The sequence below is a fragment of the Natator depressus genome, chromosome 9 (genome assembly GCF_965152275.1).
Source record: "Natator depressus isolate rNatDep1 chromosome 9, rNatDep2.hap1, whole genome shotgun sequence".
NCBI classification, from domain to species: Eukaryota; Metazoa; Chordata; order Testudines; family Cheloniidae; genus Natator; species Natator depressus.
In genome coordinates this window covers 16768515-16912119 of record NC_134242.1, presented here as the reverse complement: position 1 = coordinate 16912119, position 143605 = coordinate 16768515, and the positions used below count along the sequence as shown (strand labels likewise).

Genomic DNA, 143605 nt, shown 5'->3' with positions numbered 1-143605 from the left:
TGTTCGGTGCACGGGGCTGAGTTCTGTGAAGTGTCACTCTTCAGGAGTGATTTTCAGACGGGGATACAGTCGGACAAAAAAAAACCGCCACAGTGTGACACCACTTATAGCACAAATGCTGGTCGCTGTAAATTACTGTCGCCATGCAGGTGCAATCCTGGAACTCTAAAAAGGTGCAGCGGTGTAGACACTGTCTTTGCTCGGGAGCTTTGCAATTTGCACCCTTCTTTTTCCCATATTATATTCAGACTTCATTTCGAATATGTCTTCAAAAAGAAAAAAAATGTCTTGCCTCTTTTCCTTTCCTTTATTTTTACAGCTGGAGGTTTAAAATATTCACTAACTATTCATAACGTGGCTTCTTTTGTTTCGTCTGAGATTTTTCAGGTTAGCAAAAGTCCCTAACTGCTATTTCAATATATAGAGGGAAAATATAAGCATCCAATTTCCCTTGGTTAATTATGGGCAGAACTTTCCCGACTACTGGTGTTAGTCACAATTTAGGGGGTGTTGTCTCTAGTTTATTTCACACACACACAGGCAAAAATGGAATAATAAGAGAATTCCAATTGTATCCCGAGTGGGGTGTTTTTCCAAGTAAGTTACAGCCACAAAACGTTTCTTTTTTTTCTTCTTCTTCACAGCTCCGCAATTAAATCGTGAAGAGAAGAGGTCACAGGATGAAACCAAAAGCTGAAAACTTTTCCTGTTGAATGATTGAATTACAGGGGTCATCACTAATTTTCCCCCCACCAGCACAGGCGCGCATACACCACGCCATGAAACTCACACGGTATTCGAAGGAGAAATTAAAGGGGTCTCAAAATACAAAAATCTCAACTTTTTAATACGATTTCCTTTATGAGCGTATTGTAACCGAATGATTATATAATGGAACGCATCTGTCTAGGGAAAGCTGCTGCCGCTGCTGTGACTGCCAATGAATGCAACCCAAAGAAGAAAGTTTGAAAGTGATCAAATCTAAGCATTGCAAAGCAGCAGCAGCCCAGAAACGTTAGGGGAAATTTATGATACATATGTGCTAGTGAATGTAACACACAATTTTCACAATTAGCCTAAAAGCAGGGATGGTGACCTGGAAGCTTATTTGTTTTCAAATTGTGCTGATGGATCTACTTTAAAATCAGCTAATCAAATATAGGTTGTTGTTAAGTTTCACAGAAAAGTAGATGAAGATCCAAAGATCTTTTGCTTTCCCTTTTCTCTAGTCACATATTTTTTCACTAGTAGACAAAAACCGATTGTTAGTCATTTATGATGTTATGCAGCGTTTCATCTACCATTTTCCGGCATACTTTCAGATGGAAATTAAAGTTGCAATTGAGATACATATCAAATGAAACTTGCATATAGTATATCCCTACTCACACACACAAATAAAAGACATCAGTTGTATTTAAAATAAGACACGAAGGCAGGCTACTTTCCTTTTTTTTTTTTTTTTTTTTTTTTGCAACTGTTGCAATTAAAAGATCATTATCGCTGTCAAAAAGGAGAAGATGGAGTGCCTGTAAAAATAAATAGAGCAGTATTTATGCCGATTGCTGAGACCCAAGCTAACACAATATAGACCTAGTGCAGCCGAACTGAATAAACTGCGAGAAAACGCCTGAAATTACAATATTTAAATCAACTTCATCGTGTGGCTCCAGTGGGCAGAGTGCTGATCTAGCGTTTAAACTGGGCTGATGGCCCAATCACTTCTGCCCTCTCCCCAGCTCCTCACATATACTCCATTTACGAGGAGTCACGGCAAAACGCTGCCACTCTGGGCTAGTGCTGAGACGGAATGTATTATTCGTCTGAAGCAGGCTCCGGGATTTTGTTGTTTGTTTGTTTTTTAAACCGACCAGAGCACTCGATCCCAAGGAGACATAGTGGAAAGTTGCAGGAAGCCACTGAAGAACGAAACCGTTTGGCCTCGTTTTGCAGCCAAAGCCCTGCTACCTTGCACCTTCAGACTGCACTGGCAGGAGATTGTTTGAGCCTTTGCCCCACGCAGGACGAATTTAACTTACACTAAAATCAAATGCATCAAAATCAGGTCAACAAGCCTTGTCCACTGTCACTCGGGACGCGCTGAGTTTGACAGCGTCTGCAATGTTGCACACAGGAAATAAACTGGAACATTTCCTCCACAACTATTTCTTTCTGTTTCCTGAGTGCATAGGAATGGGGCGGGAGGGGTCCCCATTAACGCAGCGTTTCCAGCGGCTGTGTGTGTGTGTCCCCATTAATGCAGAGTTCCCAGCCGATCCATTAAGCTAAGATTTTACTTTCTGCGCCTTCTCATTACCACCAATGCAAGAGGGGAGGGAGCCCTGGAGCTGCCTCCCTGGGCGCAGAGATTGCAGCCTCACACCCCAGTGTCGAGAAAACAGAGAGTCAGAGCCCCAGGCTAAAGGTCCCTGACCGGCCCCCCTTCGGAGAGCTCTGCTAGCTACCTGTGCAAAGCACTAGCTGGGATGCCCTCCTGGGAGAGCTAGAGGGAGGGGGGAGCTCTCGCTTCCCCTTGTCCCCCCCACCTGCCTGGACTCTCCTGCTTTGCCCGCTGGAAGCTCAGAGCGAGACCTGCCGCCTGACTCCCTCCCCCTCCCCTGACCCACACACCCCTCCCCTCCGCTCCCGAGCTTGCCGAGAGCCGACAGCGCCCACTATGGTCTCAGCTGCTCTTCGCAGCCCCGGCGGCGGCAGCCACCGCTCAACTTCCAGCGCTCGCCACTGAACTTTTCCTCAACTCCTTCTCCGCCTCCCAGCGCCCCCGCAGCCAGCCCGAGCGGCCGGGCAGCGCCTCCTCAGCGACCCCGCAGCCTCCCCCTCCTCCGAGATGAGCACACCCCCCTCCCACCGCAACCCAGCGATCTGCCTGCTGGAGGGACTGCCTGAAATCCTCCCCCCACCCCCGCCTCTGATGCCCCCCCCGCCCCCCAGCCAGCACCCCCAGCCTGAGCCTGCGTCCGCTCTCCCAGCCGCTGCGCTGCGCTCGGGGATGAGCTCCCCGGCTGGGCTCCGGCGCAGGGGTGCTGGGATGCTGCAGGTTGCGCTGCGCCCCAGACCCCGGCGCATCCGACATTCCACGCAACATGGCAGAGAGCGGGTGAAAAGCCAATGGAAAGGGATATTGCACCTACTTGTGGCCAGTTTTCTTGCCCTGCCTTTGGATCTCATGCTGCCAGTCCCGCGCCGCTGCTGTGGTGGGTGGGTGGGTGGGGGGGGGGTTCCCTCTCGGATCTTTTGCTCCTTTTTCTCCCCCCTCTCTCTCTCTCTCTCACTCTCTCTCACACTCTCTCTTTCTCTCAATCCAGGCTCGCTATCTCTCCAGCATTGTCAGTTTGGACACCTTCGCACATGCGCACGGGCGGCTTCCCCCCCCCCCCCCACTCTTCCACATCTCAGCGCCGCCAAAAAAAGTTTGGAGCGATCTATCACTTCGATTTCAGGATCTTGTCAGCTGGCAATCGGTGGAGGGGAGGAGGCCGCCCAGGGAAGGGAGCGAGGACACCTCTTCCTCTCCAATAAAAACAACCTGGACAGAGCCAACCAGTCGCAAACAGCCAGATGCTCGAATTCTTCTTCTTCTTTATTCCGCCATCAACCCCCAACAATTATTATTATTCATTAATAAACCAGCATCGGGGTAACACACTCTAGAGCTTTTCCTGTCCCAATCTGCTGGAGAAGGAATGGATTCTGAGCCACTTTTCATTGACTCGAGGGGCGGCAGTGAGGCAGATTATTTATAACAGAAAAAAATCTCCCTGCTCTTGATGTCCCAGAGTTTTAGAGTAAAATAAATGACACTTTCTTTCTAGCTGTTTATGTAAGATTAATGATACTCTGTCATCTTTGCAACATGTTAATAGTTTATTCCGACCCACTCGTAATTATCATAGATCTGTGGATTTAAACAGACGCACAGATATAATTAAATTATACATTTTATGTATGCATATAATTAAATTATATACTCTTCCAAACACACACACTCCCTTTCCCACCTTCAGCTTGAGTTCAGTTCCCCCCAGCTGGATAAAAGAAAAAAGCACTTTAGAAATGATAATCCGTATTGTTTGAATCTGTTTTAATTACAGGGTTTGCCAATCAACAAGGGGACCCGCTGAAACTGGAAATTCCTTCGGGGATGGCTCTGTTCAAGGTATGAATCAGTCCAAACTACATATAGATTTTCCTTTGGTACAACCTCCTTGCACTAAACAGTTTTGTTCAATACCTTCTATGCGCTATTTATGTTCCCATTAATATCTGTTGCAAATCCTGCCAGACACCATAAAAGAAAATTACAATCTTTCAGACTCGGTGCTGCGCCAGTACATACATGCTGCTCAAGTTTTGGTTTTAATAAAATCTTAAGCATCACTCGCTCTTTTTAAACAAAAATCCTGCTGGTGTTCACGGTCAGAATCATGGCCATTCTAAGGCGAAACAGCAGAAAAGAGCCACCCCTGCCATAAGGTTACAATGGCCAGCAGAACATAAACATTGCAGAGCACAGTAAACCTAATGAAGACGTGTTTGTTTTAGAAGCAACCGCTGAACTTAGTTTAGATTGTGACAGCACATTTGCGAACGCTACGAGCCTTTGTCCACCCCACAGAAACGTGTTCCGCAAACACCTAGATGATACATGCACACACACGAAACAAATTGAAAAGACTGAATAGCAAAGGGAATTTCTCATGTTTCCCTCCCGCCTCTCCAAATGAGGCACAAGTATTTGAAAACCCACCGGAGAGCGAACTTCTTGAACCTCGCCATTATTTTTAATATGTGAATAATAATAATAAAAAACCCACCATGCAGCTGTTTTTTGTAGGGGGGAAATTCAGCAATCTAGCGGGAGTACTAATAAAGCCCGACCCCTTTGCATTACAGAGCCCAGCGTGGGGTGGAGGAGAGAGGGACTCCTTCTTGAAAGGTTTCAGAGTGGCAGCCGTGTTAGTCTGTATTCGCAAAAAGAAAAGGAGTCCTTGTGGCACCTTAGAGACTAACAAATAGTCTCTAAGGTGCCACAAGGACTCCTTTTCTTCTTGGAAGGGTTAGGTTAACACACCAAGCTGCGCCAACGCAGAACTTCAGCAAAAGTAGCTGGAAAGTGACCCGACTTCTCTTCTTCTTTCCTCCTCCCTCTGCAGTCACCTGTTTCTTTCCATGCCCCCCCTCCCCCGATTCTGTGTGTAACCGAGACAAACTCAAAAGCAACATCACACTGACATCCAAAGACTCCCGCTTCAGTGCGCACCCTAGCTTGGGTCTGTGCCCCGCAGCCTGGCCCTTCCATGACGCGCTGCGAACTGGGAAGCTGGGCTTTTAGGACACTTCTTATCAGCTGGCCAGCAGAGACAGCCACGCACCCACCTACCCGCAGTGTCCGGGGGGTGCTACAATTATTTCCCTCGTCTGCCCTCCTTTTAGAAATGATTAGAAGCATTTTGGTTTCCTGGTGAAAGGCTATGAAGTGATATGCGGTGAACTAACTGACCCGCTCGACTAAATGGTGCCCGTGGAAAGCATTAGGCTGGGAGCACAGCACAACTGGAGGGGAGGGGGGAGAAAGAAGAAATTAATTCTGGGAAAGAAGAAAACTTGAGGAGTGGGACTCTACACCTTTCCGGCACTGAACCCCCTTCCTTCTCTATCAGCCATTGTTTTCTGTCGGCTTCTTCAAAAGAGTTTCTTAAATGATAAAGATGAATGAACTAACCCAGGTGATGCCAGCTTTCTAACCCTAATCGAAAATGTCTGAGAACTTTTACAAACTTTTTTTTAGCAACAGCCTCAAAGTAATTGTCCAATGGGAAGTATATTTCATTAGCCTTTCTCTGAGATCCAGAACACCACCAAGACAACAAAAACACAAGACTTTCGATTGCTTTGCAGACCTACTGAGGTTATTTAAACAACCCCTTGGCCCCTTGTAGCACATCTGCACCAGAAAAGCAAGCGTCTGTATTTGTATGCCTTTCTGCGACAGAAGGGGAAAGCGACAATCTAATATAGTTAAACAGAGGGATCTGTGCAGATATAGATTCCTCTAAGCAGCCCACTTGGGTCTCTTGACCTTGGAAGACACCAGCTTTCTCCTCCAGCTTGACAGTTTCACCTGTTTAAAGTCCCAAGCGATCACAAGACCCCGAACAGGTGTCTCTCTGTTTTCCCGAACACCCAGCAAACATCTCGATTTTCATTTCGGTTGCATCAAACAGATTTTTCTGATGTCTGATCTATCAGTCGCGGACAGAACCTTCATAAAGTTTGCCACCCTCCCAAAGAGTTCCCTGCTAGACCCACGAGAAATCCGTTTAATTTCGGTTGGTCACGTTTTTAAGCGTTTCTAGCCCTTCAAGTTGGGGAAATCGCTGACTAGTGAACACTGGAATTGTTGGGGGGGGGGGTGTTTGTAGTAGAATCAGAGCCACGAAAAAAATATTTTAAAAGAGGGGGGGATGAAATCTATTTTAATACATGCTGGGGATGTGGGGGAAAGCAACCCTCAGGTTTCAATGCATTCTATAGAACAGGAAATTTTCTCTTCCTCACATTATAAATGAATAAGCCCCGCAGTGTATTCGGAGGCAAGTTGGAATTCTTCATCGAGCTATTTGCTGTGCTATTGTCTTTGTGCAGTGAACTTTACATCGTGTTATTCAGTCTCAACCTATATTCTCCTAGCTACCCGTAAGATTAATTTAATCATTGTAATGCAATTATTAATACTGTTTACCCAACGCTTGATTTCGGCTTTGCTGTTAAGAAATCAAACCTCTTGCTGGGTGACCAAAAAGCTATGCAGGGGCTTCCAGTGCTTGGTGAAATGAAACAGTCCTCTTTATTTAGTCTCAGAACTCAGCTTTCAGCCATGGGCTCAATTAGGCAAAATGGAAACAATTTTCATTCATTGCAATAACTCACTGTTCTGCAGATCACTTTCAAAATATACACTTTATTATTATATGCTGGCCTCAATGCCGTGAAGTGGCAAGGCTAGAAAGAGGCAGAGGGATCTCTCTAGCCCCCTTGGGCTGTAATTATTAGAAATTAATTGGGTTCAGGACCCTGGGAAGCATGGGTAAATTAATAGCTTGTCTGGTTGTTTAAATCCGAATTCTCAGTCCACAGGAGAAAAGGGGAGGGAGACTCTCAAACGTGAAATTCAGACCCAAGAGACATTGAGTTTACTCGCAAGTTCAGTATCTATTAAACACTAGTGCACAGCATACATTGGGGGGGGGGGGGAGCTGAGTGCGCAATGGAGACTGCGAGAGAGTTTATTTTCCTAAGATTTTCTCCAATGCATTGTTTTCGGGGGGCTATTTAGGGGTTAAAATAAAAAATAAAGATCCTGTATACTTGGAGCTGTCGTGCTGGAGTAAAAGTGAAAAGGGAGCCTTAGGCAAAAGGAAATTACTGCAAGCCCGCGTGACCTTTCAGAGAGGTAATCAATCAAGTGATCAACAGGGATATTTATCATTGCTAGATGGGGCTACTTTACAAATGCACAGAAAAGGGGGGGGGGGGTATGAAAGAGAGACACACACGAAAGTTTGGATCAACCCGATGTGCCTAAAGACAAATATGTAGACTTTAATCAATGGGAAGATTGCACTTTTTCCCCCTTGTCTGGCATTCTCGAAAGGAAGGGGAAACACTAGGAAGTTTCCCAGTAGAAAATGCCTCCTCCGTTAGGTGTTCGCTTTAAGCTGTCTACTTAAAACTGTGGGAAATGCTGGCAATGATAGATGCGATTTAAAAAAAAATACATCTAAACACGAGAGAAAAATAATACAAATGGACTGAGGCTTTTCTACCTGGGCACTGTGTTAAGAAAGGTATCTTGATTTGTTTACTTATTAATGTGGGATTGAAGAATTTGCATCGGAGAACGCGATCCTTTCTGCTTTTAGTCCCAGACCTTCAATGGTTAATTTAAAACACACACACACACACTCTCTCACACATACACACACAAACCATGCCCCATGTTAAATGAAATCGTCGATCTTGTTCAATTAAACTTGCTCTCCATGGCATAAAGCATCCACCACAACACAGGCAATGAAAAGCAACAATAAAAGCAAATGCATTTTCTGCACAGTTTCCTTCACCCTTGTAAAACATGCCGTCTTGTAAAGCACCGGACATTTAATTTTGCTTCCTATAACTCACCGGATTCCTTAGCAAACCTTTCATTGTTTATTTAGTTGTTTGTTTGTTTGTTTAACATTGTGTTCGTCCCCCCCTGCTCTGTGCTACCCCGGAAGGGGATTACTATTATTATTATTTTACTTGATGTTGATTGCTCGCCTCTCTCTTTAAATGACTTTAAATCAGAGTCACAAAATGTGGGAGGCCTTCACGCAACTGAATTACTATTAGTCTGCTAGTCTTCGGAGAGAAGTTAGAGGCTCACGATTGCTGAGCGCAATCACGGAGCATGTAAACGGCTGGCTTGTGCGGGAGAAGCAGCACTGCTAGATGGACACATAAATATAGAGGTCGTTTTAAGACGCCTCCCAGGTAGTCCAACGATCCTCTTGGGGTGTGGGAATGTGGTGCGTTGCCAGCGCTGCTCAGGTTCACACCAGATGCTGCTCTGCTACCACCGCCCCTTTCTCCCCAGCCTCCCACAAACAGGCGAGTCTCAGCTTCACAAGCTACCGGAGGGCAAAGACAGATCGGTCTGCGCTGCCCCCGTCCGGTGTCAAGGGGGAACTGCAGCGAGCCAGCACTATTGGCCGCACGAGCACTGGGGAGTGATTACCTTCTCGGCCCTCCGCCCGTGCCCCCTACTCCTAGCTAAGGCCATTAAACGCATAGCGCGAGAGAGGAAGGAAAGCGGTGGAATGCGCCCCACGCCTGCACTATGCGAGAAGGGAGCGAGCCACGCTGGCAGCTCAAACATTAGCACAGGCACCTTCAGCTGCGCCTGCAGTGCAATGCAAACAGCCCAACCTGCGGCTCAGCAGCATGATCCTGCTCATTTCCCCTCCGCTCCTGCTGCTACCTTTCCGGAGGAGCCCCCTTTCTCTCTTTCTGGGATCCCCGCAGAAAGCTGGAGGAAAGCAGCAGGAGCAGGGCTGAGGATGTAGCTTAACAAACCACGTGCGTAGGTCTACTTGCGTGAAGGTAAAGTGTATGCAGCTATCTACCCAGTGGAGGTTCCAGGCACTGCCTGCTCTTTACACGGCTAGATGCAGTATGATTCCTAACAGCTTCTGTAAATAGTCTTTGAATGTACCTTCCCATTTTCAGACATCACTAGCCTCCATCGTATCCCTCTAGATATGTTCTTTGTTCTCCCTAGGTATGCCTCAGCTAGGCATGTGTGTCTCTATTAAGACTAGATCAGCCAGTTCAGAGTAAAATAAGTACTTCCAACACACCTCCGCCCAAACTGTTGCCCCAAATACTAATCCATTTCTAAAACCTACCTCCAACTTCACCTTTCTGTTAAGATTCAGAAAGATCTTCATGTTTGTAATTTTTGCAGTCCTTCTCTCTTGCCCTTCTGGGTCCCAGTGGGAGTGAAGCACCAGGAGAGTTGCCCATGCTGCAGGTGGGATCAAACGTAGAAATCTGAAAAATTATAATATATGGTTCACAGAAGATTTCCACCCTGATCTCATAGATCTGTAGAGTGCAGATAAGCATCCAAGCTCTGAACCTTTTGAAGTTCATCCATTATGACTATCAGGCATTACACAATAGGTCTGATCCAATGCTGATTGAGGTCAAAGGAAAGACCTCCCCACGCTGACTTCAATGATCATTGAATCAGGTCCAGTATAAGCATAGTGATTATTATTTTTATAGTCACAAGTTTCCGAACACTTTAAAGATAAGAGCTAACTAGGGGTAAAGTCTGAACTTTCTGCTATCCACATTAGTATTGTTGGAGTTGGGTATTACCGATCAGTACTGAGGTAAACCATCAAGGTAATGGGGAAAAGATTGTTTGTTTTCTTCCTCCAAGAAAAAGCCTTACCTGGCAGCATTGGGCTTGGCTTGGGAAGATGGTATTCCATACGAATTTAATATCTGACACCTCTTGCGATCAATGAAGACAATTAACTGAAAATAGATGTTAAACTGATTTAATTGATGTATATAATGTTAGATTGAGATATTTGAGGAAAAGCAAAACCTGCATGATGTCTCAAAGAAGCCTGGGATCTAACCCATACTTGGCATAACCTTTGCTGAAATCTGTGAAATTAACCCGGGATGTAGTTGGTCCCTACTGAGGAACAAAATACAAGATGCCAGTAGGCTATACAAAATATTGCACTGGGGGAATAAAATATGGAACAAAACGATATGGAGAATGTATGCCTACTACATACAGCTACAAGCAGGACTGTGAATTTCACAGTACACACAGGGGAGAGAAAAAACAGGCAGCGGAGAAAATTACCAGGCTTCTATCTGGAAGAGACAAGAAAAAAGGACTGGAGGTTGAAGAAAGGATCAGAGGGTGGTTAGGACACTCCCTGGGATCCAAGAGATCTGGTTTCAATTCCCTGCTCTATAACTCTGGACAAGTCATTTAATCTCTCACCTCTATTCCCCATACGTAAAATGGGGATAATAGTACTTCCCTACCTCAGAGGGGCATTGTCAGGATAAATACAGTAAAGGCTTGATGTTAGGGTGCTGGGAGGTGGACAGTACATAAAATAAAGATGACACAGAAGTCTACCCCCAACCTCCATTCTGTAGCTTATTTCCTGGCAAACCTTTGACCAAAGCTGGGACCAGACACTGTTGGGTTCACAGTAATCTGAAGGATTCAGATAGACCTTGGATTCACTTTGAGTTGTTATCCCATAGGAATTAACATTCTAGTTCATCTAGTAGGGTTTTTTGTCTTTTACTGACCAGTACCAGGTGTTTCAATGAAAGGATTCCCCTAAGGCACAATTATGGATAACCTGCTCATTACTATTTATTCATGGAGTTCCTATAAGTCAGAATTTAGATATACACTATGAACGTAGTCTTTCCCCGCCAGAATTTACAGCATAAGAATAGATCTGACAAGATAAAGGATGGTCAAACAGAGGGACAGGTGGGGCAAATGAGGATTAAAGTTACAAATGCAAGGTCATAGCCCAGAGGCATTATAGATCTTGTTACATTTTCAAAGTGAATTAATTATATAGTCAGACTATGCTGAGGAGTTTTTGTGGGGAGACAAGCTGATAGGAAACTGCTGTGCATGAACTGGGGGTGGGGGAAAGGAGAGACAAGGAAGAGACAGGTGAAGAGTGACAGTTATAAGGCAGCAGGTAGCAGTGAGCATTAGGATAATGATGGTCATGTACATGGTCAGATGACCATAAAAATAGGCTGAATGTTGAGAGATGCTTCCTAACTTCCATCACTTAACACTTGATTTATATATTTTATATTACAATGCAGCATTTATTGAGGGTGGAGCTCGAGGGAAACCTTGGAAAGTGGACTTTGCAACACTTATTACGACAGTATTTGCACTCCTGTTAGCTGACCTGTGTAGGTTGGAGTGGTATCTCTTTCAGTGCATGCGGCAATGTGAGCTGAGTCTACAGATGTATGGTCTAGCAAAAGGAGTGTGACATATTAGAGAGGCCCTAGCCCTACATCCTAAATATTAAAGACAAAATCCTAGATTCATTCAAGTCAGTGAGATGGTTTGCCATTGACTACATTGGTGCTAGACCTTCACTCTCAGAAAGTGGCATATGTCCTCTTCAGGGTTAGCAGGAAATCCCAGTGCTCCTGGCTCCTCCACCAAACATATATTACACTCATCTGCATCCCAGAGCCTAAACAGCAGTAGAACTCAAGACCAAGCCCCTTTTATTAGAAACAAATGCCACTAAAAGATACCAATACTTTCAAGGTCTGCAACTCTTTCCTTTACCAAAGACTAGACTGATTTCCTACTGCTGACCTTTGTTTTATATCATGGAGAGAATTCCCAGCCTGCCCTGCTCTTAAAGGGACAGCATAGTGCAGACACAATATTTTGAAAAATTGAAAAGAAGGGGTGGGGGAAATACAGCAAACAAAAGAAAAAATATTTGGAATGTAGACAAAACATTAAACAAATGGGAATAATACAGCAGTTCAAAGTGTAAGTGGAAAGATCAACAGAATGTGAACTTCATGTTAAGTGAAATTGGAATAAAATGTTATCACAGGGAGATAAAACAAACAGAGCAAATAATAGAGTATGTGAATCTGTGTATGGGCCCAATCCTACAGCTCCTTCATAGCCATTTAAGTCAATGGGTGAAATCCTGGACCTACTGAAGTCAATAGGCATTTTGTCATTGACTTCAATGTGGCCAGAATTTCACCCCATGAGTGTTTTGCCTGAGTAATAGCAAGATTGGACCCTATATCTGAAAGGAACAGGACAAGGTACAGCAAACTAACGGGTACAGTAAAGGATAATTTCAACAGAAGAAGCAAGGCAGGGGAAAACCTAATTATATGACCCTCACATATTAACACTATAATAATATAGGTACATGACCCACTATGGACTCAGTCCTGCTTCCACTGAAGTCAATGGGAGTTTTACCATTGGCTGAGGTCTGCTCAGACTTCAGTTTCATCAAGTGCAAAATCTGTGGTCAGACCTGGTGTCCTCTTGTCTATGCCTCAGCCTCTGAAATGGGGACTTCCTATGGGAAGCATGGCAAACGTAGAGTGGAGGAGGTCCCCAGTGCTGGAGCCATAAAGTAATGTACTGTATTCCTGGGGAGGGATGAGGGGAGAAGGGGAGAGACAAAAAGCAGCAGTACTAAGGAACCCAAACTGATCTGTTTTAATGGGTAAGTAAAATACTTGCTTTAAAGCATGTTTCTTGTACTAAAGCCACTCTTTGAAACAACCTTGTACAATAGTTTGCAAGTCTGGGCAAGCTATTTCTTTGGTTATTGAGCTATTTAAGTAAGATTTTAGTATTACTGAATACAAGAGCTATTACCCTATAGGGTAAAGTCTTTACACAGATAAAGTCCTCTTTGAGCCTAGTCCTCTTTCTCTGAAGTCAAGAGCAAAGCTTTCTTTAGTGGGAGCAGAACAGGGGCCTCTATCATCAAGAATGTTCCCAGTTCCTCTAAGTCAGTGGTTTATTTGCATTTATCTGTAGTAACATTACAAGACAAACAGAATTCTGCTTTTCTTGCTAAGGAGCCACTAAGTAAGGCAAACTCTAGCACATTTGTAAAACCAACAAACCTGTTTTTTTCTTTAAAATGTAAGGAACACATTTATATTTCACTCCTATTTCATTCCAGTACAAAAAACACAGTGTCAGAATTAATGAATAAAGTATTTTTGTGACGTTTTGTATTGCATCGCATTGTATTGGCATTTATACAGCGTTTTTCACAGGCTTCATGTCAAAACCCTTTACAGGGCAATACCTTTCCTGATGAAATTGTATGCAGGGCATAACTGCGTAGGATCCTGTAACGGTATTTCCCAGAAATGGATATCGGTCTTCCCAATTGAATACCCTACAGAATATAATGTCTTTAGCACCCACTTGAACGGGCACTGGAAACAGGTTCACAAGACCTAACATTAACATTTTATGGAAAAGATTCTGTGTATTATGGTGTCTGTGTTATCCACCAATCCATGTCTTATTGTGGACCGTGCACCGATAGCTTTCTGGCCACCGGCAAAATTGTACAAAATGTCTGTCTACACTGATAACAAGAGATTCTTAAACTTTTTTTCCCTCCATGAAAAAAGATAATGGGTACTTACTAGACTAAACCTAATTACAACAATTTTAGATCTAAATTATTAGTATTTAAAATATAACCCCAAATGTAGATTTCAAAATGAAGCAAGGCATCTCTGTATTTCTCTGGTTTGTTTCTCCTTTGCAGTTTACTCCTAAGCTTAAAAGAAGTGCCAGAGGATTGACTATATGACCCAACACATTGTTTCCCTGTAATCTTCCTTTGATTCTTCAATTCCTACAGTATTCCCAAAGCAAGGTTTGGGTAATACAGAGTAGGGACTCATAAATTATACTAAAATAATTGTTAATAAATATTATCTATGTTTATGTTGCATGTTTCATCCTCGAGAATCACAAAGTGCTTTACTTACATAATAATCTGGGGTGAAATTCTAGCCCCACTGAAGTCAATGGAAGTTTTTCTCAGATTTCACCCCGATATACTAGGATCACACCATACATCACTGAAATGCAGCCACCTCTAGGATGCAACACAGCAATGACTTAAGAGAACATGGCAACATTTTACAACTATTTAATAGAATTAGAAACCATTTTAAAACTACAATTCTACCCAGGCTAGGTCAGAAAACATTTTTGAAACCAGTACCAACATTCCTTACACCTATTTACACTGGTTGATGGTTAAAATGCATTAGAAACTAGGTTAGCTGGAACTTAATTTATTGGCCAGTTAAGCTGTTAGAGTGGTTTCTAGCCTGTAACAAAGACACACACAAATTTTGCTCTCCAGAAGACTTTATTTTTGTCCTTTCTTGGTTTTGATATACTCAATCTAAAACAAAAGTCATTCAGCTGAAAATACTGTGTTTGCTCTTTTCGTGTATGTAAAAACATAGCACTGAGCACCACTAACTTTCACTGACTTCAGTGGAAGTTGAGAGCACTCAGCACCACCCAGGAGGCAATCAGCACCTTGCAGGATCAGGCCATTAGGTAGACAGTATAACTATACTAGTATAGCTTTTCCTTTCTTCTAAGTACCAGCGCACACTTAATTCATAAGAGGTCAAATTCACACATGACCCAAGATCACACTGTTGTACTCTGATGATAACATAGCAACATAGCATAATTTGAACTCCTGATCCCTTGTCTGTATATGAGTCATTTAGCAGTTTCAGGAATAATCTGTAAATAATACACATGCACAGACTTTATTGAGATGGATGACTTTGATAATTAAGATAGTCTTTTCAGTGGTGGACACCATCAGCAGGTCAATAGTTAAAGTGGAATTTTAAGAGTAACCAATGCATTAGAGCTTGTCAATTCTATTCTTTCTGGCAGTAATACATTCTGGAGATTAAATTAAACCACATTTGTTACAATGGAAATGGATTTATGTTAGCATTCAGGATTATGTTCCTAGTCAATTTTTATTATGTTTTTATTCATATTTATTCTTGAGGTCTCACTTCATCATTTCCATCATTTTTGATCAATTAGTTTAAACTGGAAAACCATTTATTTTTAATTTTTAAAAATTACTATTTATTCTCCTTTAAAACTTTGTGCATTATGGTCTCTGAAGTACAAAAGAAGAGAGAAACAAGAGAAGAATAATTTATTATATAATCCATCTATGGTATTTCTAAGGTACCTATTACCATGATATCAAAGTACTGGATCTTTGATCTTTACATTGGACTCTTTATAGTATTTTTAATTAAACTTTTTCTTCGATACCAGCAGTACCTAACATGCGAACAACGCTATATAAAACACAAAACCCTATGAGCACAAATAGTAGAAAATGGAGGCCAGTTATGGCATTTTTATGATAACATTACAAATGGTCCAATCCTCTAATCCTTACTCAGTAAAAATTTCCAGCTATTTCGGTGGAAGTTTTGCCTGAGTAAGAATTGCCAGATTAGTCACAACATAATAAATCTACTAAAACTAAATGAATAAAACAAGCTAAAGTATATGTTAGAGGCAAATTTAAGGTATTCACTTTCAGAAATTATTCAGAAAAGCTCACACCTCCAGGCATGCATTCTAAAGCAGGATTAGGCCCTACAATACATGGCAAATATTTTAGGTCACTCTGTAGGCTTTAAACAAAAGAGCTTTGTTTAGGACTCATTTCTATACCAGTATTTCAGACATTTTCCTTCATCTTCTTTTATTTTCTGCTTGAAAAGTTACACCACAAACTCATATAACATTCATTACTACTCAAACACACAGACATTAAATAATCTTTACACAGCAGTTGAACCCATAGTTGATTTAGCAAGAGGACTATTTTTAAGATAAAAGGGAATAATTAATTGTATCTTCTTTTGAGTATTATCACTATTTCTACTTCAGATCTATTGAGGCAAATATGAAGACACATTCTGAAGTCTATTCTTCCACTGAGGCATGGAAAATATACACGGATAACTCTCCATTAATGCTAATGGAAGTTAAGCGTGTATATTTCCTCATTCATCAGTATGAGAATCACTTTCTTTGACCTGATATTCTGCTAGTTATATTCAGCTGTAGAGCCAAATACTGCCATCAGTGTTGAGCTGGGTCTACATCATCAGATATAGGTGACCAAGAAGAAACAAGTACAATCCTGGATTTGTGGAATCCCAAAAGATAAGACTAAATTCTGCCACCCTTACTCACACTGACCACCAACCTATTCCACAAGGCCCACTGTTTTCAGTGGGACCCCTCATGAAGTATGATACAACTCAAAGGTCATATTATGATACCCTTATACTGAGTGGTGTCTTCTCCACCAGGAGCCCCACTAACATCTATTCTATTCTTTGTAGCTTCTCATACTGCACTCATCACCACAGTATGAATGCCTTCTAGTAGTGCATTAAGCATCATGACTAACAGCTGTCATGTGTGATTGGTTCTCTCTCTCATCCTCTTCCCAGGTGGAGAACTGTGTGGATAGAATAGCATTTTGGTTTGGTAGGATTTTTGTTTGTTTACTTTGATTTTGATGTGACCCAGTGAATGTACCATTTGATGTGAGTAAGGGTATCACAATCTGGTCCCTTTGCATAAAGACAGCAGAACTAAACAGATACAGCTCTGGGAACAGGCTCCTTGAAACTGGTCTCTCTAAAGAAATGGACAGTAAATGTCAGTTTATTCACACCAGTGTGAGATTAGAATCAGACCTTCTGTTTCAACATCCAGACAGATTTAAAAGGCTTTAAGATTTCCTTAAGCTTTGAATAAATCTATTATTAAGCATTATAAAAAGTTAAGGCTGCGCCAAAATCAGAAAGTGAGTAAATAACATAACAAATGCTAGGTTGCAGGAAGAACAGCAGATGGCAATTTTCATTAAAAAATGTAAATAATCAGAATTTTAATAGTTATTTTTAAATAAACCTTATGTATTCCTAGCTGATGATCCAAGTAAATGTGTGGTTTCCCTTAAATTGAGCAATTTTCAGTGTTGTCAATTATCAGTGGATCAAACACAAACACATAGGCTTCTCTTTCACACATTTTGCTGACTCTGCAGTCTGGAGCAGTTTAGAAACTCGGTAAGTTCCTTAGACAGTGTTACCACAGCAGTGTTCCATTTTATTTCAGTTTTGAGCAAGTGCAGATCTCCATCAATGGAAAGCACCTGGATCAAGCTATCATCGGTATCAGTGACTTCCTGAATCAGCATTTCAGAAGGATAAATGATAATAACCAAACTGGCCATAAGATTCCAGCGGATGGGCTGGAGAACAAAGATCTTTGCCTTTCTCTCTTGCACTTCCAGAGATAGCTCAGGTTTAATCTTTTAGTTTTATTTCTTCAGGAAAGCCTATTAAGCCTATTTCACAGCAACTTTTATGTCTGAGAGCTCTTTCATCAAAAGCAAAACCACATGCACAAAAACTACATGATGGAGTAATGAGGTATACCAGTCTGAGTCTAGGACATCACTGCCAAAGATGGATTACAATGATACAAGCTAAAATTTCAAACTCATGTGCTTAAAGCAAGGTGGGGAGATTTTCAAAGCAAAAATGGCTTTTAGGTGGGTTTTACCGTAAATGCTGATACACAAATAATTCCTGGAGATAAAGAACTATTCAGAGAGAAAACTGAAGGAATGCCATGTCCTTCCTACTATTATGGCAATTTCATTTTTTATATCACTGATGTGTCAAAAGACACTGGTGCTAAATTTTCTCTGCCAAAGATGTTTATTAACTATATAATCTCCTAAAAGATAATATAGATATCTGGGGCATCTTCCCAACAATCACTTCCTATATTCTCTTTTGAGAATTTCTTGTATAGATGCAATGTGCAGGCACTTTTGGTGCCAAGCTGATATCTTCCAGTAAAGCAATGACAGAAGGTGGAAATAACCAGAATTACACAACTGATGACCTACAAATTGTGCCTCTCTGTTCAACTGTTCATTTTCTTCCCTCATATTCCCACCCTGTTTATCTGATTGGACCTCCTATTGTTTTCTGTTATTTAAATTGTAAGCTGTCTGGGGCAAGGACTACGTTTTTACGTTTGTACAGTGCCTAATACAATGGGGCCCGATCCATGACTGTGGTTCCTATGTTGCATTATAATTAAAAATCATGCTAAATAATATATACGTATGCCTGGAACAAAATATAATTAAGGTCAAGAATGATCAATTCACACTATTTATATTGGTTAATAAAGGATCCATTGTGTGTTTTATCTTCCTGTGGGGCTGCATTTTCATACTTAACAATAACACATACAAGGCCTGACCATGCAGTGCTCTCACAGGCAAAATTTCAGTTAGATAGGCAAAATTCTCCATTGCCTTCAGTGGAAGTTTTACTTGCATTAAAACGGCAAGTCTGGGCCCATCATGTATAACTATGCTGCTTGTTGTCTGTGAGAGCAAACAAAGCAGGGATTTCCTTTTAACAAGGTAATGAACTTTCTTATGTGAAGTTTAGCAGCTGCTGCTTGTTCATATTATGGAACTGGCTAAAACTGAGAAGTCAGATTTTTGCCCAATGTGCGGTAACAGACATGAGTGTCTGGCTACTTATCCAAATTCCTGGGAGTGAGGGCAACTTGGCATCCTTCAGCTTTTAGGAGATCATCCATTTCCCCCTGCTCTGCAGTTTCTTAAGGCCATGAATGTGCTTTTCTGGGGAAGAAATCCTGAAAAGGAGCCTGCTAATGTAGGCCAGCTGCAGCCATGAATCTGATGAAAAGTTTGCTGAAAAGCACAGCAAAAGGCAAAATGAGTCCCCATATCAGCCCTATACTCTGCTCCTTTTAAATCTGTGCAGCTAGCTATTTTGGAGTCGGTTTGCTTTTCACACTTTGAGGCCGTGTCTGTTTTTGAAGACATGGGTGCTGATTCAGGAGACACTATTAAAGACCATTGTTGCTCTTTAATTTTCTGCTGCAATCCTGAGTGCAGGAAAAGTGGGGAGTATTTGGAACTTGGCTGGTGTTATCTTCATACTAGGCTTCAGACATACTCTTCTCATTACTAGACTCGGACCATGACAGAGCAGTGATTTGCACTTGAACACACACACTAGCCAATCCACTGTACCTTCATTATCCTTTGAATGCCCTTTGTTTCCCAAGATAGACACTACACACAAAATATGATCACTAAAACAGCAGGTGTTACCAGGGGAGATGAAAACAGGATCCTTGTAATAAGGGCAGGAGAGAAGATCTCCACTGGCTGGTCTCACCAAACAGAAAGTGGAGGAAGGGCTCATCTCTCTAGGGTGGCTTGGACCGAACAGCCAGAGTCTGGAAATATACAGTTGTCTGTTTGAGGCCCAAAAAAAGCAGTGGAGGGAAGAGAGGCCAGGACACAACATCTGATTTCTGAGTTGTAGATCACTGTGGTCACACTAATAGTTTTACTGATTTAAAGTCTGTTCCTGCACTCACTGAAGAGAATGGAAACACTCACTGACTTCAGTGGGTACAGAATTGGGCCTTAGATAGATTTTTTTATAGTGACTTTAAAATGGGCAGTTCACTCAGGATCAACTTGAATAAGCTGAAATATCTAGTATAAGGTTTAAATAGTTCTATATGCACAGCAGTTTGAGAAGACGTAGTGCTCTGTAACTGCTTATTTTCATATCAATATTTATATTGTTCTTCATTCATTGCTTCCCATCCCCATTGTTCCTCCCCCCAAACCCTGGGATCAATTTATAGGCCAAAATAATACAAGGGTTTTTTTGTTTGGTTTTTTTTTGCGACATCTAGGAAACTGAAATAGAGTAAGAAGGCTAGATTTCTCATGGGAGGAAAGGGTTAAGGCCATGGGCTTGGCATCAGGAGAAAGTTCTATTCTTGGCTCTACCACACACTTGCTGTATGAGCTTGTAGAGCAAGATAGAGACCAGGAGTAGAGACTGAAGCCAATACATTCCTCCTTTGTAACTTCTCCTCCTTCATTATGCATGAGAGCAAGTTTTTCCAGAATTCTAATGTACGGCAGAGGGTGGGGAAATGCGACTCAACCGAAAGACAGAACAAACAGAAGAAAATGTGTGGAAAATGTCAATTAAAAGGTTTTCTTGGGAGCTTGTAATGTATTAAAATGGAATCTCTGCTCACACAACAAAGAGAGGGCCAAATTCAGCTCTGGTGTAAGTAAGCACAACTCCACTGATTGCTGAATTTGGCATAGGATAGCTCTGCTTTGGGCACCCTTTCTGAAAGAGACACAAGAAAAGACACAGGTCAAGATTTTTAATAATATGAACCTAAAGTTAGGTTCCTAAATAGGTAATCTGATTTTTAAAGAGTGCCGTGTACCCAACAGTTCCACTAAAATCAAACTGAACTGCTAAATGCTCAGATATTTGAAAACCGGACCACTGACTTGGCTTTAAGCTCCAATTTTTGAGAACCATGATCCCAAGAATGTAGCTAAGGGTATGTCCTGGTAATAGAGTCTGGCCATTTTTTAAACATTTGGAGGCAGGAATCTACACTCATCTGTGAATGCTGAGGACAAAATGATTTAAAATGACACATTGCAGGTTCCCAGATCTGTTGAAAGAAAAAGAAAAGTGAACATAACACAACAGTTCATCAAAACAGACTGCAATCCACTAGTCGGTCATGTGTCATTAAATTAACATTTGCTACTACTATTAGATTACACAACACATTTCATCTCATGCTCTCCAAACATTTCACAAATGTGAGTTCTATTATCTCCATCCCACAGACAGAAACTGAGGTACATGGAGGTTAATTAATTTACCCAAGTCAAAAAGCACAACCACAGAAGCAGGAACAGAATCGAAGTGTCCAATCACCTGGCTCAGACCACTAGATAAGATTGCCTCCCGGAACATTACTGCACTACTTCCTGCTTTTCATTGTGACCATTTCAAATCAAAACTCCCTCTAAAGGAGGAGGTTACTTACCTGTAACTGGAAGTTTTTCGAGATGTGTGATTCCTATCCATATTCTTCTGAGGGTTACGCATGCGCGCCATGCACCAGGAGTCAGAGAATATGAAAATAGTGCCCGTTTGTCTATGCACGTGCCTTGGCTTGCTTCGTACTTCCATTTAAGGTGATAACGGGCACGGCAGATCGACTGTATCTCCAGTTCCTTCTCCACTGTGAATCAAACAAATCCGTGGCAGAGGAGAAGGAGGGCAGGAAGTGGAATACAAATAGGGACCACACATCTCAAAGAACCTCCAGTTACAGGTAAGACACCTCCTCCTCTTCTTCGAGTGATGGTCCCTATTGTATTCCCCTGAAAGTAATTAATAAGCAGTACCTAAGTTGGAGGAGGATGTGAGGATGAGAATGGAATGGTTGTGCAGAGAACTGCCATACTCAAGGAGACATCTGCTGCTGAGTCCTGTACTAGGGCATAGCGCACTGCAGAGGTGTGCACAGAACTCCATGTGGCTATCCTACATATGTCCATAAGTGGCACATCCTGTGGTCAAGGCTTGAGCTCTCGTGCAGTGAGTCCTCTCCCCTCTGTGGGGGAGGTAGGCCTGACAGTTGGTAGCAGAGTTTAATGCAACCCAAAATCCACTTGGTGATTCTTTGGGTGAAGATGGCTTGTCCTCTGAGTCCTTCTGCTACCAAAACAAACAGTCTAGGGGACTTCCTGATAGATTTTGTTCTCTGCAAGTAGAAGGCCAGGGCTTGCTGGACATCTAGGGAATGGAGTCAATGTTCCCCAGAGGATGTGTGAGGCTTCGGGAAAAAAACAGGTATGTGACTAGATTAATTGATGTGAAACTGGAAGACCACCTTTGGTAAAAATTTAGGGTGTAGATGCAGGGAGACTCTGTCCTTCTGAAAAACCGTGAAAGGTGGGTCTGCCATCAGAGCGCCAAGTTTGCCAACCCAACTCATAAAAGTAACAACAACAACAAAGGCAACTTTCATGGAAAGGAGGGACATGGAGTACAATGCCAACAGCTCAAAGAGTGGTTTTGTTAGCATGGAAAGAACTAGATTCAGGTTCCATTGGGGCATGATCGTTTGGACAGGTGAGAAGGTTTTGGCGGACTTTCCAAAAGCTAGTGGTTAGTGGTTGTGTAAATACGGACCAACCTTCCAATGGAGGGTAGAATGCACTAATCACTGCCAAATGGACTCTCAAAGAGTTGAGGGCAAGAGCTGATGACTTCAAGGACAGAACATAACCCAGTATGAGAGGGATTCCCGCCGACTCAGGTGAAACTCCTTTCTGTTGGAACCAAGATGAGAAACATTTCTATTTGGCTCGGTAACATTGCCTAGTGGAGTCCTTCCCACTGCTAGAGAAGATGTCTTGCACAGCTGGAGAGCACGTGCATTCTAAAGCAGAAGCCCATCCAAATACCATGTTCTGAGGTGGAGTGCATGTGGATTGGGATGCTTGATCTCTCCATCGTACTGGGTCAGCAAGTCAGGGAAGTTGTGGAGGTAAATCAGTGGGCAGGCTGACATGTGGAGAAGACTGGGAAACCAGAATTACCTGGGGCAGCAGGGAGCGATCAGAATGACCATCGCTCTGCCTCGTCAGATCTCATACAGTACCTGCAGCAGGAGAGGTTGGGACCCCCATCAGGTGAAGATGTCGTGTAACTTAACTGTGAAGTTCCCACTCGTGGTCGATCGCAAAATGTCTGCAGAGTGAGTCCATGAGTACATTCTGTGTCCCTGGAAGACAGGCTGCAGACAAGAGGATGTGATGATTGATGCACCAATTCCAGAGAGTGGCTGCTTCTGCACATAGAGAGGTCAATCCCTGTTTGTTGATACAGAAAACAGTGGCTGTGTTGTCCGACATGATAAGAATGTGATGGGAATGAACGTACAGACAAAAGGATTGGCATGCCTTCCTTACGGCTTAGAGTTCCAGGATATTTATGGGTATCCTGGATTCTCGGGGAAATCACATGTCATGTGATTGTCCATGTGGGCTCCCCAGCCCACCAGGGATACATCGGTGATGATCATCTTGTCCTGGAAGGAGGGAAGGAAGGAAGGACTGAGATGTCAGAGATCGAGGATTTGTTTCCATCTGCCTTTCTTCTTCGGTATCAGGAAGTAAGTCGAGTAAAACACAATTCCCTGGTATTCTGGGGGAACACATTCTACTGATCCTCATAGTAAGGAGCTTGTTTCTTGGGTGAGGATGCTGTCATGAGAGTGGTCCCTAAAGAGGGACAGGGAGGAGGGGGGCCTTGGAGGAGGTAGCATGACAAACTCGATTGTAAGCCATGGTGAATAATGTTCAACATCCATTTGTGTATTGTTATTACACTCCAAGGGTGGGTAAAGAGTGCTAAACGACCCCCAAAGGGAACAGGGTGATCCTGAGGTGGTAGGCATAGTGGTTGGTGGCTCTGGGGTTTGCCTCAGAAATATCTCTTAGGTGGAGATTGAGGCTGCGACGTCAAAGCCTGCGAAGGCGGCCCAAGAAGGTGAGGTCTATGAGTCTTTTGGCATTTCCTCCGGGGCTCATATGGTCTGAGGGTGGAAATGGGGAACCTGTAGTGTTGGGAGGATGGCAGGTGGTGGAATTTGCTCTCAACAGCAGTAGTGTAGATGCCCAGTGAACGAAGGCTGGCTCTGGAGTCCTTGAGGGTATGCAGCGATTCATTCATCTTTTGGTTAAAAAGATGAGATTAATCATAAATAACATCTTCACTGGTGTTCTTTACCTCCCTCAGGAAACCAGAAGAATGGAGCCAAGACTCCCTACGCATAACTATAGCCATGGCCCTGGAAGAGGTAGCTGGTGCATCCACGACCAATGAGAGGGCTATCCTAGCTACCAACTTTAAGCACCTGAAAACGAGCCTGATCTTTTTGAGGCTGGCTACTGGTAAAATCCTCAAACTTACTGTAATTCAGAAAATCGTATTTGGCTAATAAACCTGGTATTTTTCGATCCTGAATTGAAGGCTAGATGAGGAAAACACCTTGCATCCCAAAAGGTCCAAGTGTTTGCCCTCTTTATAGGCTGGTGTAGATCAAGGGAGCTGGTGTTTGGCTCATTCAGTCGCCGCCTGGACAACCAGGGAATTTGGAAGAGGGTGTGAAAACAGGAACCCCTTGGTGGGGACATAACATTTTGGGCCCCTTTGGGGGTAGCTGTGTATGTGGGAGGGGTACGCCATACTGTCCTGGCAGGCTCCAAGATAGTGTCATTAACTGGCAGTGCCATTCTGGCCAGTGTAAAGGTATGGAGGATACCCACCAGCTTATCCTCTCTCAAAGTGTTTGAACAAAAAAGCCAAGGCTATGGCATGTGTTATAGAGAAGCACCTTTTTCCTTATTGACCCATAAGAGAACTGGAATCATCCCTGTTCACCAGCATTGTACATATTTTATGCATCTGAATTTATAAATGACAAATTTTGAACAAACTCCCATTGGTGTCAGTGGGGAACTTTCCATTTACTTTAATAGGAGCTGGACTGGATCAACAGATATCACTGGCTTAAATATTTGTGTTCTAATAACTAAAGTTATAACCTTTTCTACCATTTTGAAACCAAAGACAGCCATGTATATCCCCATTTAGGCATGCCCTCAACATGGACACTGCATATGACTTTCCTATCTCTTCAGTATGCTAATAATTAAGAGCAAGATTGTGCAACCTTGCTTATCTATTCCTAAAATGAAACTTTGTGAAACTGATCTGTCACCTGTCCTTGCTTATAAAAAAAAAATAGAGTTTTTGTACTACCTACCCAGTGAATCAATACAATATTCTGCTTTGAGCCATGCTCTAAAACAGGGGTAGGCAACCTATGGTATGCGTGCCAAAGCATGCACGCAATCTGATTTTCAGTGGCATTCACACTGCCTGGGTCCTGGCCACCGGTCCCGGGGGCTCCACTACTGACCTGGGGTACTGGCTGTTGGCCTCCTGCCAGCTGCGGTTCCGTCCACTGGCCCCGCTCAACCTGCTGCCAGCCCTGGGTCCTGGCCACCGGTCCAGGGCGGCTCTGCTGCCAGCCCGGGGCTCTGCAGCTGCCCCCAGTTGTGGCCCACTCACCCCAGCCTGGGGCAGTGAGGAGTGCAGACAGGGGCAAGAGGGGGCACAGCTCAGCACCCCACCTTAAAAATTGTTTCAGCACCACTGTGCTGGGATATTTTTTAAGTCCTGGTTTGCTGCTTACTTCACTATCACGCCATGTGGAACAGCGCTCTGCATTTGACGTTGAGATTAGAATGTACATGCAAGAACTGGAATCAGAATTTTCTGACAGATTTCAAGATTTCCAGCAATTTGGCTCAATGCTTTCTTTTCTAATTAAACCTGAAAAGTTCAATAAAAGAGACTTGGATTTGTCTGTATTTCAGTGGATGGATGTTGAAGATTTCGAAATGCAGCTCATTCAGTTAAAAAGCTCAGAATTGTGGGCATTAAAGTTTGGAGATCTGCAGAGTTCACTTGAAGCTACCGAGAGAGATCATGGGGCCTCTATTCTGACCTGCTGGATGTCCCTGCCAGTGAAATTTAACTGTTTGAAAAAAATTGCGTTTGCAATGCTTTCAGCATTTGGATCCACATACCTGTGTGAACAGGTATCTTCACACATGAAATCTGTCCTCTGTCCCTCTCTGAGCCCATCAACAACTGATCACTCAGAAGCCTGTGTGCAGCTTAAAGTATCCAAATACGTGCCAGACATTGGAAAACTCAGCAAGGAAAAGCAATGGCAAGGATCACACTAAACTGATAAGATCTGCATTTTAATTTAATTTTAAATGAAGCGTCTTAAACATTTTAAAAACCTTATTTACTTTACATACAACAATAGTTTAATTATATATTATAGACTTATAAAAAGAGACCTTCTAAAAACGTTAAAATGTATTACTGGCACACGAAACCTTAAATTAGAGTGAATAAATGAAGACTCAGCACACCACTTCTGAAAGGTTGCCGACCCCTGCTCTAAATATTCTGTGTTGAGTTAACGAAGCGATACATTCAGGAAGGCCCCATAGCCCAATCCCAAACCTTTCAGGATGGTAAAGATTGAAAACTAATATAATGTAGAAAATATTCTACAATTGTCTTCTCCAAAATACCTGTAACTTTTATGTGAATGCTATATAAGTAGATTGTTTTAAAGATTAGACTGATAGGAAATCATATATTGAATATTATGAACTCTTATGAAAGAGGCCCCTTTCCTGTACTACAGTCCACTAACAATTGCAACATCAGTAATATATGAACATACTAGTATGCACTGACCAAGATTTTAATAAATGACTAGTGATTTTGAGATTCCTTCAAAGGGCCTAATTTTTACCAAGTATGGAACATTGCTAATATTTGTAGAACATTGCATAATATTTGTAGAAAAATGTTCCATATTGTAACTAGCTGGAATATTACGTAGAGCTCACCTCAAGTCTTTAATCTGTAGCAATAAGTATGATGCATACCTGATATATAATAGCAATTATTTCACAATAAAATATACAATACAATAAAAATTACAATAAAAATAAAGGGAACCTCTGAGAGAATGTGTGACTGAACTGTGAATCCATTCAAGGGATTATTTAAAGTTATTTTATGCATTATAAAAAATATAGGATTTATTAGGATATTATCAACAAAGGAGAAACAAATTTTTTTTTAAACTTGAGTTTCACTCATTGCATTATTAAATTCAATTTTATTAGCCTAAATCTTCTGGGAAGGATCTTATTTTAATAATGCATAAAAGGTTTGTCTTCTAGTTGGATGGTGGCTTTTGATTGATACTTAATGTAATCTGTAATTACTAAAGCAGCTCCTGTGTTGGCCAGTGTGTTAAGGTCACTGGAAAGCTATACTCTATAGTACTTGGTGTACAAGAACATCCTTCTGGTGATTGATGTCTACACCCTATGGAAGTATTTTAATTTTGTCCTTGAAGCATGTCTTAAGAAATGCTGTCAACATGTATTCTTCCCTGTCAAGCATTACACGGTATTTAGTTAGGAACCTGTAAACAGCTTAAGAACTATGCCTTTCTGACAGTGGTAATACGTCTCCTCTGGATTTCAAATTTGGTTCCCAAGTCTTCAACCAAGTAGCATACATACCTGTTAACTAGAAATAGCTGGTTTAAAGACAGATCTCCAACAATGATGACCAAAGGGAAAAAAAACACAACCACGCCGTTGGTAAATCACTGAGTTGACTACCAGATTCCAATGAGTAGTGTTTACTCTTCACAGTCAAACATGTCATTCAAGAATAATTTCTCAATGGCACAACCAGCTCCAATGTCTGTCCTACATTTTGATACTGATTTGATGCACCAACAAGAGTTTAGCCAAGCTAAGTAGTTGCAAAAGAAAAAGATTATGTGAACAGCAACAGAACAGTGGTTTGTTTTTTTCCTAAGCACCTGTCTTTCCATTTGCCTCAGCATCAAGATGGAAAAAAATTTAGGCCCTCTCTACATTTTGAAAAATCTGCTGTGTTGCAAGAGCTGGTTACAACAAGATAGAGTTGACATTTGTTATAACATCATTCAATCTTGCAGTTATCCTGCTTTAACCGCATTCCTGAACCAGGCAACACTCTGGGCAAGGCTGTAGTATAATTCAGGAATATGGTTAAAAGATGGTTTGCACCCATCTATGCTGCAAGACTAAACCATATTTCAAACATGTTAGCCATTACAGTTTTGTAACCAAGTCCTACAACACAGAGTTTCATTGTGTAGGGGTGACCATCAATTCAACAGACAACTCTATGGCATTATATGGCATATACACTGTTAGTACCACTGACTGATAAACTTCAGTGTGGTAGAAAAACACCTGGAAATATGCCAGTCCTGCAGTATGTTGTGCTTTGGTATTTTCAGTGTTATGTACAATCATGATGCATGGAATAAATATTTCCCCAAAAGAATTTACCATAGAATCAATAATTTGACCACTAGTTCGTGTTTCTGTTCTTGAAGAGGGTATGATGCTCATTGGCTTTACAGGGGTCATATGAGACTTTTGTCCATAAGATGCAGTTATGCTATCGTGAGGAATAGCCTTTCCTGAGGGCAAAGAAATTGGCTATTTTTAAAAGCTTATTAATGTTCATGTATTTTAATTGTATTTATTTCATTTTGTTAGAATAATAATTTCCATTTAAGCAGAGATGTTAATTATATATTTTTCATCAAATTAATTTGTCATAAAATGTAATTTATGATTAATTGCAAGGCATATCATTAATTTTTCATCAATTACTTCCAATGAAAAATGGTTTGTACAATGTGTATTTGCACAATGAATCACACATAGAAAGGCCAACAGAAAAAGCATTTTCATCAAAACGACTGTCCTTACACCACAGCCAATTATGTAGCCAGTGCTTCACTGGCTGAGCTATAAGAAAGGATCCTCTCTCAGAACATGCCCCCTGAATGTCAGAAAGGCTGCACAAGGGGTGTTGTTCTCCTCCAGACTTTCTAGGTGCACAAAATACCTACATTTTGCATCTCCTAATGCAAGTAAAACAGGATCTTCTCTCCAGGCAGCCCCTGGGAAGGCCCCTTTGCCCAATACTCTGGATACAATTTTGTCATGGTAAAATTAAACAAAATTCATCGAACTACCATGGTAAAAATGTACAAAATCAGGATAGGTTTCATGGCAGGGCTGATGCCTGGGCCCCCCACGGGTGGCTTACACCAGAGCGCGAGCCCCACTGCCCAGGGCTGACCGTCCGAGACCCCCTGCCCAGGGCTGACAGCCCAAGCTCTGCCACCTGGGGCTGAGGGCGGACAGTCCCAGCTCCGCCACCAGCGCTGACAGCCCAAGCCTGAGTCTCACCACCTGCAGCTGACAGGCCCAGCCCCGCCGCCCACAGCTGAAGGCCCCAGCCCTCCCTCCCCCCTGCAGCTGACAGCCCCGCCACCTGGGGCTGAAGCCAAAGCAGTCTCAGAGAGCTGTTAAAGTCAAGGAATCTGTGACCTCCATGACCAGATCATCTCTTTACCCATTACATCCTGACCAGTGACCATTGAGTCCAACACTCCCCTACTGCTGCTTCCACATCCCTGTTACTGGACCCTCTCTACTACTGTGTAAAGTTTTCTACTTGTAAATTATAAGCACATGTGTTTTTGATATATACGTTTTATATAGTTATATATTTTCTATTATAATTTTTATATGTACAATCTTTGCAAGCAGTAGTTCTGGCTGAAATTTTCAAAACCATCTAGGGATTTTAGGATGTACAATTCCCACTGAAATTAAAATGAGTTGTGCATCTAAATCCCCTAAGTGGTTTTGAATATCTTAGCCTATACATATAAAAGTTAAGCATTTAATAGTCTACCAGGGGAACACTGGATACGTCAGTAAATGGGGAGGAGAAAGTATCTGCCTAGAACTTAAAGCATGGGATGGAAACTGGCTGAGGGTCTTGGAAGCAGAATTGGCTAGAAAGCAGCGCTAGGGAAAACAGGGGGCCAGGGAAGCAGTAATATCTGCTCTGTTTAAAACTTTTCACTCCCGTTGGAGAAAGTTTTAAATGACATTTATTTTTTCTCTGCTCAGCACTCAAAGCTTTCAGCCTACCAGGCTCCTGCAGCTTCATACGAAAGTGCCAGACTGAAGAAGCTGTAGCATCAGTAAAGCTCTTTCCACCAGGCTTGCAAAGTTTTAAAGGGAGATGATACAATAATTTGACAAACTCTGCAGCACCCCCACACCCATCTAGACCCTCTCACTAGCCCTTCAGCAAGTTTCCACTTCTGGTTCCCCAGCCTAAATATGTATTATTTTAAACACTAGGAAATTCCACCATACAAAAACATCATTAACTTGGAGTTGAGGTTTCCCCAAGCATTTTTCCTTACAACATAAGCTCTGAAAAGGAAGGAAATCATATGTTAAGGCAGCACTCACACGCAGCACAGCATCAGTCTTCAGGCATTATCCTACTACCATCATGACACTCAGTCACCCCAACACACTAACAACCTCTCTCATACATTCACTTTCAGATCACCAATATTATCACCCTCAATACACATATCAAAGATCTGAAAACATGTTCATGTCCTGTTTTTAGAAGCATGAATTTTTTTTTAATATTTAGCCGTCCTGGTTAAGTTTCTTTCTATAAAACAGAGATCCCAATTCAGTAAGCCAGTTTCAGGCTAATTTTTCACTGAAGTCCATAGGTGTTTGCATGAATAAAGAATGCACGAGCAGGATCCCAGTTTGCATTTCCCGATATTTATCATTCATTCTGATTGCTCCAGATGTACAGAGATTGATTGTATTATGGGCCTCATCCTGCTCGCATTTAAGTCAATTAGAATTCTGCCACTGACCTCAATTGTAGAATTGAACTCCATAATTTAGGATGAAGGAAAGTAAGTCATGTAAATGCAACTTTTCAAAATTTTCAACATTTTCCATCATCATGGCAAATCCCAAAGGGACATGGCCGCCTTGCAAATCAAGTACCACCCAGATCGATCTCTGGCAAGGTGCCTAAGGTGGTCAGTGTATTTATGCCCATCAATCACAATCTTATTGCACCACTGAAGCTTTTGATGCCCATGTGGTCAGCAGCCATGTAGTGGCATTCCTTGGTACACACTTCAGAATTCATTGGTCTTCCAGTCTAATATGTCCATACTAAGAACACCACCGAAACAGAGCTAGTATTGACGGAGGCAGTTGCTGGGTTTGGCTTCAAATATCCACATTTCTTATCTTGTCCTGCAAGTTGGCATGGAGCAGCTGACAAAGATAACAAGAATTGAAAACATCAATCCAGTGTTCTTCAGCCTCTCTCAGCACCCAGATTTCAGTTCCATACAACAGAGTTGGTATAACCATGGTTCTATAGATCTGTGGCTTCACAGCAAGCTCCACAGCAAGGACATCCCCACAGAAGCCGTTGAAGGACCTGAAACATGGCAGCAGCTGCTGAGAGACAAGCATCCACATCTTTCGAGTATCTTCCAGTACTGTCTATGACACCGCCCAAATATTTGACAATGCCACATGCTTGATGTTCCACCCAAATTAGTTAATACTAAACTGGTTGCAATTTAGAGCTGGAGACTGTTTTATGGTAATGGTCAGGGACTTAGTTATAATACGATGAAACTGGCAGAAGCAGGCTGATTTAACTTTCACCAACTATTATTAAACATACCTATAAGAACACAGACCCCTAAAACCAGTCTCATTTCAGCTGAATATTCTTGATTTTTCTTTTTAGACTAAAACTTGACTATATGGGAGCTTGACTACATGGGAACTTCTTCCTTTATTCACAAATTGCCAGTTAACTAGGTTCACTACAACATTATCCAAACATTGATGGTAAGCTTATATTCATTTCATATTTATTAAATGAATGGTCCAGCCTAGTGATAGGCTGAATCCTTTCAGCTCCAATCCTAGACAACTTTGAGTACATTTTTATGCACCTCCTAATCCACACTGACAGTGATCTACGTGCTTCAGGGGGACAGCTACATTTAAATTGTAGATGAGAGCCAAAATAATTTATTATAATAACAATCAATTCATCTTAACTCTCATCTTAAACTTAAACTTGCTGCTACACCAACAAAGATGTGTCACACTTCCAGGGTAATTGCACCTGTACTCCTCCAGGTACCATTCCAGGAGTTCCCAGTCAGGTCTCCTGCCATTACTTGACTCCAAACAGGGACTCTTGTCCTTTCTGATTGGGGATTTTAAAACTTCACAGCCCCCTGACATACACTGTGATATCTGCAGCAAGCTAGTTTCCTAACAGCCAGTGCCTGTGTGTTGCTTTCTCTCCAAGTACTACGAACAGTGTGTTGCCACCAGTTATAAGTTGCCACACAACTCCTTTCTAAGCAAGCACATTTATTCTTAAGGTAAAAGCACTACATAGAAAACACACACAAAACCAATAAACGTTCCTATACACATGCTAAAAGCTGCCAGAGATCACCCATCAGTTTTATTGGACCACTAGTAGGTAGGACTGGAGTGCTCCCTAGAACAGAAAGTCCTGTCCATTTGCTGGATCTGAAAGAAGGCCCTGAGCCAGTTTAAATTCAGCCTTTTTTATATCAAAAACCCTTTCTTTCTCTGTTGATCTCTGGAAAACCTAGTTTGAAACAGCATATGCAAGCCTACCCTTTAGGGGGTACCTCTCTAAAGGTGTTTACAACCTAAGTGATTCACCTTAATCACACCCCACTGTTTTTGGTTCCTGGGGGTGCTGCACACAATCCCTGGCCCACAGTGATACATCAACTTAATACAATATGGTCCCCAAAGGCATTGCTTGTGGTTGCAGTATCTGTCACAAGATGGAAACTAAACATATTCTTGGTCATATCTAATGAAAGAGCAGAGTGTGTTTAAACAATGCTTTGTTTAACTACTAAATAACATTTTAGCACATAGAAGCCAATAAACCTCTGCCCTTTAATGAGTCTTATGATTGTCTACACTGAAAAATGAGTTTTGTTGTGCATGTCAGCTGTGTTGCATCATTGTCCTCTACAAACTGCAACAGCCGCTAGAAACCGGGCAGCAAAACAACTACAAACTTTTCTGCTTAATCAGATCAAGATCAGACATGTCCTAGTCTGTAGGTTTACCTTTTAACTATAAATAAAAACACAGTAAGATCAACATAAGTACACAACAAAATTGCTATTTAATACTGCAGTGAGTATCCCAGTTTGCCTGTAACGCCCCTACTGTAATCTCTGATAATTTCTTGGGAGCAGAATCAAAGGGCTGCAGTACGTGACTTCAACACTATAAAAAAAATCCAGCCAGAATAAATGGAGAACACACAAAAGCAGCTATTTTCTGGCACTCTATTTAAAAGGAAGAGTTAAATTAATACATGAAAAGAGCCTAGCAGCCACAATTCGTCTGAGTTGTTAACTGAACACCTTCTTGGAAGCATGTAGATAAAGAGGTGTACCTTAGAGAATTTGAGATAAGAGTGAAAGGAAAGGGAGAGAAATCAGCAGACTTTTGCCAGTTCACTCCCTTAATTGTCATGTTAAGCTTGTGCAAAGCTTCCTAGAGAAGCATAATATGAAATTGTAACTAGAACGTAAGCTGATGGTACAGAAGATAAAAACTTCAGAATTATACTTAAACATACTTATCTTTAGACACAGAAGAGGACATAAAAGCAGCTGAACATCATAAAGCTATTCTAAAACAAGACAAACGTATACTTTATGTGTTATAAGCAGTTCAAGATGCTTCTTGTGATGAAAAACATGGACTGTATGGTAGACATACTTAGTTAAATATAGTAGATCCCATGATACAGTTCTTTAAAATAATATAAAGGAATATTAGTGTGATGGAAGGAGTGATGCAATTCTGCTCTTTAGAAGGCTATTAGGCTGAAGGAAACAGAATTAAGTGCAAATATGGTAGCCTGATGGGTTTGTACTGATCCTAAGAATTTGCTGTTAGAAGATATGTTCACATTATGGAAGGCCTGGCCTCAAAAAATAATATGGGTGTATCGAGTTTTTACTCTGGGTCAGGGGGATTAAGAGAATAATATAATTAGCACTTTTCATCTGTAGATCTCAAAAGAAGGTAACTATCATTATCCCCATTCTATGGATGGAGACACCAAGAAGTTAAGTGCCCCAGGGCACAACAGGACTCAACAGAATAGCTGGGACTAAACCCTACATCTCCTAATTTCCTGTCCTATCCTCTGTACCATACTTTCCCCCTCACAAATCACAGCAAACCATTCAACAGTACGATTCACTTGACCCAGATATGCATCAAAAAGAAACAAAATCTTAGAGAAAAAATATGCCACCAATACAATATTATCACTTCTGTGAATGATCCATAATTCAGTATATTATCACCACACAAGAGTCTGGTCATCTTCTCAATAAAACTGCTATTCTTGACATCTGTTGTCTGCTCAGAACATTAATTATTACAATAACTCATGAGAACTTTTGAAAATTTTATAACTGAAAATCAATGCTGTGAAGTGGTTGTAACTTTGGGCAACAGACAGTTAGACCACTCACTCTCACACCTGACATGACTGACATTCACACTTGCAGAGCAAACCAGGTATTTCACAGAATCAAAGAGTGAAATTATTTAAACAGTAAAAGAAATTGAAACATATTATTATATATCTGCATTGGCTTAAATATGAAAAAATTGAAAAATTAAGTACTAAATAAAGTGACCTGATTTTCAGAAATGTTGAGCAATAAAAAAAATCACTGAAGTCAATGAGAGCTGCAGGTACTCAGCACTTTCTAAAAATCAGGTTATTCATATTTTGGTACCTAAACAGAGATTTAGGAGCTTAACTTTGGGTACACAGGTTTGAACATTTTGGCCATTATCTATTTAGGTACATGGTATCCGAACAAATTATGAATCATAATGAGTGAAATCCTGCCCTCTCTGAAGTCAATGGGAGTTTTGCCATTAATTTCAACAGAGCCAGGATCTCAAACTCTTACGTCTCAAGGTAAATCCTAAAGTTAAAGGTCTAGAAATCATATTCTCCACCTTGAGTGGTAAGCACATTTTGCACATTTTCTAAGCACAGTGCAAACTATGAAGCGTAACTGTTTACATAACTATGAAGCGTAACCGAGACAAAACTATTAACCATCTTGCTTGCAATCAGGTGAAGGTGCTCAAACAACACTCCTTAGTCTTTTACAAAGCTTAACGGAAGTATATATTAAAATATACACTTATTCCATACTTGCTCAGGAATGAGGTTTCACAGTGGTGTCCTGCTGCAAAGCTTAACAAACATCCTTCTAATCAGTATAAAAACAAGGAACCTGCAACAATTGCAATTGCAGACTGCAATTTCACTGTAACCCCTTTTTGAGTTGGAAAACAATCACAATCATAGCATATCAGGGCTCATATAAATTGTTTCACTTTGAATCTACAACTGTAAATGATCATTTTAAGAATGGTTCTATTTCACACTATTGATATTTTCAGACTTTACATTAGGTTGTGTAATGTGTTGAATATTTGTGTTGGGTTTTTGCTACAGGTGAATGGATGTTGCCATCTACTGTTCAAAAAATATATGATAGATCAGCCAAGACCTATACAGTACAGCTAGGACAAACTTGCTTCGTAGCACTGATTTTAAAAGTAAAAACAAAGGCTTATAAAGTTATAGGAAAGAAACTAATTAAATAGAAATCTGCATAACTGTACCATTCTCCTGGACAAAAGGGAAGAAAAAAAATAGTTCTGCTCCTAAACCATTATTATATTAGGGGCTGATACAACTAAGAGCTGAATGTCCATGGTTGCTTTTTTTGTGCACATAAAACTGGGTACTCTTAATTACCATTGACTTCAAAAGCTGAAACCCCACTGAAAAAGATAATTAATTTTAAGATAACCTGAGTCCTGATCCTGAACTTTTATTTTTATTATGTTTTGTTAGCGGCAAACAATGATCACATAGGAAACAATTTATCCCTGTGCTGTCTGTACAAAGCTTACACACTACTAAAGTCTCACAAACATGCATAGACCTGGTTGGTACTCTGTACAAAGATGAATGTCACCCATATAGAGGCAACTTGGTCTAGTGGCCTGGGCAATAGGAACTCCTGAGTTCTAATACTGGCTCTGGGACTGACTTATGTGGCATCAGGCAAGTCTATGAATTCTCTGGGGACAACATCCAGGCCCCATTGAATTCAATAGGAGTTTTGTGTTGAATTCAATGGAGCCAGGATTTCACTGAGTTTCAGTTTTCCCCTCAGTAGAGCAAGGACAATACTTATGTTTGCAGAGCACTTTGAAGACAGAAGTTGCAAGGTGTTATAAAGATACAATAGTATTTTTATTTTATTGTACTTAATTTCAATCGGCTAGAGTAAAAGCATTTAAGTCATTTCATTATTTTTTGTTACAAATTCACATTTGTCCAAATAACATCTAGACAGTAAATACGGGGTTAATGAAAGACAATGTAATTAGGTAATTCAAGGACCAAAACAAAACAAACAAAAAATCCAGCAATCCACAGAAAAAAAGATTAATTTGAACTGTGAGAACAACCTGCACAGCTGATAGCATAATGGACCTACCGGAACCAGAGAATTCTTGAGCCTTTGAATGACACATCCATCCTTCTGGCTTCAATTTTCTGAATCAAGCCTGTCAACTTGAAAATACAGATCTTTGCACAGCAAAAAGGGATATATAAATATGAAAAGCCAGTATGTGTTTCAGTTTCTGTTTTTATTAATTATGCAGATTTGATTTAATAACATTTTACATATAAAGATTATTTCCAAAAATCAATACAATGGTTAAAAAAAGCTACATCTCTCCCATTGCTGATTCATATCTGTATATATGACATCACATCTACATTTTAGAAATGTCCATGTATCCTTAGATTAGTGTATCAACAGGACTAGGTTAAGTTCTTTTAATGTTTAGCCAGATTCATCAGTAGTTAAACAATCTTTAAATAAAACAATTCTTCATTCTTTGATAACTATTATTCCTCATCAGGACACTTTTTTGTTTGTTTCACAAGTAAGATCAAACCGTTTTGTTAGACTTAATACTGTAGTTCAGTTTAAACTCTACCTTAATTTTCTTATACAACCACATAAATATTCGGGTTTTTTTAATATATATATTTTATTGGAATTTTCTTTAACTATAATAAATAATATTAATAAGCAGCCCTTATAAAATATTTTTAAAGCATAGATCTCACTGTTAGGTATGGTCTACACAAAAAGTTGTACCAGTTTACCTACTAAGGATGTGATTTTATATCGATTTACCTTAACTGGTACAACTTTATGTGTGGACACCACTTTTATATGAGTTAAACCTGACTTATATTGGTTTAGCTTGTGTCAGCAAATTTACAGGCACAAACTAAACCAATATAGCTAATTTTAAACCAATAGGAGAGTTCACACATGCACACACACAAGTTGCAGCAGTTTAATTGAATTTTAGCTAAACCTGTGCAGCTTCTGCATACAGATAAGGGCTTATGTGGTTATGTATTATTATTCATATTTTACTGATAGGGGAACTGAAGTTATGTGACTTGACTGAAGTCACAAAGCCAGTGGCAGACCCAGGCATAGAAAGTAGGTCCCCTGTCTCCAGTCCAGCATTCTATCCACTGAACCACAGACAAAACCAAAATACATATTGCAAAACATGCGGCCGAAAGAGCATATTAAAAATAGAGGGGGAAATGTGCATACTTTTATGTCTCAAACTAAACAGCACATATACGTTCTTCAGGGCCATCAAGATTCATTTTATTGTAGCATTTTCAGGTCTTCAGTTTGAGACATTCCTGCTGTTTTTACTGTTCTTTCTATATTATTGCATTGTTATTCCTCCTACCTGATGCACTTCAGCAAATTTACCATTTTTATGCAAGTGGGCTGAGAGGCTGCTTCTAAGAAATTAACTGGATTCATGCTTTTACCAGACCCAACGATACCTTTGGGCGGTGTCTCCTCCAAACTCCCCTCTTTCTAACCATTCCTCCCACACTAACCTATTTAAACAGTAAATTTTTTTTTTTTTTTAAATTGAAAACAACAAAGGCCCAGTTTGATCCTGCATGTGACAGAAACCCACAGAGGGAAAGAAATGCTATGGGATGCCTATCACAGAGTTTTCTCCAAATTCTTTTACTGGGAACTGATGTCTCAATGCCTCAGAACCTGCAGCCCGTTCAAGAACCACACAGCTCTTGGGGGATACATGGGAGGAGAGGGCCATCTGTGTAGCACTCTGCACTTGCAAACTAACTCTCTGATCCCTTTCCTCCTCCAGCTCCTTGGCAGCAGCACTGCCACTTCCACTATCCTGAATTGGAAAGGTGTGTCCTACCGCATAGAAGGTCTCTGAAGGAAATTTAACAGCCCCAGGCTGTATTTTCTTACAGATGCTCCACAGGGATGGTGGAGTGATGGGGAACATTTCCCATAGCCTGCCCTCTAGCCACAGCATCTCCCTGTCACTATGGAGAATACACCAAGGTAAAAAGAGGCACAATACCAAAGGCAGCTACCCATCTGCCTGAAGTGGAACCTCCATGCATAAATCACCGGCACAGTGGGGCCATGTTTTAAAATTAAATCCTAACATGATGCAAACCTTATGAAAGCAACTTCATAACCTTATTGTATGTAAATCCTCCTTTTCCCCCCCTTGAGTGATGTTCTCTCTCCTTGTATCACATCATGTCATACCTATCCTAGATTATGAGGTCCTCGAAGCAGGGATCATGTCTTTATTCTTTTTACCCACAGCAAGTGTACATATGGCACTGTACACAAGTGTTAAATAAGTCATGTTATGCTTTAAAAAAAATAATTTAAAATTTGAAACATGTAATGAAGCAAGGTATGACACGATTGCAGACCTGCTTCCCCAAGCTGCTCACTCTCACAGGGGCTGCTGCTTGGTACCAGTTGAATTTCATCAAGGGGAGAACTATCAAGTGTGAATTCCTTCACTTTCTGTGGTGGCTGCCACTTACAAATAGTTTTAAGCTCTTAAGGCAAAAACTTGCTGAGAGCTTGAGTTATTTTGATTCCTGAAAAGCCACAGCAGTGCTCTTTCGAATCATTTCTGTGGTAAAGCACTAGTGTATCTGGGAAGGCAACACAACCACAATAGCTGAATCTTCCCCCTGATTATTTTTTTTTTGTAGAATCATCAGTAGTAACGCCCCAAGGCGGCCATCTCACACAAAATTTTGCTTGCTGCCGTACAAACCAATAGAAGTAAAATTGGAGTAATATACTCCCCAGTTTCACAAAGACCTAAGTTCCCTGAAATTTGTAAATAATTTGTAAACTCCACTAAAATGAGGTACACAAGGAATAGATTTGGCCCAGTGTTATTTTCATACGCTGGACGGGAAAACCAAATTAAACATAGTAAGAGTAGGAGCCTAAGAATTTTAAAAAAATTGTGGATAATGAACTATGTAAAATTTCCAATTTTATTTAAAATTGTTGAAAACAATGTTATCCTCTTCCCTTCTGTGGTCTGCAAGGCTCCTTTCTTTCCCTTGCTGTTCAGAATGCCACAGGAGAAGACCATGTGGTGGTGGATGGTGGTATCAATATGCAGACACACAATTCTAGATCTTTTTACTGGTCCATGTGGACCATTTCTTAGCTATTAAATTGTCTAGCCAACATTTTTATGTTGGTGAGATAGCTGACAAACTCAAACCAAGTGATTTTCAGAGCCAAGTGGGAGTATTTTCAGGGATTTTGAGAGTACCCAATTATTCAGGGAGCACACCCCTGCTGGCCAGCCAGATGGGGAAAGGGAGAGAAGGAACATTCAAGGGTTGGTCTCTTGACTGCTTTCTAGAGATGCTGCAAAAGCAGTCAACTCCAGCACATGCTTGAGGCTCACTCATTTCTCTTATACAAAGATCTCACCATACTCATTGCCACTGCCATCCCCAGGCTAGCCAACAGCAATGCACACACAACTGAGCTTTCCAGGCACCCGATCTGGAGGCTGCAATCATTGCAGCACATGGCTGATCTTTCACTCCTTTGAATAGGAATTACATCTACCTCTGCAAGCTACATCTAACAAAGCCTACCATCACCTAGGCCCCAAGTACATGAACAATCACTTCTTGCCCTATTCATTTTAATTTATAAAACATCCAGCCCAACCAATAAATCAACCCAAGGGTTGTTTCGTAGGCATTAGGTCCTGGCCAGACTGGGACTTTTCCAGTCAAGTATATTTAATTGTGGACTTTTTTCTCCAATTTCATCTTAGATGGTCCTAGGGCATTTGGCAGGATCCACTTGTTTCATCCGGACCCTTCTTTCCATCCAGTTTTGCATTTTGGCACTTGCCATCTTCCTTTCCCCTACCTTGACTAATGGCATGTCTAGAGGTAATTATTTCATCTAGTGCTAGATTTGTCTGACAAAAAGGCATGTTAAACATAAGAGTGAACATATGTACCGTGAGCTTACTTTTAACTTGCAGGAGAATTGAAAGGAGAAAAAAGAGTGAGGTTTTTTGCAGAGGGGATTCCAACTATTCAGAGACATGGCAGAGAGACATGTTTAGTTTCTTGGGAAGTAAGCATCTTATAGCAATGAACATAGTTAAGCAAGGACTGACACTTGTGTAGTTTCAGGTAGGAACCCCATACAATTCTATTTAATTGCTGTCAAAGAGGGGTGAGGGAGGGAGAGCCCTGAAGGACAGAAGGGTAGGAACCCTCACTTGAAAATATTTTACCTTAGGATGTTTTGTTGAGTGTGAAGTAAACTTGCCTTCTCTTTGGTTAACTGCAAGTCCCAAAAGCAATATTTGATAGATGTTAAGCTAAAGTTATAGATGAGAAAACAAAAGATATTCCTAACTTATCAAGTAAAAATGAGTAAAGCAGTTACTTTGAACTAAGAAACTGGACCACAGGACATGGTAAAGGGTTGTAGAGCTTTATATTTTTAGGAAGAACAAATTCATTAGAACTGTTATACATACAAAACAGGAACATGTGTTTTCTTTTACCAATCCACAAGACACACACATAGCTTTCTTACTTTTCCTTTGGCAACGTAGCATGTATTTTCCCCACTCACCCCACTCTGCCTTAGTCTACCCTCATTTTACATTAAAGAAAGAAAACAGCCACTAGGTGGTGCTGGTCAAACATCAATTTACTAAACTGCAGCTATAGGATGCAGTTAGGCCCTGCACCGAGTTTTAGGCCTGGTCCACACTTAAAATGTAGGTTGAGATAGCTATTCACTTAGGGAGGTGGTATTCTCACACCAAAAGAAAAACCCCTTCCATCGGCGTAGGCTGCATCTACACTTTGGGGTTATGCCAACACAATATAGCCCCATAGTGTAAACATGGCCTAAGATACACATTCATCCAAAATATGATCCTAATACTTTAGTTGACTTGGTTATATCAATCACATGGATGTGAAAAATTCACAGCCCTCAGAGATGCAGTTAAGCCAACCCAAGGCCCAGTGTAGACACCGTGAGGCTGACAAAAGAATTCATCCTTCAGCTACCCCCTCTCAAGGGGATAGATTTACTACAACAGCAAAACTCCTGTTACTGTAGCATTCACACTACAGCAGCACAGCTGCCATGCTGCTTGCAGTGGAGACATACCCTAAGCAAAACCCAGGCTCTGTAAGAAAGAGGTAAACAGAAGACAAGCCTGAACACCTTCTACACCCTCCTTATCATGCCTCCCATTGCACAACCCAGGACATTATTTATAGACAGTTTTCCTTTGTGTTTGTATAGTCAGGACTGTTGCATTTCTCCCACAATTAGCCTCCATGTCAGTGATACTTAGACCTCAGTGATTCAAAGAACCAAATTAGCAATCAAGAGAGCCACAGTAGTGTGAATTCATTGTCTCATTTACAATAGTACTATATATTCATATTTTAAATACAGAGAGAGATATTTCCACAGAAAATGACTGACCAAGTATTTTATCAACTGCAATTGGTTAACAACATTGTAAAAGCATCTTGATAGATTAATAACTTAGACTGCTTCATAAATTAAATCAGTTTAATATCACAAGCCTGTATCACTGCATGTATGTCTGAGTTGCAGCACTCAAAAAAATATTAAAAATCTTGTTTAACTATACATGGCAAGACTGGTGGGCAAGTGAGAGAAAATTAACTCTCAGCCTGACGTTTTTTTATTATTCCTGGACAAAAAGAGGCTTCTCATCTAAGAGAGGCTGAACATTCAAGGCTCCAGAAGCCCTGCTTTTGTTTTTACCTGCAGCTCTCCTCTTGGATCCAGGAAGTCCACAGATAATGAAATTGGGTCTCTGTGGGCCGCCCTTCTCCCAACAACCTCTTTACCATGCTTTGACCCTGCTACTCCCCCAACCACACACACACCGCGCCAATCTGTGGCCCTTCTTGCCATATTCACGCACTACCAAGCATGGAGAGTCACAGAGCACAGCCCTGTGTGCCGGGGGGCCGCCAGAGGGGGAAGAGTAACAGATCATGGGTGTCGGGGGGGGGGGGGGCGGCACAGAGCAGGAGCCTGTGCATGTGTTGGGGTCCCAGAGCAGGATCCTGGGAGAGGTGGGGTCCCAGGGACAGGTTTGGGGGGGTCAGAGAGCAGGGCCCCCACCATGTTGAGGGAGACTCACAGACGGGGTGGGGCCGGGGTCACGCAGTGGGGCCCCGGGCGTATGTTGGGGGGCAGGGTGACGGAGCAGGGCGCCAGAGGCGAGTGTTTGGGGGAGGGCGGGGGTCACGGAGCAGGGCCCCGGGCGCGTGTTTGGGGGAAGGGGGGGGAACCAAAGCGGGGGGCTTAGGAAACCGCTCGCCCGTCGTTGGGCAGCAGAGCGGAGCAGTCTCCTCACGGCGGACGGAGCCCGGGGCAGATTCGCGCGGCTGTAGGAGACGGGCCCGCCTCCGCCCCCGACTCGGCGTGTCTGAGAGCAGCCCCGACCGCGGGCCCCACAGCTCAGGGGACGGCGGTTGCGCTGGGGCTGCCGCTCACGTTTGCTCTCCCGGCCGACCCGCCCGGGACCCGCCCTTCCACCCCGGCCGCCCCCGAGGCTGACAGAGACGAACTCTTCGCGGCAGCAGTGGCGCGAGCCGGCTGACCGCGGCCTCACCAGGGCGGGGCGGCGGGGACTTCGCTGGCGGGTCCCACCACCGGCCCAGGTCGGCGTGGGAGGGGAGGACCCCTCGCTGACGTTTTTTGGTTGGTGTCTCCGCCCGCTCCCCCCGGCCGCTGAAAGTCAGCGAGTAAAACAGCGGCCGGCTGCGGCGGGGAAGGGGCCACGTTAAGCTTAGGGTTAGAAAAACTGGGGCCCCCCCGCGCCGCCGTTCGAGCCTGCCTTGCAGCGGATCTTATATACCCTCCACCGTCCCGCCCCCGCGCATGGATTGGCTAGCGGGAGTCTCCTCTGTTTCCATTGGCTTGGCGGGGCGTGGAGGGGAAATGGTATCGCTCGCGGGAGATTGGAAATGCCTGACTCCGCCCACAAGCAAACCACGTGGCTTAAGAGTCTCTTTTCTTTCTCTCGCCTACCGCAGTTCTAGCAGCAGTGCTATGTAAGGTGGCCCGCTTGTAGTGTTCTTACCTCACCTGCTCCATAGTCACAAAAGTCACATGGCCAGGAAACCCGTTCTGTTCTCCCCCCAATTACCCCCACAAAACCCACACACTCCAATGGCCCCCATTGGCTAGGGCCAGAGAGGCTATTGTCTCTTCAACATAGGCATCAAATCCACCTGGCCAGAGTTCTCTCTTCTACCCTATTCTAGGGAGAATTTTCCCTAATGAGGCAGGCGCTTCGGCTGACCTTAGTTCCAACCAAAGGAAAACAAAGTGGATCTCTTTATTTTGTGGTCATAACTCAAAAGAAAGGAGTTTCTCGTCTGTAAATATCTCTCTTCCAACTAGGTCTCGCTAGGAAAATAATCTACCAAATATGTGCATAATAACATTGCAATGGCCTGTGTCCCTCATTTATTTCCTGCTCAATATTACATTTTAGTAATGGAAATGTCTGTTAGAAAGTGTGGGGATATTACACTTATACATACATTCAGTAATAATGGGATAAGATTTAAAAAGCCATTGTTGTAAAATTGTCATTCTCATCTACTTCACTTGTTTTCCGCACTGTTTTGTCCTTGTGTAAAGAACTCTCTCACTAGAAATCCAGAACATTTTATACATATTCATAAAGATATATTCTAGAACAAGCACACCCAGAGTCATGATTTTTATTAGTCTTTCACCAAACAAATACTACAGGCATAGGCCTCCTAGAGTTTTGAGGTTACTATAATTTGAGGTTCTTTTCTTTCCCACAACACTTTCAGTTAGATCCTTTTAAAAACAACTGGATTTCAGAAGCATTTTCTATGCACTATGTTAGGCCCAATTTCCCTGTACTCTGCCATGGTAATCCACATTTGCTGGAAGGCAGAGAGGGAGGAGAGGATGGAGCCCCCCATCCAAACAGAGAACTTCCTGTCAGGGGGAGCCATGACCTTCACCTCAGTGTCACTGGGGACCATGCGGATTAACTCTTTGGTTACGCGCTCAGCCAGGCCAGGGAAGAGGCTGGAACCACCAGACAGGATTATGTTGGAGTAAAAGTTGGTCCTCAGGTCAATGTCACACTTCATGATGGTGTTGAAGCAGAGCTTGTCAATCCCTGGGGCCTCTATGCCAATATTAGATGGGCAGAAAAGGGTCTCAGGGCAGCGGAACCTTTGATTCTGGACTTTAATAACCTGCCCATCAGGCAGCCTGTAAGATTTCTCTACTTCACTTGGATTCTTAGCCATCTCCTCTTCTGGATACAGACACACATAACACATGTTCTCCTTCATGTCTCGTACAATCTCCCTTTCAGCTGTACTGACCAGGGAGACACCACTCTCTTTAAGGATCCTCATCAGGTAGTCTGTAAGGTCACGGCCAGCCAGGTCAAGCCGGAGAACGGCATGGGACAAGCAGTAGCCCTCAAAGATAGGTACAGTGTGGGTAACGCCATCACCAGAGTCCATCACACAGCCCGTGGTAAGGCCTGATGCATAGAGTGCCAGTACAGCCTGGATGGCCACATAAAGGGCTGGTACCTCAAAGCGCTCAAAGAGAACCTTTGTCATATGTTCTCGATTGACCAGTGGGTTGAGCGGTGCCTCGGTGAACAGTGCTGGCCGCTCACTTGCCTTCGTCTTCAGGTCATGGTCATAGACATTCTTCCACACAGCCTCCATGTCCGCCCAAGATGTGACAATCCCATGTTCCACTGGGTACCTACATGTGGTTCAAACAGACGAAAAACAAAGGCAACATTTTCCTAACAAAATCACCATGCCCATAACCCCAGCATTCACCATTTACCAGGTTCACCTTGTCTGGTGATTCCCAAGTATAGCATTTCATGAAGTGTACTGTATATAAAACTCTTAAGTCACAAGTGTTTACTTGAAAAATAAAATGAATAATGGCCTGTGCTCAAGAAAGTTGGTGATTGCCTCCTAGAGCTGCTGAACATCCTTAACTCTCAGCACATCTAAGAAGGGATATAGCACGTTGCAGGATTAGGACCTACATTTTAAAAAGTATGTAAACATGATTTTTAAAATATTACTGAAAAGTCCAATATGAATCTTTTACAATTTATTAATTTCATTATTGATAATGTATGTTTATTAAACATTATTGTGGGAGTATTTCTTCTGCCAGACCTCAAAAATTCATCCAGTAGATTAGTAGCTAGAAGATTTACCTTACTCTCTGATAGCACTCAACAAGTATAGAGAGTGTAAAGCAGGGGTGGCCAACCTGAGGCTGAGAAGGAGCCAGAATTTACCAGTATACATTGCCAAAAAGCCACATTAATACGTCAGCGGCTCCCCATACCCGCTCCTAGCATCTCTCACCCACCAGCAGCCCTGCCAATCACGCCTCCTCCTCCTTCCCTTCACCTCCCGATCAGCTGTTTCGTGGCATGCAGGAGACTCTGCGGGGCAGAGGGGAGGAGTGAGGGCATGGCAGGCTCAGGGGAGGGGGCAGGGCCTGTAGCAGAGCCAGGGGTTGAGCAGTGAGCACCCCCTCGCACATTGAAAGTTGGCGCCTGTAGCTCCAGCCCCGGAGTTGATGCCTATACAAGGAGCCGCATATTAACTTCTGAAGAGCCGCATGTGACTCCGGAGCCGCACGTTGGCCACCCCGGTGTAAAGGGTAGAGAAAGATGATTAAAGATTCTTGGAAGTCCCAGACATTAGCCTTGTCTTCACTAGAGAAATCTTGCAAAAAATCACCATCAATGTTGGGAGCCTTAACATACAGTGGGTGCTGGCAATGTTTTAAGCACCAAGTTGATTAATTCTGATCTGGACAGGGCTAAATAGGTGTTTAAAACACCGCTGGTGGCAGTGGTCTATGGTAGTTCTCCCAACATTGCTAATGCCAGTGGAGCATTAGCTGTGATAGGCAGAAACTGAAGACCAGATTCTCTGTTGGTCTGCATCTTGTGCGGTCATTTACACCAGAGCTTAGTGAATAGAAAGTGGGTACAAAATGCTACTATTCTGATTTAGTAGAACTTTACACCTATTATGCACTCCTTTTGAACTGGCACAAGTTGCAGTGCATGGAGAATCTGGCCCTACACAGTGCTTGGTGTTAACACTGAAAGGAAGCAGTTTGTAGCTCTCTAAAGTTGTTTCAGGCTGGCTAGCTGGAGACACAAAAAGGGCTGGTCTATGCAGAAATTTGCCTCATAATAATGTTATGCTCTGGGTGAAGCCTTGTTATGAGTTGAGTTAAAAACTCATTGAGATTGATAAGTGTGAACACTCCCTTCACTTAAGATAGTGGTAAGAGTCATTTAAGAGGCCACACCTAAAACAAAGCCTAATAGTGTCTGCCCAGAAACTAGCACCATGTAGGCAAAGGGTTCAACTGGGTATTGTGTGTATTGCATGTGGTTGTGTGAGAGAACAAACAGACCATGTCTACATTACTGAGACTATAGCAGCATAACCCTGTAGTGTAGACTCAGGGTGTGTGTGTGTGTGTGTGTTGTATCCAGAAAAAAATGTCTGTGGAGTATCTAGTTTAGCACTTTACACTCACATTTGCTAATCTGAACTAATTGGTAAGCTAGTCTAGACAAGCCCTGAGAGATCTATGTATTTGTTTTCCCTTTTTCTGTCTCCTTTTTTACTCTTTGTTGTGTACAATTTTCCAGTCTCTTCTTCTTTTCATTCTCTCCAATTTTTCTTTTTCTTCTTTTAGTGCTTCCTTTTCTCCACCAGATCCCTTGAATTCTTCTTTTCCTAACCCAGAGCTTTTCCTATTCCCTCCTCTAATTCCTCTCCCTGCTACTACTCCGTACACAACCTTCCCACCTATTTGTAGGTGCATTGTCAATCAATAGCTTTATCTACATCAAAGAAAAGCACCATTATATTTTATAGTGGTTCCTGTGGAACTGCTGTAAATTGTAATGGTGCGGTGTGTCCACAAACTAGCCATCTTGGCTAATATAAAACTGTTCAGCATGTCACACCACTCTTTCCAATCATTGTACTTCTACTGTAAAATGGGTGCAATGTTTCCAGCACAGGTCCCTAAAGCAGTGTTTTGTAGGAGTTATCCACAACTGGAGAAGTGCTATACCATTTAAAAGAAAACTGGAACTGTATAAATCAGTGTATTTCAATATACAAAGTAGCACATGCTTTATGGAAGCTTCTCTATTTTTTTTAAAGAAGAAAACCCCGAAAACTACATGCATCACACCTTATTAAACAGAAAACTCTAATGTGTAAAAATAATAGACGCTTCAGTAATTTATCACAGGAATGTAGTTTGAAATACAAGAGACACTGTACATTGCAACTGCTAAAGAGATTACAAGAGCAGTAGCGTATTATTGTGTGTAGCTGCAGTCTAGGCCTATGAAAAGGTGCAGCTGCAATTACAGCATTTTCTGTCTACATTAGCACTGCAGTGGGGCAGGGTGATGCAAGATACAATGGTGGGACAACTGCAGCAGTGCACTCCTGCAACTGCTTTTGTGTGTCGACATGAGGTGTGATTCAAGGATAATAGGGATAATAGGCCCTCCTCAGGCCCTACGCTACCAGCACTCCCAGCTACCTTCGAATTGGATACAATTAACTTAGGCTTGAATAGAGACTGGGAATGGTTCATTCATTATAAAAAGTAACCTATTTCCCCTTGTTTATTCCCCCCCCCCCCCCGCCCCAACTGTTCCTCAGACGTTCTTGTTAAACCCTGGATTTGTACTGGAAATGGCCCACCTTGATTATCATACACATTGTAAGGAGAGTGATCACTTTAGATAAGCTATTACCAACAGGAGAGTGGGGTGGGGGGGTGGGGGGGAGAAAACCTGGATTTGTGCTGGAAATGGCCCACCTTGATTATCATACACATTGTAAGGAGAGTGATCACTTTAGATAAGCTATTACCAACAGGAGAGTGGGGTGGGGGGAGAGAAAACCTTTTGTAGTGATAAACACCCATTTTTTCATGGTCTGTGTGTATAAAAACATCTTCTGTATTTTCCACAGTATGCATCCGATGAAGTGAGCTGTAGCTCACGAAAGCTTATGCTCAAATAAATTGGTTAGTCTCCAAGATGCCACAAGTACTCCTTTTCTTTTTGCGAATACAGACTAACATGGCTGTTACTCTGAAAGGTGTTTGTAATGTCTCTTTTATACCCAAATGCACTAACGTACCTACATGGCAGATGAAATTGTTTTGCACACCTCCCCATGCCCTTTGGAAACCTTCACACCGGCTGCAAAAGTTCATAAAGCTGTAGCAGTCGAACTGCACAGAATTTTGGATGCATCTTTCTCTGTCTCTACCCTCTCTTTCTTTGTTTCTGTGGCCCCCTTCCCTTCTTTTCCACACTTCCAGCCTCCTCTGTTAGTCTCTATTCTTTCTTCCTTGTTTTCCTCTCCCTCCCACTTTTTGACCTTGTTTGGCCTTGTCTCGTGTTTACCTTTGGGATGCTTGTATCAGTCTGCGCAGAGCAAAAGCCAATAGCAACAGCCTTTCATTTGGAAAAGGCCCTGCAGGTTCTTCGACAGTTTTCTTCTGCAGCCCCTTCCCTGATCAAACATTTAAGTGACTAGTACAGAGGAAAACTCTTCCTCCTGTACCAAACTCTCTCCATGAGGAGAGGCCTCCAAAAGAGACTGCTGTCTGAGGCAATGCTCCCTCCTTGTTCGGATGCCAGCCTTCCTGTCCCAGTTCACCCTGCATCCACCTAACTGCTGCTTCACAACATTCCTCCCACAAGGCTAATGGTACCTGATGAGCAGGGATAGCTCCTCCTCCCTCCTCAGTACCTGACGGACACATTCTTCACTAAAGCAACCTGCCTCTCCACCTTGGGCAGGGGCCCCTGTCATCTCCTTTCCTACCTGGTACCCAATGAAGAGGACCCCCCCACTTGGCCTGCTCCCTACCCACTTTCCATCTTTCCATGTCCCCCTCTTTAGACCAGGTGGAGAGAACCCACTCCTTCGCCTGCTCTCATTTCCCCAGGCCTAGCCCCCACCATTCTCTGTTACCTGATGGAGAGGATCCCACGCTTGGCTTGTGCCTCATCCCCAATATAGAGGTCCTTCTGGCCTGCCCCCAGCATCACAGCCTTGGCTTTAGGCCGGCCTGTTATGTTGCTGTAGGTGAAACGTGGTTCCTTGTCCCCAGCTATGCCTGCCTTGATCAGGCCCGAGCCATTGTCTATAACCACAGCCGGTAACAGATCCCCCATCCCAGGATGTGGCTTTCCACCTGCCACTTCCCACTCAGGCCACTGGGGAGTGGTGAGGGCCAGCAACTTCCCCTTCATGTGATAATCCCCTCCTATTATGACAGAGGCACATACAGGAGTAGTGCCCTGGTTGCTAAGACACCCCCTCAGCCCTTATCAAGCTAAGAAAAGTCCAGCCTGCTCACTACCTGCATGGGAAACTCCCTGATTGCTGGAGGAGCTGGCTTGGAGCCCCATGATTTAACTTGCTACCTGTCACTGTAGTAGCTGAGTGCCTCATTGCCTTCCATATGAAAACTAATAGCAATAACAACATTCCTGGGGCTCCCTTTTTTTTAGGATAAAATATTTGATTGGGGTAGGGTTTTTCTTTTTTAAATTTGATTAATATACTTTAAAAATAATTAGAATAATCTGCTAGGGAGGCCCAAGATCTGCAAGTTGCCACTGGGAATTGATGGTGTTAATTCTGGTGGTGGGACTTTTCCCTCTGAGTCAGTAATGAAATCTTCTAACACACCTTTAGGGCAGGCAGCACCTTGAGACTGGCAAGCCTGCCATCATCATGTGGTCAGACCCAAGCTTTGCTCCGGACAATGGTGGGGAATCTCTCCTTATTCTGTTGCTTGAAAGGGAGGCTGGACAGATCCACAGAGTACTGAATTAGTTCTCTGGGTTTCCAATACACAAGTCTCAGTAGATGCCTATTTTGCTTTTGCCTAAGGCAGGTCCTAGCAGCTTAATTTAATATATGGGATATGAGGTCTTGATGATTTGAGGTCATTAAAGAGTGCAAGACACTTTTTGTAAGAGTCAAGCTGTTAACCATTGTGTCCAAGACAAATTCCAACTCAGGCAATTGTATTTTGCAGTCTAGGTTCCCAAAATAGTTTTAATTGGGCACAGTCTTCTTTACTTTCTCTAAACTGAGTGGTATTGTTAAATAGTGGATGAATTTCATTCCAAAGATGGTTTCATTTCTGAGGTGAATGAAGTGATTCCTATATATATATATAGTATACTATACTATATATATATAGTTTGCCTGTCAATTTGTTAAATTTGTAAAGGGATTTGTTATTCTTTGGGATTAAAGACACCGTAGGTATATGTTATTGCTAATATAAATACAACATTTACTTTTCTTCTTATAGCTCTTTTCAGCTTTTTATGAGAAATTTTACCCTCTTCAGTGTTGCTATAATGTTCTTTTTTTCTTGGTCCTACAAATTAAGGCCAGGATTTTGTAACTGGGTCTGTGTAGGTGGCTATTGGGGTCCAGCCACGTGCATCCAATTGTAGGATCAGAGCCATAACTTCCACAGTTTCCACAGTATGCATCCGATGAAGTGAGCTGTAGCGCACAAAAGCTCATGCTCAAATAAATTGGTTAGTCTCTAAGGTGCCACAAGTACTCCTTTTCTTTTTGCGAATACAGACTAACACGGCTGTTACTCTGAAACATAACTTCCACTATTTACTATCACAATGCTGCGTTGTTTAGATACAAACATCAATGGGGGACTGTTTGCTTTCTGATTTCAAAAAATCCTGCTTTTACTGTCCTTGTTTTTTAAATTAACAGAAATATTTGGCAGGTTTCAGAGTGATAGCTGTGTTAGTCTGTATCAGCAAAAATAACGAGGAGTCCTTGTGGCACCTTAGAGACTAACAAATTTATCTATTTATTTATTTTAGATATTTGACTGATTTTTAGTTTTGTAAAGTTATTTTAACAACATTTAAATTTTAGTCCAAAACTGACCTCCCTTTAATACTACAGTACTAAACGAATATTGAGTCACTTCATCTACAGGAATAATAGTTTATTAGAATTCAGATATTAATTTTAATACACTCTAGTTGTTGAAGGAATATCTTCCACCATCCATCCAATCTATAAAACGAAAAATTAAACATAAATGGTGGTATGCCAGTGGGGGGGAAGCATGTGTGTGACTCAAAAGAAAGTCAAACTATATGTATCATGCTTAACTACCTAGGAACACAATGTTGATCACGAAATTAAAGGTCCTCCCACCCGCACTGTGTATCTGTTTCAAACAGGTAGCCTTTGAAAATGCCAAAAAGGAACATTATGTCCTTCTTGAGCCCTGCCCCTGGTCTTTGCACCAAGCACTGGAGAAAGTAGATTGATGCTTGGGGCTGGGTAGGTGTCAAAAGGGGGCGATTGCAGCTTAGCCACAGGCCCCATGTAAAAAGAAAAGGAGTACTAGTGGCACCTTAGAGACTAACCAATTTATCTGAGCATAAGCTTTCGTGAGCTACAGCGCACTTCATCGGATGCCTTCAGTGGAATCCATGAAAGCTTATGCTCAAATAAATTGGTTAGTCTCTAAGGTGCCACAAATACTCCTTTTCTTTTTGCGAATACAGACTAACACGGCTGCTACTCTGAGGCCCGATGTGAACGTTGTAGTCGCTCCTATGCAGCTCTGCCCGCTCTACAGTCCCCAGAGCAGGGCAGGAGGCAGGCTGTGGAGGGGCACACACTGCAGGCCCGTTTAGGGAGGGAACCCGGAGTTATTATACACGCTCCCCAGGGTCAGGCGTACTGCGGGGCGGTGCTGCGCACAGCCGCGGAGGCGGGGGTATGGGATACATACCGTACTCAGCCCTCACCCGGGAGGCAGTGCGCTGCGCCTGCCCCGGGGCAGGGGGGCGCCTGGAGTGGGGGCTCTGTTGTGCACGTGACGCTCGGGAAAGTCGCGTTGGGGGAGCGGAGGCGTAAATTGATGCCTACTCAGTGGCGAATCGATTAATTGCATCCTCGGAGGCGGGTGCTGCGCAATGCTGTGTTGCAGTCCTCAGGAGAGGGTGCTGCCCCTGCTGGGCGCTAGGGTGCCATGCCTGATGGGTGGGTGGCATGCGGTGCTCGGAGCAGAGGGGCCAGTCCATAGTCACAGGGGGGCCGTGCATGCTCCGGAAGCGCAGTCGCGGGGAGCCCCGTTGCGGTGGCCCGGGGAGAGCGATCTCCCCCCGACCCCCCCAAACTGTTTTCACTGTGGTGTTTCAAGCAATTTTTGCGTCAGTCTAACCCATGTTTGTGTTAGGAGCGCCACTGAGTGCCTGGAGACCTGGTCAGATGCAAGTGTCGTCCACCTGAATCTAGGCAGGGGTTGCTTCTCCGGAAAATGTGCCAGTTTTAGGCGCTAACGTTGTAAATAAAGGTCCTGCACATTGCAAGTCTTGTTAGAACACTCAGGGTTCTCCAGCACATTCATAAAAGAGACAGTTTCAAAACTGTTTAACAGGAAAGTTTCCGTAGTGTAGTGGTTATCACGTTCGCCTAACACGCGAAAGGTCCCCGGTTCGAAACCGGGCGGAAACAGTTTTGTCCGTAAATCTGTGTTTTAAGACTTCTTTTAAATACATTGTACTATACTGGATACTGTTGCATTAGGGGAAAAAAAAAAGTACATTTCCAAAAGGGGCAGTTTAAAATCTCTTTGACTGGTACCATTTTAATCCTTTCATTTTGTCAGGATGAGATCTTAGAAAAAGTAAAGTGCTTTATAGCATTGACCAGCCAGCTGTCCCGTTTTGTTTTTGTTTAATAATTCATACTTGAATGTACATTAGTGGAATCTGTTTCAAATTAATAGTTTTGTTAGATTCTTTTTAAACAGCAGTTTAAATGAGTGCAAAAATACACAATTTGAAGTTGATTAAAAGTTTTGAGCACCGTTTTAGGTTTCAGTTATGTGTATTTTGTAATGAAATCATATCTCGTATATGAGAAGAGCCTAAGGGCAATATCAAAGCCCTGAAAATAGTGAATAATATTAAGCAGCTTATTATTTTGCTAGTCTTTCTTTGTTAACAATGAAATTTGTCTAACATTAAAGTTGACGCCTTCTGTACCATCCTGTGATCTCCATGGATAACAAAATAAAAATTAGCATACAGTATTAATTATTATGTTATTTTTATTATTCTGATATTAATTATTCAAATAATTCCTTAAGAAACACTTCTTTTGTAAAGACTTTCAATGTTCAAGAAAGAAAGAAAGAAAAAGCTGGTACATTCTTTGATTTAACTGTATTTCTAATACATGCTCTGACCATGCAAACATTTACACAGGTAGCTTTATTCCTCTGAATAGTCCCATTGAGTTCAAATAAAATTGCTTATGTGCATAAAGGCTTGCAGGATTGGGGCCTTAGCATGTATGCTCTTTTGGGCAGGGACCATATTTTCCTATGTGTAATGAAATGGTGCAAAGCATACTGATGGTCCTCAGTAAACAACAAATAATAATAGAGCAAGCAATAATAAAACTAATGTAGCAAATAGGTCACTTTGCAATGGTAATAATGGAAACAATTGTTAAAACATATATATTGTGATAATACAATTGGCCATTAGATTTTCAACAAGAAATTGTAATTGTGTGCATATATTTAAAGGGTAGATGGGGGCTTACATATCTTGCTATCTTTGTCAGACAATTAGCCTGAAATGCATTGTCTGAACCTTTGACAGGCAATATTAATGCTGATAAATAACTACTGTAATATTGTCACTTTCATTCATATTATTGATATGTGAAATGTAGGGACATTGGTAACAAAAGCAACGGAACCAAAGAAGACACACCAGGCAGCTCAAAATTTTTAACAGCAAATAAAACTGATTTTAATTTAGTTCATCTAGTAAAACAGAACCTTTAAAATAGCGTATTCTACTATCTTAATTAAATATTTAATTATCTGCATTAACTCTAGACTGTACCAATTAACATTCCCTTAATGGATCTGTGAAAGCTTTTTCCTATTAATGGGTCAGCCACAGATGCACTTTAGCTATAGTTACTGTGACAGCCTTGAAGATGCTATTTTATAATAAGCTAAAGATACTGAGATGTAATAATTTTATAATCACTTTATGTGACCTGGTCAGTAAGATAAAGTTACTGTAGAATTATGTTGGGTTATTCAAATTTCCTGTTTGAATGTATTATCCTAACTTAATAAGGGGCTCTGGGAAAAACAAGCTTAAAGCAATACAATGGATCCAGATAAATAATTTCCCAGCAAACATGGGGGGGGGGGGCAGTCACAACAGAATGGTGTAATTCCAGACACCAGTTTGATATGATACAGTTGTTTTTTAATGTTGGGAGCTTAGAGATCAAAAGAACACAAAGGGCTTGTCTACACTTAAAAAGCTATAGTGGTGCCACTGAGCACTTGAGTGTAGACACTAACTATGATGATGGGAGTGGTTCTCCTGTTGGTGTAGGTAATCCACCTCCCTGAGAGGCAGTAGCTAGGTCAATGGAAGAATTCTTCCCCCGTCTACACGGGGGAAAAACACCCCCGAGGGCAGGAAGTTTCAGCGCTGTAAAGCACCAGTGTAGACAGTGCACCAGCACTGGGAGCCGTGCTCCCAGCACTGGTAGCTATTCCCCTCATGGAGGTGGTTTTTTAGAGCGCTGGGAGACCTGTCTCCCAGCACTTTGCCATGACTACACAAGCAACGCTAAAACGCTGCTGCAGCAGCACTTTAGCGTTGCTAGTGAAGACGTGCCCTTAGGTAGGATTTTTCATACTCCTGACTGATGTAGTTAAACTGACCTAACTTGCTATGTAGACCAGGTCTGAACAGTTAAAAGGTGAGAGGAAAGGGGTCAGTTCCAGGAGCTGCCGAGGAAAACAAGGTGACACAGAGAGAGGGTCTGAAGGAGAGTCTGTAGGAAGTTAGAATTACTAGGTCCTCCATATAGGAAATTGTTAGATGCCTGTTTAGCTAGACATACATACAGTCTATAGTTTTAATAGAGCATTTCAGAGAAAACATTCATATTTAAACAATACTTTGCTTTCAGAAGGCTGTCTTGTCACTGGTTACCATGGTCATTGCTCCTAGAGGTAAGAAAACTGCAAGTGCTAAAAGTAAGTCAGACCTTCTGAGGTAATCACAATAACCAGGGACTGCAGCCAGGGCAGTAGAGTGGAAGAATCCCATGATTCTAATCCAAGGAAGGTGATGGCGTGAGGCACAAGATCTAAAAGGGGTGCACTCAATGAGTCTAAGAGGAGTCTAAGAGGAGTCAGATATGCATTTAGTGCAGTTACTGTGACAGTTGAAATGTAGTTTTTGTTTAAAGCAGAACTTTGCTAAAATCCACATACATCATCATATCCGTTTGAAAATGATAGTGCCAACCAATTAAGGAACCAGGGTAGTTTATGGTGCAAATTCAACTTCATTTGATCAAGAGGTTTCCAAGACACAGCTCTTCCCCTCCCTCCAGTAACCAGTTTTTTGTTTTTTTTTAAAGTCATAACTATAATGATTTTTGTGCACAAATTTGGAAAAGTGAGTGGGGTGGGGGGAAAGGAGTTAAAAATCCACATGAAATATATCACTTGAATACCCCCAATTAAATGCAATGTGTCTGTACCAAGATCAAACTACTAGACAATAGGAAGTTATTCACAACTGTACAGACTGGTCCATATTCCTGCCCACCACTCTCAGGTAGAGATGAGAGGTAGAGAACTGAGAGCACAAGTGCACATCTTTCTGATAAAGTACTCTTCAGGGGAACGGGCACCAGGTTGACACCCAGAAGCTCGTCTCTTCATCAGCTGACTGCATTTAATATTTATGTACACTTCACAACCTTAATTATTGACCATGGCCTCATAACACTCGTGTGGAGAGAAGCAACCAGCATTCCCATCATTTACAGATAAGATAGCTGAGAGGTAGCATAAAGTAAAAAATAAAGACCTTCAATTTCCCTTTCTAGATGAGGCAAAGGAAGCCAAGAAGGCTGCACAATCATCTGAGAAGATCTAACTAACTAATCAGATCTTACTATCAAACTGTAACAGTTATCTGTGAGAGTGCGTGCACATGGTTCTATGTGCATCGTTCTCTGTGCATGGCTGTGTGCCTCTCCATGTTCTTGTTTGAATATATGTATGCATGTGACTGTGTGTCTCAGAGTACATATTTCACACTGGAATCTACATCCAGAAACTATGTTTAAAGAGTTCTGTATGTTTTTGCTGGAAAAAGGGTTAAACCAACCACTCGGAACCAGACTCGCTGAATCATGGCTTGAGATATGGATCTTAAGTTCAAGGTTGGCTCCTTGCTTTAAGAGGCCATGTCTACACAGCAAGGGCCCTGCTCCCACACCAGTTTAAGGCAAGGTGTGAACTTAAACCAATATAGTTTTTCTTCTTCCAGTCTTAGTACCATCTATATGGGTCAGCTCTTTGAATCCTTTTTCTCCATTCCAGTCTGTCTCGAAGCAGTTCCTCAGAAACTCTGCAGCTAATCAAATTCTTTTGTATGACATCAGTCCACCTAGTTTGCAGTCTTCCAAACGTTCTCTTACATTGAGGAAGTGGAGGGTAACACCCTGTGTCCTATATATTCTTCCACAATCTTCTTTTCCTGTACCCAAACCACCTAAGTCATTTCCATCAGTTTTTCCTATAATTGGTACCAATATAATTATATCATTTTAATCCCCCCATATAGGCTTCCCAATTCTGCTATGAAGCTGCCATTTTGGGGCTGTCGATAAATTATGTAGTGCACTGGGGAGGAGGCGGGTAGGCTAGGCAGGCCCTTAACTTTGCCTGACACAGTGTTTGTTTCAGTGGTACAAGGGGATAGTGGGTCTTGGGAAAAACAACAACAACCCAAAAATGTGTTACATAACTTACAGACAGCTGCTTTTCTGTGTTACTTGGGAAGAAGTTTAAGCTAACCTGAAAAAGCCACTGGGACAACAGAATAAGAGTATCCCTGCGGGGGGGGCTATACCAGTATGGCTATATTGTGTAACTGGTAAACTATCCCATCTAGTCAAGGTCATCCGCAGCTTGGGCCCCTACCCCTCTGTAAATCACACGTGGGACTCATGGGAAAGAGCGGCCCAGACTTTGTAACACGAGCTGCCAGACCTCGGCGTTGGAAGCCTATTTCTGGCAGCCACATGACCCGCCACCCGCACTGAGTAGAGGGGCAGCCCTACCGGGACTACATCTCCCATCGTGCACTGCTCCACGCTGAATCGGGGGCTCCCGCCCGCGGTGCTGCAGTGCACGATGGGAATTGTTGTCCACGCCCTGCCCACCGCCTCTATTCCACCATCCCCCGCAGCCCCACAAGACCGAGACCGGAGGATGACGCCGTGCCACTGTGGGAGGCAGGTCCTGTTAGCGACGTAACGTGGAGCTTGGTTGGCTCCAATGTGGATGGGGGCAGAGACCTCCCAGGCTGGGACCGGAAGTGATATTCCGGAAGCGGACAAGCGGTACGTGTGCTGTCATCATAAAATGGCGGCCTGAGGTGAACGGACTCGGTCTCCCCTTCCTCAGGTGTGTGTACAGTTTTCCCCCACCCCAGCTGGGCCTCACTCAGCTGGCTCCGCCGCTTGGCGATTGGGCAGGCGGGACCGAATCGACCAGTCTTGGGGGGCTGTGGGAGCGGACGGGACTAAATCGCCCAGCTCCGGAGGGGTGGTGGCAGCGGCAGATGGGACGGAACCAACCACCCCGGGGTATACGTGGGTGTAGACAGAGCCGCGTTAGCCGCTCCTTGGAGGGGACTGACTGGGCCGAGCCAGCCGGCTCGGAGTCGGGCGGGGGCTGACGTGATGGGAGAATTGGGGATGCGACCAAACCATCTAGCGGGGGGGGGAACCGGACCGAACCGAACCAAGTAACTGTGGGGGCCGGGGATTGGGCAAAGGAACCGCCCCAGGCAGCTAACTGAGGAGCGGGGGTAGGTGCCCTCTTCCTCCTCTCCGCTGACACGCTGCCATAGAAACAAATAGCAGCAGCCCTGGGCCCCTGTCTACGCTGGGCACTTTACTCTCATTCCCCGCCGCTGGGTCGGGGCAGGCGTACCTAGTGCAGCCCAGGGCGAAGTGCTGCCCAGCCCACCTGGTAAATGTGCTGGCTTTATACAGATGGTTCCCCCCCCCCCCCCGTTGCTGTGTTAATGACCCACACAGACAGCGGCTACTGACAGCCAAGTAGGAAGAGTGCCTAGCCAGGGCACTCAGGTATAGCCAGGGAAAGTTATTAAAAAAAAAGGTTGATAGGATCCCTGATCTTCACAGCACTCCTGTGACATAGCTGTAAGTAAACATTATCCCCCTTGTATACCTGGAGAAAGTTATGCACAAAGAGGTAGCATCTTGCCAACTGCCACACAGTTGCACTAGAACTCAGTAGTTTCCTAGTAACTGCTCCCGTGATCTGTTCAATGGAAAAAATCTGTTTCTGTCAGGAGATACTCCACCGATTAGAAACTTTAACATTCATTTTACAGGACCATTTCTATAAAAGCATCAGGCTGATAGACTTGGACCAATGAACGATTCACCTAATATTCAGATTTTGGGGCAGGGGAGAATGTGTCCCCACACGCACAATGTGTCCTTTTCCCTCCCACACCTTGTCTCTATATGCATTAAGACTAACCGGTCCCACATTGAGAGGGATCCAGGGCTCTGTTTCTCGCTGTTTTTTATATTTTGCTCAAAGGACACTATATTAAAGTGAGTTGCACTGCAATGATCATGGGAACAGTATTGGACAGTGTCCCACTTTACAACTGTAATTTCATGTCTTTCAAACACAGTAAGTTAACAAGTTTCTTTGCTTCTTTAGGCCAAGACACTCCATCCCTCTACCAAAATGCAGTATTCCCATCACTGTGAGCACCTTCTAGAGAGGCTGAACAAGCAGCGAGAGGCAGGCTTCCTTTGTGACTGCACAGTAGTTATTGGTGAATTCCAGTTCAAAGCTCACAGAAACGTGCTTGCCTCCTTCAGCGAGTACTTTGGTGCATTTTACAGGGATGCCTCTGACAATAATGTGGTTTTGGATCAGACTCAAGTGAAGGCTGATGGATTTCAGAAACTCCTGGAGTTTATATACACAGGAAACTTAAACCTTGACAGGTAACATACTTTTTTTTTTTTTTTTTAAATAAAGGTTGAGTTAAAGAGATTCAGTACTGATTTCTTTGCCATAAATTATGGAAGAACACATTTAATTTCAGATACAGTACATACCAAAGAATAAAGGTCAGCTGTCTACATGGCTTTTAAAATGCATGTATAATACTACATATGAACCAAATAGGGTTCCTTTATTATTTTCTATTCAAAGTGTGTGATAGTGTCTAACCTGTTAGACCTGAAATTTGTTTCCTATTTTCTCTTGCTAAGGTATCTAAACCCATTATTAGGCTATACAATTGCTGTCACCTAATTATTTTTCAGATTGAGTTGCTGTAGTTCTCTGTCTCCTCTCCCAGTCATCTACTTAATTTCTACACCAAAGCCTTTCTCTATGTGCATACCAGACTCACCTTGACGACCCTGATCTCATGTGTTATATTAGGTGTGTGTGTGTGTATATATATTTTAAAAAAATAAAACTTAATTTGTGTAAGCCATCCAGATGCCATTTAGAGTGTGTCTGTGACAATTCAGACAATTCACATCCATATTAAGAGGCATATGTTCTCTAACTACAATCAACTTTCCATAGTGTCTATATAAATCTTCCAACTATATTTGGTCAAATGACTTGCTGGTAGGAGTTTTCATATTTGTGACTCTGGCTCTCTGGATTGAGATTAAAAAGATATCCTACTTAATTTCTGGGAGGAGAAGGATAACCCCCACAGTAATGTTGGTTGTACAGGAGCCCATTTTTCCTTATATACATAGACAGACCTAGCTGCATAAGCAGGAAAGGCAAATACCAAAGTTTGAGAGAAGATGTAACAGGGCTCACCACCACCAGATGTAAGCAACCATGATGGGTCAGGGCTAGTCCTCCCTCAGTTTCTCCTACAATCTCTGGGGCTGAGTGAGTTGCCCATCTTTTCCTCCATGGATCACCCTGAAGGTCACCTTTCCTCACCCAGAAGGACAACATTCCTTTCCTATGTCCAAGTGAAGCTCTGCTTCTAGGTATAACTTATTAATAGAATTCCAACCTTCAGCAAGTCCCTCTGAGAAATACAGTTCTCAAAAACCCCAAAATAAGGCAGGTTGAAATACAGCAATCCTCCAGCTCCACACTCTTGACTGCCCACCCAAGAGTAAACAGTCCCTCTTCTCTAATTCCTATGCCCAGGCTGCCACATCTCTGGAGGACTCTCCACAGTGTTTCATTCCCCAGGCTCCCTTCTTGCAAGTCCTACCCCTTCTTATGGGAACCTCCCTCTAGAATCAGTTCTCTAGTTCATGGGATTGGCCTACGCTGACTGAGCTAGTTCTTCCCCTTTACCTTGAGGCTTCTATTTCTCAGGGTTTCCTCATCTGACTAGTTCTTTCCAATAGCTCCCATCTGCTTCACTCTCCCAACAGTTTTCTGCATTTCTTTCTCTTCACAAGAAGCTCCTAACTATCACTGTCTTATGTAGCACTCTCCTAGTAACTCTTACATGCTCCCTTTTCTCAACTCCTGCCATGGTCTGTATAGAGGCAAGGTGCCTTCTGTCAGGTCCTGTTGGGAGGCAGCTAACTAGTCACAGGTGAACTGGATCCATTTCCTCTTAAAGGGACCATTCACCCTGTGATAGATAGTTTAGGGACACCATCAATTCAAAAATTAGACTTCTGTATGAATTTGTTTTACCTGTTACTGTTACAAGTAACACCTCTTATTACTGTACCCAAAAGTGGTTAGAGAACAAATATTTCTCCATCTTTTTCGTTATTAACTTTGTGCACTTTACATCACTTTGTGTGTAGTCAGTTTTTCCTGTTGTTTGTGTGGGGAAAGAAAACGATTGCTTCCATGCAGAAGTAGTTAAAAGATTGGCGCCACAGACAACTTCACTCTGCAATCAGTGCTTGAGAGGAAAATTTATATAATACAAGGTATTCTAATCACTACCTCTGAGTACCAAAAATAGCAGGTTTTAGTTATTTAGGCTCTGATCCTGCAATTGGATCCACTCTGGCAGAAATTGAATGTGAAACTGTTAGTACAGCATCTTGGTTGCACAAATAAAATGACAAAAAGTCAGACAATGTAAGAGCATCATTAGTTCTGCCACACTGTACATATGTAGTACAGTGGGCGTTATTAAAAATATGGATTTTTTACAGCACCACTGTATTTACTTTTTATACCGTTGTATTTTTGGTAGTCCCTATTAGACCAGGATATATCTCATGTACCATGATAAATGTCTAGTTTTTAATAGTTTCCACGGTATTTTCTATTCTTTGTGTATCTTTAAGATATATATTTTTGTGGTAAAATCATGTACCTTATATATAATAAAATTTAATGTTCCATCAGCAGTGCGGACAAGTTAATGCAATAGATGGAACCTTAGTTTTGTATTTCCTGGCTTGTTATGATTTGAACTGTGCAACGCTAATGCTGAACTAACTTCGGGGTTTGTGTTCAAGATACTATTCTGTAGTTAATATTTATCTTTCTAAGCTATTAAAACCAATTACTGCAGTTTTTCTTTAAGAAAGTGCTTTTACAAACCACTGCAGCATCCTTAGAATGCTTCTGTAACGGCCGGCCTTGCCCTTAATGAAGAGAGGTAAAGAGAGAGGAAGAGGAGGAGAAAATAGATGGACAAGAAGAAAGGCAGGAAAGAAAGACAGATAAGACAAGAAAGGAGAATGGGAAGGAGAAAAGAAAAAAGGGGTTGAAAGAACACTTGTGGTAAATTCTGTTTTACTCACTTTAGTATTGGATATTATTTCACATGAAGGAATATTCAGAATATCAAAACTTGGGCTGACTTTCTGAACTTTACTACTTTTCTTTTTTTTAATCATAATTTTTTCCCTTTTGCATTTATACTGAATCCATATCAGCTTAGACCAAAGTGATCTGTATCATTCTTAGTCATTTTATTGTACTGAAAGTAATTGCTTTGTATATTGTGTTGATGGAGAATAGCTTTGTTATTTAAAATCTGTCCTTTGGGGAACCTATTACCATAATAAAATCACTTTGTTTACCACTGATTTTGTTTCCAAGCATTGTAAGCTCCAGAGATAGTTATTTGTTAGAATACTGTATAACACATATTTTTAGAGGGTTTTTTTTAAATCATTATAGGTTGACCTCTGTTCAGGTATAACAAAAGGATAGTCTCCTAAAGCTATACTTCCTGGGTTTTACTCCTGTCTTTGCCACTGATCCACAGTAATGACCATTTGAAAACAATTTTGTCTGTAAAACGGGGTTAATACATACTTCACAGAGGTGTTGAGGTTTTATTCATTGTCTGTGAAATGCTTTGAGATTCTTGAATGAAACCACTATAGAATTATTATTTTTGTCAGCTTATATGTCTCTTATCATATATCAGTGTTAAATAATCTCAAAATATCAAAGATATAAAGTTAGATTTTGTTAGATTCTCCTGACAGTTATAATTTTTAACCATGAAACTATTTTTAAATAAGAGAACAGCCATGTAAAAGTCTTAAAAAAAAAAAAAAAAAAAGTCTTAGTCTCCTTTTCTTTTTGCGAATACAGACTAACACGGCTGCTACTCTGAAACCTGTAAAAGTCTTAGTATTTATTTATATTGATTCTCAGTGACACAGGTTTTCTTTGTCCAGAATATTGTCATTTAGCCTTGTTTCCTTGCAGTTGGAATGTTAAAGAAATTCACCAGGCTGCTGACTATCTCAAAGTGGAGGAGGTGGTCACCAAATGTAAAATAAAAATGGAAGACTTTGCTTTTATTGCTAATCCCTCTTCTACAGAGATTTCTAGTATTACGGGAAACATTGAACTGAACCAACAGACTTGCCTCCTCACTCTTCGAGATTACAATAATAGAGAGAAATCAGATGCCCCTTCTGCAGACTCAGTTCAGCCACAAGCAAAAAAAGTGGGTTTAGAAAAGAAATCTGCTCAGACCAGGAAGCGAAAAAAGACTTTTAACTCTCAGAAAAACATGAAGAATAAACCAGTGCAATATCAGAATGACATAATTGAGAACTCATCAGTCGATATGTTTTTAGATGCAAATAAACTGGCCACGCAGATAACGGAACAAGCTGCCCAAGGCAGCGATAACTCAGAGCTACAGCTAGCGTCTGTGGTGGAAAGTGAAACTTTTGCAGCACAAGATGTTTTGATTCAGACTATTACAGTGAAACAAAAACGGGGGAAGCCACAGCAGAACTGTGCATTGAAAGAACACAGTATGTCTAATATAGCTAGTGAAAAGAACTCTTACCAACTGGAGAGCGCCGGAGAAGAACTAGATCAGAAATACTCCAAGGCCAAGCCAGTATGCAACACTTGCGGGAAAATATTTTCAGAAGCCAGTAGTCTACGACGACACATGAGAATACACAAAGGAGTAAAGCCTTATGTGTGTCAACTCTGCGGGAAAGCATTTACACAGTGTAATCAGCTGAAAACACATGTCAGAACGCACACAGGTAAGCTGTGGTCTTGTTTATAAGAGCTTCTTTTGTTTTTAATGATAGCATGGGGAAGAATAACTAGAAAGGAGCCCTGTTTTCTTCTAATATGTTGTTTCAGAAGCTTCAAATCTTCATGCTGATGTTCTGTATATTTGGATGGTTACTGCTGGTCAGTGCTAATTGCATTCCACCAGTCTGTAATATTTTAAAATAGAAACTATGAATGTGTCTAGAAAAATAGTAGAGCTAGAAAGGATAGCATTGCAGTTAAAGCACCCTGTAGGGAATACCGTGACTTCCTGAAGTCCCAGCAGATCTGATTCAGTCCTTTATCCTTGTAAGGTAAATAAGTGGAGTGCAATGCAGAAAATGTCTGACTGATATACAAGAGATCAGACTATCCTTTCAAGCTATGTCACATTAATGGCATTTATAATTTATTAGTTCACTGTCTTTCAGATTTCCATCATGTACACAATATAGTAATCTGTGCAGCTATTTATGTCTGTCAAGTCTTGATGTACCAGAATGAGTTTGATAACATCTGGGGTTGAAAAATCCAATCTCCGGTGGCAAGTAGGAAACTTCGACAATGATATTTTGTTATAGTGCATGGCTAAGCCATACATTATTACAGAATCTGAGCTTTAATTTAATTACAAAAAGTTTATAGCACATGGTTATGAGAATAACTTTCCAAATGTGAATTGATGCTGTCTGCAGAGAGCCCCAGTGCCTTTGCTGCTGCTGCTCATAGCCTTTTCAGTAGGTGACAGAGTAAAATTGTCTACACACACATGCCTTTTACTGCTGTTATTCAGGACTCTAGGGGAGGAGTGAAACTTCCAGAAATGATGTCACTTTCATTATGCTCCGGTTTGGGCAGATTCAGGCAGTGGAGCTATTTCCAGGAATCTCAGGAAGTAGTTAGAGTAGGAGGAAATAAGAGGGTGTAAGGATGGGCAGATGAAGAACTCCTTTCCCTTCCAGTAGTCAAGGGGGAAGGCTTCAAATCTACCAGATGCTGACTAGCCAGAGTCTAATATGAAAGTTGGAACCCCTGAGAAGGGTCCAAGGACAGTGTTTTTGGTAGAAACATCAGCATGCATTTCCCTTTCCTGGTTCTTGCACCTGGACTTTGCATGGACGGGTGGGAAACCTTATCATTTGCATCAGCCACTCGATGGCAGATGTAGTCCTCTAGAGAGCAGGTGTCTGGTAATTTATTTTTTTGTCAAGCCTTGATCTATGGCATTATGTATTAAATTTAAGGATCTCTGAAACCTCTGCCTACTAACAGATTCTGCACTACTATAGTAATATAAACTCATGTTCTCCTACGATACAGTCACATGAGACCTAGGAATAGTACTTAGCACATATTTATTAGAGAATACCATAATATCTATTAAAAAATAGTGGATGGTCAGGGAACCGCTGTTAGCATGCTGCAGCAGATACTAAGGAAATATTAGCAAGAGCAGAAGAACATACTAGTTGGACAGACCAGATGACTTAATAGGTCTTCTCCAGCTCTAATATCTAGGATTTTGCATAAGTTAAAATGATTCTGTGCCTACTGACAATGCAGTGCTAGTATTAATTGTGAAGAATAGATTTTATTAAAACTAATAGTTAATTACCGGAGAATTTTCAAATGGTGATGCTTTAAAAAAATTATCTGCTGCAGTTCTGATAATGTGCAGACTCAACTGCTTGATTGTTGGGTGCTATGTGGCATCACTAAACAAGAAGTACTAGGGTCAACTCCTGAGTTTGGGTCAACTAACTTAACTGAAGGCTTTCTTACATAGACACCAAGACAGTGGAAAGGTAACAGTTTATCTCTTTCCCAGGGGAGAAGCCATATAAATGTGAATTGTGCGACAAAGGCTTTGCCCAGAAATGCCAGCTAGTTTTCCACAGTCGTATGCATCATGGAGAAGAGAAACCATATAAATGTGATGTATGTAATCTGCAGTTTGCAACTTCAAGCAATCTGAAGATCCATGCCAGGTGAGTGAAAGTACTAACTAAAGCCCTGATCCTGCAAACACTTATGCACAAGCTTAGTTTCATGTATGAGAATAGTTGACTTAAACAACTACTTGCTCAGGAAGTTCAGTGTGTGTGTGCACTTGCAGGATCAGGCCTAAATAAATGTTGTACTTGTTTTTGTCATTCCCAGTCCTTCCCTACTTTCAGCTCCAGGTCTTCATTGCAGACTAATGTATGTACTCGGCCTGCTTCTTCCACCCAAGGTAGTGATTTGGAACAGCAGTCCATGTGGGAACATTCATCCTAGCACCCCTGTTGCATTTGGTAATTTCTTCCCTTTCTAACCATACTGAGAGAAGAGAACTTCTCTGCCATTGTTGTTTTGGTGAAGGGATGAGTCCATTTATATTCTCTGGCAGGGGAGAGTACAATGTGTCTCTCTGCAGTAGCAGTCAGTGTTGTTGGTAATCAGCTTTCATACTAGAGTGACACAAGTCTTGCTTACTTCTCAGGGTTGACCTATTGCCTGTGCAATGCCCTTAGCCTGATCCAACAGCCACTGAGGTCAGTGGGACTCTTTCCGTTGACTTTGGGAATTGGAGCAGTCCCTGAGGGTGAGAAACTTCCACCTGAAAACTAGACTCTAATCTTACTCCTGTTAGGCTACAAAATATCACCATAGTGAGGCCAGATATAAGATATTAACTGGTTTAACACAAAGTTCCTTTCATCTTGTGTCCTCTTCTCCCTTGTGTGGGATTCTCTAAGGCGTGTGTTTCTTACTAGGAAGCACAGTGGTGAGAAGCCTTACGTGTGCGATAGGTGTGGGCAGAGGTTTGCTCAGGCCAGCACGCTGACGTACCATGTTCGTCGCCATACAGGAGAAAAGCCGTATGTGTGTGATACATGTGGGAAAGCATTTGCAGTATCCAGTTCTCTTATCACTCATTCACGAAAACATACAGGTAAGGATAAGTGGGCTGCTGAGTGAGCTGGTGTAAATTGGGGATCCATCTTGGAGAGGGTTGGCTGCAGCGGAAGAGGTGAAGGGAGCAATTAGTGATAATGGAGTCTAAAGAGCAGGATTTGGGGAGGGAGTGGAGTAATGGAGTCTGCATTAGTGGGTATGGAATCTGTATAGGAGAAAGGACCAGAGTCGTGTTGGCTCTTTCCTTGGGCTTTTCCTTGAGGGTTGCTTAGTGGTGCAAATCTGAATTTTTATTGGGGTTTGGGGAGCTCTTCACACCATTGTACACTGACTCTGTTTAATATGTATTTTACATACACATCTGTATATTGAAATACTAACCGCCTTGTGTACCCTTCAGGAGAGAAACCATATATATGTGGTATTTGTGGCAAAAGTTTTATTTCCTCAGGAGAGCTCAACAAACATTTTCGGTCTCATACAGGTCAGTTTCCAGATAGGCCACTTCCTGTGTTGTAAATTTTTTTCAGTATGATCTTTTGCATTTAAAATTATGTACTATGCTATAATTGAGACAAATTAAGAGGACACACTGTATCTGTGTTAACTCATTTAAAATTGATTAGATAGTTTTTCTTTAAATAAATCTAAACTGTTGTAAATCTAAAATAACAAGACTTCAGCAGAGTAGGGAATCAGGAACTCCGATGCTAAACTTTCTCTGTGTGAGTCAGCATGTCACTTAACCTCTTGGTGTCTCTGTTTTCTCAACTGTAAAATAGAGATTATACTTTTTTATCCGTTCCTTGGATTATAAAGTGTGGTCTATTTGTAAAGCATTGTAATATAGAGTAACATGGGAATTATTTAAATATTAAAGAAAATATTCACGTTGTAGTATTAATTTTCAGATAAACATTTGTACAAAGACAAGTTGGGTGTCTGATCTGCTTCAAATGAAGCAGTCAGTGCTGTATTCACCATTTTCATCTTAAAAAGAAAAGGAGGACTTGTGGCACCTTAGAGACTAACCAATTTATTTGAGCATGAGCTCACGAAAGCTCATGCTCAAATAAATTGGTTAGTCTCTAAGGTGCCACAAGTCCTCCTTTTCTTTTTGCGAATACAGACTAACACGGCTGTTACTCTGAAACCTGTCATTTTCATCTTGTCTTTTTTTGAATGTTTTCCTTCTGGATACTGTTTTTAGATGGGTTTAGTTCATAAAGCTGTTAAAGTAATTTTCATTGCAGTTATTTTGCCTTTTGTCCTACAGACAGCTTAAGAAATAGTTTTTCTCTGTTCTGCGATTCTAACTGTCAAATCATTTTTCAGGTGAAAGGCCATTTATCTGTGAACTGTGTGGAAATTCTTACACCGATATAAAAAATTTAAAAAAGCACAAAACAAAAGTTCACACAGGTAAGTATTAGTCTTGTAAAAATGAATTTTTGGGGTCAAAGAATAACAATTCTGCTTTAGTGTTTTTAAATGTAACATAAAATTAGATAAGAAAAGAGGTCTGTTTAATGCCTAGAATATCTGCTCTAATGGCACCCAAATCTTTCAGATAAGGATTGGAAAAAGCAGGCTTTAAAATGGAAGGTCCTGGGGAGATGTTAAAAAAGAAAATGCAGTGACTACTGCAGTGTTAAGCCACTATTGTCAATAGGGAGTGGGGGGCTGCTGACAAGACTATTAACGTTTAAAAATCTGGTCTCATCTAATAAAACTGTGAAAGATTTCTGCTCTAAGACAGCTGTGAAAGTCATCTGGGTCACAAAAGAATTTTGTGAATTCTATTCAGTATGGCTCTACCCCACATCTGATGGCTCTCACAGGTATAGATTTGAGGTGAATGATTCACACCAGTTCCAGGAATTACTCTTCCTGATTCTTTGTAGGCCCAGATGTTCCTTTATGCAATGATTAAAGATAGTGGGTTTGTTCGGGTTTTTTTTATATAGTCAAAGTTAATCCATGTCTGAGCTGGATTAACAGGCACACAAGCTCAGATAGACAGCTGGTGCAACACTTACAATTAGGAATTCTATCCTAAAAAAGATTTCTCATTCATACCTAGTCCTGTTCTTCCTAGATTTACATGCAAGTGTTTGAATGGCAGTAACTTTGGTATACAGATAGCTTACAGTACTGAGCATGGAGGAGTTGTATGTGGGCAGTTAAGATGATAATGTAAACAACCTCCCTCCAGACTGGCTCTGCATGCCTTCTTACAGTGGATCACATCTGTCCATACTTAAGTGCATTAAGTCCATAACTCCCTTACCTCTAGTTGTATAAAAAAAGAAATCACGGGGGCTGGCCCAGACAGTGCAGGGGAGAGACTAGCAGAATGAAAGCAGAAGTAACATGCCATGGCAGCTTTGAGGATCATGGACTGGTGAAACTGCATGTAGAGGATGGGTGGGGAGGATCTAGTAAAGCAGGAAGATAACGGAAGGGAGTGTCAGGGAGAGACAAGCTGTAAGCTGCTGGGGAGGGTTTGTTGGAAGTGGAGCTGGAAGAATAGTGAAGAGACAGGTTGGGAAAGGGACGTAGAGGCTGCCAAGCAAAGGAGGACCAGGCTGGGGGAGCTGGAATGTGGTGCAGGCTGGGTATGTGGAGACATGGAAGATGAGGTGAGAAAGAAGCAGAAGTGGTGGCAGAGAGAGAAGGGAGTTAAAGTAGCATAAACAGGAGAACTGCAAACCTTTGCTTAGTGTGTGGCCCTTGCATGCTACCATAATATTGTATTAGCATGGCACGATTAATTAATATCCTTATCTAGCCTCAGCAGGGCCTGAATCAAAGCCCTACAAGGATTCGGGGCGGGGGAGACGTGAAAGTTTTTAATGAAAGGTCCACTGTCACCCATTTCAGCTGAGACCTGATCAAAACTGATTTTTCAAGTGCACTTGTACTCTAGAAAGTGACTGTGTAAAAATAACCTTCTTCTGCAAAAGTTCTGTTCTTCCTAGCACTGTGTTAATTGAAAGAGATGATGCCTGACATGCCCATGGTTCTACAGCCCACTGCTAGAATATTTCAAGGAATCCCTGCTGATTTTCCCCATAAACTGTGACCTTAAGGATTTGTTACTCTACTGTGGCCCAGATAACAGAGGCTCTGTTGTGATGTATCATTTCTCGAGCCGTCATGACCTGGACACGGGCACCAGGGACTTGATACTTAAAGCTCAGACTAAGCTCAGACTGGCTTGGTGGCTGAGTTTCAGGCAGTGTCATTCTCAGACACCCCAAATGCTTACACTTAAAGAACTCTTTTTTTTTTAAGTCTACCAGCCAGCTGGATTAAAAGGATAGCTTTGCAGTGCTACAGAGCACCCTTGATGAATTTTGAGCAATTCTCTATCCAGTCTTTGTTCCCTAGAAAAGAATAGTTGTAACAAAGTGTTTTAAGGGGACTGAACTAGGTGTACTTGTTCCTGCTTCCACGGTTGGGGGAGAGGGAGACTGGACTAGATGACTTCTCTAGTTTCCTTCCACTCCTGCATTTCTATGATTCTATAATTTGAGGGTGGGGGACTGTTGAGGTTTTTTGAGGGATAAAAGAGGTTAATCTCTTAATTTACCTCACCCACTCAATGGTTTTTCCTGTCACAAGTGTACTTTTCCTTACATTAATTGCAGGCATTTTACTTTTTCCTCATGAATGAATGTGTTATAAATTTTGTTTGTTTTGTTTTGAGGATCTGAAACCACCCTTGATTCTAACACAGTTGATAATTCCTACAATGAGCAAGAATCCATTCAAAATCAAAAAAGCCCTTTGTCAGAATCTGCAGATGTGAAGCCTTCTGAGATGTCTTTACCACTTTCTCTTCCCATTGGGACTGAAGACCATCAGATGCTGCTGCCTATAACTGGTAATCAGTCTCCTTCCTCAGACACATTGCTGAGGTCTGCTGTGACTGGATATTCAGAACCTCAGTTTATTTTCCTGCAGCAGTTGTACTGACTCTGTGCAATATGGGAACCAACAAGACAATCCTGGTAGTGAACACACACATTATTGGTAAGGTGAACATAATCATCCAAGCTGTTGGACTTACTCTTTCTCATTCTTTTAAGTGAAGACATTTGGTAATGTATCTACACTGTGCAGTGCTGTTTGTCATTTCTTGTTAAATTTTGCTAATCCGGAATCATATTTATCATTGTAATTGACCACTGACTTTTCCTAGGAGGAAATACTTTTCCAGAGCACCTGCCTTAAGAAACGTGTGCTAAATAGATACGTAACTGTACTCTGGAGATCTCCTCCAATGCTCATGCAGAGCTAATATGTTAGTGTTGTTTGTGTGCAGACTTTCAAGCCATATTTTTGTAAGTCAATTTACTTTAAATACCTTAACTCACAGGTGTGGTCCTTGTACACAGCCTTGTATAAAAAAAAAAATTGCATGACAAATTTATTAAACACAGGCTCCCAAACTCCAGGCCAATGTAAGAGAAGTATATGATGGCAACTGGGCCAGTTCTTTGGTGAAATGTTTTTGAAGCATTACTGGTGTTGATCAGAAGCAGCTGTTTGCCAGTCAGACTAGATGGAAAGCTTTGGGCAAATGCCATGACAGGTGAGGGAGGCTTTTTCCTTGAGCAATGATTTAGAGGCTAGATAGCACATAGCCTTTCCCAGGCCTGGATTCACATTCAGATGTGACAAACATGAGTTTGATCCTAGCTGTCATCTCTCCACATCCCCCAAACATCTCATAGTTTGACAGAAGTGACAGTCTTCTGCTCAGGAGAGGTCAAAAGATGGAATATGATGAATGGTGTAGGTCAGATTGGATTAAGATTATTGTAAGTAAGAAGATGTATTGAGTTAGCTGTGAGGAGACATGGCTAGCAAATGTCTGACTTTCATCATCATAGTTACTAATATTACAGTAGCACCTAGAACTCCCAGTCAGGATCAGAGCCCTTTTGGGTTAAGCACTGTACAGACACATCAGTTCCTGCCCTGAAGAGTTTACAATAAATGAGCAATAAATTTACTCTAAAAAAATTAAGTGAAAGCTAAAGATGGGGGTGTTTTAGTAAAGAAGATTGATCCAAGGCCCTAAACTTTGGGGTTAATAGGCTCTTACTATTCCATGCCAGAATTCAGGAGGGCATAATAGAAAAACATTTCCTTAAAAAATAAATGTAGTGTTTATCTACTGCTTTATTTCCCATGCCAGTAGTGCAGTTTTAGGCAGTTGCTGTGGTTTGTAGCAAGACCCATGTGAAAAAGGTTTGTTTTTTATACCACAGTGTGTGGTGTTATTCTGTTTTGTTTGTTTTGGTTTTTTTAACATTCTTGTGCAAGGGTTGGCACACAGGGCAGAAATTAGGGTCTTCAATTCCTCTGTCTTTTGCTGCTGCTTCTGTCTGCTCTATGGTGCTGAGACAAACTACTCTGTCCTCTCTGCTAAGGGTTCTTCTTAAGGTTTCTCTTGGACTCCTTATTTCCTCACACCAGTTGGTTTCCACTGAACAGTTTTCATGTGAAGTCTTTGTATTGACATCCAGAGTACATTCCCCAGATATGTTCAGGGCTTCCTTCTGAGTCTGGTGGAAATGAGTTGCTGATTGATGATTTCATGGATCTCTTCATTGGTAATGAAGTCTTTCTCACTGTCCAGAATCTTTCATAGGCACTTATTTTCAATGGTGTCTAGTTTTCTGTCTAACCATTGATAGATCTCCATCTGTCACAGCCATATGTTAGCACTGAGATTACATTAGAATTGAAAATTCTCAGTTTTGGTCTGATGCTCTATCTCTCATTGATTTCCATATTAAGGTTAGTAAATGCTGTGGGTGCCTTTCCTATTCTTGATGTCACTTCCTTCTTGTGATGTATATTGGTCAGTATGGTGCTGCCAAGGTAGATGAATGGGTTTACTTTCTTGATATTTTTGCTATCTAATATTACTGCTTGAAATCTAGGTTTCAAAGATGTTTGTTTTAGGTTTGTTTGTGCTAGGGCTCCACGGCCCCCCTGAAAGGGTTCATGGAACCCCAGGGGGCCGTGGACCCCCAGTTGAGAACTGCCGTACTAGAGGGACTTAACAAAGATAGGCAAAGGTTGTTCTTGGCAAGGTTGTCTGTCTTTATTAGTAACTTTTCATGGGTGTCATTCAGCATGATATCATCAGCAAAGTCTAGGCCTTCTAGACATTTGTCAACTCCCCCACACTATATCAGTGTTAGTATTGCTAATACACTTCTTCAATATTCAGTCTATGGCAGTGCCAAACAGCAGCAGCAATAAAATGCAGCCCTGTTTCACGTTAGTGTCCACACTGAACCATTCAGTTGTCTGGGTGTCCACCTTTGCAGAACACTTCACATCTCTGTACATGGCCTTGATGATGATTACAACTTTAGCTGGGATTCCATAGGAGTGAAGAATGAATAGTCCATAATGTAGGTCTATCTTTGAAAAAAAAAAAAAAATATCAGTGAAATTGTTGAGGGGACCTTGCCATTCTGTACTTTCTTCTGTGGTGGTCCTTAACTGAATATCTGGTCTACACAGAATCTCTTGGGCCTGAATCCAGCCTGTTTTCTACGCTTTGCATCCACTGCCTCTTTCTTCCTGTTTAGAATCACACTACCGAAGGTTTTCCCTGCAACAGAGTAGTGTAACTCCTCTCCAGTTGTTACAGTCAATAAGATCACCCCTTTTGGACATTCTGACAATGATTCCATGTTTCCATTCATCAGGAGGCTTCTCTTTTTCCCAAACTTTATGGGACAGCTCTGTCAGTTTCATTAAGGTGATAGTATCAAATGCTTTTAGCATTTCTGCAGTGATTTGATCATCTCCTGCTGCTTTGTTATTTTTTTCAGTTTCCTGATTGTGGCCTGTACTTCTGTCATCTCTCTTGGACTGATGGTAACGTCACGTTGGTCAGGTTTGCATGTTTAAATGGAAGTCTGGTGCTGAAGTCGGTCTTGGTCTGTTGAGGACTTCTGTGAATGCTTTGCCCATTTATTTTTCTATTCTACCTTAGTTGTAAGCATTTTTCCATCTTTGCTTTTTATTGGCCCATGTCCTATTCTGAAATTGACACACAGGATTTTAATCACTTGGTACATAGCCCTGACATCCATAATAGCAGCAGCTTCAGCTGCTAGATCTTCAATGTTTCTTCATTCATCTGCCCTTGTGTTGCTTTTCACCACTCTATCTGCTTTCATGCACTCCTCTGCTTTTTCCAATACTCTGGTTGGTTTTAGCATTCAGGAGTTTTCCTTTGATATCCAAATGTGGCTACTGCAGCTTGAACCACATTGTCTGTAAGCCGGACCCAAGGAGTTTATATTAGCTTTTTCTTTAACAAGCAGCGTTTCTGGTGTCTGACAGTGTCACTGCTTAAGCTCCATTGTGATTAGTGGGAGTGTTTTTATGCCTCACCAAGCCAATCTTAGAACTGTCAAGAATAATCAAATAAAGAGCCACAGAGGCATGTTTTCTCCAGTCAGAAACAGCATCTGTGATATTTTTAAGTGCATTCTTTGCTGGTTGTTTATTTATTGATATCATTTTATCTGCATTGGTGCCTAGGGTCTAGGCCTTGGTAAACAGAAGAGCATAGAAGATATCTATTAATATAATTCCTACTCTACTCCCTATAACTCATCTTCACCTTAATTAAAAGGGCTTTGTGAAAAATTTTTTAGTGGATTTATCCTCTGCAAATGGAACCCTGAATCCTGGGCATGGCTCTGTCTTTTATTTGTTGCTTTCTTTATCCATGTGTTTGTTTTCCTCTTTGTCTGTACCTTTTAAATTAAATAGACCTTTCATCTTTTGTTGTTTATCATTTTAAATGTGACGTGTAATACTGTTTTTGATTGTTTAATGCTTAATTACATGCAGTCAATTTGCTGTTGAGGGTTACTGGACATTATGAAGTACAACCAAGTCTCCCAAGAGTCTTCTCACTGCAGTAAAGCCAATCCTTGTCATTGCTTCCTGACCTTCGCAGTATTTGCTTGTCTCCATCATGTCTATGCCACAGCATTTGCCAGCATCTACTATCCTTCAGCACACGGGTGTAGGACATTGGATGAATCATTTTGGGTTTTCAGTGGTGCAGTGTGGCTTTTTTCATTCTTTTGAAATCTTTGTTTTTTCCCTCGTAATCTTTCAAGGATTCCATGTCCAACTGGTAATTCTGTGACTGAAGAATCGCACCAAAAAGCAGGGCCTTGAATATAAGTGACAAAGGTCCACTCCTTGTGACCAGATCTAAGGCTGCATTTTCTACCAAAAATACAGCAAAGGTATAAAGATGAATGCAGTTTCAGTAATTAGTATTGCACAAAAGAAAAGCCATCTTAAGTGCTCTGCCAACTTATATGGGTTACACTGCTCTTTGGCAAGTTCATCTTTAAATGTACTAAAGTACATCTCTTCTGATGTCCTTACTGCTTTTAAAAAAAAAAAAGTTTAACTTGTTCAGAATTACTGAGTAATGCATATGTTACCAGAAGAGCAAACTAACTCTGAAAAACACATTCCTGTGTAGAATATGCATTCCATAAGAATGTTTGTTTCAACTGTTCTTATATTTCTAAAATTTTAGATTACTACAGTATTCTTACACTTCAGACTTAAAAAAAAAACAACAGTGCTTAGATTTATACTGGATCCAGTTTAGATATTTATAGAGGTGACATTTGCTTTATATTACTCATTTAGTTTTCTTTATACACAGGAAGATCATCATTTTTACAAGACAACGGTTTTAAACCTCTCTTCACAGAATACACAGGTTCTGATAAAGTTGTTCTGTTGCAGCAATAATTTAATGATCTGTACTCTTGAGTACCAATTCTTATCCTCAACTTTGATGAAAATGACTCAGCTGCTGAGTTGATTTCCCTTAAATATATTAATTTAATATAACATATAATTTAAAAAAATGTGTAGGAGTGTTCCAGCTGGGTGCTGAAGAACTTTGAGAGAGAGAGCTGTCCTGCATATCTGTGGCAATGCCTGGAGTACTTTCCATGCCTCTCTTATGTGGCGGCTTACTGCTCTCAAGTTCAATTTGGAGCTGGAAGTTATATCAAGAGGATTGATGGTCCATGTAAAGAGTGGATGGGGGAAAACGTGGACGTCTTAAATAGTCAAATGCCGTTAATAGTTAACCAAAGTTCTCCTTTCTGAAAAATGAAAGCGGGACCATTAAAATTTCTTTAAAATCTTGAAAAAGACTTCTAAAGACGATCTCAAGTGTGATCCAAATCTCAGCAAGTCCACTAACTTCAATGGAAGTTTTGCCTGAGGGCTTGACTACTCTTGGAAATTTACCAAAATAGCTAGCTATTCCAGAATGGGGAGTTATACCAGAATAGCTATTCTGCAATAATTTTTTTGGTAAGTTCCAAGTGTAGAAAAGCCCAGAGTAAGGATTACAAGACTGGACTTTGAGACGCCGTTGGTAAGACTTACAGAAATAGGTCTAGATAAGAACTAATAATCGATTTGGGTTAAGTTATTTTTGAAGTATTTTTCCTGTATATACAAAGTGTTTTTCCTTCTGCTATGTGTATATAGTTCAGTTCTTTTTTTATAATCCCATGGGCGGGGGGGTGTACATACTTAGGTTGCAGTGTTTATGTTAGGCTTTAATAAACTTGTTTTGTAATTTTCCCTCAGCTCGTGTCTGGTGTTTGTAATTACAAAGGGTAGTAATTAAAGGAGGAGGGAAGCAGTCTAACATAACCACTATCACAACACACTACACTAGCGTCAGCGAGGGCTCAGAGACAGCCCTTAGCACTGTATACAGCTGTATAGGGGTTATTTGGGAACAGCATCATTCATTACATTTTCCTTCCAACAGAAAAAAAAACCACCCAAGTCCCTTGCTACAAGGCAATATTTTGGGTGTAAAGGAACAAAAAATTTGTTCTAAATACTACTTACTATAATTATTTTTGAGCACTGAAAGATGCAAAGCAGTGTGCAAAACAATGTAAGTTTACCCCCATGTTTTAAAGCAGATATAAACTACTTTGCAGTGAATGTCTTCTACAAAGGATATCTTAATTTTTTTTAAAAAAATCACTTGTATTTTTTTCTATGGAGACAGTAGAGCCTGTTGGCTAAAGCACTGTGCCACTGACTTGCTGGGTAACCTTGCGCAAATCATATCCCGTCCCCGTGCCTCAGTTTCCCCTTGTAAAGTGCTTGGAGTGCCGAAGATGAGAACTAGGTAGCATTTTAGCTATTACAGTTTATTCACAGGAATAAAGTAGTAGTTTCTTGCCTATAGTAATTTTTTTATTCAGAAGTATACAAGATAACTTAGTCCTTGGACAGAATTTGTGATTTTGGCTATTTTAATTTGAAGAAACCTGCTGAAATAAGTACTGTAACAGATTTAGAAGTAGTCATCTTACAGCACTCTCTGATAAAAAGTATGTGAAGGAATTAGTGGTGTTAGATATGTGGACAACTTTTGCGGATAATGTCAATGGAACAGAATGCTGTCACAGGCTAAAGGTCTTACTGTTAAAATAAATAATGAGGGGTAGTGAGGGTGTTCTTTGAAAATACACATCACTTATTTTCAAAGTGGATGCCATTTATCCTTTCACATTTTGTTTGTGATGTTATTGCTCTCATCAAACCAATTAAAATTAAAACACTGCATTTGGCAGAGTCATGGTTACTTATCACAGCCTATTTTAAGCTTACATTACTTTTATGAATAAAATTATCCATCATTAGCATTAATCATTAATTAACAATCCGTAAGTTGTTAATTTAATCATTAGAAGTAGTTTGAACATAAATGTGCAGCAAAAGGGGAGGATGATCTACCTTAAATTTTGACAAAGAATATAAACACACTATCATGCTTCTAAAATAAACCTACCACTAAGGGTATGTCTACACTAGAAACTTAAGTTGACCTATATTATGTCTACTTACAGCCACCACGGTAATTACTCTGGTGGTGCCTGTCCACACTACCCTGCTTGTGTTGGTGGCGCACCAGGAGTGCTTCCACCGACCTAAGAGGGGCAGTGTGGGAAGCCCGGTCTCTCAACTCTGCTGGCAGCTCCCTGCTGGGAGCCTGGCTTGCCTCCCGCCCCCTAGGCTTCTCGCCCTGGCTCCCAGCCAGAAGTGGGGTCCAGATGCCCAGCTCTCCAGGGAGATGGGTGACAGCTGGGCTCTAGCTACCCCGCTTTCTTGTCAATTTCACGGCCATGCCATGAAACTGACAAGACAGCCAACAGCCTATGTAAGTAACAGACACTGCATCACCCTAACTACACCAGTAAGGTGCTTTACGTCAACCTAACTCTGGTGTAGACCAGGCCTACCTAGCAATAGGAAGAAACATTATCTGGAAGCAGGCTATTCCATAACTGTCTGTTATGGGCCAATATGCATCTTTCTCATCGACACTGGGAGACAGGATACTGGAGCAGATCAATCACTGGCCTAAGTCATTACAGTGATTCTGAGCTGCATGGTATCTAACAGGCACAAAAGCCCAACATCTCTCTCTCCACCTCCAGGGCTAAGGCTAACTTTGTGCATGGCTTTTTTTTTTTAATTGTGTTGAAGGAAAGCTGTATTGAAAAGGCATATTTTATACCTTGGCATGAACTGGTTGGGCTCATACTGATCTCTGACAAGGAACTCCACAGCCAGGGTCTACACCACTGAGTGTTCTATTCAGAGTGATAGTTGGAACCTAGGTCTATCCAGCTGCATTATTCCTGTAAAGCTGTTATCTTGGGGGATTATAGAGAGGGTGCAGTTTCCAGGTCCCAAACTCTAACAGCATCTATTCTCTGTTAAAGTACAGTCTCTTATCACCTTTGCTTCAGAATCATTTACATGCTATTAAATAATGGTAAGTTTTGTATAATTATTCTTTAAGTTCCATTGCATTCTCCTTTCTATAAAATGCAAGATAATACGTGGTTATTGTCTGGAAGATGAAGTAAAACTGATTAGGTCCAACCTCAACAAGTATGTTTATGATATTTAAGTAGGACCATCTCTGTTCTGAAGTACTTAAGTTTTACGAAAGGGAAAAAGTTGAATAAAATGTGCTAAATATTTTTAATGAGCTTTCCCAACCCTTTCAATGTGAAAACCAATGAAGAAGTGTACTGAAGTTATTTATAGTCTTGCAGAGAAAATGAGAAGCTGGTTTACAGGATAGAATATTTATAAGTTTCTCCTGCCCCAGTTCTCTTCATCTAAAATGACAGAGAACCAAGGTTATTCTTGAACCTGGTTATTTGTCCACATAGCTAGTATATGACCATCTAATGTAACCAAATCATCCCAATTCTTCCTATTTTATCTTAGCCTTCATCTTTTTTTGAAGACCCTTAAAAGGAGGAGGAGTTTTGGTTCAGCACAGAGTGACAAGCCCAAGCCGTCCTCTCAGCTTGCCGTATTAGCTTAGCGATTGCTTGGTAACACATAGTTCTACAGCAACTGGCTAGTTAGTATCTCGTCAGATTAGGTTACTTCCCCTTATGAGTGTAACTATTTTTGAGAGCAACTCAAAGAGTACATTCTAAGTGAGCACACACAATCAGTATCAATACCCTCTTGGATATTTCTGCCTGATACAGTGGAGCCCTAAGTAGTCCCAAAGCGCTAGGAGAGCAACGTTGTGGCACTAAGAGTCAAACTAACAATAATACTTACATAGTTGCTCTCTAAGTGCATTGCTGTAGCTACTTGACAATTTTGCTTTATTTTAGAAGCCTGATTTTCTTGCCAATGTACACTTTCTATTTAAGGGCATTATAAGCTGTCACTTAAAAAAACCCACAACTTTGTGCTGAATTTTGGGAAGATATTAGTGCAAAGTACTGCTATCATAGTTGGTTGCTCTTCCTCTGTTAGAGGGTGGATCATATTGACTAAATGAGCAGGCAGAGAAAGAAGACAGAAGCTTGAGACAATAGTCTGTAACAGAGACTATCCTGTCTCCTTATATAAAAAATGAATGCAATTAAATCCATGCACTTTCATCATAAGAGTCCTTTAATCATAGTCTGGGTATCATTTACCAAACTTCTGTTTACCTACAGCAGTGGTTCTCAACCCACAGCCCAATCAGCACACAGCTGTGGCCCATATGACATCCTCAGGGGCATAGAGATAGTATGTATATTGTGTGGATGCGGCCCACATGCAGTTCTTTCTGTGTTATATGTGGCCCACCATGCTAAATAGGTTGAGAACCACTGCCTACAGCAACAATATATACTTTGTTAAAAAGCTCACGCTGGACTCAGTTTGAGTTGGTTTTATCTCTAGTACTTTTCAAACTTATATTGGCACACTCCAAAATAACTTCCTCAAGAAACTACATACTATCATTTTGATTTACAAAGAAATAAGCCAGAAAAACCCTCAAGCTGATAGATATAAATGCATCAAGTTGTTACCTTGTTCACAAATGTTCTGCAACTGCTCCTATTGCAAGACTGGCATTAGCATCTTTGTTATCAACCTCCCCATAACTTGGTGTCCAATAGTAATGCCTTTTAAGGCCATGAGAGAGTTCTGCAAGATATTCATGCCCATCCACTTCATACGGATCCACGTCTGTACAATTTGGTTTCAAGCGGCCAGTTTTAATTAAGTCTGAAAATGCCTGAAATGAACAAATGCAAAGGATTTAAATTTAACATTCTTCTAACACGTTCTACCTGCCAGAGGCTTAGAAAGTGCAAAGCAGAACAGTAGAAGATGATACAGACTAGGTCAGCACTAAATGGCATTTTAATCGCTTGTATACTTTTCCTGTCCCGTAATTGTTTGGCATGAGAAGACTACGCCACAACTACCATAATTTTACAATAAAATAAAATATAATGAACTACACATCAGTCTTACAAATAGTTTTCGTGAGCACGCTAGTATAAAATGAAGATAAACTGTGGAAAAGATCAGTGATGAAGAAAACACTTACGACACAGGTGGCCTCATCCAGTTTGTTTCCCCAAATATAAATGTAAGAAAGCACCATGTTTGTTTTCATTGAATCCGAAAGAGCAACAAGTCCTTTTCCACTTATATTGTTGCTTGCTACTGCTAACCTAGTAAACAGAAGAAATAAAACAAATTATATAAGTAAATTCCAAGCCATTTGATTCCTACCACTTAAGTACAGTATTTCGAACAAATCAGCAACAAAAACTATTTTTATAGCTCAAATCTGTTATTAAGTCCTATATAATTCTGATATTCCTCAAGGCACTTCCTTGATTTGGTTGCCAAAGACTTTGACAATTCATTTCTTCAAAGCAGGTGACCCTATGCTTGGTGGCTAGCTCTCATATTTAGTCTGTTTTAAGGCATGGCCTTGGTTTCTAGCCAAGTTAAACTTTGATTCTGGAGCTGGGAGAGGTATGTTTGTATTGGTGAACCTGAGAGTTTTTCAGAGGCATCTAGCAGACCCTTTGATCTTTACTCCCCAAAACTAATGGCTTCAGGCAACACCTATGATCAGAGCTTACCTCCAGCCAAAGGTATGGTTTTCTGCAAGACATAAAAATAATTTTACTTGAAGCCTTTTTATAGTTTATTTCAAGTTCACCAGGAGATTGTCTAATCTCTCCTACAGGATATATTTTAAGACCTGAAACAAGAAGACCCTTATTCTTGCAGGGTGTCATGCTGACTTAAATGGCACTCCATGCAGCAATTAGGAATTTTGTTTGCAAAACATTTTATAGGAAAGGGCCTAAACAGTCAAGATACTAAAATGAATCGAGAACCAGATCTGACAGCCATATGTTCATTCGAGTGACTCGAGATGTGTACTGTGAACCAAATATAATACAGAGGAAAATACTATCAAATTAATTTTAGATTCATCCATAAGGGAAAAAGAAGAACTTGCTAAAATATCACAAGTATGAGAACAAGCAGTAAAAACACTTGGAACAGAAACTACTGTTCTATAGCAACAATTAACTTAAACCAAGGGGGGGAAAACAAGTAAAATGGAAAAAAGTTTAAAGGGCTTTTAGTAGAATTGGCCGGAGGAAGGGTAAACCAGAAAATGTAGCAGCTTGGAAGTGTGCCTGGTGGAGGGAGGAGAGTTTGGGACTTTTGCCATAAAGGGAAGGGCTTGGCAGCAGTAGTGTTCTAGGGTTTAGTCACTGAGGTGGTAAAGTTTGGCCTCCTTTTGTCAGGTGGATGATCAAATTTAGGGGTCAGAAGCTGGGTAGGGAAACTACTAGGGCTTTGTCACTGGTGGGAAGGGAGCATCTTCATAGAATATCAGGGTTGGAAGGGACCTCAGGAGGTCATCTAGTCCAAACTCCTGCTCAGAGCAGGACCAATCCTCAACTAAATCATCCCAGCCAGGGCTTTGTCAAGCATGACCTAAAAAACCTCAAAGGAAGATTCCACCACCACCCTAGGTAACACATTCCAGTGCTTCACCACCCTCCTAGTGAAAAAGTTTTTCCTAATATCCAACCTAAACCTCCCCCACTGCAACTTGAGACCATTACGCTTTGTTCTGTCATCTGCTACTACTGAGAACAGTCTAGATCCATCTTGTTTGGAACCCCCTTTCAGGTAGTTGAAAGCAGCTATCAAATCCCCCCTCTTTCTTCTCTTCTGCAGACTTAAACAATCCCAGTTCCCTCAGCCTCTCCTCAGAGGTCATGTGTTCCAGTCCCCTAATCAGTTTTGTTGCCCTCTGCTGGACGCTTTCCAATTTTTCCACATCCTTCTTGTAATGTGGGGCCCAAAACTGGACACAGTACTCCAGAAGAGGCCTCACCAATGTCGAATAGAGAGGAACGATCACGTCCCTCAATCTGCTGGCAATGCCCCTACTTATACATCCCAAAATGCCTTTAGCCTTCTTGGCAACAAGGGCACACTGTTGACTCATATCCAGCTTCTCATCCACTGTAACCCCTAGGTCCTTTTCTGCAGAACTGCTACCTAGCCATTCGGTCCCTAGTCTGTAGCAGTGCATGGGATTCTTCCATCCTAAGTGCAGGACTCTGCACTTGTCTTTGTTGAACTTCATCAGATTTCTTTTGGCCCAATCCTCTAATTTGTCTAGGGCCCTCTGTATCCCATCCCTACCCTCCAATGTATCTCCACTCCTCTGAGTTTAGTGTAATCTGCAAACTTGCTGAGGGTGCAGTCCATGCCATCCTCCAGATCATTAATGAAGATATTGAACAAAACCGGCCCCAGGACTGACCCTTGGGGCACTCTGCTTGATACCGGCTGCCAACTAGACATGGAACCATTGATCGCTACCCGTTGAGCCCAACGATCTAGCCAGCTTTCTATCCACCTTATAGTCCATTCATCCAGCCCATACTTCTTTAAGTTGCTGGCAAGAATACTGTGGGAGACCGTGTCAAAAGCTTTGCTAAAGTTAAGGAAGAACACGTCCACTGCTTTCACCTCATCCACAGAGCCAGTTATCTCGTCATAGAAGGCAATTAGATTAGTCAGGCATGATTTGCCCTTGGCGAATCCATGCTGACTGTTCCGGATCACTTTCCTCTCCTCTAAGTGCTTCAGAATTGATTCCTTGAGGACCTGCTCCATGATTTTTCCAGGGACTGAGGTGAGGCTGACTGGCCTGTAGTTCCCCGGATCCTCCTCCTTCTCTTTTTTAAAGATGGGCACTACATTGGCCTTTTTCCAGTCATCCGGGACCTCCCCCGATCGCCATGAGTTTTCAAAGGTAATGACCAATGGCTCTGCAATCACATCCGCCAATTCCTTTAGCATCCTCGGATGCAGTGTATCCGGCCCCATGGACTTGTGCTCGTCCAGCTTTCCTAAATTGTCCCGAACCACTTTTTTCTCCACAGAGGGCTGGTCGCCTCCTCCCCATGCTGTGCTGCCCAGTGCAGTAGTCTGGGAGTTGACCTTGTTCGTGAAGACAGAGGCAAAAAAAGCATTGAGTACATTAGCTTTTTCGACATCCTCTGTCACTAGGTTGCCTCCCTTATTCAGTATGGGGCCCATACTTTCCTTGGCTTTCTTCTTGTTGCTAACATACCTGAAGAAACCCTTCTTGTTACTCTTAACATCTCTTGCTAGCTGCAAGTCCAAGTGTGATTTGGCCTTCCTGATTTCACTCCTGCATGCCTGAGCAATATTTTTATACTCCTCCCTGGTCATTTGTCCAATCTTCCACTTCTTGTAAGCTTCTTTTTTGTGTTTAAGATCAGCAAGGATTTCACTGTTAAGCCAAGCTGGTCGCCTGTTATATTTACTATTCTTTCTACACATCGGGATAGTTTGTTCCTGTAACCTCAATAAGGATTCTTTAAAATACAGCTAGCTCTCTGGACCCCTTTCCCCCTCATGTTATTCTCCCTCGGGATCCTGCCCATCAGTTACCTGAGGGAGTCAAAGTCCGCTTTTCTGAAGTCCACGGTCCATATTCTGCTGCTCTCCTTTCTTCCTTGTGTCAGGATTCTGAACTCGACCATCTTATGGTCACTGCCTCCCAGGTTCCCATCCACTTTTGCTTCCCCTACTAAATTCTTCCCAGTTTGTGAGCAGCAGGTCAAGAAGAGCTCTGCCCCTAGTTGGTTCCTCCAGCACTTGCACCAGGAAATTGTCCCCTACACTTTCCAAAAACTTCTTGGATTGTCTGTGCACTGCTGTATTGCTCTCCCAGCAGATATCAGAGTGATTGAAGTCTCCCAGGAGAACCAGGGCCTGCAATCTAGTAATGTCCATTAGTTGCCGGAAGAAAGCCTTGTCCACCTCATCCCCCTGGTCTGGTAGTCTATAGCAGACTCCCACCATGACATCACCCTTGTTGCTCACACTTCTCAACTTAATCCAGAGACTCTTAGGTTTTTCTGCAGTTTCATACCAAAGCTCTTCATGTTTCTCCCTCTCTTCCCTCTGCCCTTAGCCTTTCTTGTTCCTAGCATCCCTCCTCCCAAAAGAGGAGAGTCCATGTGACTTCCCTCCCACAGATTGACCCAGCAGTTCAACCCAGCCAGTCCATACACTCAGGTTTGCTTTGCTGAGTGGGGAGCATTCCTTGGACTTGCATTTCACTGGTTCTGCCAGAGCCCAGGTGAAACCATGGGTCTGTCATCATCAGTGTCCCCAGCTGTCCCCATCCATGTGTGATTTTGGAAACTCTTTGACTTTGCAGTTTGGATCACTAGCAAAAAAAAGTGATGTACTACAATACCAACTCATATACTGCTGTGTCACATTTTCTGATTTTCCAATAGTTACATCTGCAATCTCTTTTGGGGAGTTTTATATATACTAACGCTTGAAGAGTCCTGTTGTACAAAGCCAGGGCTTCACTCAGGTAGATGGCTCCATCATCTTCTATCCGGTTTGAATTAAGATCTAGGATTTCCAGAATTTGGTTCCGTTTCAGCAGTTCTCCCAAAAATTTCACACCATCACGAGTTATTTTATTACTGAAAGAGAAATATTTTTTTTAAAAGGGGGATCTTATTGAGAAACCTGCAGTACTACTTCCGAGGCAGAAAATGCCCCTCAGGCTGCTGAATAAACTGTTCTGAAATTTACAGCTGTTGAAGCAATCTACAATACATATACTTTAACTGGATTTTTACTCAAATTAGCACCTATTAACACAAGCTAATAGATTAATGGGATTTTTAGAACCCATTCTTGCAATTCATGTGCAGGCACTTCCAATAGTTGCTGGGTAACAGGTTCAGGTCCTAAATGTCTTTTTTTGTATTCTTCCAATTTTGATTTTTTACATCTTCTGTAAAGTGGCATAATTTGACACTGTCTGATTAGTATGTACTGTAGAGTAAGTGCTCTTTCTTCACTCAAGTGTACAGTACTACAGAATTTAAGGCCAGAAGGGACCATCAGATTATCTAGTCTAACATCCTCTATATTACAGGCCACCAACACCACCCAGCTACCCTACCTCCACACCAAGCTCAACAAGAATTAGACCAAAGTATTAAAACCCTCAGGAGACTAAACTATTGCGTGACAATGGGTAGAAGAGAAGGAGGGACTGAAATGCACTCAGGCCTGAGGCCCCTGTAAGGCACGGAAATGATTTAATGAGGTATAGCTGACCACGTAGGCTGAAGCTTGTAAATTTAGGATTAGACTATGGCATAGCCCTTAAGCAGAGGGGGGAGGGGCGAGAGGGAGACCTCTCTTCCCCTCCTTGTGTGGCCAGAGTCGTAGCAGAGTTGACCAGCCAGGCTGGGGAGGGTGGAAGATGCTGCACTCCTTAAAGGGGTGTTGTCAGTTGCTCCTCCATATACACAGGGGGTATTGCACCTCCCTGAGGCAGAATGTTTTCTCCTTCTATGCTCCTTCTGTGGTGGCATAGCTCTGCACCACCCCCACAGCTGTGGCTAAATACTAATTTATCCCTTAGTAATGTTGCATTCCCTCCAACTATGGCTTCCACCTCAACTCTCCATCTCACCTAGAAAAATCACATTTTTTCTGGAGGGAACGGTAGCAAGTACCATACAATACTGCTATACTGATATTGCATGGTGCACAGTTTTCACCAGCAACAATATACTCTATGTTTGTGTAGTTTAAACAAAATCAGAGGGTGAATCTTTTACCAACTGAGGTCAAGATATCGCAGGCTGCGGTTTTCATACAATGCATCACACAGTCGCTCCACACCGAAGTTCTTCATTTCATGTTTGCACAAATGCAGTTCCATAAGACAAGAGTTATTTTTCATCATTAGAGCTATGTGAACTGTGGACTCTTCCTAAAAATAAAATCTCAGTTAAACTATCATTTTAACATCCCATCAGTTTTTAGGGCCAAACACCACTCTTTGATGTTTGGCCCCAGGAACAAGTACAACTTTCCCTGCCGTCAATGGTAGATGTTTACACACATCCGAGAGCAGAATATGACCTTAACTCATCTTCCTTCTGATGTATTACAAATTGATATACAAAAAGTCAGGAAACAATTTCTTATTGTGATCACTGGGAAAACAGTGAGTTACCAAAATGTGGCTGCAGATTTACAGAACTGTATATCCCTGCAGTGTAAATCTCAGGCAAGTCGATACTCTAACAACTACTAGTTCTCTCATCTACCTTGATCATTTCTTTTCCAAGTTTCCATGACACAGTGTTTTAGGACTTGATCCAGTTCCCATTGATGTCAATCGTGTGACAGAAATACGTATCAACAATTATTTTATGAAGAGCAGAAGTCTTTGAAAGAGGGATTAAGTATAGAAAAAAACATATATCCTGCCTCTATAAGAGGCAGTGAATTGGTTTTAAAGTTATCACCTGTGGTTAAAACAATAATTTATAAGGGGCTTCAGTCAGGTAGACACAATGGAGAAGCCTACAGACCAGAGAGGAGTGACAAATGGGAAGACTCCCATAATCTTCAATTGTTGTCGGATTGGGCCCTTAATATAGCGTGGTGTTTATTCTGGTCCAGATTTTTTCAAAAGCAGGAGCCTAAAATTAGGCTCCTAAATCCATGATTAGGCACCTTTGGTCTTGTCGACACAGGAAAGTTTTTTCAGTAAAAGCCAAGGTGTGAATTTAAACTGATGCAGTTATACTGTCAGAACCCCCCAAATGGACACTTATCTCATTTTAAGAGTGACACTTCTTTGGTTCTGTTTATGTCACTTAGGAAGGAGTTTAAGCTAAACAAAAAAAGCCATTCTTACTCTGCAATTCCCATTTAGACAACCCCTAAATAAGTGCTGATCATCCAACTGCTTCTATTGAGGTCAAGAACTGAGCACTTTGAAAAGAAGGCTGTTTCTTCATGTGCCTAAATTATGGTTCAGGAGCATAACTCTAGGTAAGGAGGTATGAAAATCTTGGCCCCTGAGGCTGAGTCTACAATCCTTTTTGTTGGTGTTCTCTCTTCCTTGGGCAGAAAGACTTAAAAAACAACTCTGGCAGCTATCACACAAGCATATAAAGAAGCCCCAGAGAGTCACACTGTCCAAGACCACTATCGGCCTCCATAAAGCTATCAATATTGAGTCTATGTATGCATATATCTGTTTAATTGAACTGACCCTACAGTATATACACATACCTCTTGGCTATACAGTATAGGACGATTTAGGTTTAGGGCTTTCATCGCTTTGTTATGGCTCATAACTGTTGCTATTGCTATTAGACTTTGTGTACCCTGAAAACAAAAACAGATAAACTCTTTAGGGAAACCTGTTCAATATATAAATAAAGCAATATACCAAAGATACCATGCCTTCTTATAGGATGTATTTTTAGAAGATCATAAATATCAAATTGACATGAGTTAGAAATACTATTATTTTTAGCTCCATGTGTTTTGGAGATATTCAGTGGTCATCTGCCTCTGCAGTATTGCAATACATACAAACATTTCCTGGAAATACCAGCAGGCAAAGGATGTTAAGAGAGTGGAACTGAAGTAATTGGCACGAATTACTATGAGACCTGCTGAAAACAAACAGAATCTGATAAACTAGAGAAGAAGAATTTTTCGCAATGCATGGGGTAAAACTGTTAGTAATATCACGGGTATAGGGGGGCAGAGCTCCCCGGGTTTGGGATAGGGTTATGGAATGCAGGGCTATCTGGTCTAAGGTTAGGATTCAGGTAGGTGGGCCTCACTGAGCTAGGGTGAGGGTTGTGGAGGGCAGGGCTCTCCAGGTGAGGGTTAGGGTTCAGGTGACTAAGCCTTCTTCAGCTAGGACTATGACTGTGGAGGGTAGGCTTCCCAGAGCTAGAGTTAGTGTTCAGGTGCATATGTCTAAAATGGGCTAGTATTAGGGATGTGGAGCTAAGGTGAGCTTTCACGTCAGTAGCCGTCGCTGCACTAGGGTTAGCGTTGTGGAGTGTAGGGTTCTCAGCTAAGTTTAGTGGTTAAGAGTGTAGGACTCCTAAGGCTAGGGGTAGGGTTCTGGTGGGTAGGGCTCCCTAGGCTAGCGTTAGGACTGGGCTCCTTGGTCCAGGGTTAGTGTTCAAGTGAACAGGCCTCTCCGGACTAGGGTTGTAGAGAGTGGGGCTCCCCGGCTTGGGTTAGGGTAGGCGTTGTGGAAGGTATAGATAGCCCTTAGGGCAAGGATAGCATGGGTAGGGGGTCCCTAAGATAAGGCTGGAATTGAGGTGGGTTGGCCTCTCTAGCTAGGGTTTTGGAGGGTAGAGCTCCCTGGGGTAAGGTGGGGATTGTGGGTATGCATGGCTCCCCAGGCCAAGGGTGAGGGGCAGGGTAGATGAGAACTCACTAAAGCTAACACTCTTCTATTAATTATCTTCATATTAAGTGGATATGCATTATCTTCCACAGGAAAATTATGAATGTGTGAATCAGTGAAGTCAAACTAGTGAGGTTCTACTGTAGATGCCAGTTCTGATCTTTTATTCCTTTCCCCTCAGCCATACTTCTGTAACACGCTGAACTGTCAAAGGAACACTGTCTTTTGACAAGCCGGTTATGCTCCTGTTTTTATAATCACATAGTGAAGCAGGAGACACTCCCTTAAACTGATTTTACTCAAGCATAGAAGTACAATTATCCAAAGCTTCTAAGAGCTGTGTTTATCTGTGGTGACTATGTCTTCCCAGTAATACATGCTTGTAATGCCTTTAATTTTTAAAGGCATTTTCACCTCCCAGTTTGGGAGCACCAGAAATATTATGAGAATGAAACCTCATTCTCCATAGGTTTCTTCACTCAGACAGTACCCTGCACTAGAAACTTTCGTTACTTATATTAGCAGGCTTGTTCTCCACGAAAGAACCCACTGCCATTATACGGATGGCCTGACAACTAGACTGGGTAGTCTGTGAGTGCACCTAGGGAAAGCTGGGGGCACCCATGGACATTAACACAACATTGCTTTTGACACAATGTGGCTGATAATGAGAGGAGAGCACTTCTTGAAAGGGAGTGCACCTTTCAACGCTTCATACCCCTGCAGAAGCCTCTTTAGAATGAAAAGAGCCCTTAGAGAATAAGGAATCTCTTTCTTACATGAATTAGATGAGCTCTAGATGATATGACATATATAACACAAACTGAATCTCAAAAAATATTAGACTCTTTTCTCTTTGGGAGTAAAGGAACTGACCGTTAGAGGCTATAATGTACTACATCACATATTCCTATAAACACACTATGCTACAGGCCCTTCCAGGTGCATCTTGTTAGTTGCAACAGGACATTTTGTGATAGTTGAAGATATCACAGTATATAAAACAAGGGCAACAGATGGCATCTTCCACTAATTTAACCACAGGACCTTTATAATACACTTGAAAGGCTATTAGTTTGCGGTTTAAGTTGATAATTTTACTTTACTCACCAAATCACAGTCTCCAAGATCTAACTTCTCTAAGGTCGAATTAATTTGCAGCATTGAAGCAAAGTACATCCCACCTTTGTTTTCAATTTTGTTGCCAGTCATTCTCAAGTGTTGGAGCGTTTCATTCCTCTAGTAAAGAAAATTTAAAAGGATTTTCCTGAAATGATCTAAGCTGTGATATTATACATTTAACTACCAATTTTTTAATTGTGGCATACAGACAAAATGTCATCTTCTGTAAGGAACACAGCCAATTGCTAACAGTAAGTTAGCTGCCTATCTTTTCACTGGGACTAGTTGCCTGAGTAAAGTCTACCAAGAGCATAAGGGTTTGCAAGGGTGGGAGGGCTCTGAATTATTTATGGGTATCTGTGCTTCCAGTATAATCTCCCAATTTTCATATGTTTATTAAAGAATTCCAGACTGATATTTGTGTCTAAATTGATAGCATAGACACAAACTGCTTAAAAATAGAGTTAAATCCATTCATCATTATATTTTATTATAATATCTGTCTTTTCACATATTTAGCTAATAGCTGAATTTTGTAATGTAGAAAACTAGAATTTTGCAGGTCTTTCATCTGCCTTTATCCCATGAGTAATCAAAGCCCACTGAAGTCAACTGACTTCAGTGGAATTCCTCATGTGCAGACAGTTAAGCTTGTGTGCAGATCTTTGCTAGATTGGCCTCTTTTTTGGCAAACTAAGGGCTTGATCCAAAGTCCACTGAAGACAAGACTTCAGTGGGCATTGGATCAGGCCCTAGCTGTAGTGTATAAACAATAATTTTCACTTTTTAATTCCTCAGTGCCACTGTAACAGAAATTGTGCTGAAAAATCCATTCTGAGCAATTTAAATATGAAATTACAAAAAACACATTTTATACACTGATATGTGAGGTTATACAGTGATGTCCTTAACAAACTGATGTGAAGGCTAATCAGGTGACGATAAAAAAGGAAAATTTAAAAACAAAAACAGGAAAATAATAGTAATCCGATAGCAAGTTTCAGAACATAATGGAAAAATAAAATAAAAAAAATCTTGGCTATGTATGGATTTGTGTGAAATTTTGCCCCATCAAATTTTGGTGAAATACATGACATTTTGGTTTTATTTTTCAGTTTCATAATTTTCACAAAGAGATATCCAGCTATTTTATAGTTGAAATCAATAAATATCAATGGCTGAAGAGGGCAGTTTTCTCTTCTTCTGAAAGATGATCTAAAAGTAGCAGAGAAACAGTCTGTCTTGAGAAGACAAGCAATCTCTTTGTTACAACAAATACTGTATATAAGGGGAAAAAAGGGATTTTTTAGATTAACTTTGATGCTGATGAGGGAGTTAGTTTTGTCCATCAGAAAATATAATATCAAATCAGAAGCTACTGTCAAAATTACTGTAGCATATCGATTAATACTTACATGCAATGCTTTAGCTATCAATTCGGCTCCATTGGTGCCAATGTCATTAAACATCAGATTGAAGTAGCACAGGGTTGCGTTTTCCTGCAGTACACAAACAGGAAACCAACGCCAAACTCAAAAATTCATTTTACAGAGAAATTTTTCATTTTAAACAGCTGATGCCTCACACCGTTTTGAAAGACATTTTATTTAGAAACAGTTTTCTCCATAATTAATGTACTGAGCATAAACCTTTAAAAACAACTGTAACACAAAAATGAACACAGTAGTGATTAACCAAAAACTAACAAACATCCTTATTAACCAATAGACCAGCTTCAAACTGCTATCATTTGCATATTCAGTTTTCAACATGCCAAAGGTTTTTGTACCTACAACAAATAACCTCATCACAGAAAATGACAAGGGGCAAATCAGAGGTTTAGGCAAGTGGGGAAGTATTTGTTTTGATACTTGGGGAGGTGTAGGAGGAAGCTTGGGACGGGGGATACCGGTGCTAAAATACTACTAAAATGACCATCAGTAATAAAGTTAATAGTGTTGATATTTAAATTGTCATCCTTAGGTTTCAGTTCAAAGCCCCGGGAAAAGACTGGGATAGTATGTGCCTCAGAGGTACTGTTTCAGGCAGTCAGCAGACTCAGGAAAGCAATACTGCATTGGTTTACACTGATCACATTTTCAAGATTTTCTACACAACTGTTAGAGCTAGAAACATACATTTTCTTTTAAAAATGAAAGTTTAGGTTTGGAGCATGATTCTGCAGTGATGAGCTGACTCCATAGATGTGGAGTTGCAGACTACAGGGATTCCTATAAATAGCTTGCTTCTAGATGGCACCAGAAGCCTATGTTTTAAGTTTCCATACATACTAAGGATATACATTATGTTTTTGTCCATTTCTGTTAATTTTTTGTCATGCACAATATACTACCAAAATGCTATACAAATGCCTCTTTTGCAGACTGTACTGTAAAAACCACATATATTGAAACAACTGCAAAAATGTTATGATGAATACAATCTGATATTCTAAATTGATGGATTTGGATATGAAAAGCCAAGATTTCTGGAATTTTTTCCAAAACAACACATACTGTCACCAATATATTGTACATAAATGTTATCATGGCCAATGAAACCACAAACTTGAGGTAAAAATCAATTATTTTGGCACAGAGAAAACTACCTGAAGGAATTTTGCAGCATGCTCTGCTCCAACATCAGTTAATACATTATATCTAAGGTCCAGCCCTGAAAGGCAAAGAATACAGAAATAAATAAGACTAACAACACTTATTAATAACTAATTGATCTCCACATGAAAGGTAAGAAGAAAGAACCAATACTCAAAAATGTTTCTTGTTTCCAATTTATAAAGAGATATGAAGTAATGAGACAACTTACCTGTAACAAATGTGTTATTGCTTAAGATGCAGGCAAGCATTCGAAAATCCTCATCTGTAACTTTCTGTACTGGCAGCAAGCGGTTATTTCCAGCTATTTTTAATGTGATCCCTTTTGTCAATCTGTTGTAATGTAGGAATACTTTGAAACATAAGGATGGCAGGAGAAAGAAACACTATACAAAAGTATTAGTTCTATATGTATCACGGGACGGAGATGCAATGGTGCTTTCCCTCCACTAGTATATTTATCAGGATTGTGAAATCTGAATCAAAAAAATCCATGCTATACCACTATGCTATAGTAGCTGTAATTCATAATTGTTCATTTTGGCGGCTTGATACACTGTACTGCCACAAGATCCCACTTAGAATTTTAGCAGAAAAATGATTCAGGAGCTTATTCTGAAAGGTTCATTCTCACCTTTTTCCTTATCCCCTTTCCTTTGTTTTATTCCACTTCACCCTCAATAATTGAGCACAGAAGAAAGCAGTTCTTCTTTCCATTTTCTCTACATCATCTTTCCTCAGACCACCCCAAACACGGAAGAAATCTGTTATCTATAGCCAGGCACTCAGATGACACAGAATATGCTCCAAGGAGAAAGTCCTGGATACACACCTTAACACACTTAAAACTGCCTTCACCAAACAAGGGACACTCCACCAAAGTAGATCACGTCATGGAACGGACCACCCAAATACCACAAGAGAACCTGCTTCAATGCGGAAATAAAACCCTGTCTGACAACACACCCCTACTTGTCCTCCTGCACCCACACTGGAACCCATACACAGTGCCATCAAACAACCACAACCCAGACTCAATTGGGACCCCCGCATCCTGAAAGAAATCTTTCCTGAACTTCCACTTCTGGCCTTCAAACTATCCCCCAACCACAGGCGCCAACTTTTGTTGGCACCGGTGGGGGCTGGCGCACCCCCCCGCCACCCTGACTCCACCCCCTCCCTGCCCTATTGGACCCCTCCCCAAATCCGTGCGCTGGCCCTGCCTCTTCCCCCAAGCGAGCACACCGCGTTCCTCCTCCTACCCCCTCCCTCCCAGTGCTTGCCGCACGAAACAGCTGTTTCACGGCGCAAGCGCTGGGAGGGAGGGGGAAGAAGCAGGTCGTGGTGGTGCGCTCAGGGGAGGAGGCAGAGCGAAGGTGAGCTGGGGCGGGGAGCTGCCGGTGGGTGCAGAGCACCCACCAATTTTTCCCCATGGGTGCTCCAGCCCCAGAGCACCCACAGAGTCGGCCCCTATGCCCCCAACCTCTCCAAGCTCATCATCAGAAGCAAACTCTCCACAGACCAGGATACACCAACTCAAAGCAGTACCAGATCCTGCCAGAACAACAGATGCAAAACCTGCAGAGATATCTCCACTGCCACTATAATCAACACACCTTTCAAGATCCATGGGTCCTATACATGCCTATCACATCATCCAGTGCACTAAATGCTCAAATAACAATTACATGTGTGAAACAAGACAATCACTACGCTCTCGAATGAACTCACACAGAGAAATGATAAAGGACAAAAATACCCTATCACCTGTGGGTGAACACTTTTCACAAAGCAATCATGCTATATCTGACATATCAGTCCTCATCCTCAAAGAAAACCTGCTTTCAAAAGATGAGCCTTGGAGCTTAAATTCATTACTCTGTTAGATACCAAAAATCAGAGACAGTGGATTTATGGCTTATTACAACAATCTGTAACCCACTAACCCCTTCTTTTTATCCTATGACTGCAGAGGTGTTAACGAGCGACTCTACCTTGAATGATCGCTTAGAGCACATGCTGAGTACTTATGTTAAACAGTCGGTTCCACCTTGCATTTAGCTGTGTTACTTGAAATACCTTTCCCACCAGAACCTGAAGAGCTCTGCGTGACTCGAAATCTTGTCTCTCTCACCAACAGAAGTTGGTCCAATAAAATATATTACCTCACCCACCTTGTCTCTCTAATATCCTGGGACCAACATGGCTACAACTACCCTGCATACTTCTCTGCCTAAAGGGTAGCTATCTCCTGCCCCAGTGGTGTTCCTAGGAGGAAGCTCTATCAAGTCAGACAATGGGCTAGAATTTGGTGTTTAATTCCCAGAAAGGAATGGCTCAGTGAACCAACTGTAGCTAATCAGGTGCAGTTGAACCTATTAAGGCTATATCTACACTATGGACCCGCGTAGCCACACTGTGCCAGCGGAAGAGACCTCTCCTGCCAACATAATTAAACCACCCCAACAAGTGGCAGTAGCTTTTGTCGGTGAAAATTTTGTCGGTCAGGGTGTGTTTTTTTCACACCCCTGACCGCCAAAAGTCCTAGTGCAGACATAGCCTTAGGCTCAACAAAGAAGGGCATAAACTGTATGGAGAGAGGGATAAAAAGGGGTATGTCCTAATCAGAAGCCAGGAGAGACTGCTCTAGGAAAAACAGAGGTGTTACCCTAAATCAATGGTTTTCAAACTTTTTAGGCTGCATACCCTTTCCAAATAATGTAGTCCACCATGTCCCCCCATCTGGGATCAGAGGTGATGCATGGCGGAAGGGGCACATGGGGTCACATGTCCCTCCAGATTTCTGCTTTCCATTTAGCAACAGCTTCTAAAGGTTTTCAAACCGTGGGGCGCAGAGAACGTTCAGAGGGGTGAGCAGCAACACCAGGCCTGTCTGGGTTGGGGGGCACATCCAAAAATTGTAACTCAAAGGGGAGGCTCAGCTCAAATTTGGGTGGCCTGCTGAGGTGAGTCAGGGTGGAGGTGGCGCTCCCCCCACCCACCAAGCGCTGCTGCCTGGGGCTGGCCCCCGGTGAGTCAGGCAGTGGAGGTGGGAGTCCCTCCCTGAGCCCCACCACTTTGGGCCGGCCCAAGCCACCTGGCGTCGCTGCTCGCACTCCTCCCACCCTGAACATTCCTCCAGGGCATGCTCCAGTTTGAGAACCTCTGTACTAAATAAAATGCGTTGTCCGCCATTACAGGATTTTTCTCAGGTACCTGTTGACGAGAGCTTCCGTAGTTTGGAAACCACTGCCCTAAATGTTTTGTACATTTTAAGTTTTCTGCCTGGAAGGAATATGCAGCTACAGACTTTTGCCAAGCTGTTGTCAACTTGAATTAAACCAGAACTCCTGCAATAAAACCTAAACCCAAAAAGGGTGATTTGTATTTAAACCTGAGACTCCAGAGAACTGTCCTTTTTCATCATTCCATTCCTGGTCCTGTTACACTGTCCAAAGCTTTCAGAAGTATTTAAAAAATGCTATTTATTATTTCCTTACGTTATATCTGCTTTCTCAGCTTCTTCAAGCATGTGTGCAATGAAAGGGTTTTCTGGTTGGCTCGACTCTTGGCAGGCTTGCAAATACTGTTTATGGAGACTTAGATGAGTTGACATGACAGCTTGAAAATAAAAGCAATTTAGTAGACAGTTTTATGCATTTCTAATGTGCCCATCATATAGAATCTGGGGCCTCTACAAAATTGAGAGACAGCAGTAAGTCAAAGCACGCTACAGACTTTTAGTGTGCTGCAGGAGTTTCCATATGGCCAGTTAGTACATGGCAGGCTAGAGCACTGTAGATTTACACTACTTCCCGTGCACTAACTCTCCATACAGACAAGCCCAGAGTGATCTTTAGTGTTAACACCAGGTAAGAGTGTGTGTTGCAATAATGCAGTCTGGAGGATTCACATGCATTAATCTCTGTGATAAGGCCGTAACACAGGGGAATAGTTCAATCACTTAGCCATTTCTGGATGGAAAAATGCATTTCAGGCTACTCCTTTTCGAGCATCGAGGTCAAGTATTACGATCTGGGACTATGAGCCATCTTGACTTTTCGGCCGTGTCTACACTACAAACTTTGGTCAACGCAAGCATAAAGCTGCCACAGTTATTATTTTGGCTCTTTGCATCAGTGCTCTGCATATTCACCAGGAGTGCTTGTGCTGATGCACAGCAGTGCACCGTGCATAGGTATTCCAGTGTGCGACTCACCATCATCCAGCACAGTGTCTTTTGGGAAATTCTAGCAGTGCCTGGTGGGGCAGGAATAAGTTGTGCAGGGATGACTGGGAGCAAAGGGTCAAGTTCTCATCATGCAACTTTCTCTATCCCATAATGCCATCCATATCCCATCATTTTGGTGCCTTTTAAAAAAATCCTACAAAACTGCACAGTATTTCTCACTGTCTGCCATCGCTGAAGCATGGAGCCCACAAAGCTCTACATTCTTGTCACGAGCATTGCAAATGCAAGGATGTATGATCCTCTGATATTTGCAGAACTTCAAGAAGAACTACAGTAGCAGAGGATATAAACATTTATTGGAGGACAGATTATTGTGGAACATAGCGAGAACCAATTCAACGTTGTTGGTGGAGTTCACGGAGCAGCTGCAGATGGTGGAATGCTGCTTCTGAGCCTGAGAAACAAGCACTGACTGGGGGATTATATCTTAATGCAGATTTGGGAAGACAAGGCTTGGCTGCAGAATTTTCTGATGTGAAAGGCCACATTTCTGGATCTGTATGCTGAATCCCCAGCCCTCCAGCACAGGGACACCAGAATTAGAGCTGCATGGACAGTTGAGAAGTGATCGCACTGTGGAAACTTGCAACACTAGATTGCTACCAGTCAGTGGGAAATTATTTTGGAGTTGGAAAATCCACAGTGGGAGCAGCTGTCATGCAAGTGTGCAGGGCCATTAATCGTCTCCTGCTACACAGGACTGGACTCTTAGTAATGTGCATGACGTAGTGGATGGATTTGCATCAGTGCAGTTCCCGAACTGTTGTGGGGTGACAGATGGCATGTATATCCCTATTTTGGCAACAGACCATCTTGCCAAAGACTACATCAACAGAAAGGCTTTTCTATGGTAATACAAGCATTGGGGGCTCACCGGAGACACTTCCCCACTATCAGTATTGGCTGGTCAGCGATGATGCACAACGCTTACATCTTTAAGAACAGAGGACTGTTCAAGAAAGTTGCACCCAAGGACATTCTTTCCTGACCAGCAGATTACCATTGGCGATGCTGAAATGCCAGTAGTGATCCCGGGGGACCCAGCCTACCCCTTGGTTATGAAGCCAGCCATCTCAACAGCACCAAGGAAAGCAGGTGCAGAATGACAGCTGAATGTGCTTATGATAGATTGAGGGGAATCTGGCCATGTTTATTATCATGATTGGATCTCAGTAAGAAAAACATCCCAACTGGTTGTAGCTGCCAGTCATATCCTGCATAATATCTGTGAGGCAAAGGGAGAAACGTTGCCACCAGGGTGGAGGTGGAGTGGCTGTCTGCTGAATTTGAATGAATGCCAGACACAAGAGCTATTAGAATGAATGCTGAATGCCAGACACAAGAGCTATTAGAAGAGCTCAACATGGAGCTATGCAGCTGAAGGAGGCCTTGAAAGAGCCCTTTAACAGTTAGCCACAGTACTGTAATGTGGTGTCGTGGATTGTGCTCTCTACCTGGTCCTGAAGTTTTGGGGACTGCGGGGTCCTGTGCGGTGGTTGATGTACATTTATGAATGTAATACTCTCTGTTAATGAACCTATTAATATGCAGTGCTCGCTGTAACTTTATAATTATTACACTATGTTTGTCACTGATCCTATGAGTTCTGTCGTCCTGTATAATAAGAAGTTGTGGGTGCTTTCAGTAGTTCTAGACATTCTGCAGCATATGTTGTGAAGTAATAAAGATGCCAAAAAATAGAATTTTATTGCGTCCCAAAACTAGTGCAAAAAACCTATGTGCAATTAAAAAACAAATACAGTAAAAAATTCTGAAATAAATTAACAGAACTTACAAGGGGAAAGAATGTTTATGTCCATTTCAGTCCATTTTGCCCACACAAACAGCAACTGGGGCTCTCTCAGGTCAGTTTATGTTAAGCTGTTCTTACTGTCCTCCAGCATGGAGTGGGAGGCATAGAGACACAGCCCCTGATGCCACAGGGAAAGTTGGGGGCCTAGGGAGGTGCTAACATGGAGTTCTCCATTGACTGCAAAGGGAGGTGAGCCCATGCTTGTTGAACCTGTAGATCAAGAGGCTGCAGCATCTGTGTTTGCTGCTGGAGATGCCCCATTATGTCCTAGTGCAGCTCCCTCCCTCTCCTTTTCCTGCTGGGACTCCTGGGCCTTTCTCCATGCTGTCAGAAATATTCACCCACCAGCCCCTCTGCTCACAGTCCAAAACGGCACTGTCTTGCAGAATCTCAGAGAACATATCCTTCTGAGTCATCTTCTTTTTCCTCCTTATCCAGGTCAGGCTTTCAACAAGTGTGGAGGGGGACGCCTCCAGGCCACAACCGCAGCAGACACAGAAAAAATACCCAGCGGTATCGTATTTATAAAGTGAAAGTTAAGTTTCAGAACTCCCTTCCCTTGCTCTCCTTAAGTTTTAAACAAGACATGCTTATTGACACTTCAGCTCCAGAGTGCCTGTGCCCAGCACTGCTCTCCAGCTCCAGCCATGGTGAGCATGGCCCAGCAGGGCCATGGGGGAAAATGAGGAGGGAATTGTTCTGTAGGATGAAACAATAACATTTTGGCCCCCAGGGGTATGAATGCAGGGCAATGGTGCTGAGTACTGGCACTATTTTCCACAGGCAGTGGTGATTTTAGCTGGTCTCTTGCTTCTGAGGTTAACCAAGGCACAGAGAGCACAGCTGCTGCTGGCATCCCAAAGCCACTTGGGCCCATATGCTGCTGGCCTATTTACCGCTATGGTGCCTGCTGAAGTCATTGCGGACTGGCGTGGGAAAGTGTCCTACTGCAGAGGAAGAAATGAGACTGCCATCCCTAGAAAGCTTTGGGAGAAGATTGCGGAGTATGAAAGTTTCATCGAGATCTCTCAGGAGGATTCAAGGGACATCCCTGTGTACATAAACAAACTGCTCTGCATGGCCTCCCTTGCCTGACTCTACAAGGAAATGAAAACTAGATAACTCTACCTCTGGTTTGATGTACCACTACCTCTTCTAGGAGGAGTAAATTAATGAAAAGTCAATACCTGCTTCCTGCTGCACTGGGTCAGGCACCATCTGTACATTTAATCACTGTCATGGGAACTGCATTCACACATTTACCCAAGGCTCCTTTCCCCACTCGCCCGAGCTCTGCTGCTACGACTGACTAGACAGCGGTGGAGCCTCAAACGGATCCTGGCTCGCAGCATAGTTGGACACCCCTGACCGCATGTCCCCCATCCTCCTCCTCACTGTTCACAACGGAGGTCTGTCTCTCAGGCTCCTCGGCAAGTATGGCATGCAGCTCATTGTAACAGCAGCAGGTCTGTAGCTCAGCACTAGATCAACTGTTGGGTCCCCATGCCTTCTGGTATGCCTCTTACAGTTCCTTAGCTTTCACACGTCATCGCTGCTGATTCCTGTCATACCCCTTCACCTGCATCCCCCATGTAATCTGTCACATTTTTGTGGCTGTTCCATGCCTCCATAGTCCCTTTTCCCCACAGGCCAAGGAGATCTGATGCCTCTTGTTTATTCCAGGCAGGAATGCATCTGGAGCATGTAGCCAGCAGGGTCGGTTTGGCAGTTGCACACAACAATGTGCATGGTGTGTTCACAAGCTGGGCAATCAGGAAAAGGCATTTCAAAAACTTGTGAGGTTTTTAGTGAGGGTGAGTGGGTAGCTTCGGATCTCTGTAACCCCTGGGCAGCAGAGTTCACACTTCTGACCAAAGCAGTGAGTTTCAAGCATTGTGGGACAGCTTCTGGAGGACTGTTCAGGTCAATATAGATCAGACAGTGTCTACAATATATTTGATCAACCACAGTACGTCCACCATGGCTCGATGCCATTTGGGCAGGTGGAGTTACTGCGTTGCTGTAACAGGGTGTTTACACAGGCAGGAGACAAATTTGTATCTCATGCAAAACTAGGTTGATGCAAGGCAACTTACATCAACCTAACTTTGTAGTATAGACCAGTCCTGAGAGGCAGATACTGAGAGAGTGAAATCAAAGTTCCTCAAAACGATGTAGTGAGCTTGAGATGTGAACGTTGCAGACACACTCAAACTTTTAAAATAACTCAATTAAAAATAACTGCAACTCTGCTGACAAATAAACAACAGAGCAATTTTCCCCTTTTGGGCTGAGGTTCAACAGTCAGCAGTTCTGATAGCAAGATTGATCCCATCTCCAAACTTGGGGGGGGGGGGGGGGGGACAAAAAATACCACCTTGGTAGAAAGACTCTAGACTTGGCACTTTTAATCAATATTCAGCATCAGGCAAATGACAGCATAATACAGATGAAAGACAAAACAACCACTTAAGCATCCCTCGTCCAGTTTAGAGTTATATTTTGTCCTTGCATATGTACATGTTTATTCATACATTCCCGAGCACTCAACGCAGGCCCTTGTCTTCACTAGGGGAAAAAATGGCATGTTCCTACCTCGAAGTAAAACTCTAGCGAAGACAAGGCAGTTTGGAGTTTTTACATAAATTAACAGATTGGCCTGTTAAAGGCTATGGGTCAAACCTTGAAGACAAGGCACTAACTCACACAGGGGCTGATGCAGACAAGCCCACAGAATCAGGAACCACTCCTCTGCTCTACTGCACTGAACAAATCTTGGATGCTTGAGAGAATCTTCCCACAATGTTTACTATAGGATTATACATATAGGGTATGTCTACACTGCAGCTGGGAGCTACCCTCCCAGCGCAGGTAGACAGACTCGTGCTAGTTAAGCTTGAACTAGCATGTAAAAATAGCAGCATGGTTGGCCCTGGTGGAGACGCAGGCTAGCCACCCTAGCTCAGATCCAGGGGGTTGGGAGTGCCTGAGAGCCCAAGCCACAAAATCCACACTGATATTTTTTGTGCGATAGCTCAAGCCTAACTAGCACAAGTCTGTCTGCCTGCGACCAGCTGCAGTGTAGACTGCCCAGACATTCTTTCCTCCATGGCAAAATAACATGCCCAAGGGTGTGAGTACTGAATTTTTTACTAAGCAAAACCAAGAGAGAGATTTCACTGTTGCAACATACTTGATCATTTTTAATCTACTTTTAAATTAGACTATACTCTTAAAGGCCTGTATCTTATATTGATATTTCCTTAAATAATAAATAATGTGTGTCAATATGCAGCAGTGGAGAATTTCAACACAAATTACATATTAACTTATGGCATAACTTTTCTAGCAATAAAGTTACCTTCAGAGGTGTGAGCTGTCATTTCACAAAAATCACACTGCTCTCTAGGTGGTCTCACTGACAACTCTGATGTCACACTACAGGGGGGGGGAAATAGCTTAATATTAAAAAATAAATCAATTCCCCTTCTACAAACAGCCAAACACACACACCCATCTCTTCTAAAGGCTTTCCCCTTATTTCTGTTGGGCTAGTAAGAGTCGCTTGTTTGCCCATTACAAGTGGATGCTTCAAACATTAACGATATGCCTCACGGGTTTTAGTTTCAAAGAAGTTTTTTTTTTTTTTTTAAACCAGGCGCAGCAAAGCACAGCTCACCGGGTAGGGGCCCGATCCAGCCGAGCGTGCATCGCGTTCACGGCGGATGGAGGCAGCCCCATTGTGCCCACGAGGAAGCGCTGCTGGGCCGGCAGAATGGGGCCCTGGGCTACGTGCCTGTGGGTCCTTCCCAGCCGCGCCCCACCTGGCCGGTCTCTCCCCCTGCACGCAAGGGGGGCGGCAGGTCCGATCACGCCCAGAGACGCCGTGGAGAATATCCTCCCCCGCCCGCTCCCGCCTTTGCTTCTGCACCCTACACGCCGGGGTCTCCCGCGAAACGCGGCGGCGTGAGCCCCCCACCCCTGCGGCGCACCGGGCCTCCTGCCCCCGTGACGCCAGGCTGGGGTCTCCCTGGCCGGCGGGCCCCTGCGCCCTGAATGCCTGGGGCTCCCCGGGGCTGGGGGGTCAGAGTCCGGGGGCCCCGGCGGCACGCGGCAGCCCCCTCCCCGTGGCTACCTGCGGCCGCTGCCATGGGGGTTCCCGAGCGCTGCCGCCGCCGCGAGCTCAGGTCCCCGGCCGTGGTTGCCATGGGGACAGCGACCGCACGCGCTTCTCGTGCGGCCGGAGGGTTCTCCAGTGCGCCTGCGTCCCCTCGTCCCACTCAGGTAAGGAACGAGCCCCGCGGGCACTGCTAGGGAAGGCGCTGAGCGAGCCTGCCCCTGGTCGAGGGTCACCCTCGCACGCCCCCACGCAGGGCGGGCTGATGCCGAGACCCAGCGGTTGCTGGCGCGGAGCCTTCCCTGTGCCAGCAAAGCCCCTCGCTTGCGAGACATGCCATGCATTAGCTTGGGGTATCCCCGGAGCGCCGTGAAACTGGGGACCCCTCCCAGGAGTGCTCTGCAACGGGGTGCAACTGGCCCGGTGAATGCATTGAACTGGGGTGCTCTGCAATGCCGTGAGCCTGGGGATCCCTCCCCATGAAGAACATATGGGAGCAGAGTCCCCCTACACAGCCATGAAAATACCTCTCCATACAGAGGAGTTCATTCTGAAAAGCCACAAACTTGGGGTTCCCTCCACAGGAGGATGTTTGATTGGGGTCCTCCCTGCAAAACCACAAACTGCCTACCTCCCTCTCCCCCTCACACAAGCCTTGGAATTGGTTGAGTCTCATCCTGTGATGGCATCCATTTGTCAGAACCATGAAATTGGAGGGTTGATAGGGGTGCCCCTAACAGACTTCACTGGAAGTACTCCTTTTTCTGGTGCTCTGACCCGCTTTGTGTGTCTCTTTAATGGATGCCTTACATGTTGCTTAATGGAGGAATTGTTAGGAGGCAGTCCCAACCCCCTACCCCTTGGATGAAATAGCACCCTGCATAATTGCACGTTATTACTGGGCAATCTCTCTTGATGTGCCCAGGTTTGCTGGATCAGTAACCTACCCCCAGGACTTCTCCCCCTCAAGGGAAATTCTCCAACACTGTGGAGCTGAACCATTCTGAAACCCTACATCTAGGGCTAGCCAGGAGTCTGACCCCTTGAGAGCTTCCCCCAACCTCCCATTCTTGCTCTCCCCCCGGGACACTCCCACTCTGCTCAGGTCTCTCCCCGGATGATGGCCAAAACCGCCTGACCCAACTTTGGGCTCCCACAGGCAGAATCTACAAGAATTGGTCCAGAACCACCAGTCAATAATTGTCTTCACACAACCAGCAGGTAGCAAGGTCCTGTAAGCACTGGACCATCTTCTTCACCAACCTGTGTTCTCCACCACATGTATGCTACTGGTCTGTCTCCCCCACCTAGGAAGGACTAATGACCAGCACACCCAACACTCTGCAGGCCTCCAACTGAGCTTTATAGGGAGCTCCTGCCCCTTCTGCACTGTGTCTGATGATTGACCAGGACAGGTTGGTCCCAGGCCTCCTGACATCCTTAAAGGGGCAGACCAGCCTGTTCACACAGGTGTCTGTATCGGTCCCTCTCATTTAATACATTTTTCTGCTGTCTGTCACTGTCTTAATATTACCCTTGTATACAGGACATGTGCAGCTGCCTCTCACAGGGCAGAAGCAGGGTGTATGAAGTGCACAAACTTTGGTTCTACATCAAAAATAGAAAACTATTCCAACCTGCATGTTTGGAACTATTCCAACTAATCCCAAACTGCATGGTTATGATGGCTACTGCTTTGTCTCCAAATCCGAGCTTCTTTCCCTCTCTCCCCATCTCTTTTTCCATTCATAGGAACACAAGAATCACCATACTGGATCAGATATGTGGTCCATCCAGTCCAATATCCTGCTGAGGGAGTGGCCAGCACTGGATTCTTCAGAAGAACATGCAAGAAATGCTGCAGTAGGCAGATGAGGGATAATTTGCTCCCTAAAAATTCTCCTCTTAGCCCCTAATAGTCAGAGATTGGTTTAAATCCCAAGTCATGAGATTTTATATGCCTTCCAAAACTTTTTTTTTTTTTTAGCATTTACTATTATAATTCTGGATATTCTTGTTATAAGTGTCCAATCTCTTTTTGAATCTTGCTAATTTCTTGGCTTCAAGGGCATCCTGTGACAATGAGTTCTGCAGTCTAATTTACGGCTTGTGTGAAAAAGTATTTCCTTTTATCAGCTTTGAATTTGCTGCCTTTCAATTTCATTGGTTGTTCCCTTGTTCTTGTTTTATGAGATCGGGCAACAGACATTCTGAATCCAATTTCTCTATACCACTTGTTATTTTGTATATTTTTCATTCCTCTCTCCCTTTCTGCTGATGCTTGCAAACAGCTCATCTTTGGGATTATGACATCCTTTCAGGTGAGATTATGATGTAGAGGTAAATGAGTCAGCCACCAGCCTCTTGATTTTTCCTCCCATTGTTTTCTCTGCTGCTGCTGCTACTCTTTGAACATTGACTTATGGGATCATGATGTCCACCCCAGTAGGTTTAAGACATCAGATGCAAGTGAGCTAATCACCTCCTCTTCCTATTATTCCCTGTTTTCCTTTATTTAGTAACATTCTGCAATCCTAGGATTTTAAATGCATATATACATATGATTCAAATGACACGTACCTTGTCCATATTGGTCAGAAACTATAGAAGTAATAAATGTCATGTAAAATGGTGATATCATTTGTAAAACTCTGCTATTATTGAATTATTATTTAATATAGTAGTGGTCAGAGGCCTGAGCTGAGATCTGGAGGCCATTGTGCTAGGGGCAGTATAATCATAAAACTATATCCAACATGGTGCCTGTTGCACAAAACCCATAGGACAACTCTCTGGTCCTGATTCAGCAAAGCATTTAAACACATCCTTAGCCTAAATGTGGATAATCCTGTTCCTATTCAGCCAAGCACATAGGCACATGCTTTAAATTAAGTGTTTTGCTGCCTTTGAGCCTATAAAGGCGTGATGCTTCTTAGGTTCATCAACTCCCACTGAAATCAAGATCATGCCCCAGCTGAGCAAAAATTCCAAAGCAATACTAGAATATGAAAATTGGGACACTTTAATGATAGAAAAGATCTAATTTCCAGGAGGTATCACTGTTTGGTGCTCCAGTAAACTGGAAACTTTGAAAAAAACACTGAATTTTGGGAGGAGAAATCCAAATTGATCTGTACTGAAAACATTTTAAGAATATGAGCACATCTCCTCTGCTGGTATAAACTTTTATAGCTCAATGGAGCTATGCTGATTTACACCAAATGAGGATCTGCCACATAAAACTTACTTCAAAAAAGGTCTTGAATTTATTTCAAAACACACTGAATGCATCCGATGAAGTGAGCTGTAGCTCACGAAAGCTTATGCTCAAATAAATTGGTTAGTCTCTAAGGTGCCACAAGTACTCCTTTTCTTTTTGCGAATACAGACTAACACGGCTGCTACTCTGAAACCTATGTAAGAACTGTTTATTCAATTTAAAATCACTTGACAATATAGGGCCAAATTCTGCTCTTGGTTACACTGGTATAAATTGCAGTAACTGCTTTAGCTTCAATGGCATTACTCCAAATTTACACTGGTGTAGCTGAGAACAAAATTTGGTCCAAATAATTTTATACCTAGGACTTTCTGGCGCATTGGGCTAAATTCAGTCATGGTCTAAGCATGGTGTAAGCATCTCTGTTGACTTCAGTAGCATTTCATCCACTGAATTTGGCCCTTTGTGCCTTTACCAATACACTAAGGGCCAAAAAATGTCTTTATTTTCATTCTTTCAAGCTTTGGATGTCAGTGAGTAACATCAGCTTCAGTGGTATGGGTGCATCTGAAGTCAGAATCTGTCCCTAAATATTGAACTATTTCATCCTTTGATTGTTATTTATTTAAGTGCGTTAAAGTTGGAATATTACTGATTCCTTATTGTTTTCTCTTTAGAGTTAAAAATAAGTAGCACAGATGGTTGAGTTTCAGCAGAGCCCTGATGCCATCACAGTGAATGTTCATTTCTCAAGAGCAGATACCACAATTCTTGAGAATGACAGTTTGCAGATTTCACAGGAAACACAAGAGACTAAAGAACTAGAGGAGGATGCTCTACCTGTACACGTCACAGATCGGATATTTTTTATTGATTTAGCCAATAAGCAACAGACAACTATCCCTTTACAAATCTTTGAACTGGAAGATCTGGAAGAATTGCACTTGGAAAAAAACTTAATTGAAAACATCCCAGGTGACATCCATCGTCTTAAGAAGGTGAAAGTTCTCTATCTGAATAAGAACTACATACACAACATATGTGAAGAACTTGGGGAGCTGAAAAATCTTCAGAGCTTAGATTTAAGTAGCAATCCACTCTCTTACAGTTCGCTGCATATAATCAGCAAACTGCAGGCTCTCCGTCAGCTCAGGCTCTATGATGTAAACTTGGATGAGTTCCCAGTGGAGATCTGTAAATGCCTCCATCATGTTGAGCTGCTTGGACTCTCTGGCAATAATCTAAGGTATCTGCCTAAAGAAGTAGTGAATCTGAGACAACTTAAAGAGATCTACCTGCAAAAAAACAGATTTGAAAGCTTTCCCCTGGAGCTTTGTCACCTTCTTAACCTGGAAATACTAGATCTGGAACAAAATCGAGTGAGTTTTGTCCCGGAAGAGATTGTATCTTTAACAAACTTAGTGAAATTATTTTTAGCTTTCAATAACCTGTTATCAGTCCCTGATACATTGCATCACTGCCGGAGACTGACTGTGCTTGATTTGTCTAATAACCTCCTGCGTAGGCTCCCTCCTAGCTTCAAGCAGCTCACAGAAATGAACGAGCTTGGTCTGTCTGGTAACAACTTGGAAAAGTTTCCACGTCAGATTTGCCACTGGATGTCCCTTTGCCTCATTTATTTGAAAAACACTGGCTTGCAAATGCTACCATCTTCCTTTACCAGATTAACCTGTATCAAGATATTAGATCTTAGTGAAAATTTCTTTGATGAATTCCCTAAAGAGATTTGTGCTATGGAAAATCTGGAAATATTGTCACTGGATGACAATCAAATACGTGAGGTATTGATTTCTTTATTTTTGGCGTGGGATTCTAGATACACTTCAAATTCACTAGGCTAATATGCATCTCAAATGTAATAGTATGAGCCACTTAACTCTACAACATAGGGAGATAATCATATGTACGGTCTTTTGGGGCAGGATCCATCTTTTTGTTCTGTGTTTGTACAGCACCTGGCACAATGGGGTCTTGGCCCATCACTGGTGTTCCTAGATGCTAAAATAATAAATAGTAATAATAATAATACAAGCCTGACTTCAAGGACGTGAGACTCAAGAATATGTAAGCCTCTAAAGTATGCAAACCCCAGCAATCCTTATGCCAGGCAGCACAGCCACATAGAGATGCCACTGATTGGGGAAACAGGAAACAAAAGATTCTGTTCCTGGCTCTGCCATTGTCCAGCTGTGTGATCCTGGGCAGGTCACTTCACCTCTTTGCCTCAGTCTCTCAATCTCTAAAACAGAGCTGATAATACTTACTTTCCTTTGCAAAGCGCTCTGAGATCTTTGGCTGGAAAGCACCACTATAACTGTTGAATATTATTTTACAGGGAAGAGGTCTACCCAATGCAGAAGCCAAAATGTTTCCAACTTCCCATACAGTGAGACTTCCTATTGTAATTTCTCTTCTCTCTTCCCAATTTAGGGACATGCCTTTTGCTGGGGTGGTCTCATCCATGTTAGTCACTGGATGAGGGCAGCTGTAGAAGCAATATAATTTACCTTCCCTTTCTCATTTCTCCTCCATTGCAATTCAGAGCCGGTTTATCATGATTCAGTCTACCCTCCACCACGCAGGGGAGTTAGGTATCAGTAACCTGGCAGTTCCCACTGTCCCTGCTAGCCCCATTCAATGAGTGTCAATACCAAAGCTGGCCTGCAACTTAATTTTTAATCTATTCAGATAGCTACAGCTCACTCTTCTTTAACACATGTTTACAGGCATTGAGCTATCTAAGGTATTCTAATTATTCATTGTTTTCCTTTAACATTAACGGGAGTCTTGAAACTATATCCCAAGGCATCAAGAATCCTTTCACCTCTAAGTACTTGATGGCCCCAATCCTGTAATAAGGTCCTTGCAGGTACTGGGGTGCAAAGCATGAGCTTCATAAAGGATGGGAGCCTAGATTGCCCAAGAATGATATGATATGGAAGAATTGTACTTCGGTGCTTTACTTGAAGGATATTTTCTTTGATGCTTGTGCAGTGTTCATTATAAGGTGGGGTGGCCAAATTTACTGACCCTGGGAGCTGCAGATGATAATCTTCAGAAGTTTGAGAACCTAGCAGGCCTGCCAGGAGTTGGGGCTTCTGCCCTGCAGCGGGGTGGTGGGGGTCTCGAGGCTTCTGCCCTGCAGGAGATGCCTGCCAAGACTTGGGGCTTCTGCCCAGAGAGGCGTCTGCCAAGGCTCGGGGCTTCTGCCCTGCTCCTGTTGAAGCTCCGGCAGGTGCTTCCTGTGGGGCTGATGCCCCAAGACCCCCCTTCCCTCTGGGTAGACGCTCCTAACCTGACCACTGCACTGTGGGGCTGAAACCCTGAGCTCCCCACACCCAGTGGAAAATGTGAGGGATGACATGGTGGGTTCCACGAGCTGCACTTTAACTATAAAAGAACCGCGTGCGGCTCGCAAGACATGGTTTGGCCACCCCTGTTATAAGGCATTATGTACAAGCTGTTTGTGATATGAGACACTGCTATACACTACCCAAACGCAGCAAGGTGCTAGAATAACCCATTCTTAAAGCCATTGGAGCAGATGAGTGACAGTAGCTTAATTAAAATTGCAGTTAATAAAACTACTGATAGTTATTATGTTCAGAACGTTTCTTTCCTAATGCTGATGTGCATGACAGCCTCACTACCCCCTGTAACCAACTGCCACTGACAAGCAGATATTCAGCCAGGAAAAAAGGAACCAAAACCAAACCACTAAAAAGTGATATGGTAACCTGCTTTGAATAGCAGAGATTAGATGCTAAAAGGGCCTGGTTCCATTTATTCCTCTCTTTTTCTGAAGTAACCGTCTGATAATTGCACTTGCCTAGTATCAATAAATGTGACATACTATTTGAAACAGAGCAGGAGGCAAGTTTACAATGGATGTACAAGTTGTTAATGCTTTTAGATCCATTATCTTATTCTAGCCTAGGGGACAATTATACAGCTGAAATCTGTCAATACATGAACAACAATAATGGGTGTCTTGCTCTTAGGGCATCAAACACATTTCCCTTTTGTGATATAATGCAATCCTCCCCATCTTCTGCCAGGAGATCATGATTTGTGTTACTTTTTTTCCCTTGAAGGCTAAATTTGTGGAAGTGGTAATATATGCAAATGATCCAATTTAACATTTTAATTTACGTAAATTATCTTATAATACACAGATACTTTCAGAGGAATTGGGAAGCACAGGAACTGTTCTTACATTTCATTCTCCAGGTAGCCTCTTCTGGAAGGAACATATATGCTAAGAAATAGCCTAATTCAGATAAAGTTTACATGGAGACACCTTTCAGTCACGGAATATAGCAGGGAAATGTTGCAAAAATTTCAGCCATAATATGGCAATGTAATAGAATGGGGCCAGCATGATATTCTTCATTGATCTGTAGTAATGTGACAGAGTATTTCCCAGAACTACAAACAACAAATAACAAAACATAGCTATTTAACGGAGATAAATGTATTTTTTTTAAATGTATGTTTTGGAACATGCCTAGATACTGCCAGAGGTGAGGGGACTCTCTAACTTAAAATGCCTTGGTCTGACTGGAAACAGATTCAGTGTCTTTCCAGAGGAAGTTTTTCTCCTTCAGTCATTAGAGAAATTATATCTGGGACAAGATAAAGGGATCAAATTCATGACTCTTCCAAGAGACATCAGCAAACTGCAGGTAAGAAAAAGAGGAGGGAGAGGAGCTCAATAATAACTCTGCCTGGTACCACAAAGAAGCACAGAAGAAGTAAGCTGTTTGAAGAGAACGAATCCCAATCCCGCAGGCCTTCCACAAGTGCACCTTCCATGGACTTCAGTGGGATTTGGTGTACAGGGCCTGGAAACAGCAGGTGCTGAGCACACTAAAGTCCCATTTAATTCAATGGGACACAGCACCTTGCAGAACTGGGGCCACTGAGGTCTGGCAGGATTGGGTAAAACATTTGTAACAAACAGGTCTTGTTAAAGTTGATAGACCCAAGACTTAGGTATCTCTATCTATCTATATTATATATAACCTAGTTCACATAGATTCTCTATTATTTCCTTCTCCTTATGTGGAATAGGTTATGTATGTTTATCTTTCTGATCCCATAAAATGTGTTGGGCCTCTACACCAGGGCTGTAGCATTGTTAAACCCGTGTTTTACTGGGTGCTCAATCACCCCCAAGGCCTAGGCAATAAGCCACTTTCCAATTGCTGATGGAATTCATGTTTTCCCTTCTCTTTGCCTGCCTGCAGAGCAGCCGCTATACCTTTCAAGAGGTTGCTAGCATGCAGGAGTGACAGAAGGACCACATAGTGCATGTACATGACTATGAACCAAGGCAAAGGAAGAAAATTCTCAAGCCTTGATAGGTCATGCGGCACTTTAAAGGGACGCTCAAACTCGGAGAACACTGCTGGATACATTTATCCAGTTATATCACACTCATTACCATAGTATCTGAGCACCTAACAATGCTATCTCCCCAGTCGTATGCTTTGCATTTGCCGATGTTCAGTTGTACATTGTTCAATGATCTCCCTAAGGAAACAAATCCTTTTTTAAACAGAAAATCATGCACATTTTTTTCCAGAATCTGAAAGAGCTGTACCTAGAGAACAATTGTCTGGAGTACCTGCCACCTTCCATCGGCTTGCTGAGCAACCTAGAAATAGTTGACTGTCACAACAACCTCCTTAAAGAACTCCCAGACTCCATATGTCAAGTACAAGGTGAAAAAACATCCTATGCATTTGTGTCTGTAAGGGCACAAGTTTAAGCAGGGATTTCAGAGTTCAAAGACTTCCTCTTCTCATCCAGACACCTTTCCTGGTCCAAATGAGAGACTAGGCTGAGTAATCTGTATTATTAAAAATTCTTATTGTCTGATGATCTGTTGAAGACTTTCCCCTATTTAATAGATTTAGATGCAATATACACCATGGGAAAGTTAATGATCTGCAGATATAAGTGGCATTGTTTTTTCAAATTGGTTGATGACAAAGTAGAACAATTAACAATTCTTGCAGCTTTCTTACCAAGAAAGCATTTTGCTGCCTCACAAAACTCCCCTGAGTATGAGGCACAGATGCAGTGTGTAGGTGGTGTTTATGTAACCCACACCCACTCAGTGTGGCCTTCTCTCCTCCCCTAATGATGGTTGGGCCACAAATAGAGGTCAATAAGCCTGATTTCAGCCTTGGCTAACAGACAGGTGTCTTTTAAGCTTAGAGGATCATACTTTAAGATCCCCAGCTCCCAAGTCTAGTTCTCATTGCCAGTGACCCACCTCAGGGTGTGGCATATCATTTAGAAAATGAAGCTTTCTGTTGAGTGCTTCACTCTAGTTCTTATTTTGGGGGAAAAACAATTTTGTATTCTTGCAATTACCTTGAGCCTAAGCCTAAAAACTCATAACTCAGGGCTGTGGAAGTAGAAAGGCACAACAGCAATAACACCCTTCTTGTTGATATTTTTGTAGAAAAAAAAAAATTTGATCACACCATTAGAACAAACATATTGGTGTTATTGAAGTCCTGTGAAAAATCTCTCCATGTTTGGGAACTAGGCCCTTTATACTATAGAATGAAATAATATATTGATGTACTGGGAAATATTTATATACACACAGTAAATATTTCACACCCCAGCAATACATTGTTTTATTGTAAACACACCCAGGGAAACACTCCAGATTATTATTAGTCTGTGCATTGCAGTTTTGTGATTTTATTTGTTTAGGTTTGCAAAGGTTGCTTGTTCAGAACAATCAGTTGTTCCAACTCCCAGAAAACTTGGACAATCTTCAGAAGTTGCAGCTTGTCTTGCTGGATGGGAACCCTATGACGGACCCCCCAGTTGAGGTGTGCAGCCAGGGGAAATTGGCTATCTGGGAGTATTTACGGGAAAAGAGGCATCAAAAGGCCAAGGCTACAAAGGTACAAGGCATAAGAGATCTACTACACTGCACAAACTGCATTATTAATAATCCAGTGTTTGACACAACATTCTACAGGGCATGCTATGCAAGGTCCTGCAGTATCTTAAAAATTCTGTGTCAGCTATGATGGGGCAGTAAAGCAGCAGACACTCCATTGCACACAATGAGGTATCTAGCTCATTGCCAAACGGGGAATGTGGGCTTGGCAGGGGGATGGCCACTGGGTCCATGCACAATGCAGATCCATTAAGCCAAATCCCTGCTTGGGGAAGAAGCTATAAGATGCAGCCTCTAGCCCCAAGACTGTAGAGCCTGGGGGCACAGAGATTCAGCCTGGAACAGCCCTAGATCAGTGATACTCAGACTGAGGCTCAGGAGCTGCAAGTGGCTCTTTAGTATGTCTCCTGCAGCTCTTTGTAGCACATATTAAAACAATGATAATTAACAACCAATCAGGATGCTTTTACTATGTTATTAGCCAATTGTAGAATACTTGGTCAGTCATTTTGCTGTGAGATTCTAATTATATAATATAAATGAGAGAGAGAAAAAGAAACAATGAATTACTGTGGCTCTTTTGGGTAATGGTGATTGCTAATTTGGCTCCTGAACCACTGTGGTTTGAGTATCACAGCCCTAGCTGGTTATTAGAAACTCAATCTACAGCACCAGTGGGCAGTAAAGTCGTTCTGCTCAAAAGATGGGGATGAGGAACAAAGGACAGGTCCTTCCTTCCCTGATTCTCCGTACTTCAAATTCTTCCCTTCCCACAGTTATTGTCTCTTATTTCTAACACATTGGTACCCAACACCTGAAAGGAAACAACTTCCCTTTTATTGGGCCCAAATTAGGACAATTAGCTAGGTCCAAATTCGCTGTGGGTATATGGGCTAATGTAACAGCCAAATAGGGACATCTGAAGTTGGGAAGATGACTCCTCTTCCCTTGAAGTCCTTGCCTGGACCAAAGAGTTGAGAGAACAACAATGAGAGTGTTCCCTCCCTTAGAGAAATTTTAGTTTAATTTTAAAATAGTACATGGAAATAATCTGAAAAATATAATTTAGTTGGTTGGCAGGTCCTCTTAATTTAAATTAATTTAGTCTAATCAGGAATTTAATCCCAGTTTACTCCAGCAGACCCCAATGCATTCAGCTTTTTGCATCAGTACTAGCCGACATAGTGCTCAATTCAATTGTTTGAAGTCACCCTCTTCTCCTCGAGGTAACAATATTGTTCCATCCTCTCTTTCAGATCCAGGCTTGGTGGCGTGGGCAGATGGTGCAGAAGGGGCTTGGAATTTTTGCTGAGCTTCAAAAACTGTTAAAGAAAGGAAAGAAAGATAAGAAAGGAAAAGAAAAGGGGAAAGAAAAGCCTGGCAAAGGTGCAAAGGGCAAAAAGTAGTAATTCCATATGATTTTTACATCAAACTGTTTATAGCTCTTGCACATTGGGAGGGCAGATATAGGGAGAGGCAAGAAAGTAAGGGATAGTCAATACTAAAATGTCCAGAATACTGAACAGAATAATGTCCAGAACATTAGAATTAAAAAAAATAACATAGGTGCTTTATGGCCAGTTTTGTGCATGTGTCAAAATGACTCCAGTTAAATGAGGTTAGATGGTAAAATAATGTATATGATTGCAAAGCACAAGGGTAATTGATTAACTGGAAGTGAATTGTATCTGTGGAGCTCTGTGCTGACTAAAATCTTTAAAATTCATGTCTTCTGTAATGAGAATGGTCTTACAGTGGTTTAGTGTTTTCATAGCATCCCTACTGGGTCAGGCCAATGGTCCCTCTAGGCCTGTATCTTGTCTTCTGACAGTGACCAGTGCCAGGTTCTTCAGAGGTAATGAACAGAACAGGCAATCACAATCTATTCCCAGCTTCTGGCAAACAGAGGCTAGGGACACCCGGGGCATGGGGTTACATCCCTGCCCATGCTGGCTAATAGCTATTGATGGACCTATCCTCCAGGAACTTATCTAGTTGGTTGTTTTTTTTTTAAACCCTATTATAGTTTTGGCCTTCACAGCATCCCCTGGCAAAGAGTTCCACAGGTTGACTATGCGTTGTGTGAAGTAGGACTTCCTTTTGTTTTAAACCTGCTGTTAATTTTATTGGGTGACCCCTGGGGCAGCTGCACTACTGTAGAGTTTTAAATGTACATATGCCATTAGACAGTACTTTGCCTACCACTGAGGTGCAGCCACCTCTGGGGAAAAACACAGCAACTGTAGCACTGAACAGAGCAACACTACACAAGAGTTCATGAGAAGTGATGACTGCCTCACTTAACAATACAAGAGGAATGGTAGGTGAAATATAATTATTCCCACCAGGACATCTTAATTATAATCCTATTCTTATAAAAATGTCCAAAATTTCTAGATTTTTGCAAAAATGTCCCTTTTTAATTAAAAATTTTGAGTAGGTCTAGTCACGGCATTTAATAACTGCAAATTGTCAGGTCCTCAGATTTATGTCTAGTCCCAAAAACAATACACGCAGTTGCAAATTGTCTTCATATAAAAGGCTTATTTGCAGCACATAGTGAATTTGAAAACTACAAAATGGTACTGTGATTTCTGGATTTCACATATTAATGTGCCCCTGCTCATATAGAGGAATTGATGGATGTTTCTAGTGTGCTAGTATAACCCATTTACACAACCGCAGTCCACGAGCAGAGGGCCATACTCTGAATCACTGCCTAGTTTTGATTTAGTACTGCTCACGCAACGCTTCCTTCCCTTGACTTCACTGAGAGATTTACCTGGGTAAGGCCTGAAACCAAACTGAGAGCCAGCCTGTGACTAGCCCATTTGCTGCTTCACAGAGCATGAATGGGTGGAAGCACTTGGGTGGTCTGTGTAAGGCAAAAATTGAAGTCCTGCTCCCTCCCAGCATGTACTAGAGGTGGGGAGAAGATAGGGCACTGGCCCTTCCCCATTGGCTCACACAAAGGAGGGGTATGGTAGGGTCACCATATTTCAGGTTCCCAGAAAGAGAACACTGCTGGGGGGGAGCTGAAGGGGGTTCCTGAGGCCTCACTCCCTGTCACAGTGGCAGGGCAGCTGGCACAGGCCCAGGAGGCAGTACCTCCCTGTGGGCCTCTCCCCTGAGTCAGAGCTGGGAGCCAGGGCCTGGGTAGGTAGGATACAGCAGCTGTAGCTACAGGGAAGGGACCAACTGGGGCACAGAGACAGTGCTTTCTGAGCTGTGCCACAAAAATCCCAGACATTGCCTCTTATTTGAAAAATCTGCCCAGGCTGAGGATCAAAAAAAAAGAGTCCTATCTGGGAAAACCCAGAGGTATGGTAACCCTAGATATGCAGTACTCCCTGAAGGGATGTAAGAAGCATGGGCAATCAGACAGAATGTTTCTAGGGCTGGGCCTACATTCCACAACTAAGGATTTGGTCAATAGATTGTTGACCTTCAAAACTCCCTGCAAAAGTCATCTATTTAATAGGTCTTCTGATGAAAGCAGGGGCCAGGGCACTTTGGGTGGAGTGGGATGGAGTTTTGCTGCTCTTTGAGTTGGCATGCAAATACTTCTATTGTATTGGGTTACTAGATGATATTTTAATAGATTGGGAACATAATTGCTGTTAAGGCCCCTAGAGTTCATACAAAGGGGTTTTTTGGTAAGATTTTTTTTTAAAAAACCAGACGAACAAATAAATAAGTCATGTTTTTGACCCTTAAAAACCTTGCAGACTAAATAAAATGAGACATGACACAAAACAATAATTCAAGTTAGGGAGGATACAGGACTGATTGAAGAGGGTGTTGCTGGAAGAGAGGGGGGATTTGAAGGAGAGCTAGGACTTTTGGCAGATGTGAATTGCTGTAGGAGGTTACTGTAATCAAGGGAAGAGACAACCTGCAGATGGACAAGGGTTTCCACATTGAGGACAGTCATGAGAAGCTGGGGGTTTGGAGATATCAGAAAAATACTCGCCAGGTCTTGGATACTTGCCTTGGGGTGTAGCAAAGGAGAGAGGTGTTTCAGTAGATCATTGTAATGTTATCTCAGTGCCACATAAAGTGTGTGTTAAAACTCATGTTGGACTGTTTTCAGTGCCTCCATATTAGAAGATTCTCCTGGCATATTTATTACTAGAAATGGACACATTGACAGCACAGGCTTCAAGTAGTAAGTGTTAGTCCTGAGTGGAACATAAACTGATGCTCTTTGCTTCTTTTTAATGTTTGCATTATCAGTGTTCCATGCTCACCTTTACAGAATTTCTCTTCTGAAAACAATTGATTACAAACTAACTTTTTATGCCATGTCTGACCAAACGTACAATTTGATCTCAGTTTTGCCTCCTGGGGGATGGTAAAGTGCATTTTTACAATCAAGCTGTGACAAGAACAAGGAAGTTCAGAGATGCCCCAATGAAATCAGAGTAAACAGTGTAGTAATTCAGTATGGGAAGAGTAAACAAAGCAGCAGCATATTCAGCTGTTACTCATATTGACTAGCCAGAAGAGGATTTTCCTCTACAAAAATTAATCCCCCCAGTATAGCAGTGCTCAATGCTGCCAAAGAATCTTCAACGTACTAAACTCCTGAACAGAAGTGGTTTCCAGCAGGGGCTCCTTCCTGAGGTAAGTGACTTGGGCTGAGAATGATCCTAGTGTGTCTTTGCCACTGGGAAAAGGTTTCTGCATGGAGTTCTCAGGGCTAATTGAGCAGTACTTTTTATTACTCAGTCTGTTCCATGATTTCAATAGGACTCCTCACTTAGGGGGCAGCTTCTGATACTACCACTTAGTAAATGTACCTTACTTTACAAATAATCCCCTTAAAGTCAATGGGGCATCTTGTGGACTAAGGTGCTACTCAACATAAGTACATGTTGCAGAATCTGGCCCTTTGTAAGGCAGCAATTAACATGAGCGAGGATAGGTGAGTCTGGCCCTAGCAAACAAAACAACAGAAGGGTTACTTTACACTAGTCAGCTCCTTGGTTTAATCGGTCAGATGGGCTGAGTTTAAGACTGGGCACCAGGAAATCCTAAACTCTGTTCCTGATTATCCTGCCCTGTTTTGCTGTGGCCTAGAGTAAAGCACTCAACTTTTGTGTTGATTTTCTTCATCTGTAAAGCAGAGAGATGAATCTTAACAGTACCTACTTCACAGGGACATTGTGAGAGTGTGATAGGAGGCTTGTGCTGCATATCAAAACATGTAATACATGCTCTATGGGCCTGAGCCAGGACCCAGAGGCAGGAGCAGAAGCTCCCTAAAGTGGGGGGGCCACTGGCATCCTTCCCCCCAAGCACCCCACCACCACCCTTCCCCAGAAGCCCCACCTCTCTCCACCCATCACTCACCCTCCAGCTAGTAAAAAACTGATGGGGGCCATAACCCCCATCCCTGCACCCCTGCTCAGAGGAGTCATTAGGAGGACTCTGACAGGGGGTGTTCTACTCACCATTGGATAGCTACAGCTCACTTCATCGGATGCGTCCGATGTAGCTCACGAAAGCTCATGCTCAAATAAATTGGTTAGTCTCTAAGGTGCCACAAGTATTCCTTTTCTTTTTTCTCCAAGCAACGTAAACCTCCCCTATTTGGAGCTTAACTGATGGATTGGGCACACCTGTCCTAATTCAACTCTCTTAGGGCTGGTGTGAGGAGGACAGTGCATCACAGACTCCCATTGCTTTCAGTGAGCAGTGGATCAGACCCCTTAATGGTAATGGCTAGACTCCATGGCTGTACCTACTGAGATAGGCAACACAGAGTAGTCTAGCTACAGGGCAATAAAGGCTGTGGCAGGGGCTTAATCAGACCCTCACATAAGCAGGAAGAGCCCCAAGGGATCCTGTAATTTGTTACAGTCATACCCAGAATGCCTATGACTTGCTCTGCAGTCCAGCATCGCTGCAGCATGGAGAGTTACAAGCATACTACTGCCCTGCCCACGCCGATCCCCAGCATGCCCCCTATGCTGTGGTCCTTTTATGGCCCCCATATGTCATTGGCATACCATACAAGGGCCAGAATTGTGTGCAGTCCTGAATTATGAATAAGTGTTCCAAGGTGCTCCAACCTTTCTATCAGCAGATATGTCTAAGGGTGTCAAGATTCCTTTCCCACTCTGAACTCTAGGGTACAGATATGGGGACCTGCATGAAAAACCCCCTAAGCTTATTTTTACCAGCTTAGGTTAAAACTTCTGCAAAGTACAAGCTATTTTACCTTTTGTCCCTGGACTTTATTGCTGCCACCACCAAGCGTCTAACAAATATAACAGGGAAAGAGCCCCCTTGGAAACGTCTTTCCCCCCATAATCCCCCCAAGCCCTACACCCCCTTTCCTGGGGAAGGCTTGATAAAAATCCTCAATTTGCACAGGTGAACACAGACCCAAACCCTTGGATCTTAAGAACAATGAAAAAGCAATCAGGTTCTTAAAAGAAGAATTTTAATTAAAGAAAAGGTAAGAGAATCACCTCTGTAAAATCAGGATGGGAAATACCTTACAGGGTAATCAGATTCAAAACAGAGAATCCCTCTCGGCAAAACCTTAAGTTACAAAAAGACACAAAAACAGGAATACACATTCCATTCAGCACATTTTATCAGCCATTTAAACAAAACAGAATCTAACGCATATCTAACTAGATTGCTTATTAGCCCTTTACAGGAGTTCTGACCTGCATTCCTGCTCTGGTCTTGGCAAAAACAACTCTCAGACCGAGAGAACCCTTTGTCCCCCTCCAGCTTTGAAAGTATCTTGTCTCCTCATTGGTCATTTTGGTCAGGTGCCAGCGAGGTTATCTTAGCTTCTTAACCCTTTACAGGTGAAAGGGTTTTTCCTCTGGCCAGGAGGGATTTAAAGGTGTTTACCCTTCCCTTTATATTTATGACGAAAGGGCATTACCACAAATGAGGCAGAAGAGGCTCACATTTTAAATGTAGCTTATTAAAAACAGTTAGATATGTATATAAGACAGACCTTCCTTACATACCCAGACATTTGGAGTTTATCTGGTGTATTTCACAGGTTAAATAACGGTGTAGTTCGCAACTATTTCAAGAGACACAATGAAAACAGATTTCTAGTTAAAAAAAAAGCTATTTTCTGAGTCAGAATCCCAGAATACAGAATGCATGTGCTACTTGGAAAGGCCTTTTCAGAAACCCAGGCCCTGCATCAATAGTCAAAGTGAACATTCCTTTTAGTGTCCTGATTAAAGCTTTCCATTTGCCTCTGCTGTGATTCCAGAAGGGCCCACCTTTGCATCCCTATCTCTGTGAATGCTGGCAGCTTTGACAAATCTGTTAGCAACTTGCTGAACCACATTCCACAGTCACGACAAGATGATGGCCGAAGACTGACATCCAACTCTGCAAGTTCTTTGAGTGCAGTTAAGCCTTGAAAGAAAGTGGCCCATCCTTCATCAGAAACAGTGTCATTATAACTCAGATCTAGCTTCTGTAATTTGGCTAGATGCCCACCTTGGGCCTCTAATGCTGAAAGAAATAGATATTGGAATACACATTGAATATATACTTACAAATATTGTTTTAAAAAAATCGTATGACTAAGAATAGTGCTCTTTTACTACCATGTTATTTATGGTCCTTTAGCAATAAACCATGGCAATGGTTACTCGCTCAGTGATACGAAACATGTTGCTCAAACAAAATCAGAGATACTTGCTATTGGTCTCACAAAGCCTATTTTATCGCAAAAGAAGGTGTGTAGTTTACAACATGCAATTCAAAGGGAACTAAAGGGATTACAAAGGTGTTCGGTTAAAACTGTGTGGCAACCTCATGATGGATCAGTCAGAGGGAGTTTAGCGTCAAGCATAGGACAAAACCGGCAGCAAGATTTTACAGTGAGATCTGGAGAGAGAAACGTTGAAAGAGCCATGCCTAATTCTGAAAAGCTAATGGGAGTTAAGTCTTGTCTTCCTTAAGAAAATTAGGACCTGTAATTTACCACTGGTGCCATTTGGTCAGTGGTAGTAATAGTGAAGGCTGTAGGGTCAATAGGGCTCAAGCATTTTTTTACCATTGTGTGGTCTACAGGGACCCAAAATGTTTTAAAGCAGCTATTACTGTACTGCCAACTCCAAGCATTCAAAAGTCATGTGTCAGGCCCCCAAAAATCAAGAGACTGACTTAAAAATCAGGAGGTTTTTAAAAAAATCATGAGAAATTTTAATTTGATTTCTGGTGTTTGAGACTTCAGGATTCGCATTTTCCAGCATTTCTCAGCAACTAAGAGGGCTAAAAGTTTACTTTTTAAACAAGCTGATATTCTCCTCTAACAACATGGACTCCAGGAGTTGGGGCTTTCACAAGAACACCTAACATCCAGAGATTTGGCACTACTGCAGTTACATGTAATGCTGTTAAAATATAATTTAGCTGGAGTTACTGAGCCCAGAAATACTGGTTGTGCAATATAAAACTTCTCAAAAGTGGCTTTAAATCTAGTATCAGAGGGGTAGCCGTGTTTGCTGCTTTTACAGATCCAGACTAAGTCCTGTGGCACCTTATAGTGCCACAGGACTGTTTGCCGCTTTTAAATCTAGTGTTTATATTGTACATTTTATTTTTCTAAGTGTTGCATTTGTGAAGTAATACAAATAGCTCAGCTAAAATGGATCCCTGCATATTTTTCCAGTATTGTCTACACTCTTCAGTTTTTGCCCTGTCACTGTGTAAAATACTGAATAAATATCCCTCATCAGCAGGATGAAAATTTCCTGGTGGAAAGATACTGCCGCATTCTGCCTCCTGTCATCTGATTAATGCATAAATCTGCTCTACCCAAGGAACAAGTCTCTGAATTGTGGTATAAATGCAGCGGCTGCTTGCCTGCTAGTAAACATCACATTATATATACCTAAAAGAGTCAGATCCTCAGCCACCAAGTTACAGCTGCTCAGTCTCAACGTTCGAATCTCCGTTGCCAGCTTTAGTGCTTCCAAAAGCAGCTTTAGGTTCCCACCAACGCATTTATTCCAAGAAAGGTCTAATATCTCCAGTTCAGGGAGGTGAAGGGCAGTCTCAGCTGAAAAGATTAACACCAGGAACTTCTGCTTACCAACAGAAATCGTGGCCTTAGTAGACATTTCACCATGTATTCACCTGTAAATAGGTTTTAAGTATGTTGCCTACTTACTTGTGCTTAGAAAGTAGGTTTATTGGATCTCAGTAAAAGTTAGACAAAATAAAATCTCACATACTCCCTAAAGAGTTCAACATTTGATTTTTCACATATAGAATGGGTATTTAACATAGACAAGTCCTTGAGCCGTCTTCCTTAAAAGGGGTTGGGAATGTGTGACCCTATGGGCATCCCAGTGTCAGATGGCCTGGAGCTCCCCGATATGCAGCAGTGATGAGTGTCAGCTGGCCTGACCAGTTCAGTACATCCAGCTGTGCTAGAAATAGGTCACTAAAATGTATTTAAATCAAGCATGTCAGGGGTAGTTGATAAACAGGTTTTTCCTGACAAAGAAAAGGGGCCGACCCCTCAAGCCAGGTGTGCCCAAGGACAGAGGCCTATTCATTTGTATCAGAGGTTGCAGGAAGATCATTTGCATTGTAAAAAAAAAAAAAAATCACAATTGGGGGAGAAGCCAGCACTGCATTTACACTAAACATGGTGTCTACACCCCCAGGGGAAAGGAACTTGATCTGGGGATACACTTCAGAAGTATACATTTCAGATTTTTATTGGACTATAAAGAGTGAGAGAACCCCTAAGTTATCCTTTATCTGAGCAGACAAAGAAACCAAGTGCTGTGAACTTTGTATTTGGATTCTGACTAAGGACTAGCCAGCCATACTGGAAGAATGACTACAGTAAGAAAACTATGAACAAAAGACTAGTTTGTTAAGTTGTGTTTCAGTCTAAGTAGAGTATTTTAACTTTTGTTTGTAACCATTTCTATCCTTATTCCTTTTATTTGATTGATATCACTTAAACCTATGTCCTTTTGTTAATAAATTTGTTTTGGTTTTACTATAAACCAGCTTGCACTGTGATTGAAGGGAAGGATACATTAACCCCAGTTAAACTAACAGGCTGCTGTGTATTGTCTCTTGATAGGAGCAGCAAACCTGAAAAGGTTTTGTGAGTACTATGTGTGTGAAGCTGTGCACTGCAGAATACGGTTGCCAGTTTTGGTTGTACATATTCCTGGAGGTCTCATCACATCACATAATCTTTCATTAAAGGTTAATCTTTCATTCCTGGAGACTCCAGGCCAATCCTGGAGGGTTGGCAACCCCACAACAGAGACATTTTTGCAGGAGAACTTGGGGCTGGAAGGGTTGTTGAGACCCCCTGTCAGAGTAACAGGGAAGTGAAAGCCAAGATGTGATCAGCAAGCTTGAATGTGGACTGTTGATGTCAAGTCTGTGGGCATACAGGGTCATGTGTCCCCTCACAGATTTGCTGCTTGGCTTGTATTGAGCATGCTCACACGGACTGAGCATGTTCAGGAACACTGCTGAAGCCAGCTGCCCTCACTCTGCCCCTCCCTGCCCTCACCATCAGCAGGCACAGGTCATTTCTGTCTGTGGGCCACACAGCAACATAACATTTAGGCACCCAGAGCTGCAAGGCAGGTGTTAACTGAACCCCTTACTGGCCTGGGTGAAACCCAACCCATCACAGATGGATTGTTTTGTTTTACATTAGCAATATTGGCCTGATCCTGCCCCACTGAAGTAAATTTAATGTAAAAAGAGCACTTTTGACCATTTTATGACAATTTAAAGGGAGCAGTTCTTGCTGCAAACCCATTTATGCAAGGTGAGATTCGTTACATTTTCTGACAATGCTGACTTGAAGATATCAAGAAATCACCATTCAATAACATTTTATGCTTCTTTAGCACATTGCCTGCAAAGACCTCAAGCCAGTGCTAGCCTGATTCTGATTCCTCTGAAGTCAGTGGAAATTTTGCTATTGACTTCAGTAGAGCAAGCAGTAACAAACAGGTTCTCTTTTCTGTATGCAACATTTACTATAATCCCTTTTATAGGCTCTTGATTTGCACACATGCTGCTTACTTGGAGGCCAGAAAGTTTCTGTTAGTACCTAGAGATGGGAAAAAAAAAAAAAAAAGGAGTACTTGTGGCACCTTAGAGACTAACCAATTTATTTGAGCATAAGCTTTCGTGAGCTACAGCTCACTTCATCGGATGCAAAAAAACTTTACCCAAACATAAAGGTATGCTCACGACTATTGGTCTCTTATGGGCACGTGTCAAGATCCCTTTGCACTTAGGAGTGGTAAATATTAAGACATCAGTATTGAATGCATAATTACTACAAGGTCTGCCCCACTAATGATTAAAATTCCAGCACAGTATGAGATCATACACTTTAGCATTCTTTTCTAAAATTAATACATTATAGTTCTTTGGAAGATGATTTTAATGTAGTCCTATTAATCCTTCAGGTATGTGATCAGAAGCTGTTACAATGCACTTAAGTCCTGACCTGTAGTACTGCTGGTATTCCACTTTCAGACTTCCCTTTGCAGACAGGCCAAATTATGTGATGGTTTTGTGACATGGGCAGACAGAGCCAAGGGTGAGTCCAAAAGATACATTTTTACTCATGACCAAAGCCACAATTCAACCACAGATCTGCTGAATCCCATCAAAGGACAATGCAAAACTACTGCATTATCGCATCTTGCTGCATACAGAGAATATATAATAGTTTAAAAAACATTCCTACCTAGTGACGCAAAAGAATCTTCCCCTAAAGAGCAACTGCTGACGACCACAGATTTCAACTTTGGTAAAAATCTGAGCCTGCTAAAAAGGTAGTTGGAAGACACTCCAATCTTTTTATTGGATGATAAATTCAGCTCCTGAAGACTCGAGAGTAAAGGTATCACCTGTGCTTTAAAAATACACAATATTTATTAGTCGTGATCCTAAATGACTATATAGCTGTAGTTTTATTTGCTACAATTTTTTATTTATCACTCAACCCAAAACATACTGCCAGACTGACACCCTTACACATGCTGAGTAATACTTTACCCCATAAATAGTCCCATTGTTTTCAATAGGGCTACTCAAGGAGTAGGTACTCCTTAGTGTTGAGTAAGGGTGTCAGAGTCTGGCCTCCAACAGATAGAGTGGCTGAGATTTTCAAAGCCAACTAGGGGGTTTAAACATACAACTCCTATTAAAATTAATGGGGGAATCTATATCCAAATCTCACTGCCTTTGCTAACCTCAAGTAGTATATGTTCATATAATGTATACCAGTAGATCATTATCAAAGTCCTATTACATGTGCATCAAATGAAAAAAAATCACCAGAACTGAAAATTACTACTAAAATGATTAAGTTAACTCTCCTCCTTACTAGTATTACTTCATCTGTAGCTTTTCACATTATCTTCCTCATCAGGAAGGCCAAGCTTGTATGCTTCAAGTCGTGGGATTTTTTTATTTTTATTTATTTATTTTACTCTAAAGGTTAAAATCCATGTCAAAATACAATGGTAACAGAAAACAAAGAAACTAAACTATCTCCTTGGTGGGAGGTGAACTATGTATTTCCTGTAATAGGAAGTGAAATTAGTGCTCTTGAACAGGGTTTGAACAAGCCCTGGAGAATGAAATCAGTTTCTTCAAAGAACAGCAGCGCAAGCTTCCCCCACACCACCCTGCCACTGTACTTTTTTCTGCCTTGATATGGAGTTACCACTATGGGCCACAGGAGAGTTCAATTTTCATGTGCATTCATCCCTGGGAGTCATGCCAACTACACCTTCTGAGGATCTGGCCCTTGGTTTCTCCAGTGTGATCAACTAACAAAACAAGATTGCTGGTGCTAGTGTCTATGATGTGGACATCTGTCCAAATGGGCTTATGTCACTTGCATTGAGAAATGCCCCTTTAGTGTTGTGGCCTATCAAAAATAATATTCTAACAGTATTTTCTCTCCATTCAAGCGTCTCAAAGTACTTTATGAACATTAATGAATTAAGCCTCTCAAAATCTGAGAGGCAAGTAACTGTTACTAGCTCTGTTTTACACATGAGGCTATCTAAGGCCTGGTCTACACCAGAAAATTAAATCTGTTTAACTGTGGGGAAAAATCCATGCCCCGAGAGGTGTAGTGAAGCCGACTTAAGTCCCTGTGTAGACAGCGCTAGGTCAACAGAAGAATTCTTCCAACCACCTCTTGTGGGGGGTGGATTACCTGTGCCAATGGGAGAATCCCTCCTGTCAGCATAGGTAGTGTCTGAAGTGCTACAATGGCTCAGCTGCAGTGGTACTGCTGTAGCATTTAAGTTTAGGCAAGTTCCAAGGTGCTGAATAAGGGAAATTGCAGGTTCTTAGCACCTCTCAAGATCAGCCCCCATGTGACTAGCCCAAGATAATCAGTCCTGTACCTTAACCAAAAGGCTAGCTGTTCACCACAATCACTGCAGTACCAAATCTGTGTGGATAAACTAGTCCTGACTATTAAAATCTGATGGAGGTGGCGTCCATTTTCTGCCTATGAGAAGTTTTCAAAGTTAAAAACATTTATATTCTTAATGAATTTTCTAACAATGTTCTTACTGAGAACCACCATGTCCTCTTCTGTTACACAGCACCGGTGGAGATCCAGGACTTCTAGGTCTTTAAAACTGGCCAAATGAGTTGCTGAATCCTTAAACCCTCCACCAATCTCTTTATTGCATGATAGGTCTAATTTGTTTAGCTCTGGTAAGTACTGGAAAGCCCTGTCTAAAATGAAAAAGGCAGAATTCATGGTCACTGAATATTCTAACACACAAGGCAGACTGGACTTAATGTTTGTTTACTCTAGTATTAATATTTGCGAAAGGTGTCAGAATGACAGCTCTGGAGAATGTTTTCTGTGCAGTTACATCAGAAGTCAGTCAACATTGCAAAGCTCTTCCCACCAATGTCACCCAACCTTACTCTAAAAGAACCACCCAAAAGTGAGAGAGCAGCTCCCCCTTCATACCCATTAATGTTACAGTCTATTTACTGAGAAAACCATCAAGGGTGCCAAATAGCACCACTTGTGATACGGAGTTGTGTGGTGAATAATTAGTCTGCTAGGAACTAGACAAAGATAATTTGGACAGACTTCAGGTGATGACTTTTAAGGTATGTCTATACTGTAATGTAAGCTCATGCTTGAGCCTGGGCATCTACATTATACTAACCCAGGATTCGGACCCAGGGACCCAGAAGCCTGCAGGGCTGGAGGGTCCAAGCTCAAGTCAAGCTGGGGCCCAGGATCCAAGCCCTATTGCTTTACAGTGTAGTCACAGCCCTGCTTGACTCAGGTCCCGGGAGCCATCCAGAAGTATCCCACAATTCCATGGGACAACTAACTTAGTCCTCTAATGCAACAATTGGCAAACCACTCTATTGAAAATGGAAGCCCCTCAAACCTGCCCTCCCCGGCAAATGGCAGCAGCTCAGGTCAGCATTAACCCATTCTGTTCTGATCACCAGAGAACCTCCTTAGTTTGCAAAGGAAAAGGGAACCAGTCAAGCCTTTTGCAAAGCAAGCTGGTTCCTGGTAATGTGCAGGCCAGGCAGTAAAGTTTCCCCACAGTGCACCACATTCCTAGGGCCAGAGCAGCCACATTTCAGGAGGTGGGGAGGGCGAAGCACTAGCGACTCTGGGATATGATTTTTTTGGCTTGGGTCTGGCATCCACACTGCAGCGTGCAGAGCCCTAAGTTTGAGCATGGGTCACAAAAGTCTTAACCCAGGGTTAAAATACAGTATAAATGCTTAAGGCCAGGGTTCCCTAACATGGGTCAGCTGACTCAAGTCCCACTAACCCTGGGCTCACATTGCAATGTAGACACATCCTGTGTTACTAGCCCCTTAAGGTGACTTTGAACCAAGAAATTGGTGCTGAAAGTTGTTTACTAAAGGAAACAGACTGTCCCCAAACAGAAGAGAATAATTATCTATCAATATTTGATATTCTTACGATTTCTATCACACAAAATACCTATTTCATTGCCTTTAGCCTAAACATTTTCTTAGATGGGTTTTAGATTTGGTATTCCAAATCTAAAGCACTCTAAATCTAGACTAACCTAAATGCTGGAAGCTATCTTTCTTTAATCCACACATGTGCAAATTTAATTCTTTCAGAACTGGCACATTTTTCAATTCCTGAGCAATACTCTTCAGACTGCAGCCAATGTTTCTGTTAAAAGAAATATCTAATACTTCAAGGTCATGGAGGACATTTAGAACCTCAGCTGAAAAAAAAGGAAAACAGAATTGGTTAGTTACCAGATTTACTGGAAGGATATTGCAGAAAACACCACTATAAAGCAGGATTGAGCCAACTTGTTTTGTCTACATTCAAACACACTAACATGGGTTCAAATGTTTGATTTAGATTCATTGGGTTCATGTTCTGCTTAAGAAACACAGTGAAAAAAGGAGTAAGGCGGGACTAGAGAAATAAAAATCAGTGAAACAGTAGGGTGAGAAAGTGGAAAAAAATACAAAGAACTATACAAGGAACAGTGAGGGGAAGAGAACATTCTAATGCAAAAGGATGAACTATATATATTGAATACAGACCACCCACTGGAGCTATTCTAGCTTTGGGGAGTGGGAAGAAGGTTTAATCCTTTATCTTTAGCTCATAGCACAAAAGTTTCCCTTTCTGAAAACAGAAAAATGTTTTCAAAATACAGAATCACTTCAAAAGAACACAGTATTCAGTTATTGGGTGGGTGTAGAGGGAAAAGAGAAGTGTCAAACTCAGCTAGTTTTGCAAACTAGTTTATTAACATAGCTGAAGTTGCATAACTTAGATCAGTCCCACCCCAGTGTAAACCAGGCCTTAGTCTCTGTTTGAAGAGTCTCCAGATCTCTGAAAATCAGGCCATTTTTATGCACGTGCTTAAATACACATTTAATTGTCTAACTTTAGGCTCTCAGCTTTGAAAATTTTGGTCTAAGTGATTTGCCCAAGGTCAGACAGGAAATCACAGGCAGCCCTGAGATTCAAACCCAGATATCCTTCCTCCCAACCCCATGCTATAACCACAAAATCATCTGATCTCATACAGTTAACAGAGAGGGCTTCTTTGGAAACCAATACAGATACTGTTATAGTGGACAGCCAGAAATTTAATAACTTTCAATCAATACTAAGCTTAATATTGATTCTTGTAAAATGCCAAAACTGAAACTAAAATAGTTGCAGGTCTGAGGAGCCAGTATTTCAACATAGGTACGTGAAATACACTTACCTAGAAATTCTCCATCTTTTGTTGTTAGACTGCAATCTGTAAATTTTAGGATTTTGATCTTGCAGCCTGTCTGGAATCTTTTGGTCAAGAGGGATAGTTTTCCACCTATGTTATTATTCCAGGATAAATCCAATTCTTCAAGGTGAGGAATGGTTTCAAGTGCCTCTCCTGTTACAAAGAGCCCAGAAGTCTAAGATGAATCATTCTAGATACTATTTTGAGTACAAGATAAAAATACAGTTTGACGCAATATGAAAGGATGTCACTAGTCATTTAATTCTCATTTTAATTATGCAGTTGTGTTTTCTTCTTTGAAAAAGAAAGTACAAGTCAGGAGGCGATTTGCTGTTGAATACACATCTTGTAACACACCCACCTCCTACTCTCCACCCCTGACACTTAGGCCTTGTTTACACTGCCACTTTACAGCGCTGAAACTTTCTCGCTCGGGGGTGTGAAAAAATATCCCCCTGAGCGATGCAAGTTTCGGCGCTGTAAAGTGGCAGTGTAGACAGTGCACCAGCACTGGGAGCTGTGCTCCCAGCGCTGGTAGCTACTCCCCTCGTGGGGGTGGTTTTTTTACAGCCCTGGGATTGCTCTCTCCCAGCACTGGTGCCACGGCTTCACAGCCATGTTAAAGTGCTGTTGCAGCAGGGCTTTAACATTGGTAGTGAAGACATACCCTTAGCCCGGCCTCAGAAAAAATACCACATTGCTTGAGTTTCCCTGTAGACCTGTGTCAATGACCCAGATTCTGTAATCTGCAGGGAAACCAGTGTAAATGGGAGATCTGTATGGCTTATCCTTTACCGCTCTGCTTTTGTAGACATCTGGCAAATTTCCAACTCCCTCTGAACTGCATCTGGAGATCACAGTATTGCCAACCCCAAATGTTAAAAAAAAAATCACACGTCCAGCTCACCAAAAATCATGAGATAGGCTTTACAATCATGAGATTATGTAAAAATAGATTTGGTGTTTATTTGCCTTCTGCTTGAGCCTTTAGAGTGCTCTGGAGTCACATTTTGAAGCTTTCTCCACAGCCACAAGGGCTAGAAACTTATTTTTTCTTTAAGAATGAAGGCTGAAATCATTACATATCCCCTTGACTCCAGGAGCTGGAGCTTTAAGAAAAATAATCATCATGAGACATGACAAAATCATGAGATTTGGCAACACTGAAGCCATCTTGGATAAGTGCAGAGCTAAGAAGAAAGAAGTCCTCGTATAGCTGTTTTTGAACCTTTAAAAGCATCATTTCTGGCAAAGAGAACCAACTTAAACATTGTTTAGGCCAGGTCTACACTGTGGGAGGGAGGGGGCAGGGGAACCTATCTAAGTTACGCAACTTCAGCTATGTGAATAATGTAGCTGAAGTCGACATACTTAGATCTACTCACCATGGTGTCTTCATTGCGGTGAGTTGACAGCTGACGCTCTCCCGTCAACTCCGCCTGTGCCTCTCGCTCCGGTGGAGTACCAGAGTTGACAGGAGAGCGCTCAGCGGTTGATTTATCGCATCTAGAGTAGATGCGATAAATCGACCCCCGCTGGATCGATCGCTGCTTGCTGATCCGGCAGATAGTATAGACAAGCCCTTAGACTCAAACTGGCTGTCTCCAGTTAAAAGTGGATTTGAATCAGCAAAGCATGCAGGCACCAGCCATCTTGCATGCACTCAGAGGTAGCGCGTCATCTCTTTGCCCTTTTGACACCTCTTTACTGCCATTGGCATGGCAGTGAAAAGTGTTAGCATTTCAAAGAAATGCTAATATTTAATTGCAAATCTCATTCTTCAAAAGGGACATCTAGTGTGCATTCTGACTGAAGTAACAGTTATGAACCACAGTACACAATGGTTAAAAGGCTAGCTCCTTTTTGGGGAAAAAACAAAAAATGTTGTTAGTTTAAACTAGTTCCCAACTGAAATCAGTTGGTCAGCCTACATGTAAATGCAATTTTGGGATGTTAAAAACAAAGGAAGATTTGTTTTTTGGGTGTTTTTAAATAATTACCAACATGATAATTTACAGTTATAATTTAATGGGGAAATCCTCATATGACTGTTTTAATAATGAATTATAACTATATGGTTTGTAATACAAAAATAACCATGCCTGTTGTTCTGTACTAAATGAGTATAGAAGTCAGAGAGAGAGAGAGACCCCTTAAAATGCCTCCTAATTTTTGAGACACACAAGATGGGTGAGATATCTTATTGGACCAACTTCTGTCAGAGAGAGAGACAAGCTTTCGAGCTTACACAGAGCTCTTCTTCAGGCCTAATTTTTTTTTATCTGTTAAACAATCATATCTACTTAGAATAATTTCCCAGATCTTGAAAATGGACCAGAGTTTTTGCATTGAGAAGCTGTTTTTCCTGAGCAGTGCAACGTGTTAATGTTTGGTGGAGCAATTTACATTCCAGACACCTTTTGCACCCTAAAGATAAATAAAGGACAATGACTATGAAGAACAGTTTTCTTCCACTTCTCACACAAGTTAGTCAGAGCTTCTACAAGAAACAGAGTATGGTTCAATAATTGTGTTTTCAGGCCTATGTTTTCTTATTGTGAACACACCCAGTGCAACCCCCTGCTTTTTCAAAAGCAGACACATATATTCAAGCAGGCACCTGTTTAGTTTAACCACTTTATCACCAAATGTGCATACTGTTCTCAAAATGCATCATGGACAGATAAATAAATAAGCTCTAAAGTACATGCCAGAGACACCAAAGGCCTACAGTTTGATTCTTAAACCTTTTTTACATCAGGGTAACTCCACTGGCTTCAAGGAAAGTATACCTAATTTACATTGGTGTAAGCAAGATGAAAATCAGGCCTCCAGACTTCAACTTTGGTATTCCATAGCCCTAAAAATAAAACTGAAGTCCTGAGCTGGACTAAAGTCTTGAAACAGCAATTACCATTAGAGTTGCATTTACAGCTATAAGAATTAATGCTGGACACGTTCATTTTGCTTAATTTCAAATCCAGCCGTGATTTGAAAGTTCAACTCAGCTATCATCAGGTTTGCATCCCCTTAAGCAAAGGCTGCAGTGGAAAAAGGGGCAGAGACAGGATAGAGGGGAAAAAATATCCACTGACAGATAAAATATAAAACAAGAAAAAAAAAGTATAAAAAAGGAGTGAGAAAAAAATAATAAATTAAAAGCAGACTCTAGCTCATGACAGTTTGTGAACCTTCAAAATAATCCATAAACTTTGCAGAGCCTCAAACACCACTGGGTTTGCCCTTCCTTTGTATGTACACAATGAACTCACTCACAGTAGTAAATTCTACGTTCAGTGGTAAGTGTTTGCAAGATCAGGGCTTCTTATACAAATACCATCTCTAAAATGGAACTTCACCCTTTGTTGGGTGGCTGGTTGCAGGCAATTACAGCAAAACAGTGAGAGGAAGGCAAATTTTAGCCAAATTTCTTACAAAAGATGCCATCTGTTTTTAAGGTCTCTTCCAAAAGATCTCAGTACACCATCATCTGCACGGAACTCTCTGTATCTGTTGCTGAAGGAAAAAGGCCTAAACTGATCATGCTGTGATTTGATCTTCCAATTCTGATCAGTCTACCAGTAGGCATTTCAAGCCTGTTACTTAAAATGTTAAACCACTTTGGGTAATTTTGTTGCTCTTGCACAAATAAGCCCTGATTCTTCAGCCATTCTGCATGTGAGCGACTTTTTGCCCATGAATAGTCCCTTTGAACTCAATAGGACTAATTTTATGTATACAGTTACTCACAAGTATAAGTGAGTTACACTTCTTTATAGCCGAGAGTTTACATTGTCAGTGTGGAGACACGGATTGAGATTTTGGCTGCTGTGGTGTGATGGAAGTATAGATTTAATAGGTCACAATAGACCCTTGGTAACAAGCTGTTTGGAGAGTAAATGTAACTGCCATACTGTACCTAAAGAAGTAACATCCTCAGCTGTCAACCTGCAGTTGTTTAGTTGGAGGATTTTTAACTTGCTCATATGATGGAGCCGAAGAGCAAGGGGTTTCAGAGCCCCTCCTACAAAATCATTCCAGGAAAGATTGAGCTCCTCCAGCTCTGGTAGTAAAGATAACACAGGAACTAGAGGTAAAAACAAACAGCAGCAAAAATAACCCACATAATTTGTGAATGTTATGTGTCAATATGCCTTAATATAGAGGTGCTTTTCTAAACTAGTATGGTAACATGATAGAGTGATTTGTCTTCAGAAGGGAAACTGAGGCACAGTTTCCCTATCTGTAGGATGGGTATAAGGCTATCTACCTGATTCACAGCATTGCTGCATGACTTAAATTGTTATTTAATGTTTGCAAAATGCTTTGGGATCACCAGATGAAAATAATGATACTTTCTTCTTATTCAGTATCAGAGAGAGAGGAGAAAGGAGTGGGGTTGGACTATTTCATTGGCAAATGAGAATAGAAAACTCTGTCCCAGAAGCTTTCAGTAGGTAGGTGGGAAAACTTGCTTACCCAGCTCCATTAAATCTGTTGCATCTAATGCACAATTATTTAGGTCCATATTCTTGCTGTTGGGCTTCTTACCCAGTTTTTGCATGAACTGCTTAATGCGCCACATACCAGATGTTGTGTTTGTTTTGGAAATGAGATGTGGAGGTTCATCTGCATAACCAAAAAACAGGATTGTTGTTACCCCTAACAGTAATCTTATTGATGAGTGTCACAGGGCAAGACTCACCCCTGTGGCACCTCCTGCTGGTGTCTCATGGAATTAGCACTTCTAGCCTCCAGAGCACCCTCTGCAGGCCGGTGTCCCACTTGCCGCTGGCCCCCGTGTCCCTCTCGGACCCCAGTGCCCCTTTCCCTGGGGTGCTACCCCCTAGCAGTAACCCCACAGTCTCTGGGTCTCCCCTCCCCAGGGAACGCCCACCCACTATCCCCACCTCGCCTCAGTCTTTGGCTACTGCCAGTCACTGTTGAGCCCCTGCACACTGGGGCGGACTGCAGTAGATAAGCCAATCATCACAGGCAAAGGGGGTTTGGACCTGCTGCATCTGCCTACCCATGGGCTGCTCCCTGCAACTCCAGTACCCTTTTTTAGGCCATCTTCAAGGCCTGCAGCCTGGGGCTTTTCCAGTCTCAAGCCTCCCAGCTCCTCTGGCCTTCCCCAGCCCTGCTTCACCTCAGGTACCTGAGGTAAGCTCCCCAACAGCCAGGCCCATCTCCCTCTACAGCTAGAGGATACTTTGTGTGCTCCTGGCCCACTGCGCTCTTATAAGGGCCAGCTGAGCCCTGATTGGGGTGTGGCCACAGCTGAGCCTGCTTCCCCAATCAGCCTGGGAACTGCTTGCTCCCAGCCACAGCCCTCTCCTAGGCTGTTTTAAGCCCTTTAAGGCCGGAGTGGGTGACCACCCCACTACAGTGAGATTTTGTCTTGTGTAACTACAACTGTCCGCTTAAGACATAATGAAACATTCTGACCCTGGCAGATTTTGTGTAATGGCTGCATTCCCATTTTACAGATTACTGGTGGAACCTCTGGACCATGTCAATTGTCCATTGTTACCCTAAGTAATGGGAACAGGTGCGCTATGCTCTGGTTGATGGTACCTGATGCTGAATGAGAGAAGAATCTGCCATTGGAAGTCTTTGGGCTGGTCTACATTAGAGACTTTTGACATTAACAGTACCAGTTCAAGCACACAAAAATGCTTGTAAATCACTAAGCGGATGTATTCTGTGTATCATTATCTCTGCACTCGTCCTGCACAAGTATTCTATCCACCTCGGTTCAGCCTGTTATAGTGCTGGTATAGATTGGAAACACAGGCAACAGACCATCACCAGTTCAATTAGCCCTTGCAGTGCAATCCCACAAGGCTTCTGCCCCGTCCTTCAGTGACAGCTCTGACCACTGTCTCTACCATCTGTTAACCTTGTTTTATGGATGCCCAATAGGTACTGAGGTGGCTCTTGGCGGGTCTTGGGTCCGCTCAGCAACCCCTCTTTCATCTTATTTATTCATTCCAATTCGTACATAAAGTAACAGTGCACCTATCCTGGCCTTCAGGAACGCTTAGCAAATATGTAAAAATACTCCTCCAGCAATTTTACCTAATATCCTTGGCCAAAAATGAGCAGCCAAAAGCTGCACAAAAAACAGTAACCCCCTCTTTCTACATTTTGCCTCTCCACCCCATCTCCACCCCTTTTGCAAACCTCACCTTCCACCAGCCTTTCAATGATAGCTTTATTTCTTCCATGGTGCAGAGGTTAATAGTAACTTTGTATACACACAAAAATTAGAAGATTGATTTCCATCCTCACGATATCAAGTGTTGAGAAATATCCTGCTTTGAGCAGGGGGTTGGACTAGATGACCTCCTGAGGTCCCTTCCAACCCTGATATTCTGTGATTCTGTGATCTGCTTTTGTTGTTGTCTTAAAATTTCTAGTAGCAGGGTGCGCAGAAGCTGACCTTTAACGCAAGCAAACCAAGCTACCACTTGAGGTGCTGATGTCCCACAGAAACTCTGCAACCGATGAGCTGATTCTGATATTGACTTCTGGCACTAGGAATCAAGAGGGAGGTAACTCAAAAGCTTTATCCCTCCAGCCTCAGCAACATGGGTCCCAGTTGTTGCATTGTGTCTCTCAAATTATAAGGCACAGCATGATAGTGGCTTAATCAGGAGAAAACAACACATACAAAATAAGCTATCAACAACAAATAAGAGGATTCTGGCTAGCAGTAAAACCAAGCACTCATTCTTTAATACTATTTCTAATGCACCCATCACTGTGGTATCAGCTTTACCTGCTACACAGGGAGCTTGCTTCTCATTCTGATTATATGGTCTAGAGTTATCAATTTCTGCTCTTTCACTTTCTCCTTTGCTTTCACCATCAGATTTCCCAGTGTGTAAGCCCCTGAAGAATCTAGTGCCTGATGAGCACTGATGTTTTCCCTTTTCCACAGAGGATTTCTTCCTTTTGATCTGGTTCATAATCAACTGAAATGGAGATCGCTTCAAGATGCCCTCTTCACATCTATCCTGGGAACTCCAGTTTGCTCCTTTCAGAAGATTGGCAAACATAGTTAGAACTGTTTTTAGCAACATTTATTAATTGGTTACCCGCCCACCCCCTATAGTGGATATTATCAGGAATTTCTTAGCTACTTTCCCACCATTCTCTTCATGTCGGTATCAATGGTATACAATTCAGTGGACCAGATTCTGAACTCATTGCAATTTCTGTTGCCTTCAAAGAGAGCTGATGATGTTGAGCACCACAGTGGAGGTGCTCAGTATTTTGCACAGGTGGACCTAATGGTCCTAAGTCTCTGCTGTAGTGGTGTCATTTTATGTTGGTTCATTGGGCATAGTAGTCCTAAAAGCCAGCTTATCTTGTCAACGGAGGGGGATACCTAGGTGGGTGGCTCCTTTGTCACCTCCTTCCTAACATTCCACATGAAAATCATTTGCAGACATCTCAGTGCCAAGTGTTGGGGATGACATTCTGGAAAGGTTCCCACTGGCTTCAGTGGAATTAGGATTTTACCCTCTGTATTTACACCAGCCAGAAAAGCCTTGTCATTTCCTTTTACCAACTAATTTCAGGTACAGTGCAAGCATTACTTCTCTCAAAAGAAAAACAAAATTGAAAAGTAACACAAGAAACATGGGGTCCTTCATATAATAGTTCTTATGCTATTTTACCAGCAATTAGGCTGAAGGAAAAAATGGTAAAACAAAGTCTGTTGGCAAACATTCCTTTTATATACAGCTAATTTTTATGCCACTTTGTTTTTAAATGTTTTATTTGGTTTTCATGATGTTTTGTTGGAAAGTCTGTGAAGTGACAGGTGCTTAAGAGGTGGGAAAGGAGAACTTTTAAATACAATTATGGATTGGATGATTAGTCACAACTATGTTTCTCATGACCAATGTACAAAACAAATGATATAATATAAAGCAGAATTATATATACGTGATGTAAAGCAATTTTGTTTACATTTGTAACTTTTCATGTACTGGCACTGCAATATTTGTAATAGACAAAGTTACGTACCTGTCTTTTCCATTTCTGGAATAAAGGATCAGTTGCACCTTTTAAAGCACTTTCATGGCTTGGAAAATGAATGTACCATGCTCTAGAAGTGAAGTTCTCTCTTCCTTAAAAGCCAGATTTGTCTGGCTGTTTTCATTTGTGGTTGTTGCTGTCTGGCAGAGAGTTTCTGTCTTCACAAATTTGAAATCAGCTGTTCAGTGCAAACCAGTTGATCAACTGCAATTTGTTGGGCTGTTTGTTCTGCTGATTTTGAGCTGTCAGGTCTCGCAAAATATGTAGCAAACACTCTTTTTATAACGAGGTCCAGGAATAATTCATTTCACTAGTCTTGTCAGTTTTCTTTTTAGAATAAATTAATAGTAAAAAAAATGAGGAAGTCATTGCATGTACTTCGGTACTGAGCTTACTACCTCCCACAGGTTGTTGGAAGCAGCTGATTTTAGAAGGGCTGAGTCAGTTTATAGATCAAGTTACATGACTATCTGAAGAAAAAGCTCTTTGTTTCCTCCACGTCTTCACTCACCCTCAGTACACTCCAAAAGAACTGCAAGAGAGTAAGCAAAGCAGAGCATTTAAATAGTTTGCATACTTTGGTTGGAAATGTTTTCGTAAGAGGGATAATAGAGGCGAGCTCATTTTCATTCACCTTAGGTACTCGATTGTCTGGACTGTAAACTGATGCAATTCTATGGGCCAAACATGAAATCCTTGCTCAGTCATAGCTTCAATTGAAGTCAGTTTTGACTGAGTAAAGTTTGCAGGAGCTGTCCCTGTGTGTTTAACTGTACAGCAATATCAGTTCAGTTCCTAGTTGACAAGAGTCCACCAACCAAGACATACTACCATGACTACTACTAGCAGGACCAGCCCTAGATCAAATAGTGCCCCAGCCGAGGAGTATCTTTGGAACCCCCACCCCTCCATTTGTTAAACTTTTGAATACCTTACAGCACCCTTAGCCCGGCACCCCAGGCGGTCACCTGGCTCGCTTGCCCCTAAATCCAGCCCTGACTACTGGCAAGCAATTGTGTCTACAGTCACAGAAGAAAGGCTAAGAACTGTATGGCTCACGGAGACTGAACAACCCACATCTGCAGAGGCAATTCTTCTGGGTCAAGGAGGAGGCATATGGATGGGGCTATATATGGAAGCTTGCTCTGCCATTTCCTGTGTTGTATCTGTTTTGTGCGTAAACAGAGTATCTTCATCTCCAGGACTCTGAGAATGGCCTGAGTGAGCATTAAATCCATTCAAATAATACATTAATAAAAATTAAGGAATATGAGTTACTAAATCCATCCTCAGAGGAGTCTATGTTCCCAACACAGAGAAAGCTACTGTGATCACAAACAGAGGCCCACTGATAATAAATCATGAACCCAGCAAAACCTACCCAATCCACCAAAGGTACTAGCAAACCAGAGGGCATTTGGCAAAGAACAACAAAATTGATCAGCGGGGCTGGAGGGACTGATTTAAAAGCAGTTACATAGTTTGGCTAAAAGACAGGTGGTGTGGGTAAACATGATGCCAGTCTGTAAATAGCTGCATGGTTTAAACACCAAGGAGAGGGAGGAATTATCTAGGGCGATGCACAGGGGTATAGCTAGGAGTAAACAGGATGAGATTAAGACAGGAAAAACCTGGAGTGAGTATCAGGAAAATCTTCTTGACAGTATTAGGCTGTGAAAGAGTCTCCCAGTTGTACTTGGGGTGGGGTGTTTACACTAGACTGGAAAAAAAAATAGAAAATATACTGCAGTGAACTCACTACACTTCTCTGGCAGGGGGTTGGAGGAGTTGGCCTAATAGGTCTTTTCCATTTCCAGCTAGTATAATTCTCCAAGTATGTCTCTACTGGCCTTTACCATTCTTTAGTATTATCCTACACCAGGAATGATAATGCTATCCTGACTCCCAATGCTAGTTTCTTTGCATGGGAGATGCTCATTCCGTCTGGTCCCTTCCTGTGAGCTACGCTTTTACCATCTCACTATGTTACATCTCATGTCACAAAAAGAAAAGGAGGACTTGTGGCACCTTAGAGACTAACCAATTTGTTTGAGCATGAGCTTTCGTGAGCTACAGCTCACTTCATCTGTAGCTCACGAAAGCTTATGCTCAAACAAATTGGTTAGTCTCTAAGGTGCCACAAGTCCTCCTTTTCTTTTTGCGAATACAGACTAACACGGCTGTTACTCTGAAACATCTCATGTCACGTCTCTGATCACCTCATCTCACATTTGCTGCCACTGTCAGACCATCTCCAGTCTATCTGACCCACTGCCATGCCTTGCTCTTTTCCTTCCTGCTTGGGAATTGCGTGGTGGGGGTTGAAATGTGGACAAGCTGTTCCCTTCTTTCCTGCAATAATGGCTCAGGTGCTGATGGAACAGAATGCTGCACTCTCACTGCAACGCCACAGAGCCTGTTAAATTGCAGTTTGTGACAATCTGTGCTCATGGTGCTTGGGGATTTCTTAAAGACTCATTCAAGTTCTTTAGTTTAAAGCTAACATTAATGCTTTGACACTAACACTTTATGGGGTGTACTGTCCGTTAAAAAATGCTTTCACTGCTACAGGTTTTTAAAGGATTGTGCAGGAAATCTAGTGCCACAGCAACAGCACCTAGAAATGCAGTTTGTCAGTGACCTAATTTCCTCCTCCCTTAGGGTATATCTGTGGCCTTACTTGCAGGAGCTATGAAGGGAAAGGGGGAAGCAGAGTGATTCCAGTGCAGAGCAGGATGACTCTGGTCAGACAGCTGCAGTGTGGTGGAGTAAACACTGATATTGCTTTGGAATGGCACAGTTTGTGCCCTGGATTAGCATGTGTGGCAGATTGCAGTGTATGGGCCTGGTCATGTCCTCCTTACCCAGCAGTGCAATGGTCGACTTTCCCTCCAGTGTGCACTCTTGGGTACTTGCTCTACTGCTGCATGATGAACAGACTCTGTGTCTTCGTCCCCCACTAGGGCACCCCCACTGGACAGGGAGGATTGACTAATGAAAGATCAGCTGTATCTCCCAGTTGATATGCAGGGAGGTGGTTTGTGAGCGCACCACTGTTTGAGTGCCCCACGTAAACACGCTTACGTGTTCTTTCCACTGTGTAATAATTGGGGTGAGGGTAGGAACAGAACCTGCTCTAGAACAAACTAGTTAAAAATGCGTCCTGTTGAGCATCCACTATAGAGAAATTAATTTGAATTTTTGTACTTTGCCTCATCATGACTCCTTAATCCAGCATATATTCCAAGGGAATAATGCCATTAGAAGATTAGTGCCACAAATTGATTAGGAAAAAGGATTTGCAAACATTGAAATCCTATATTCCATGTACTTAATCACTGAGTATCATTTTGGGGATTTTCTCTTCAGTTTAGTAGTGCCTCTTCTAACATAAATCCACCCTCCCAATTATTTATTTCATGCACCTATTTAAAAAAAACACATCTAGTTAAAATAACACAGAACATAAGTATAGTGGGCCAAAGTCACCCCTACTCTTATTCCAGTCCCTTCAATGGAGTTCCATAGAAATGAATTTGGCCCAAAGTCTTTACAAAATTTAAGGGACTTATATATTTAATAACCAAGAATTTAAAATAAAGTTATTTTGAATTCAGACTATAGCATTTAATGGGGTCCTTGCTTTTTTTCTAATGTAGGCAACTTCTTAAGACAGAGATCCTGTCTTGTGGCTTGCTCCTATGTCCATTGGAGTCAATATAGCAAAGCTCCCATTAACTTCAGTGGTGCTGGATCAGAAATCATCACCTTGTTTTACCAAACAACATCCCAAAACTGGTCCCACACCTTATTTACAGAAATTTCATGTCCTGGTTATATAAAAATGTTATGCTACAACACTGTTAAGGAGACTGGATGAAAATAAACTTGTTTTAATGTGATTATTACGGCTGCCCATTCTTCTCTCCCCTTAATTTGTATATCTGCTATTTTATTTCCTTTTCCTGGAACAATCTCATTGTCTGCAGCCTTCACTGCTATAACCTCTTCATGCCTCTTCCCAGTTTGTTTCAAATTTGTGTGCTGGTGTCATCCACTAATCTGTTGCTGGCTACATTTAAACAAGGGAACTCCTGCCAAAGACAGATGTGCATCAACTGTGCAAAGTCAGCAAAAAAGTCTTTGGAAACCCTGAAAAGTACCCTGGCTAGGCTACAGTTAGCAGGAAATGTCATTACTTGAAGATGGGTGCAGAGGAAGCAGCTCCATTGACCCTCACTGGTGTAGCTACATTGATTTCAGTGTGCATACATGAGGACTGAATTCAGCTGAAAGTTTTTGGAGTTTGGCCTCTAGCTGATTCTGCTAGACAATCTGTTTTCACTGGTTTCTTGAGTGGCTGTTTAAATCAGGTTTCACTACGTTATGAAAACTTAAACCAACGCCTTATTCTAATATTTATCTAATGTCTTAGAATGACCAGAAAGAAAGTCTTTGAAGTTACACTGATTTTATTACAGAGAACATACCAAACACTCCCACAAACATGTATGTATATGAGTAATTTTGCACAAGTAATCCCACTGAACTCAATGAGACTACTCATGCATTCAAGGGTTGCAGGAATAGGGCTTCAGATTTTAACTTTTCACAATGTTTTTTACATTTCAAAAATACCATTCAAAATGTTCTTTGCTAGAGGTTTTGTAATGTGTTGAAATTATGGTGCGGGTATCCTCAATATTTTTCTCCCATAGAAGGTGATTGAGATGTTAATACTTACAAACTGAACTTTTTCTTCAGTCCTGCCTGTGACCTTTCAACTGTCTCAGTTAGGACACTGTAGTGGTCTCCTGAAGGAAGAGTATGAACTCGTTAGAGTGCTTATCTGGTCCTCCCAAAAGTTCACTGTAGCAATAAAGGTGCCAGGCATACATTCTCAAATATATGGCACAGGGGTCCACCCAAAAGTATGCATTTGTAAGACTGGGACTAAAGTTCATTCAATTTAAGTATTTTAAAAAATGAATTGACCTTTTTGCTAATTTCCATTCCTAAGAATCCCATTGAGAATGTGCTTTGATTTCATAAAAGAAAAAAAGTGTGATTGATAATATGAACTGTATCTTTATATTATCATGTTTGTGTTCTTTGTGCTTTGATATTAGATTATTTTGAAAAATTGCAGGGCTAGAAAAATACATTTACAATTTTTTTATACTGTATTACCATTTCCCAGTTTGTCAGAGCAGCTTTTCAGTGCTAGAAAATTATTTTTGGTTGAACTTATGCCAGGAGTAATCCCCTTTCAGTTAATCATTTACATGAATGGGTAATCTGCTGAGTTCATGCAAGGCCTACAAACTATATTAATTACTAGAAACCTAATTAGAAATCAAGAGAGTCAAAGGATCAGTGTTTCTTCCATAGGGTACCATCTGGTATAACGGATCTGATCCTACAGGCCTCACTTCAGGAAAACTCTCCATTAAATTCTATACAATTTTAGCCAGAATAAGTATTACTGGACTGAGCATGTTTGTATTTGGTGATCAGCAATTCATACTAAAGTACTTTTGAAAGTCATCCTAAATAATGATGTCAGGCTGTGTATTTCACTGACTAGATGGGGAGGAGGGCACGTCTTCTAAAAACTGACAAGTCTGAATTCATGGATACTCCATAATTTTAAACCCATAATTTTCTACCATTTTGATTTAATGAGCTGTGACACAATCTCCTTTAAAAATATAGGTTTGGGATAGAAATCTGGAGCCCCTGTTTTAAATTGTAATACAGGTGAGACTAGATGATCTAATGGTTCCTCATGGCCTTAAAACCTGTGACTCTATGAACTGTTAAAAGAAAGGAAAGGAACTCAAGGTCACTGCTCTGCGCTCAGCCTCTGACCTTTGTATTTGGGAGTGGTCATGGACAGGTTCAGT

At 42.0% G+C, this 143605-nt stretch overlaps 5 protein-coding genes and 1 non-coding gene across 14 annotated transcripts; 3 read left to right on the top strand and 3 right to left on the bottom strand.

Annotated features, from left to right (window-relative positions):
* Positions 1-44223: 44223 nt before the first annotated feature.
* On the bottom strand, positions 44224-49652 carry ACTRT3 (actin related protein T3). 4 transcript variants are annotated; one of them, XM_074962925.1, is made up of 3 exons: positions 49450-49652; positions 44738-45142; positions 44224-44551 (listed from the first exon to the last, which is right to left on the bottom strand). In XM_074962925.1, exons 1-3 carry the CDS (start codon positions 49650-49652, stop codon positions 44224-44226), a joined length of 936 nt encoding a protein of 311 aa, XP_074819026.1. The 4 variants fall into 4 exon arrangements, with proteins under 4 accessions (XP_074819026.1, XP_074819025.1, XP_074819023.1 ...); XM_074962924.1 differs by having other exon boundaries at positions 44224-44982; positions 45094-45142; XM_074962922.1 differs by having other exon boundaries at positions 44224-45142.
* Positions 49653-52931: 3279 nt separating this feature from the next.
* On the top strand, positions 52932-53004 carry TRNAV-AAC (transfer RNA valine (anticodon AAC)). Its single transcript has one exon. It is a non-coding gene; the product is annotated as a tRNA-Val (tRNA).
* A 4953-nt stretch (positions 53005-57957) lies between these two features.
* MYNN (myoneurin) lies at positions 57958-76701 on the top strand. 2 transcript variants are annotated; one of them, XM_074963589.1, is made up of 8 exons: positions 57958-58024; positions 59324-59616; positions 63305-64107; positions 65949-66108; positions 66877-67055; positions 67419-67502; positions 68354-68440; positions 70731-76701. In XM_074963589.1, exons 2-8 carry the CDS (start codon positions 59351-59353, stop codon positions 70997-70999), a joined length of 1848 nt encoding a protein of 615 aa, XP_074819690.1. In that variant the 5' UTR covers positions 57958-58024; positions 59324-59350; the 3' UTR covers positions 71000-76701. The 2 variants fall into 2 exon arrangements, with proteins under 2 accessions (XP_074819690.1, XP_074819691.1); XM_074963590.1 differs by lacking the exons at positions 57958-58024; positions 59324-59616 and adding an exon at positions 62207-62362 and having other exon boundaries at positions 70731-76700.
* Positions 76702-79810: 3109 nt separating this feature from the next.
* Positions 79811-103394, bottom strand: LRRC34 (leucine rich repeat containing 34). 3 transcript variants are annotated; one of them, XM_074963597.1, is made up of 12 exons: positions 103196-103394; positions 102422-102498; positions 96496-96616; positions 93207-93328; positions 92989-93053; positions 91796-91879; positions 90369-90497; positions 88112-88207; positions 86641-86795; positions 85330-85485; positions 81009-81135; positions 79811-80690 (listed from the first exon to the last, which is right to left on the bottom strand). In XM_074963597.1, exons 2-12 carry the CDS (start codon positions 102441-102443, stop codon positions 80487-80489), a joined length of 1281 nt encoding a protein of 426 aa, XP_074819698.1. In that variant the 5' UTR covers positions 102444-102498; positions 103196-103394; the 3' UTR covers positions 79811-80486. The 3 variants fall into 3 exon arrangements, with proteins under 3 accessions (XP_074819698.1, XP_074819696.1, XP_074819697.1); XM_074963596.1 differs by lacking the exon at positions 96496-96616 and having other exon boundaries at positions 79814-80690; positions 103196-103257; XM_074963595.1 differs by lacking the exons at positions 93207-93328; positions 96496-96616; positions 102422-102498 and having other exon boundaries at positions 79812-80690.
* On the top strand, positions 103075-115049 carry LRRIQ4 (leucine rich repeats and IQ motif containing 4). Of its 3 annotated transcripts, none has more exons than XM_074963591.1 (6): positions 103075-103344; positions 107075-108199; positions 110930-111103; positions 112006-112144; positions 113154-113350; positions 114606-115048. In XM_074963591.1, the coding sequence occupies exons 2-6, from the start codon at positions 107096-107098 to the stop codon at positions 114753-114755; spliced, it is 1764 nt and encodes a 587-aa protein (XP_074819692.1). In that variant the 5' UTR covers positions 103075-103344; positions 107075-107095; the 3' UTR covers positions 114756-115048. The 3 variants fall into 3 exon arrangements, with proteins under 3 accessions (XP_074819692.1, XP_074819695.1, XP_074819693.1); XM_074963592.1 differs by lacking the exon at positions 103075-103344 and adding an exon at positions 105219-105498 and having other exon boundaries at positions 114606-115049; XM_074963594.1 differs by lacking the exon at positions 110930-111103 and having other exon boundaries at positions 103077-103344; positions 114606-115047.
* A 4901-nt stretch (positions 115050-119950) lies between these two features.
* LRRC31 (leucine rich repeat containing 31) lies at positions 119951-136735 on the bottom strand. Its single transcript, XM_074962921.1, has 9 exons — positions 136432-136735; positions 134127-134276; positions 133567-133734; positions 129633-129800; positions 128457-128624; positions 126946-127113; positions 125096-125263; positions 122240-122407; positions 119951-120852 (listed from the first exon to the last, which is right to left on the bottom strand). The coding sequence occupies exons 1-9, from the start codon at positions 136733-136735 to the stop codon at positions 120533-120535; spliced, it is 1782 nt and encodes a 593-aa protein (XP_074819022.1). The 3' UTR covers positions 119951-120532.
* Positions 136736-143605: the final 6870 nt, after the last annotated feature.

Coding starts and splice junctions, on each gene's coding strand:
- LRRC34 (XM_074963597.1), bottom strand. CDS start 102,443: ATGACAGCTCACACCTCTGAAG. Junction 91,880..92,988: donor ATGCTGCAAAATTCCTTCAG/GTAGTTTTCTCT, acceptor TGTGTACTGCAG/GAAAACGCAACCCTGTGCTA. Junction 81,136..85,329: donor TACAACAGGACTCTTCAAGC/GTTAGTATATAT, acceptor TCTGTTTACTAG/GTTAGCAGTAGCAAGCAACA.
- MYNN (XM_074963589.1), top strand. CDS start 59,351: ATGCAGTATTCCCATCACTGTGAGCACCTTCTAGAGAGGCTGAACAAG. Junction 67,056..67,418: donor TCATTCACGAAAACATACAG/GTAAGGATAAGT, acceptor TGTACCCTTCAG/GAGAGAAACCATATATATGT. Junction 67,503..68,353: donor ACATTTTCGGTCTCATACAG/GTCAGTTTCCAG, acceptor ATCATTTTTCAG/GTGAAAGGCCATTTATCTGT.
- LRRIQ4 (XM_074963592.1), top strand. CDS start 107,096: ATGGTTGAGTTTCAGCAGAGCCCTGATGCCATCACAGTGAATGTTCAT. Junction 111,104..112,005: donor GAGACATCAGCAAACTGCAG/GTAAGAAAAAGA, acceptor ATTTTTTTCCAG/AATCTGAAAGAGCTGTACCT. Junction 113,351..114,605: donor AAAAGGCCAAGGCTACAAAG/GTACAAGGCATA, acceptor CCTCTCTTTCAG/ATCCAGGCTTGGTGGCGTGG.
- ACTRT3 (XM_074962922.1), bottom strand. CDS start 49,652: ATGGGGGATCTGTTACCGGCTGTGGTTATAGACAATGGCTCGGGCCTG. Junction 45,143..49,449: donor CGTGGGATCCTCTCCATCAG/GTAACAGAGAAT, acceptor AACCACATGTAG/GTACCCAGTGGAACATGGGA.
- LRRC31 (XM_074962921.1), bottom strand. CDS start 136,735: ATGTTGCTAAAAACAGTTCTAACTATGTTTGCCAATCTTCTGAAAGGA. Junction 125,264..126,945: donor AGAGGACATGGTGGTTCTCA/GTAAGAACATTG, acceptor GTATTTTTAAAG/CACAGGTGATACCTTTACTC. Junction 122,408..125,095: donor AGATTCTTTTGCGTCACTAG/GTAGGAATGTTT, acceptor TAATCTTTTCAG/CTGAGACTGCCCTTCACCTC.